At 50.3% G+C, this 120932-nt stretch overlaps 6 protein-coding genes across 7 annotated transcripts; 3 read left to right on the top strand and 3 right to left on the bottom strand.

Moving 5' to 3' along the window:
- Window positions 1–1330: 1330 nt before the first annotated feature.
- Window positions 1331–17483, top strand: TTC12 (tetratricopeptide repeat domain 12). Its single transcript, XM_030964962.1, has 21 exons — window positions 1331–1664; window positions 2236–2396; window positions 2691–2721; window positions 3199–3276; window positions 3655–3776; window positions 4680–4739; window positions 5059–5130; window positions 5916–5976; window positions 7225–7413; window positions 8349–8415; window positions 8932–9020; window positions 9568–9733; window positions 11009–11101; window positions 11270–11333; window positions 11845–11979; window positions 12824–12922; window positions 13785–13853; window positions 14568–14669; window positions 14891–14990; window positions 16193–16418; window positions 17239–17483. The coding sequence occupies exons 1-21, from the start codon at window positions 1397–1399 to the stop codon at window positions 17312–17314; spliced, it is 2328 nt and encodes a 775-aa protein (XP_030820822.1). The 5' UTR covers window positions 1331–1396; the 3' UTR covers window positions 17315–17483.
- Window positions 17484–24378: 6895 nt separating this feature from the next.
- On the top strand, window positions 24379–37715 carry ANKK1 (ankyrin repeat and kinase domain containing 1). The gene is given in 16 exon segments (XM_030964780.1): window positions 24379–24948; window positions 25162–25403; window positions 25547–25774; window positions 26230–26386; window positions 26688–26817; window positions 29710–29791; window positions 29918–29951; window positions 29953–30119; window positions 32259–32553; window positions 32902–33053; window positions 33889–33938; window positions 34022–34177; window positions 35014–35132; window positions 36013–36043; window positions 36375–36646; window positions 36648–37715. Coding segments are annotated over 16 exon segments (3753 nt in total).
- A 13289-nt stretch (window positions 37716–51004) lies between these two features.
- DRD2 (dopamine receptor D2) lies at window positions 51005–78502 on the bottom strand. Of its 2 annotated transcripts, none has more exons than XM_030964882.1 (8): window positions 77991–78502; window positions 59303–59631; window positions 56755–56864; window positions 56228–56364; window positions 55489–55679; window positions 54361–54447; window positions 53399–53738; window positions 51005–52612 (listed from the first exon to the last, which is right to left on the bottom strand). In XM_030964882.1, the coding sequence occupies exons 2-8, from the start codon at window positions 59573–59575 to the stop codon at window positions 52419–52421; spliced, it is 1332 nt and encodes a 443-aa protein (XP_030820742.1). In that variant the 5' UTR covers window positions 59576–59631; window positions 77991–78502; the 3' UTR covers window positions 51005–52418. The 2 variants fall into 2 exon arrangements, with proteins under 2 accessions (XP_030820742.1, XP_030820741.1); XM_030964881.1 differs by having other exon boundaries at window positions 53399–53588.
- A 25689-nt stretch (window positions 78503–104191) lies between these two features.
- On the bottom strand, window positions 104192–113362 carry ZW10 (zw10 kinetochore protein). The gene is made up of 16 exons (XM_030964874.1): window positions 113235–113362; window positions 112178–112312; window positions 111556–111657; window positions 111041–111118; window positions 110780–110939; window positions 110457–110606; window positions 109869–110060; window positions 109528–109679; window positions 109173–109355; window positions 108735–108973; window positions 107885–107956; window positions 107108–107277; window positions 106415–106545; window positions 106038–106169; window positions 105632–105834; window positions 104192–105382 (listed from the first exon to the last, which is right to left on the bottom strand). The coding sequence occupies exons 1-16, from the start codon at window positions 113349–113351 to the stop codon at window positions 105262–105264; spliced, it is 2337 nt and encodes a 778-aa protein (XP_030820734.1). The 5' UTR covers window positions 113352–113362; the 3' UTR covers window positions 104192–105261.
- A 563-nt stretch (window positions 113363–113925) lies between these two features.
- On the top strand, window positions 113926–115399 carry LOC115913111 (T-cell surface glycoprotein CD3 gamma chain-like). Its single transcript, XM_030964999.1, has 5 exons — window positions 113926–114004; window positions 114276–114479; window positions 114754–114885; window positions 115016–115056; window positions 115263–115399. The coding sequence occupies exons 1-5, from the start codon at window positions 113932–113934 to the stop codon at window positions 115323–115325; spliced, it is 513 nt and encodes a 170-aa protein (XP_030820859.1). The 5' UTR covers window positions 113926–113931; the 3' UTR covers window positions 115326–115399.
- Window positions 115400–116852: 1453 nt separating this feature from the next.
- CD3E (CD3e molecule) lies at window positions 116853–120233 on the bottom strand. The gene is given in 8 exon segments (XM_030964998.1): window positions 116853–116909; window positions 117688–117734; window positions 118188–118340; window positions 118553–118613; window positions 118615–118757; window positions 118881–118895; window positions 119158–119178; window positions 120185–120233. Coding segments are annotated over 8 exon segments (546 nt in total).
- Window positions 120234–120932: the final 699 nt, after the last annotated feature.

Here is a 120932-nt window from a genome sequence, read left to right as displayed (position 1 = left end):
ATCATTTTAAGGGCTTTTTGAAGTATTCAGAGACTAAAGGTGCCTCTCCCCCATTCACATTTGCTGCCCTGTGTGTTATTCCCCAGCTTTTGCGGGATAACAAATAAACCCCAAATTCCCGAGCATCCCACTGCCCCAGCTATGGCCTCGTGGGTGTTTTTAATTGGACGTTGGGCTGGGAACAGCTTCATTAGAGGGAAAAAATTAATTTTGGGATGGAGGGTGGTGTGGGCAGAGCTGATGGCAGTGAGGGGAGGGACAGGAACTGTTTGGGTTTGGGGCATGAGGGGGAAAAGGGATATCCTTGGTGTTCCTGCAAGGAAAAGGGATATGCTGGCTGTTCCTGCAAGGAAAAGGGGTATCATGGCTGTTCCTACAAGGGAAAGGGGTATCCTTGGTGTTCCTACAAGGAAAAGGGGTATCCTGGCTGTTCCTACAGCCAAGGGGTGGAAGGGATGGGGGTCTCTGGCTGCCTGTGGAGCTCAGCACATCTCTGGCACTCAGGATTCCATCTGCAGCTGATGAGGATGGATGGGGAAGTGGGCAATGGATGGGCAGTGGAATGTGCCATCCCGGGCTGAGCCTGTACCGGGAATGGCCATCCCGGGCTGAGCCTGTACCGGGAATGTGCCATCCCGGGCTGAGCCTGTACCGGGAGCCCCATCCCCCCCGGGCTGAGCCTGTACCGGGAATGGCCATCCCGGGCTGAGCCTGTACCGGGAATGTGCCATCCCGGGCTGAGCCTGTACCGGGAATGGCCATCCCGGGCTGAGCCTGTACCGGGAATGTGCCATCCCGGGCTGAGCCTGTACCGGGAATGGCCATCCCGGGCTGAGCCTGTACCGGGAATGTGCCATCCCGGGCTGAGCCTGTACCGGGAATGGCTATCCCGGGCTAAGCTTGTATCGGGAATGGCCATCCCGGGATAAACGTGTGTCGGGAATGGCCATCCCGGGCAGCGCAGCTCCGCGGTGCTCGGGCTCCCTGCGGTGGCCGACTGCTTCCATCGCCGCCGCCTCGCAGAGCCGGGAAGCCTTTCGGGGAGATCGCAACAGGAAAATAACCCGAGTCTGGCCTAAAAATCAGCACGAGCTACAGGCTGGACATGGGCAGGAATTCCTCCATGGAAAGGTTTAACCACGGGCAGGGGCTGCCCCGGGGGGTTTGAGGTGCCCATTCCTGGAGGTGTCCGGGGTGGCGCGGAGGTGGCACCAGAGCTCTGGGCTGGGGACAAGGTGGGCATGGGGCACAGGGAGCGCTCGGTGCTGCCAGAGCCCCTTTCCAGCCGGGATAACCCCGGGATTCGGCGGGGACCTGCCGCTTTCCCGCCGAATTACAGACTCATTTACATAACCACGCCCACTTAATTTGAATAACGTCGCCGCTTCTTATTTGCATGGCCCTGCCCTTCATTTGCATTGCCACGCCCACCCGCGGGTGCCGCGTCGGGCGCGTTCCCCTGGCAACGGCGCCGAGGGTTCGAGCCCGGCCCTGGAGGTTTCCCCTGCCCCCTCGGTGTCCCCTGGTGTCCCCTGGTGTCCCGTCTGTGTCCCGTCTGTGTCTCGTCTGTGTCCCCGGTGTCCCCCGGTGTCCCCCGGCCATGCTGCGTGACAAGGACACCGAGGCGGATTTCCAGCGCTTCCTGCGCCGCGTGGACGATGTCAGTGAGTGGCCCGAGGGGCTCGGGGACATCGCGGGGACATCGCGGGGACAGCCCGGGGACAGCGCGGGAAGGGGAGGAGCGGGGCCGAGGACGGCGGAACATCGGTGGGAAAGGGGAAATCCCCGCTGTGCCCCCGCCGGTTCGGTTTATTCGATGTCTGCCGGAGGCTCGGAGGGGCTCTCGCGTTTATTTGGGATGCTGAGAGCCGCTTGCTTCTGTGAATTTCGGTAATGTTGGCAGAAACTGCAGGGGGCTCCTGAAAGTGAGAGAAACTGCGGGTTTCTGTCCTGAAAGTTACACGAAATCCACCCTGGGAAAGTTTCTGCTCATTCAGAGTGCCCAAGGCCACGCTGGAGCATCCCGGTCTAAGGGAGGGGTCCCTGCCCAGGGGACTGGGTGGGGTTGAGGGTCTTTTCTCCCCTAAACCAGTCTGGGATTCTGTGGTTTTATGGTAAAAGCCATCCTGGTCAGCGCTGCCTTCAAAGCGGGTGCCACCCGAACTCCTGGTGCTTCCACGCTTGATGTCCTGTGTGTACATATGTTTTATTTGGGATTTTTCTGTGATTTTTTAGCCAATTTGCTGCAAGGGCTGAAGTCCCCGGACTCGGCCGTGCAGGAAAAAGCCATTGCTGAGACCGAGAAAAGGCTCCGAGAGCAAGGGGCCAGCAGGGAGGAGGACGAGGAGGAGGAGGAGTGCAGGACCACGGTGAACAGGACACTCATCAACACTTCTGTAAGGGCTTTTCCCTCTGAAATTAAAGCTGGGCTCAGCCCAGGTTAAAGACACAAATGGGAACTTCCCAGGAATACCAGAATTTATCAAATCCTTGCCTTTTTTTTTGTTTTTGATTAAATATCAAACTGGTGCTCCTGCTGTGTGTCAGGCTGGCGATTTCGGGTGCCCCAGACATTCCTGATGCTGCTGTGGCTCTGTGCAGCCCAGCCAAGTGTCCCTGTGCTGCTGTGGCTTTTCCCAAACCATTTGTGGCTTTTCCCAAACCTTTGTGCTCTGTTTCTGTTCTTCCAGGGCACGCCGAGGGTGCAGGCAGCAGATGCAGGTAGGACACTGCTCCTCTCTAAATAAAACCAAGCTCTAAAACCAGTTCTAGCAGGGATGGAGCTCATGCAAGAGCTGATTCCAACCCTTTTCCTGGTGTCTGTAGCCAAAATTCACTCAGCTCTAGGAGCACACTCAAGGTCTCAGCAGCATGGCTGTGTTTCTCACAGGTGGGAGTCTTGTTCTCTTCTGGCTCCTCATCTTTTTACACTTTTTATTGTGAATTTCAAAGCAAACCGGTTTGTTTGGCCCTGGGGAGGAGCAGGGCAGGTGTGCAGCTCCTCAGGGGTGGCATCATCCCTGTCTGTGACAGCTCGTCAGCCACTTCCACTTTAATTGCTGAAACGGCCCCTTGGTGTTGGCTTTTATTGAGAAATGACTCAGAAGTACCCTGGGAATTATTGTTTTTTCGCTATTTTAATGAAGTTTGCTCTTTTTTTTTCCCCTCTAAAATGCCACCAACTCTGCTGTTTGGAAGATGGGTTCCTGGCAGCTTTGGAGAAGGATGCCAAGGAACGAGCCCAGAGGAGGAGGAGGAACGAGCAGCTGGCAAACGGTGACTGCTGAGAGCAGCTCCAGAAATCCCTGCCAGGGGCTGGGGGAGGCACAGCTGGGCCTGTCTGAGCCCTGGGACAGGGTCAGGGCTCCTCAGAGCTGCTGCTCCTGGTGCTCTGCACGATCTCAGGTGGTGGAGCTGGTTTGGGATGGAGGGAGGGATGGGGAACGCTCAGGTTTCCCTCTGGAAGGGGAATGGTTGCAGGGAAATAATGGAAATAATAATGGAAATAATAATGGAAATAATGGCTGGGCTGGAAGGCTGGGGCTGTTCCAGCAGGAGAGCCTGGCCTCTGCCTGCTCAGTCCCACTGGGGGATGAAGTAAATGAAGTATTGATGGACATCGTTGCTGTTCTCAATGGATTCTGCTGCTCTCAGCGCTGAAGGAGCAGGGCAACGAAGCCTTCAGGGCAGGAGACTTTGCCCTGGCCATCCAGAGGTACTCAGAGGGGCTGGAGAAGCTGAGGGACAAGCAGGAGCTCTACACAAACAGGGCCCAGGTCTGTGGCAGGGCAGGAGCCACTTCTGGCTGGGTTTTGTGGGGCTGGGCCAGGGTAAAAGACCCAAAACGTTGTTCTGTTACACGCCTTGGATGTGGTGAGCCCCTGCTCCTGCACAGCCAGTGGGGGAAATCATCCCAATTCCCAGCTTGATTCAAATAGTCTGATTTTTTAATTATTAATCAAAAATAAAATAATAACTATTATCTACGTTATATATAGTAAAAGAATATCTATTTATATTATATTACATATTATATATTATAGATTCTAGATTCTAGATTCTAGATTATAATTATAGATTATGTATTATAGATTATATATAATATATAATATGTTACACATTATACATTCTATATTTTATATTCTATATTTTATATTCTAAATTTTATATTATAAATTATATATTATATATTTTATGTTATATATTTTAATTATAGTTTATATATTATAGTATATATGTTATATATATTATATTATATTATAGTATATATATTATATTATATTATATATATTATAGTATATATATAGTATATATATATAAATTATAGTATATATATTAATGTATTCTATTCTCTTCTCTATATAATATAATAATAATAAATAAAAATAATGCTTTTCCAGGAATCACTTCTGTAACCACAAAGTGAAATATTTGCTTTGCAGTCTCTGTTTGCCTTGTGCACTCTGTGTTTGTGTGTAATTTAGAATTCTATTCAATTGATTCTAAATTAGAACATCCAGGGAGATGGCAGACAATTTAAGAATGGAAATTACCCTGCAAAATCAATGGCCAGGCCTCATTTTGTTCTTTTTAATCAGCCAGTGTTTGTGCAACAGCGAGCAGAAATTGTTTAAAGGATTCCAATTCTTCTGCCTGGACTTTTTTTCTGTTTATTTCAGGCCCACCTGAAGCTCCATGAGTATGAGAAAGCCATCAGTGACTGTGAGTGGGCATTAAAGGTAATTCCACAAGTGCCAAGGGGTAAAGACCCCCAAAATCAGCATTATTTACAGAAATCCATATTTTTGACTCAAATGAACTGGAAAATATTCACCTTTTGGAAACCCTGCTTTCCACCCTCACCTCAAGCCTGTGTTTTTTGGTCCCTGGGGGCAATAATTCAGCATAAAAACTTTAGCCACCACTAATAAATGGTATAAACACCCTAATATTTGCTTTGGGCAGCTCTAATAATTAATCAGAATGCTGAGGAAAAAAAAAGGGAAAGGCTGAAATATTCTAAAGACATAACTCCTAATAATTTCTGGTTCACCTCAGTGCAATAAGAACTGCCTCAAAGCCTATTTCCTCATGGGGAAGGCTCACCTGGCCCTGCAGCACTTCTCTGAGGTAAGCTGGGTGAATTTTGGGTCCATGGTTTGTTCTGCTTTGGGGGGTGACAGGGAGAGAGTTTCATGCCATGCCTCAGTTTCTGTTTTCTACTGGAACTGTGAATTTTTGCTCCCTGGGTTTTACTGGGAAATTCCCTTTGAGTTTGCAACAGCAGGCAGATGTAGGGACTGAGAATATCTGACTTTTCCGAGAGTTTTGACATCTGTGTCCCCATAAATGTTACTTTTCACATTTATTAAGGACTGTGGCCCCAAAAACCTTTGGGGTGTGATTGGGATATGATTGATATCATTGATTCCTTTGGGATCTGACTGGGATATGATTGATGTCACTGATTCCTTGGGGATCTGACTGGGATATCATTGATGTCACTGATTCCTTTGGGATCTGACTGGGATATCATTGATGTCACTGATTCCTTGGGGATCTGACTGGGATATCATTGATATCACTGATTCCTTGGGGATCTGACTGGGATATCATTGATGTCACCGATTCCTTTGGGATCTGACTGGGATATCATTGATGTCACTGATTCCTTTGGGATCTCACTGGGATATCATTGATGTCACTGATTCCTTGGGGATCTGACTGGGATATCATTGATGTCACTGATTCCTTTGGGATCTCACTGGGATATCATTGATGTCACTGATTCCTTTGGGATCTGACTGGGATATCATTGATATCACTGATTCCTTGGGGATCTGACTGGGATATCATTGATGTCACTGATTGCTGTTTCCAGCTGGAACTGAGAGCCCCTTTTTGTCCCCCTGCAGTGCAGGCAGTGCTATGAGAAGATGCTGCAGATTGACCCCCAGAAGGAAAACCTGTTTAAAGGTGACAAATATTCTTTCCACCCTTGTTTTCTGCTGAAGAGGGAGCAGAATTTCCCTGCCACACTTGGTTTCCCTGTGACCTCCTGCCACCATGATATTTTATCAAAAATCCCTTGGCCAGGATTTCTTCTCCTGGGAAGCTTCAGCTTCTCCCTGTTTTGCTCCTCTGGGATGTGATTTGGAGAATTGTTCACAAAACACGTGAATTGTTTTTAATTAATGACCAATCCCAGTCCAGCAGTGTCAGACTCTCTGGTCAGTCATGGGTTTTTATTATTCATTCCTTTTTGGCTTTCTGATGTGTCCTTTCTGTTTCTTTAGTGTAGTTTTAGTATATAATTATAATATAATGCAATATAATATAATGTAATGTAATGTAATATAATATAATGTAATATAATGTAATGTAATGTAATATAACGTAACATAATGTAATGTAATATTATATTGTATTATGTTGTATTATATTGTATTATGTTGTATTATATTATATTATATTGTATTATGTTGTATTATATTGTATTATGTTATATTATATTATATTATATTATATTATATTATATATTATATATTATATATTATATATTATTATATTATATATTATATATTATATTTTATATTTTATATATTATATATTGAATATTGTATATAATAGTATATATAAACATATATATTATAATATAATATATTATATTTTTATATATTTTATATAATAGAATATATTTATATATACTATTATATATACTATTATATATTTTATATATTATATATATTATATTATATTATATTATATATTATGTATTATATATTGTATATTGTATATTGTATATTGTATATTATATATAATTGTATATTAAACATATATATTATAATATAATATATATATTTTTATATATTTTATATAATAAATATATTTATATATACTATTATATATACTTTTATATATATATAATATATATTATATATATACTATTATATATATATATATTATATAATGTAATATATGTATATAATATATGTAATATATATAATATATATAATATAATATAATATGATATGATATGATATGATATAATATAATGTAATGTAATGTAATATAATATAATATAATATAATATAATATAATATAATATAATATAATATAATACACTATAATATATAATGATAAATCAGTCTTCTGAGAACTTCAATTCAATTCTGTTCTCTCCCCTCATCCTGGGACCCTCCCAACCCCCCAACCTCCTCCCAGAGTGTGTGGCCGAGGCCAGGCTGGAGGAGCAGAGGCTGCGGGAGGAGCAGAGGGCGCAGAGGGAGCTCCAGGCTGGCAGTGTGGCTGCTCTGTCCATCCAGGAGCTGCTGCAGAGCATCAGCAGCCCTGGCCACGACCTCCCCTACTACACGGGGGCCATCGGCCTGCTGGCAGGAGCTGTCAACACCTGTGAGTGTTTGCTGCAGAACGTTCCTTTTGTTAATTGTTCATTTTGGGAGGTGTAACCCAGGCAGAGGAGGGCAGGGGAGCAGTTTTTAAAGGATCCCAGTAGCTGTTCCCGGATTTCAAACACAAAACTGGCAATGGTGGATATTTCAGTGTGGCCAGTGGGTGTTTCAAGGACTTTCGTTCATTTGCATTTATAAATTTTTTTTTATTTAGCATTAGTAACGATTTGTGTTGTAAATATTTGTAATTCTCTGTTAAAGCCCATTGAGTTACAAAGCCAATTTTGTGTTTCAGCCTTCCTAAATAATATAGTTAATATAATAATATAATATAATATAATATAATATAATATAATATAATATAATATAATATAATATAATATAATATAATAAATAACATAATATAATATAAATATATTATAATTTATAATATAATATTGTATAATATAATATATTTATAATATAATATCTATAATATAATATAGCCCATAATATAATATAATATAATATAATATTATAATATTACATCATATAATATAATATATATAATATAGTTAATATAATAATATAATATAATATAATATAATATAATATAATATAATATAATATAATATAATATAATATAATATAATATAATATAATATAATATAATATAATTAATAGAATAGACTAGACTAGAATAGAATAGAATATATAGAATTAATATAATATAATAATTCTTTCACTTGAACCCAACAGCACCAGGCATGAATCAGAGCAATTTCCTGCTTCAGAACCACTCCTACTTCATTCCCTCCTGAATTTTCCCCCATTGCCCAGGATGTTTTTCCCCAGAGCTGCTGCTGCTGCTGCAGTGACCTTTTCTTTTAGCACTGCTCAGGAAGAGCAGGAGCCTGCCTGGCTGTGGCCCAGCTGAGTTTGTCTGTGCTCTTGCAGGCACTGGGCAGACGTTCTTCAGGACAAACAATGGCTTCAGTATCCTGAGCAACGAGGCTGTCAGAGGGTGAGAGCTCTCACAGGGCCACTCCAGCCTGGGGAAATGCAATATTGTTTTCAGGAAACAGAATCAGCCCTTGAAATGCAGATGGACTGATCAGAGGAGGATGAAATGCCAGATTTCGGTGTGTGAATGGAGGCACTTGTACCTGCCTGGGGCACAGACAGTGCTCCCTCAGATGCAGGAGGAGAGCCCCTGGGTTGCTGTTTGTGTCTGCTCTGGCTGGGCAGTTATCCTATCCCTGGTGCTGAGAGCAGCTTTGCAGGGAAAGTCTGAGCGGGAAAGAACAGCTGAAGGCTCTGGCTGCAGCCCCTGGAGCTGGGGTTGGGCACCAGGGAATATTTGGGTGCTCCTAGCACTTTTTAGGTTCCATATTTTAGGTTTTTTAGTTCATCCATATTTTTGGGTGGTGGTTGCAGACAGACCTGAGGGGTGCAGCACATCCAAACTCCCATTCCCTGGATATTTCCCATGGTTCGAGCCACCCTTTGCTCTGTTCACAAGCTGATTTTTCTCATCCAGGGCCTTCTGTGCAGAGAGCAAAAGCCCTGCTGAGGTGGAGCTCTGTGTTTCCCTTCTCCTCCTGTGGCAAGCTGCCTGTGCTGGCAATGGTAAAGCCCTGGGATCCCCCCTGATCCCTGTTAATTAATGAGAGATTCATTTGGCATTTCTGGGCTGGGGCTGGGCATGGCCACCCCTCTCCCAGAGCACCTGCATCCATCCAGGTGTGGTTGGAACCCAAATTTTGCAGGTCAGAGGAGGTGTTGGGTGCAGGATGGAATTTCCACTCTCTGAGCATTTCCAATCCACCCAAGGGGTGGGAAGCAAATTCCCTGTGATTTTTGCTGCTCCTAAGATAATACCACTTGCACAATTTTCTCTGCTTTAAGCAGTTACACCTGCAAAAAGTGGAGTTTTACAGAAGAGAGGGCTGAATTTGTTTAGAATTATCAATCCACAGTGCTTGGGCAGGTACCTGCCTCTGCTTTTAGGGAATACCCAGCTGGGTGAGAGATGGGTGGTAAAGTGGAAATGCAGAATATTGTGTTGACTTGTGGGGTTCAGCTGTTTAAATAAAATATTCATACTAAAATAAAGAAATAAATGAAATGAGGAGGCCAATGAGTGACATTGAAGAGATTTTCTGTCCCTTTCCAGAGGAAAATCAGCGTGTGCTGCTGGCCCAGGCCGAGGTGGGTGCCCAGCTGCCAGAGCTGCTCTCCTGTGGCACAGCCCAGATCCAGAGGGAGACCCTGGCCCTGATCTCCCTCTACTCTGAGCACGAGGGGGGCCGGAGGCTGCTGGGCAGGCAGGACCTGAGCAGGTGAGGGCAGCAGGAAAAGGTCCTGGCAGGGCTCAGAGCTGCCCCAGCTCAGGGGACAGGGGACTCGGGGTGGCCTCATCACTCTGCACAGCTCCTCAAAGGCTGGGCTCTGTCTGCAGGGACTGACAGAGCCAGAGCACACAGCCTCGAGCTGTGCCAGGGGAAATACGGGTTGGATATCAGGGAAAAGTTTTTTACAGAAAGGGTGATAAAGTTCTGGAATGTTCTGCCCGGGGAGGTGGTGGAGTCCCCATCCCTGATGCGTTTAACAAAACCTGGATGTGGCACTGGGTGCCAGGGTTTAGCTGAGGTGTTGGGGATGGGTTGGACTCGATGATCTTGAAGGTCTCTTCCAACCTGGTCATTCTGTGAGTTCTCAGAATTCTGGGAATTCTGGGAATTCCCAGGGACCGGGGAGGTGCTGCAGTCCCCATCCCTGATGTGTTTAAGCCTGGATGTGGCACTGGGTGCCAGGGTTTAGCTGAGCTTTTGTTGGGGCTGGGTTGGGCTCAATGCTCTTGAAGGTCTCTTCCAACCTGGTCATTCTGTGATTCTGGGAATTTTGGGAATTTTGGGAATTCCCAGGGAATGGGAATGGTGGAGTCACCATCCCTGATGTGTTTAACAAAGCATGGATGTGGCACTGGGTGCCAGGGTGTAGTTGAGGTTTTGTTGGGGCTGGGCTGGATTTGATGATCTTTGAGGTCTCTCCCAACCCGGTCATTCTGTGGATTCCTGAGGGGTCACAGTGGCACTGAGGCTTCTGCCCCATGGGGACAGGCCTGGCCTGGCAGAAGTGGGAATTGGATTTTCTGATGTCTGAAATAAAGGATTTTAAATGAATTCCTGTAATTTGGAGTCCCCTCCTCCAAACCCATGTGGCACTCAGGCAGAGCTCACCCTGTGCCTCTAAAATCTCCTGGATTGCAGCTGAGAGTCTGTCCTCATTCAAAAATTGGGATTTGGGGTTATTTAGTGTTGCCATGGCTCACTGAGTGGGGAGGAAACCCCATTGCCTTTGTCCCTTATCCTGCTGCTTTTTCCCTCTGAGAAATGTCCATTTACTGCTTTGGGCTAATAATGGGTGCTCATTGTTCATTTTCCTGGGGAGGAAAGGTGAAAGGAATGAGTCACATCTCAGAGGTGCTTAAAGAAGGCAGATTTAACTGTGGCTTGAAATACCAACGACCAAAAAAAAATAGAATTTTGATCTTTAATGATTAAACCAAGGCTGACACCAATTTTTGGTTGTTTTTTATATTATTTTAACACCAGATGGCTGCAGATTTTGATGGCATTTGTCAAGTGCGCTGATGCAAGGGCTGAGAGTGCCATGAACATCCTGTCTGACTTAAGTGGGGAGGAAAGGTAATTTATTTCAATTCCTCATTCATTTCTCTGAAGCTGTGCTGTGAGCTGTGTGAAATGAGCCAGGGACAGGCTGTTGGCCACCTCTGCTGTGAGCTTTCCATTGCTCTTCTCTTGCTTTTAGCTGTGTTTTTTTACTAAAACTTTGGGTTTTTTATCCCCCAACAGGTTCCAAGCCCAGTGTCGGGCCACGTTTTCCACGGCTGTTTCCCCTTTATTCACCCAGCTGCTGGTAGGGAAGATCTGATTTTGTATTTCCAGTTTATTTTTGTGTATCTTGGGCAAAGGGATTTTTCCAGAAAATATGACTGTGACACCTTGGGCAGCTGGGGTTTGCCAGAGAGCTCCTGGAGTGCCAGAGGGTGGCACACACACCCAGATGTGCTGGTTGGGTCTGATTCTGCCTTGAAAATAAAGTGAAAATGAGGGAAACCTGCAAACTTTGGGCAGCTGGGGTTGAGCAGAGAGCTCCTGGAGTGCCACAGGGGTGACACACACCCAGATGTGCTGTTTGCTGGTGGTTGGGGCTGATTCTGCCTTGAAGATAAAGTGAAAATGAGGGAAATCTGCAAACCCTGGGCAGCTGGGCTTGAGCAGAGAGCTCCTGGAGTGCCACTGCCCATGACCAGAGGGGTGACACACCCAGATGTGCTGCTTGCTGGTTTGTTGATGGATTTGTTGTTGATTTTGCTGTAATTGCTGTCATTCCTGAATTGCTGTGTTTCCAGGTGTGTGCCAGGCAGGTGTGTGCCAGGCAGGTGCCCTGGGCAGCCCTGGCCCGTGCCCTGGCCGTGCTGGGCAGGCTCTGTGCAGATGTTGGGCTGAGGGCACAGCTGGCTCAGAGCAGGGAGTGCTGGCAGGCCTGCCTGGAGCTGCTGGTGAGGGAAATCCCCAGCCCTCCCCTGTCTGTGTGTCCGTCTGTCTGCTCCCCTCCCAGCCCTGAGCCCTTCCCTCTGAATGGCATTTTGGGGGGGGTCTCAGAGCTGTCCCCCTCAGCTGTGGCCCTTCACAGTGGCTCCTTCCTGCTGGGAGCTTCTTCTACAGGTCAAATAAAGGATTTTTCCTTGTGGGTCTGTGCTCTTCAGCACAGACAGTTTAAAATTCCAGTTTTAAATTCTTCAGCACTGAAAGTTTAAAATTCTGCACACAAAGTTTAAAATTCTTCTTTAAAATTCTTCTGCACACAAAGTTAAAAATTCTTCAGCACAGAAAGTTTCAAATTCTTCAGCACAGAAAGTTTCAAATTCTTCAGCGCAGAAAGTTTCAAATTCTTGTTTAAAGTTCTTCAGCACATGAAGTTTAACATTATTGTTTAAAATTCTTCAGCACAGAGAGTTTCAAATTCTTCAGCAGAGAGAATTTAAAATTCTAGTTTAAATTTCTTCAGCATAGAGACTTTAAAAATCTCATTTAAAATTCTTCAGCACGGACAGTTTGAAGTTCTCGTTTAAAATTCTTCAGCAGAGAGAGTTTCAAATTCCAGGACTGTGACACCGTGCAGGTGAGGCTGTGCTGTGAGCACAGTCCCCAAGCCCTGAAGGTTCAGGGGGTGGCAAGGATCTTTGTGACATCCCAGGTTTGGGGGTGCAGCTTTGGGTCCCACACGTGGGTTGGTGTCACTGGGTGCCCTCAGCTCTGCTCCTCCCTGAACTTTTCCTCCCCTGGAGCTGCCCAGGAAGGGCCTGTGCTGCCCTGGGAGCTGATTTTGCTGCCCTGTCCCAGGATGGGTGCCCCGATGCCAGCGCTGGGTACCAGCAGTGTGTGTTTGCCCTGCTGGGGCTGATGATGAACCTGCTGCTTGAGTCCAATGGCACCATCCAGGTAAGCAACATCTGGGAATTTAAAAAAAAAATAAAATTACAGTGTTGCAGGTTGTTTTTAAGGGTGGGTGATAATTTAGGTAGGCTGAGAAGTGAAAAAAGCTACAGGATTTTCTCTTCTGCCACCATTTCCAATATATAAACAGCCATGAGGAAAAACCAGTGTAAAGTGCACAAATTATCTTTCCATGGTGGTATAAATGTTTTCTTTGGCATCCCTCTCCAGCTGTGCCGTGTTCTGAGGTCCTGGTTCCACATTCCCAATTATCCAAAGCTCAGGATCCCATCAGGAATTCCCCAGGGCGCTGCAGAGCTGGCGTCTCCTGCTCTCCCCTGATCTCCAGGGGATTCCTTTGGCCTTGGGCTCATTTCTGCTCCAGGCCTCCCAGCCCAGCCCCAGCTCAGTTTCCCTGAGATTTCCTTGAGTTTTTCCTCAGTTTCCCCTGTGTTGTTTCCCCTGTGTTGTTTCCCCTGTGTTGTTTCCCCTGTGTTGTTTTCCCTGTGTTGTTTCCCCTGTGTTGTTTTCCCTGACTTTTCCCTGAATGAGTTTCCTCTGTGTTTCTCCTGACTTTTACCTGAGTATTCCCTGTGTTGTTTCTCCTGTGTTTTCCCTGTGTTTCCCCTGGCTTTTTCCTCAGTTTCCCCTTGAGTTTCCCCTGAGGTTCCCATGTGTTTCCTCTGTGTTTTCCCTGAGTTTTCCCTGTGTATTTTTCCCTGAGCATTCCCTGTGTTATTTCCCCTGACTTTTCCCTGTGCTTTTCCCCTGAGTTTCCCCCATTTTCCCCCAAATTTCCCCTGAGTTTTCCCCATTTTCCCCCTGAGTTTTCCCCATTTTCCCCCTGATTTTCCCCTGTGTTTCCCAGGACTTTGCTGTGCCCATCAGTGGCAGGTGCCTGGCTCTGCTCAGCCACCAGGACGGAAGGATTGTCACAGTAAGTCACCCACAAAAGCTGGGTTTGGGGCTCTCCTGAGCTCTTCAGAGCCAACTTCTGCCCTGTGCAGGAGGCTTTGAAGCCTCAAACGTTCCCAATAGCAATAAAGAAATAACAAACCACTTTTATATTCACTTTTATGTGGTTTGATGCAAGAGGTTTTCAAGGCTCCCTTGAAATCTGCTTAATGGAAGCTCTTAAAAACCACTTCAGTGTGGAACCTTTAAAAACCAGTGGAGAAGCAAAGCAGCCAGAGCAGTTTGGGTGTTCAGCTGTTCCCTTTGCAGTTCTTGTGTGGGAATTGCAGCTGGAATGGGGGGGGACTCCAGGGAGAGCAGCTCCTGCAGGCAGGGGCAGATGGGGGCTCTGAGTCCCTTCCTGAGCTCCCAGGAGCTGTTCTGAGCTGCTTCACCTCTCTCAGTGCCTCTGCTCTCTACCAGGAGTTTGTATTTTTATTTTTTATTGAATGAACACCCAGGGTCCCAGTTTGGGTTCCTCTCTCCCTGTGCTGAAGCTCTGCTGTGCTCAGTTTCCGAAAAAGCCACATCCTAAAGATGTTCTTTGTTAGATCCTGCAATTCTGGGATTTCCTTAATTCCTGTGAATTTCTCCTTTCAGCACTTCAATTATTTCAGTTTTACCATGCAAGAACAAACCAATTAAGCTGCCTGGGCCAATAAAAGTTTTGTTTTGCTTCTCTTTCCCCCTGGTTTAGAGAGCCACTGGAGTGCTGAGCCGTGTCCTGCCAGCATCTCCCTCAGCAGTGCAGGAGGTGGTGACAGCAGGAGTGGTGAAGAAAATGCTCAAATTCTTGAAAGTAAATCCAACTTCCTTTATTTCTGCCTGCATTGTCCCCTGAGCAAATCTGCCTCCCCCTGGCTTTATCCTCCTTTCCCTGGAGGCTGTGTCTGCATCCTTGTCCATTGTAACAGTGCTCCCAGGCTTCATTTTAAGCCTTTTAAATTTTTATTTAAATTCTTAATTCTAATTCTTCTTTAATTTCTTCACTGTGTTTGCTCACTGTGTTTGCCCCCTCAGGCTGGGGGGCAGCTCACATCCAGCTATGCCATAAAGACCCTTTCCATCTGCACCAAGAGCAGCAGGAGAGCTCAGGAAGAGCTGCTGAAGGGGGATAAAAGTAAGTGAAACTTGTGATTTCCTATTAATATAACCCCTGGTTATCCTATTAAAATAACCCCAGGCTCGGGGCTGTCTCTTCCTCTCGTGGCTGGATTTATCCAGCCCATGTTCAGTGATCCTGAATCTCAGGATTCTGGCCTGAGATGTTGCTGCTGCTCTCAGGTGTCAGAACCCAGGTGAGCTCCCAGGTGAGCTTTCGTAGCTCTGGATGCACAGGAAGCTTTTTTTATGTTCCTTTTCCCAGCTGTTCTCTCCACAACAGCATCTCAGCTTTAAGGCAGTTAATAATAAAGCACTGGGATGCTCTTCCAGGGAGGAGGTGGAATCACCATTTCTGGATGTGTTTAACAAAGCCTGGCCATGGCACTTGGTGCTACAGTCTGGTTGAGGTGTCAGGGCATGGGTTGGACTTGATGATCTTAGAGGTCTCTTCCAACCCCATTATTCTGTGACTCTGTGATTGTGTGACTCTGTGATTGTGTGACTCTGTGACTCTGTGACTCTGTGACTCTGTGACTCTGACTCTGTGATTCTGTGATGTGGCACCTTCAGCTCTCTGTGAGAGAGATCTCTGCCCAAGAGGAGCTGAGGCAGCTCCTGGTTGCTGAAACTGCCATGAAATCCCCTCCTTCCCCAGCTTTTCCAGGCAAACAGCACCAGAGTCACTGGTGCAGCCAGCAGGGAACAGCTGGAGAGCTCTGGCTGTGTCTGACAGAGTTTCCCCCTCCTGCAGGGTTCCAGGTGAGCTCTCTGTGAGAGAGACCTGGGCAAGTGGAGCTGAGACAGCTGAAATTGCCACAAAATCCCCTTGTTCCCCAGCTTTTCCAGGTAAACAGCACCAGAGTCACAGCTGGAGCAGTTCTGCCTGTGTCTTATTGAGGTTTCCCTCCTGCAGGGTTCCAGGAGCAGTTCTGGCTGTGTCTAACCCAGGTTTTCCTCCTGCAGGGTTCCAGGAGCAGTTCTGGCTGTGTCTAATTTCCGTTTTCTCCTGCAGGGTTCCAGGAGCAGTTCTGGCTGTGTCTAACCAAGGTTTTCCTCCTGCAGGGTTCCAGGAGCAGTTCTGGCTGTGTCTAACCAAGATTTCCCTCTCCTGCAGGGTTCCAGGAGCAGTTCTGGCTGTGTCTAACCAAGATTTCCCTCTCCTGCAGGGTTCCAGGAGCAGTTCTGGCTGTGTCTAACCGAGATTTCCCTCTCCTGCAGGGTTCCAGGTGCTGCTGGGGCTGCTGCACTCCGGGGATGAGCTGACTGTGGGCAATGCAGCTTTCTGCCTCAGCCAGTGCCTGCTGCTGCCCGGGGCTGCCTCGTCCCTGCTGGGCTCTGGGGTGGTGCAGCTGCTGCTCAGGCTCGCTGGGGGTGACGCTGCCAGGACCTCAGTGCAGCAGAACTCGGCCATTGCCCTGGGCAGGCTCTGTGTGGCTGAGCCAAGGTAAGGCCCTAAACCTCCTTTTTTCATTTCCCTTTTCTGTTATTTCCCTTTTCTGTTATTCTGTTGTAGTTATTCTGTTCTTTCCGTTATATTTTTTATTTCCCTATGCTGATATCCCTGAGAAAGCAACCAGGGTAAGCCAAATCTAGAGTTGTTGTTTTTTAGAAATACTCCATTCTAATTCCTTCCTCCAGCCAGAACTCCCCCTTGTGATCTGTCCCCAAATCCTTTGGGGCTCCTGGGGTGCCAATTCTGTCCCCACATCTCCCAAGGTACTCACTGACCTGTGCTGGAAGAAATGCTGCTCATTTGGGATCTACAGACCTGTTAGAAGTCTGCAGATCCCAAATTAGAGTGGAGAAAATATCAGCCCTGAGATTTGTCTGAAAGAGCAGAGATAGAAGGGAAACTCTTTCTTTTCTTAGTTTTGTTAATCTGAAATTAACTGATTTGAAGGATGTTATTTATGTGCCTTTCTGAGGGCAATAATAACCTAGAAACTCTATTAAGAGTATCTGCATTAATTCAGTGTTGTTATTATTATTATTATTATTATTATTATTATTATTATTATTATTATTATTATTATTATTTAGAAACTCTGTTTTATGTTGAATAAATTATATAAATTATATAAAGAAGACATAAACATATAAAATATAGAAATTTATATTTTATATAATATATAGAATATTGAATATTTTATATTGAATATATTGAAATATTTATAGCATTAAACACCCCTGAAAGCTTGGGCAGAGCAGTGAGAGTTTAAAACTTTGATTTTTAGTCACCAGCTGTCCCCCTGTTGTCTCTGCAGGCACATCCATCAGCTGAGGAAGCTCAATGGCCTGGCCATCCTGAACTCCTCCATGAAATACATGCAGAGCAGCTGAACTCCTCGGAACCCTCCCCAGCGCCCTCCATCTCACTGCTCCTGAGTTTTCTTTGCTTCAATAACATTAATTCAAAGCACATCAGCTTTTCAGTGGCTTTTTGGAGTGGTTTGGGTCCCCCACAGAAGCCAGTGAAGCAAAATCAGGAGGAAGGAGTCAATTTATTATCTCAGCTACCAGATAAAATATCCCCTTGCATTCAGCTGCCTTTGCTTTAATAACTGACAGAAATTTAATAAATGGCCATAAATACAACATAGCGCTTTTTTGGTTGGTTTTGAACACAGGAAACAGAAGAATTTATGACATTTCTGTGCAGAATAAACACAGGCCAGCCCAGACTGAGTTTAAAATGGCTCCTGGGGATGTCAGTTCTGGGGGGAGCTTTGTCCCCTCAAATTATCCAGCAGCTTTTCCCTGAGAGGAGAGAGAGAGCAGCTGGATCAGCTTCCTCCTTGTGAGAAACACCAATCACTTGGTTTTAAAATTTTAAACGTTTAATAGTAATAAAATGGTTATAAAAATAGTAATGTAATTAGAGTAATAATAATTTGGACAATTAGGATTAGGACAATAGGAGACAATATTAGACAGAGTTATGGATGGTCTGGGTACCGCTTTCTGGGCAAAATAAGCCCGAAAAAGGACCCACATTAACAGAGGATTAACCCTTCAAAGCAACAGCCTGTTGTATATTCATACAGCTCATCCATGATGCATAAATTCCATTCAAACACAGGATTCTCTCTTGTGGAGAGTGGGGAGAATAGTGCTGAGTAATGGGGAATATTGTTCAATAATTGAGAATATTGTTCAATAATGGAGAATATTGTTCAATAATAGAAAATATTGTTGAATAATGGTGAATATTGTCGAATAATGGTGAATATTGTCGAATAATGGTGAATATTGTTGACTAATAGAGAATGTTGTTGACTAATGGAGAATATTGTTGAATAATGGTGAATATTGTTCAATAATAGAGAATATTGTTGACTAATGGAGAATGTTGTTGAATAATGGGGAATATTGTTGTTCCCAGCTGTCATTAGGGCCCTTATCTGCCCCTGCTCAGGTGTTCAGTGCCCTCACACAGGCAGGGCAGTGTCAGGATCCTCTCCCAGCCTGGCTGCAGGTTTGTGTGCCTGGCACTGATTGCTGCTGGGTGCTGCTTGCTGCCTGCAGGGAATGTTTACAGCTATTTGGGGGCTTTATGGCTAAAAAAAAAAAGGGTGTAGCTGTGATTGTGCCCAAGAAGCCTCTGGGCTCTCCCTGGGCTCTTGGGAAGGTTTGAGTTCTGTGCTGGTTTCACTGTGGTTTCTGTTCCTCCCTGGGATCCAGGCTGATCCCTGTGGATGTTTTTATTGCCACAAACTGGCAAAAAAAAAAAAAAAAATCAGAATTATAGAATCGTTCCGTTAAAAAGGACCTACACCATCACCCAGTGCAGCTGCCTGAGCACTCCAGGGCTGAGCAGAAGTCAGAGTGTGTTCAGGGCATTGTACAAAATCCCCTCTCCAGGGAGCTCTTGCAGTGTTTTACCCCCTTTTTGGCTAAAAAATGCCTCTTAATACCCAGCTTGAACTCAGCACCTCCCCTCCACGTCCTCCACATCTCCATGTCCTCCTGGGGAGCTGCAGAGAGCCAGGAGGTCTCCCCTGATCCTGCTTTTCTCCAAATAGGGCACCCGCAGAGCCCTGAGCCTGGCAGGGGCACTCCCAGCTCCGTTCCCCTGCTCTGGCTGCACCCAAGCCCCTCCACATCCTCCCCAGGGAGGGTTTCAACCCTTCCCCAGGGCTGCTCTGGTGTTCACAGTCACATTTTCCACCCTTTGGATGCAAACCTGCCCAGCTCTGTTCTTTTGTTCAAAACCCATTGATTCCAATTGGTGCAGGGGTTTTTTTTTTTCCTGGACCAGGTTATTGGTTGGTGTCTGGCCTAAGCTCTTATAAAGTGACCCAACCCTCTGCCGCCCTGCAGAGCAGCACCTGCCCACTGCTGGGAGGCAGCAGTGAGCCCAGGGAGCTGCTGCCACCCGGGAATTCTTCACTGGGATGGCTCAGGACATGCAGGAAAAATTCCCCCTCTTGGTCCTGCTGGCAACTGCGCTGCTGGAATTGTCTGGTGAGTGCTGGGCTTTGTTCTGCTCTCCAGAACTGCTGCTTTTCTGCTTTTCTGCCTCTGCTCTCGCTGCTTTCCTGCCTCTCTGGCTCTGCCCTCTCTGCTTTCCTGTCTGTCTTGGGCCAGCCTTCTCCTCTCTGGAAATCAAGGGCTCCTCTCTGGCTGCTTCATGCCTTGGGTGCTTCAGGTGGTGCCGAATGGCAGCAGCAGAGGAGGAGGGTGGTACAGGTGGGAATGGGAATGGGACTGGGAATAGAACTGAGAATTGGAATGGGAATGGGAGTGGGAACAGGAATGGGACTGGGAATGGAACTGGGATTGGGAATGAGAATATGGGACTGGGAAGGGACCAGGAATGGGACTGGGAATGGAAATGGGATTGGGGCTGGGAATTCGAATGGCACTGGGAATGGGAATGAAAATGGGGCCAGGAATGGCAATGGAACTGGGACTAGGACTGGGACTGGGACTGGCAGTGCCAGAGCTCCCGTGTGGCCCTGTGCAGGCAGTGCCTGCCCAGTTCAGCTGTGCTGAGGAGCTGCTGGAGCAGTTCAGGGCTGACTCCAGCTGATCCCAAGGGCTGTCCTGTGTCCCCAGGCGCCTCCAGGAGTGGCCGTGCTGGCAGTGGGGCGCTGGCCCTGGGCCCTGCTGGAGCAGCCCAGCCCAGCCCCGAGCCTGTCACCGAGGGGGACTGGGCTGAGGGCACCTCCCAGAGCCCAGGAGCTGCTCCCGGCCCTGGAACAAGCCCTGAGCCCGTGTCCCACCCCGAGAGAGCTGCAAACAGAACAGCCCCGCTGCCTGCGAGCCTGGCTGGGGCTGAGCTGCTGCACACAGCAGCCCCCAAAGCCCAGGGTGGACTCTCATCTCCTGGAAGGTTCTGGAGCTCCACACAGGGGTCACAGCCCCCCACAGCCCTGCAGAGAGAACCAGGAGCTGCTCCTGGGGCTGGCCCCAGCCCTCCCAGCTCCAGCTCGGGGCTGCCCCAGCCCTCTCCCAGTGCAGGGACACCGCAGGACTCTCCCCAGCTCACGGCTCTCTCTTCCCCTGCTGCCATCAAGCACAGCGAGCTGCCAAGCCCTAAAGCTTCTCCTGTGACCCCAGCGCTCGGTTTTCATCCTCCAAGGAGAGAAATGGCAGCGTCTGCATTTCCCCCAGGAGCTGGGATCTCCCTGGGAAGGGCAGGGGAGGGAGTGCGGCCCACGGGGAAAGGGAACACAGGGAAAGGGCCCACGGGGGTGCTGCCCACAGGAATGGTGCCCACGGGAATGATGCCCACAGGAATGGTGCCCATGGGGAAAGGGCCCACGGGAATAGTGCCCATGGGGAAAGGGAACACAGGGGAAGGGCCCACGGGAGTGCTGCCCACAGGGATGCTGCCTGTGGAAATGCTGCCCACAGGGAAAGGGCCCATGGCCACCAACCTTCCATCCCAACCCAACCCCACAGCAGGACTGGCACCTGCCCGCCTGAGGAGCACTCAGAGCTCGGATGCTGGAGCTACAACTTCTGCCAGCCCAGCCCAGCCAGCTCTGGGGGAGCTGGGCTCAGACTATTCCAGAACCACCCAGGCCAGCCCCGCTCAGCTCTCCCCTCTGCAGCAGGAAACCACGGGCAGGAACTCAAGCTCAGCTGTCACAAAGGGCTCAGGACACCCAGCCCAGCTGCCTGCTCCTCACACCCTCCCTTCTTCATTGTGGATGGAAGCCCCAGCTCCTGAGGGATCCCTTCCATCTCCATCCCAAGCTGGCACCAGTGATGGACAGCAGCCCCTCTCTTTGCCTCTCAACTGCACCAAGCACCTTCCTGAGAGCAACAGGAGCTCCCAGGAAATGGCACTCCAAGGAGATGCTGCTCCTTGGGCAGTGACAGGGAGCCCTGGAAAACCTCCCTCCCCGGAGAGCCCACAGCCTCCTCTGAGCTCATCCTCATTAAGCCAGCTGTGGATTTCCACATCCAAACCTTCCCCAACTCCCAAAGAAGCAACTCCTGCCCTCTCTCCAGGCATGCCCACCTTTGGGAATGGTGACCTCCTGCCCTGGGATTCTGTCCCAGCAGGGCTCCAGCCTCCTGCTGCCTCTGCTGCTGCTGGGGTGCAGCCCACGGGCCTCCACACCCCGAGCACCTCATCCTCACCTCCTGGCTCTGGCTCCCAGCTCCAAGGAGCTTCTGCCCCTCCTGTGCCCCAGGGAGCCTTGGCTGGGATGCTGCAGGTGAGCACAGGGAGAAGGAGCAAACCTGGTTCTGCAGCCCTGTCCCCAGAGGCCAGCCCTGTCCCCAAAATTGATTCTCCAGCCCTGACCCTAGCAGCCAGCCCTGTCCCCAAAATACATTCTCCTCAACTGTCCCCATCAGCCAGCCCTGTCCCCAAAACTGATTCTCCTCAAATGTCCCCATCAGCCAGCCCTGTCCCCAAAACTGATTCTCCTCAAATGTCCCCATCAGCCAGCCCTGTCCCCAGAATTGATTTTCCAGCCCTGTCCCCATCAGCCAGCCCTGTCTCCAAACCTGGTTCTCCACCACTGTCCCCACCAGCCAGCCATGTCCCCAAAATTGGTTTTCCACTACTGTCCCCGACAGCCAGCCCTGTCCCCAGAGCTCCAGCCATGTCCCCCACAGCCAGCCCTGTCCCCAGAGCTCCAGCCCTATACCCAGCAGTCAGCCCTGTCCCCAGAGCTCCAGCTGTGTCCCCCACAGCCAGCCTTGTCCCCAGAGCTCCAGCCCTATACCCAGCAGTCAGCCCTGTCCCCAGAGCTCCAGCCATGTCCCCCACAGCCAGCCTTGTCCCCAGAGCTCCAGCTGTGTCCCCCACAGCCAGCCCTGTCCCCAGAGCTCCAGCCATGTCCCCCACAGCCAGCCCTGTCCCCAGCCCCTCTGGAGCCCCCAGCCACAGGCCCCAGGCAGTTCCCAGCCCTGTCCCCCCCAGTCCCCCCGAGCTGGCAGCTCCTGCCCTGCCCTCCCCCCATGCCCAGGGAGGCCACGCCAGCTCCCCCCCAGCCCAGCCTGGCCCAGGGGTGCCCAGGGAGGTGCCAGCAGCCCTGGCACAGGCTCTGGGGCACCACTTCAGGACATCCCCTGGTGCAGCTGCTGAGAGCCCCAGCACAGCCAGAGGGGAGCCCCTGGCCCTGCTGCCCTCGTCCCCACTCCTGTCCTTCGTGCTGCAGAGCACTGAGGGCAGAATCTGCCTGCAGCCCATGCAGGATTCCCCTCTGCCCCCAGGATTCCCCAGTTCCAGCCTTGGGGGGCTGCTTTCCATCCAGCAGATCCTGGCAGCGCCCAACTCTTCAGTGCTGGGCCTGGCACACTCCCACCTGAGCCCCTCCAGCCTGGTCCTGGTCAGGCCTGTGTTTGTCCTGCTGCCCAGGGACAGGGCACAGGGGCTGTCCCCTCCTCAGGGTGACCACAGAATGGCCCCCCTGGCCACCAGCGTGGGGACAACTGTGAGCAGTCAGGGCACCCCGGTGAACACCAGTGCCTCCTACCCCACTGGGAAGTCTGTGGGACCTGGACCTGCCCTGTCCACTGTGCCCAGGCAGCAAGGAGGGAGAGCAGCAGTCAATTCTGAGCCAGTGCCAGCTACTCCTGTCCCTACAGCCCCGTCCCCAGCTGTCCCCTCAGCCCCAGGCCATGTGCTGGAGCCAAGGGTGAGCCCCACAGTGCAGACCCTGCCCAGGCTGCCCCAGGACATGCAGGTTGCTGCTCCCCATCCCCAGCAGGACACGGGCACTGCTCTGCTTTCCCTGGCAGCAGAGCCTGGCACCTCTTCTGTGCCCACTCAGAGCCTCCAATCTTCCCCCAGAGGGTATTTCACCACTGAAAGGCAACAACCTTCACCTGGAGCTGCTTTCCTGGCAGCAAAGGGACCCCGGGGCTCCCCAGAGCCTGGGGGCAGCACAGGGGCTGCAGGGCAGGGGGGCTCAGTGCCCACCCCCAGCCCAGCCCATGCCCCCTGCCCGGGCTGTTTGCCCTCCAAACCCCCTCCCAGGGCACTCCCCAGCACCAAAGCCCTGCAGACCCCCTCTCAGAGACTGCCAGGCACCGAGCTGCTGCCTTCTCCAGCAGCTCCCAGCACGTCCTCAGCCTCCTTGGTGCTCCTGGCTGGCCAGGGGCACAGGGAACCCACAGTGGGCAGCACAGCCCGGGCTGCACTCCCTGCTCCTGCCACGGCAGCTCCAGTGCCCATCACTGCTGGGACACCTGGTCCCACCCCAGGTTTGGAGCTGGGATTGAGCCCTGCTGTGCCTCAGCCCCTGACAACCACCCAGAGCCCAACAGCAGCACTAGGGCAGGCTCTGCTCCCCATAGAGCAGGGTGTGCTCCCCACAGGGCAGCCTCTGCTCCCCACAGAAACCCAAACAAAGCCAGCCATTTCTGGGGAGGCTCTGGCTGTGCTGAGCCCTGCAGGGATGGCTGCCAGCCCTCATGCCCCAGCTCCTGAGCTCTCCCCCCAGCCCAGCTCGGGCCCAGCTGCAGCCAGCAGCGGGGCAGGAGCAGCAGGAGCTGCTGCCTCCCTGGGCACCAGCGTGTCCCCATCGGCCATGTCCGGCCCCAGCACAGCTCAGCCACCCCCAGCAGCCCTGGGACACCAGCTGGGTTTAACTGCAGCCCAGCCAGGCCCTGTCCCTGCCCTGGGGGCACATCCCAGAGGGACACAGGCAGCGGGCACTGCTGTCCCTGCGGCCAAGGTGGCACTGTCCCCGCTCACAGGCACAGAGCTGCTCCTGCTGCCAGCCCCAGCTGGGCAGCCCGAGCCCAGGGTGGGGCTGGAGCCCTCAGGGCAGCTCCCTGCAGTGCTGGGGAGCCCTGAGGGGGCAGCAGCAGGAGATGCAGCCCCCACCAGGCAGCTGCCCACCCAGGCAGCCCTGCCAGCTGCACCGCCAGCATCAACCAGGCTCCTGCTGGAGAAGGTGCCCCACCCTCTAGAGAACATATCCCATCCCCTGGAGATGTCCCACCCTTTGGACAAGGTGTCCCATCTTCTGGAGAACATATCTCACCCTCTGGAGAACCTGTCCCAACCTCTGGAGATGTCCCACCCTCAGAAGAATGTATCCCAGCCTTTGGAGGAGATGTTCCACTCTCAGGAGAACCTATCCCACCCTCTGGACAAGGTGTCCCACCTTCTGGAGAATGTATCCCACCCTTTGGAGGAGATGTCCCATCCTCTGGAGATGTCCCACCCTCAGAAGAATGTATACCAGCCTTTGGAGATATTCCACCCTCTGGAGGAGATGTTCCACGCTCTGGAGGTGTCCCACCCTCTGGAGAACATATCTCACTCTCTGGAGAATATGTCCCACCCTCTGGAAGAGATATTCCACCCTCAGGAGAATGTATCCCACCCTCTGGAGGTGTCCCACCATCTGGAGAACATATCCCACCCTCTGGAGGAGATGTTCCACGCTCTGGAGGTGTCCCACCCTCTGGAGAACGTATCCCACCATGTGGAGGAGATGTTCCACCCTCTGGAGGAGACATTCCACCCTCTGGACAAGGTGTCCCCCGCTCTGGAAGAGGTGTCCCCCTCTCTGGAGGAGGGTGCCATGGAACCTGTCACTGGCCGCTCCATCCCTGGCACTGCTGCCCGGGCAGTCCCTGCCCCAGCAGCCGCTGTCCCTGCTGACAGGCTGGTTACCGAGGGCCCTGCCGAGCCCGCCGGCCCTGCCAGGGACAGGGACAGGGCCAGGGACAGGGACCCCGAGCCCCTCCCGGTGTCCCCGGGCCCGCAGAGCCCCCGGGCCGGGAGCGGCGCTCGGACCGCGCCGGGACAGCCCGGGCTGGGGGCTGCGGGCACGGCCCCGGGGCTGCTGCCGGGCACGGAGCGGGCGGAGGAGGAGGAGGGCTGGACCAGGGAGGTGACGGACGGAGCAGCTGAAGCCCTGGGGACAGCGGTGACCCCGGAGCCCGGAGCGCTGCGGAGCGAGTGGCACCAGAACAGGGGGCTGCGCTCGGATGTCACCGCGCTGGACGGGCAAGTAGCGCGGGCTGGCTCCCTTTGGCTGCTGCTGCCTGCCTTTCATCCTATTCCCTTTTTCATCCGATTCCCTTTTTCATCCGATTCCCTTTTTCATCCGATTCCCTTTCATCCTATTCCCTTTTCTCCTTTGTCCCCAGGCTCGCCATCGTGAGCGATTCCTGCGGTGTCGGGAACCACTCGGTGCGGCTGAGCCTGAGCCCCGCAGCCGCCGCGGAGCCGCGCTCGGAGCAGCCCCACGACACCTTCGTGGCTCTGGTGGCCCTGCAGAGCGACAGCAGCCGGGCCCTGCTGCAGCTGCACTCGTGCTGCGTGACCCCCTCGGCCAGCCCCGGGGCTGCGGGGGCTCACTGCTGCCTCTTCCGCAGGTGGGAACGGGGAACACCTCCCTTTGTGTAGGGTTTGTGGAAATAACCCATCCCTTTGTTTAGGATTTATGGAAATAACCCATCCTGCTCCCCCCGGGGGCTGTCACAGGGGTGCAGCATCCCCTTCCTGCTGCGGAGGCACACCCAGGGGTGCCAGCCATTTGGAACCTCACATCCCATTTATTTCAGCCCCCCAGGACATGGGAGGGTCATTGCTCAGGGTTTGTAAACCCACAGGGGGGTGAAATGTGGGTTCCAGCAGCTCAGGGGGTGATGGGCACACCACAGCAAAACCAATCTCTGGAAACAGCTCTGCTGCTCTGGGCTCTGAGCAGGGCAGCTCCAGCAGGGAGTGCTGGTGTTGCTGGATTTTCCTGCTCCTCAGACAGGGCTGCAGGGCTGGGCTGTGCAGTTTGAGCTGGGATCTGGAGCTGTTTGCTGTTTGCCCCTGCCAGGCTGCCCTTGGAGTGCAGACACATCCAGCTGCTGGAGGGCGGCAGCTCCAGGGCCACCAGCTTCTCCATCCAGCTGTTCCAGATGCTGAACCACTCCGTGGCCTACCTGCACTGCGAGCTGAGGGTCTGCCTGCCAGGCCAGCCAGGGTGTGAGCAGGTACTGAGGGGGGATCCCACCAAATCAGGAGGGACTTGATGCTTCCAGAGCCTCCACACCAAGGTCACCCCATGGCCAATCCCTGGTTAAACTCTGGGAGAGGAGTTAATGGTGTGGAAGGGTGGCAATAGTTGCTAATCCCTAAGAAAAGGAAATCAGGGAATAAAGATTTACACATGTGCTAGTCCAAGGCTTGGAAATTCACCTTTTGGAACAACAACAGAAGTGGAAAAGACTGAGGAGGGCTTGGGGCAGGAAGTTCTGTTCAGGACACTCCCAGGTGTTTCCATCTCTTTCCCAGGACTGCTTGGAAAGTGTGGAGCCCCTTGCCCAGCCCAGTGACAGGACCAGCCATGGAAACCTGCACAGGCTGGTCTCCCTCGGGCCCGTCTGGAGGATGAACAACAGGTTTCTGTACAAGCCAGAGGAAGGTGAGGCTCTCCTGGTTTCATTTCTCTTGCAGAGGATTTTGCTCAGCTTTCCCTGCTGCAGGAAAACCAGCACATTTTAAATAACTTTTCTTGATTAAGTTATATCCCAACAACTCCTGACCTTTGCTTTGGCCTCCCTGGATCCCAGATGTGGGGGTTCATCAGTGCCACATCCAACAGAGTTCCAAAGGCACCCTGAGGGAACTCCAGCTTTAGGAGGAGGAAAGGGGAGAAAGATGAGGCAGAATGTTCCGTCTGTAAAGAATTGCAGCATTTTGGAGCAGAATGAGGCCGGCCATAGGTCAGGAGTGTTCATAGGTGAAACACAGAAGCTGGCTGATGTTAATTAGATGTTTGTAGCTATTAGAAAAGAGCGACACTGAGCTGGTAAAACATGAGAGACTTCTCAAAATTCGCTGGCACCATCCCTGACTCCTTGTGGCTGTGCTTGTTTGTTCAAAGAACATTTCTCACTGCTCCATTCCCTCTCTGTGTGTCCAGGTGCTGCTCCTGCCACGCTGCTGCCCGTCCTGCTGGGGGCCCTGGCTGGCTGTGCTGTCCTGGGCACTGCTTTCATGGGGCTGTGGCTGCACCAGCGGCAGAGAGCCAAGCCCAGCCGTCATCCCCTGCCTGGAGAACTCCCGGGGCTGTGATCCCAGCAGCTGAACTGCTCCTGCAGCTCCCCCGGCCGCCAGAGAAGCAGCTGAGTTTGCTTTGCTTCTGTAGAGCTCCTGCTGAGCAGGGAGCAGGAGATGCCACCTCTGCCCCCAGCCTGCCTCTCCTCCCTCCCTTCCCTTGTGCACCAGAGCCCACAGACTGCAGGGCAGAGCAGGAATGGCTGCAGTGCCCCGGCTGCCAGGGCCAGGCTGGGCACAGCGAGGGCAGCAGAGGGGAGAGCAGGGGGCAGGAGAGCCAGGGAAATACAGCACTGTGCCCTGGAGCTGCCAGCGGGGAAATACAGCACTGTGCTCTGGAGCTGCCACCAGGGAGGGATGGAAACACAGCACTGTGCTCTCACTGCCACCAGGGAAACACAGCACTGTGCCCTGGAGCTGCCACCAGGGAGAGGTGGTGAGGAAAAGGATGGAATTGGGTGTTTGGACAGGAGCCAGAGCCCCAGAATTGGGTCTCCTCGGGTTTACAGCTTCTCTCACCTCCGAGGAGCCAAGTGCCTTCCTCCTTGCCCTTTCGTCCTGTTGCTGTTCTCTCCACGTCCCCACTAATGGTCAGAGAACCCCAGTAGTAACAGAATTCCAGAATCTGCTGGAATGCACTGGGGAAAGGCATCCATAGGATGGGGGACTCAAACTGGGCTCTCCTGGGTGCTTTAGGGGTGGCTGTGGGAGGACAGCTGTGCAGAGCCCCCTCCAGGCTCCAGCCCCACATCCCCCTGTCCCAGAGGAGCTGGGGCTGCTCCATCCTGTCCAGGACCTCCTGCAGGAGCTGCAACAGCAGCAGAGTGAGCAGGGAAACACCTCTGGGGAGGGAGAGAGGGAGGGAGGGATGTGCTGGGTATGGCCAGCAGGACCTCAGCTCCTGCTCCTCCTGCCCCCAGAGCTGGAACTCCTGAGCTGTTGGCCCAGAAATGCCCCTGGAAGGTGTGGGGAGGGAGAGAAGCAGCAGCTGCTGCCCCTCTGCAGCCGTGGGCTGAGCGTTCCCCTCCTCCTGAGCTCTGCAATAAACCTGAGCCTGCAGTGTTTGTCTGGTCTGTGCCTGCACGGGAGGGAATGGGACCCCCTGGCCTTGTCCCCAGCTCCAGAACTGTGTTGGCAGCTGGGAGTGGAGGGGAGCAGGGCATCACTCAGGGTGGGCAGTGCCAGGGGATTGGCAGCAATCACCTTCCAATTGGGGTTCTTCCTCCCTAAAGGCTGCAGAGCCTTTTTTGCCTTTTTTTCCCCTCTTTCCTTCAAAGAAGGGACTGCCAGAACCCCTCAGCGTAACACAAATAACTCACATTTCCACCCGGGCCAGGCTTCCTCCAAGGGTTTCCTCAACATTCTGCCACAGAACTAAAAACCCCAGGTCAAGGCTTGCTGGCAGTGAGACAATTACCCTGCAGCAGTGCTAATTATTATTTGTATTGCAGTAGCACTGAGGAAATCAGTACCACCTTGTATTTGACACTGAGTTACCTCCAGACAGAGCTGAGGCATTAAAGACACAAATGCACAGAGAGTTTTTAACCCCTTTTCAGCTGAAGGTGTGTGTGCTGCTCCTGGTGCTCACATGGTGAGGGTTAAACTGCTCTGACCAGCCTGTGTTCCTCCCAACACCCACTTCCAGGGAGATTTGTTTTTATTTTATCCCCGAGGGAACTGCTCTGGTTTGCCACATTTCTGGTATTTCTGCTGAGGTTTTTTCTCAGCCTCATGCACTCATGTGCCAGTTCTGGTTGTTTGGGGCTTTTCCTGTTCTTTATCTTTCTAGAGTGTTTTTTTCTACCTCTCCATCCAGCTACCTCTGGGGCGTTTTCTAACTCATTTTTTTATCTTTCTGGAGTGTTTTCCTCCTCTCCATCCAGCTGCTTCTGGGGGGAGTTTTCCTCTGTTCTCTCTGGAGTGTTTTCCACGTCTCTCAGGTACAATTCTCCCTGCTGGATTTCTCTGTTCCCTCCAAGCCTCACCCTGCCCCAGTCCTCACCTCCCTTTCCCCCAGGCTGTGCCGATGCCCCAGGTGAGAAATCCCACCCTCAGCACGGAGCACTCACTGCAGGCTTGTCCTTTGCACCTGGAATTCTTGGAGGATTCGCCCACCCAGTGCTGGATGTGAGAGAGCACAGCCACACTGCCAGCCTGGAGCTGAGCCATGTGTGCATATGTAGAATTCACACAGGCTTGTTGAATTCACTGCAGGCTTGTCCTTTGCACCATTTCCCACCTGGAATTCTTGGAGGATTCGCCCACCCAGTGCTGGATGTGAGAGAGCACAGCCACACTGCCAGCCTGGAGCTGAGCCTGAGTGAAAAGCAGAATATGTGAGCAGCCCCACTGAGGATCCACCTCTTGGCAGGAGCAGCCAGGGCTGCCCTGGGGTGAATCCCCACCTCCCCGGGCAGGGCAGGGCAGGGCAGGAGGAGCTCCTGTGCCTCCCCAGCAGACAGCAGAGCCAGCTGTGCCATGGGCACGGAGCAGGGGCGGGCTGGGCAGCCTGACCGTGTTCAGCAAGGAGGATTTCGAGGATGAGTGGCTGCGAGTGGCCAGCGGGGGCTTTGGCCACGTGTACCAGGTGAAGCACAGGAGATGGAGGACGGTCTATGCCGTGAAGTGCTCCCCGTACCTGCTGCAGGATTCCAGCATGGACAGGTAACCCCGATCAGCTCTGCTCTGCCCATCCCAGCTGGACTGGGGGATAAAACTCTGCAGAAGGAGCTCCTTGGGAAGAGTTGGGTACCCAGAGGGAGTGGGGAATTGGCCAGGTGTAGCAGGTGAAGCACAGGAGGTGGTCTGTGCAGTGAAGTGCTCCCCGTACCTGCTGCAGGACTCCAGTGTGGACAGGTAACCCCTGATCAGCTCTGGCCATCCCAGCTGGATGGATTGGGAGATTAAACTCTGCAGAAGGAGCTCCTTGGGAAGGGCTGTGTACCCAGAGGGAGTGGGGAATTGGAGTTCTGCCTTTCCCTGTCCCGTGTGGATGCACACAGAACACGGGGAATAGAGCAGGGCTGAAGCCTGGGGCTGAGCTCAGCACCTTACACACAGATAAAAGCAGCCTGGTGGGTTATTTACAGCTGCCACCGGACACTGGGGCTGAGGTGTATTCATCAAACTGAATTAATCACCAAAAGCCCCAGGTTTAAAGATGAGGGGCAGAGGATTTACAGCTGGTTTTGCTGCCCTGCTCCTGTAGCCTCCAGACATCTCTTTCCTCTCCGTGGGGCACCTGCAGCTCCTCTCTGCCTCTTGCCCTCTCAGCAGAGACTCTTCTGGTGCCCACCTTGAGTCTGGAGATGGAGCAGGGCAAGGTAATCACAACCACTGCTGATAACACATCCAATACAGGCAGAGCTGATGGAAGAACAGCAGAGTTGATGGACTTATTTAATTTAAAACTTTATTCCCTTCATTTTGGAAGAATCCTGCCTGGATAAAAATCTCACTCTTGTGATTTCTTGTTGCAGACAACAACTGAGTTCAGGCTGAGCACTGCCTGTCCTCAGTTTACTCTGCAGATTCTGCCTTTGCATTTTGTTCCTGTTTATGGGGGGGAACGAGTACAACAATCAGTTTTAATTCTGTATCTTATCAGTTGTAGTAAAATACTTGAAATTGCTCGCGGGTAGGTCTCAGTGTGAGGAGATTTTGCTTGGCTGAACCATTTTAGATCAATTAATGGCCTGGCCTGATTGCTGGCAGCTCAGCTCCATTCCCAGGGTGTGCTTTTTAAAGGCACTCCTGGCCCTTTGCTGCTTGGCTGCTCCCCCAAACTCGTTCAGCAGGTCGGGAGGGGTGAACCTTGGGAGAATTTGGAGGAACAGGTCTGCCAGAGCTGGCAGCCAGCAGCCATGCCAGGGTTCCCCTGGGAGCAGAGTCACCGTGCCCAGGGACAGAGCTGCAGGCACAGGAGGAGCTGCAGGAGTGGCCAAGGTGCGGCACGGAGCTGTGCCTGCTCCTGGCATCCTGCTGCCTTTCATGGCACCACGGAGTGCTTTGGGAGGAGCCCTAAAGCTCATCGCAATCCTCCCTGCCCGCCCCTGGCATCCTGCTGCCAGGGAACACCAGGAATTTCATGGCACCACGGAGTGCTCTGGGGTTAGGAGGAGCCCTAAAGCGCATCTCAATCCTCCCTGCCTGTTCCTGGCATCCTGCTGCCAGGGAACACCAGGAATTTCATGGCACCACGGAGTGCTTTGGGCTGGGAGCCCTAAAGCTCATCTCAATCCTCCCTGCAGTGGCCAGGGGCACCTTCCTCTGCTCCAGCCTGGCCTTGGGCACTTCCAGGGATGGGGCAGCCTCTGGGAATTTCATGCCAGCCCTTCTCCACTCTCACAGGGAAGGATTCCTCCCCATCTAACCCTGCCCTGGGGCAGTTTAAAGCCATTTCAGCAGTGTCACAAGCACAGGGTCTCTGTCCTCACTGCTAAGGATTGAAACAAGTGCAAGCATTTCATCTTTTCTTTGTGGTGGCTGATTTTGCCCAAATAAGCCTCAGCTCATTTTGAGAAGTCACAGCACCATCCATGTCAGATTTTAATCTGCAGAAGATCCCTGTGTGGCAGCATTATCATCAACTCAAGGGGGAATTTGGGATGAATATTTTTGGGGTAGGCAGTGCTCAGAAAGGCTGAGTGTCACTAAGTTACTAGAGAGTTACTGAGCCTCTGAATCAACTGATAAAATTTCTGGGTCCCACTGTATTTTTTTTAACTTTTATTTATTTTTAATTAATTAATTAATTTATTTTTTATTATTAATTAATTTTTATTTTTATTTTCCATTTTCCAGGACCAGCATGAACTGTCTAATGGAGGAGGCCAGCAAGATGGAGAAAATCAAATTCCAGCACATTGTCACCATCTACGGGGTGTGCAACAGCCCCCTTGGGATAGTGATGGAATACATGGCCAGGGGCTCCTTGGAGAGAATCCTCCCCACCCACAGAATGTCCTGGCAGCTGAAATTCAGGGTGATCCATGAGATGGGCTTGGCCATGAATTTCCTGCACAGCATGAGCCCTCCCCTGCTGCACTTAGATCTGAAGCCAGGGAATGTCCTCCTGGATGGGAACATGCACGTCAAGGTACGGCCATTGCTCACACCAGAGCCGGGCAGTTTCTGCCAGGCAGCTCCAGAACCCCAGCAAACCAGGTTCTGCAGGAGCAGCCCATGAAATGGTGACCTGTGGGGTGTTTAACAAGCAGCTGCTGAGCAAATTACACGGAATTCTCAGCATCACACAGCGGCTCTGGGCCAGCCCTGGGGATTTAAGGCTCCAGCTGCACTCAGCGGCTGCAGGTTGTCAGGGTTTTGTCAAGCTCCAGCTGCTCCCAGCTCCTCCTGCCCTGATCCCAAAGATGGGGGATGTCTGGGTGACAGCAGGAGGGAGAGTGGGAGCATTTTGGGGCAGCTTCCCTCTTCTTGCTTGCAGATCTCTGACTTTGGGCTGTCCAAGTGGATGGAGCAGTCCAGCAGGATGCAGTACATCGAGAGCTCAGCTCTGAGGGGCACCCTGAGCTACATCCCCCCCGAAATGTTCCTGCAGAACAGCAAACCCCCGGGGATCAAGTACGATGTGTACAGGTGAGGGCTGGCCCAGGGCACCCAGGGGTGTCCCCGGGCTGTGACACCCAGCAAGGGGGGCTGGACACTGCCTCAGTTTGTTTAAATTCTGCTTTTCTGCCTCCTAGAATGTGGGGAGCACACTGGGGTGCCCTGACCTCAGGGATGAGACTGAGAGGGAGGGGGTTCTCTGTGGATAATCATCATCCCAATGCACCCTCTGCCCCAGATGCCATCACACCCTGTTCCCAAAAATGAGTGAGATCAGAGCCCAAACAGCCAGTGCTGCTCTTTCATCACAGTCCCTGCTGAGATTGCTTTTAAAACAATTCTAGTATTGGCTTATCTGCCTCAGTGTTCAGCTTCATTTTGGTCAGAAACAGGCAGAGAAGAGATTTCAGCTTGGCTTTTGTCCTTTTGGGCCAGGAGCTTTTCATCAAGTTCACACGAGCTCCATGTCCGTGTCTGGAAATTCCTCAGCCTTTGCAGCACAGAGTAACCCAAGGCAAGAGGGAAAGGAGGATTTGCAGGGCCACAGGAACTTGCAGGAGCCAAGGGCTCAAGACCCCAATGTGAATAAAGTGGAAAAAAGGCACTGAGAGCCTGACTTTGCCAGGAAAGGCTCCAAGTGCCTGCTCAGACCCTTTGGAGGGTGATGACCCCACTCTTAAGGGAGATGCATGAGGCAGAACCACAAGGCCTCATCCTTTTGGCCTGGGGGATGAAATCCTTCTGCTCTGGGAGATAAATCCTCCCCTCCTGAAGAACCTCCTTCCTGATCTCCCCATTTCTCCAGAAGGCAGAAGCAATAAGAGCATCTCATGTCCAAGTTCTCATAGTCTCTCCTCTCCTGCAGCTTCAGCATCGTCATCTGGGAGGTGCTCATGCAGAAAAAGCCTTACACAGGTAAACACAAACCCTGTACCCGTGGAATGTCTGTTCCAGCCCTTGTCCCAGGCAGAACACCCAGATGTGCTGGATTTTTCCAGGGGCCAACATGATGGCCATCATTGTGAAGGTGGCGGCGGGGAAGAGGCCAGGGCTGGAGCTCGTCAGGGACGACTGGCCCGGGGAGTGCCACCAGATGGTGGACCTGATGAAGAGGTGCTGGGACCAGGACCCCAAGCAAAGGCCCAGCTTTGCAGGTGGGACTGGGACGTGGATCTGACGGGGTCCCTGGTGTCGAGATGACCCCAAGATCTTAGAAAGTCTCTTTTCCCCAGCCCCAAAACCGAAGAAGGAGGCAGAATTCCTTGGCTCTCGTTCTCAATGTTGTTTATTTTCTATTATCTCTATCATTCTTTCTCCAACCTGTTGAGATCTCTCCAGCAGGTCGGTTCATGGCACACTGACTGCCCTCAGGGCGTTGTTATCTTTTTATACTAAAAACTTTGTGTACAATATTTACCATAACTTCCCAATACCTATCACCTATGTTAGACAGTCTGTCTCTACTCTAAACAAATCCCAAAGTGCCACCATCACAGCAGAAGATGGAGGCCAAGAAGAAGAAGGAGAAAGACTGGAAACGCCCAGTTTCTTCCATCTTGTCTCCTGAACCCCCATTCTAAAAACCCCAAAATTCTACATTTTCACCTGGTGATAAATTCACTATCATTCCGTTCAAACCCTTGTGGCTTGTAATTCCTCACACAAAGTTGGTGTTTCCATGGGCTAAAATCAAAGGCACAGGTGTCTTTGACTCCGTGCCAAGGTCTCTGAGCCTCCTGCCAGGGTCTCAAGTCCTCCAGGGCAGCCAGAGGAATTTCCTGGGTTCCAACATGGATCAGCCAAGGGTCAGCCCCGTGGGTTGATGAGCAGGGTTTGTGTCCAGTTCTCCCAATTCCAACTCTGAGGTTTAACAGCTGGGTGCCCTTTTGCTGTCACACATCCCCTCATCCCTTCTCCCTCCCTTCCCCTGTGGGTCCTGCCTGGCTCTGGAGCTGGGGCACAGCACAGCTGAGCTGCTCTGCCCTGGCAGATATCCCTGTGGAGACCGACGTGCTGCTGGCTCTGATCCAGAGCCTGGTGCAGGACCCAGAGAACGAGCGCCTGGTCAGGAAGATGTCCCACAAACCGGCCATCTCCAGGAGCCAGCAGGTGAGCAGAGCCCCCCTGCGCCTCTCAGGAAACTCCTCTGAGTCTGCTCCTTGTTCTGACCAGACCTTGAGGCTCTTTCCCCTCCCAAAGGTGCCCCTCAGCACCTTCACAGAGTGTCTGCACAGGCTGTGCTTCTGTAATTCACTTGTGGGAATAACATACTTGCAAATTAATTAACAAATGCACTAAATGATAAGTAGTCCGAGAGGAAAACCCTTTTCTGGATCTGCCCAGGTGAATTGGGTTTATCATGGTGGCCTCAGTCACTAAAAGAAACTCAAGCAAAAACAGAATCACAGGGTTCTGTTCATGGCACAAAACTGAGGATGTTCCACTTTGAACAACTCTTACAGAATTTTTTTTTAATCGTTTTAAATCCTCGTGTTTCTCTGGCTAAGAAAAAATTCAGGCTTCTGGATAGTCACAATGTAATCCCAGCTACTGGAGTAATTATGCCTAGAAAACAGGGAGAGATAGGAGTTTGGAGTTACTGGTGTTTAGGGGGTTTTGCCAAGCTGTGCAAGAAACCAGGGGCCTGAAGAAGTAGGGGCTTGGGGGTCCCTAAACAACAAAGAAAATCATTTTGGGACGCTGCCATGCAGTCAGGAAGCAGAATATGTGTGTGTTTGGGAGCAAATGAGCACAAGGAGGAAAAGCTCATGGATATCCAGAGAACATCTTCAGGCTCCCCCATTCCTGCTGTGTCATGATTGGCTTAGCTGAGTTTTGGGTGCAAAAACAGGATTGGATAAAAAACTCTCAAATGATGACCCAAAACTGCAAAGCAGCAGCAAAGGACTTTGTGCAAACATTACAGAATGCAAATATTTTATCCTTTTCTCTGTTTTATCCTTTTCCTTTCCTTCTTTCTGAAAACAAGGGTGACCGAGAGGAGTTCACCAGGAGTGGGGGTAAGTAGGGGACTGGCTTTAGAATTGAAAATTAAAAAAGGGGAAGCTATAAAAGTTGTTTGTTTTGTTGTAGAAGGGTGTGGCTCATAAGGTTTTCCTTGTGGGGGACATTTTAAAGTAAGGAAAAGTTTAAGTTAAAAAAGTCGAACTATTCAGGAAATAGGTACTGTGAGAGAGAAGCCAAATGTCCCAGGGCATGTCTGGCCTTATTTTACATTCCGTAACTCCCAGATGACTCCATTCCATGTCATTCTATGAACAGTCACAAGCTCTCCCTCCCTTCCTGGGAGTTTTTCACCCCTTTTCTCCCATTTTGCGTCCCTGCCTTTAGGAAAGGACCCGCAGGAGGTTCCTCTCCCACCTCCACAGGGGGAAGCGGGCAGCCCGGAGGAGCTGTGCCCCGAGGAGCTGGGCAGGGTGCAGGAGAACGGCCTGACCCCGCTGCACCTGCTGGTGCTGCAGGGCCACGCGGCCAAGGTGCGCTCGCTGCTGGGCCGCGGGGCGGGCGCCAACGTGGCTGCAGGCGGCGGCTGCACCCCGCTGCTGCTGGCCGTGCAGCGCCGGCTCCCCGACATCTGCGCCCTCCTCGCCGAGCACGGCGCCCGACGTGGACGCGGCCGACGAGGACGGCTGGAGCCCACTGCACTTTGCGGCCCAGCACGGCGATGACCGCACGGCGCGGCTGCTGCTGGACCACCGGGCCCGCGCCGCCGCCCAGGAGCGCGACGGGTGGACCCCGCTGCACCTGGCGGCCCAGAACAACTTCGAGAACGTGGCGCGGGTGCTGCTGTCCCGCCAGGCCGACCCCAACGCGCAGGAAGTGGACGGCAAGACCGCCCTGCACGTGGCTGCGGGCTTCGGGCACGTGGGCCTGGTCAAGCTGCTGGCCAGCCAGGGGGCCGACCTGGAGAGGAAGCAGAAGAACCTCAGGACACCGCTGCACGTGGCCGTGGAGAGGGGCAAGTTCAGGGTGGTGCAGTACCTGCTGAAGAACGGCATCTCCGTCAACAGCCTGGACCAGAACCACTACAGTGCCCTGCACCTGGCCGTGGTCAGGGGCAAGTACCTGATCTGCGAGAAACTCATCAAGTACGGGGCCAACGTGGAGCTGAGGACGGACAAAGGCTGGACCCCCCTGCACCTGGCTTCCTTCAAGGGGCACATCGAGATCATCCGGCTGCTGAAGGGCAGCCGCGCCCGGCTGGACGCCAAGGGCGGCATGGACTGGACACCGCTGCACCTGGCCACGCGCTACGGGGACGAGCCCGTGGTCAGCGAGCTGCTGCGCTGCGGGGCTGACCCCAACACGACCGAGAGGTCCCGCTGGGCCCCCCTGCACTTCGCCGTGCTCAGGGGCTCCTTCCTCAGCGTCATCAACCTCCTGGAGTGCCGGGCCGACGTCAACGCCAGGAACAAGGTGGGCCGGACCCCGCTGCACCTGGCGGTGCTCAAGGGCAACGTGGCCATCGTCAAGACCCTGCTGAAGGCGGGGGCCCTGCTGGACGTGGAGGACATCACGGGGTGCACGGCCCTGCAGCTGGCCGTGAGGCATCAGCGGGAGAACATCATCACCCTGCTCCAGGGCAAGGAGGCCTCAGGGAGCAAAGCTGGGAACAGGACTCTGAACGAGGTGAAGGTGCCCAGGCTTATCCCAGGAAGGACAGATCTGTAAATTCACCAGCTCTAAAATCTGCAGCTTGAGCTTTCCCACATCAGCTGTGACACCTCAAAGCACCTTGTCCTGTCCCCTGCTGATTGCAGGAAAATATTTGCCCTTTTTAAATGGAAGTTTTTAAGCGTGAGCACTCTGAGAGTAAAAGAAAATGAAGTTATTTGATGACAAGATCTTTTCCAAGCTTGTAGAATGTTTTGGCTTGGTTATACTCTAGGCAGTGCTTTCCTACTGAATCCTTCCTGAGCAGGGATTTATGCACCCCCTGTTCATGCAGGCAGTGCTGAAGCTCTGCACAGCACACACAGCTTTTATTGCTTTCATTCCATGTTTTCCTACAGAGAAAATTGGTGTAAAATGGCCCTGGCACAGGTGGGAATTGAATCGTGAGATTCTCACCTGCTGCTGGCACAGCAATGTGTCAGATTTCCTGACATCTCCTTTCTGTAACAAGAATGAAATAAAACAAGGCAGGGAGGAAAAATCACTGGTAGAGAGTATTGAAATGGATGCAGCACGGGGAAGAGAAATTCCAGAATAATCATACACGAGATCTGGCTGCTTGCAGGTCAAGGTTTGAGTCGTGTCTCTGGGGGGAAATAATTCCTGGTTTCCTTCAGGAAGATGTTCCAGAGCTCAATCAGTCCTGTGAAAAACATCTTCTTGCTGGATTTGATTCCCTGGTGACAATGAGAGCCCTGGTGTGCAGCTCTGACAGCCCTGAGTCCCCAAACATGCCTGCTGGGAGGGTGACTTGTCATGGCCTTCAGCTGGAAGAGGCTGAAATAGAAACAAACAACCCCAGCTCTGCAGGGGAGCTGTTGTTGCCTGATAATGTGAGATTAAATGGGTTAAAAAGAGGGGTTAAAAAGCCAAACCTCTACTAATGTGGTTTTCATTTTATATTAACTTAAGGTATTGATGTGTATTGTAGTCAAACCCAGTTTTTCACGATGCTTTGGCAGCAGAGTCTTTAGATATTTAAAATAAATTGTAATGAAATGATTCATTTTTAACATTTGCCGTTGGTGAAGTGGGGAGCTGTGCAGGTTATGAAATGAAATGCTGGTGACATTTTGGGTTGCAGGGAGTGTAAGAAATGGACTTTTTTATCACAACCACCAAAAAAAAAACCCCAAAATCTTGGCATTTCCCTGATTTACCTGCTCTTGATATTCCCTGATTTTCTCGAAGGAGGAAAGGCCTGGCAGAAGGAATTCTTGGGATGCTCAGACCTTCCTGCGCAGCTCCTTCCCTCAGCTTCAGCTGTATTGATTCAGCAAATGTCTGCCCTGCTCGGTGTCATTTGAAATATTTACCCAGAAAAGAAGAAATCCAATTGCCACATAATTCAGCAGCTCCTTTCTGTCCCCGCTCCAGCAGAAAAACAAAACTCAGCTCGTATGTCATGGAATGTTCCCTACAAGAGCTTAATTAAATTTATAATGAAAATAACAGGGGATTAAGAAGACATGAGGGAAATACATTGCTCTTGCAGAGCATTCCAGAGGTGATAGAAGCAATTTGCAGAGAAAATTACCTGTTTGCTGCTCAGTTTCTATAGAAATTAAATGAGTCTTTACAAACTCTGGAAAAGTGCATTCCAGCCTCCGCTTTGTGACTGTGCAACTTGCAGCTTATTTCTAAAATTATTCGTAGATCTCCATCCCCCCCACCCTTTTTTTTTTCTTTTGCCTTTTTCAACTCCATTTCAGTCTTTTGTCCCTGCTGATAAATCTGCAGCTGATTATCTCACGTTCTTACCCAAAGTTCACAGCCCAGGCAGCTCCTGGCAGGGCATGGCAGCAGCAGCAGGGCAGAAACCTCCTAAACAGCTTATTTAGATTCCAAAAGATCAAAATTGTTGTTATGCCTCAAAAATGATGGTTTTGGGGTACCCAGAGCTGCCTGGGTGAGCAGGGTGGTGTTCTGATGTTGGCAGGGAGTTGTGGAATGACTCTGAGCATCCCTGGGCTGCAGCAGCTCCAGACATCCTGAACCATGGGGAGATTTCCAGGCCACGGGGATATTTCCAAACCAATTGCTCTTCAAATCCCTCACAGAATCCCAGCATGGTTTGGGGTGGTAAAGATAGAAAACCAGAGGGGGGAAATTTCAGGTCCCTTAAAGCTGATCTTGCTGCAGCCCTGCTCCCTGCTGGAGTCACCCCAAGCTCTGTAAATCCTGGGTGTGCTTTGGGCTTGAGAGGAATAGTGGATTTGTCTTTCCAAACCAGCTGTGGGGCTGCTGGGGGATAAAACCAGCACTGGGAGAGAAAAGAAACAATGGGAAGGATTCCACTGATTGATGAATGGAGAAAGAGATTTGCTTTTACAAATAAACTTTGGGTTTGCTGAGAAATTAAATTAGACATTGAAAGATGAAAGAAACAATGGGGAAGAAAAACCCCTAAATTCTGTAAGAATTAAAAATGAAAAGGGAGTGTTGTACATTAGAGGGGGATCTTTGGAATCAGGTGTATCAGGAAGTCTGAACCTCTCAAGTACCTCAGCCAATGGGGAAAACCCCCTAAATTCCGTAAGAATTAAAAATTAAAAGGGAGGGTTATACATTAGAGGGAAATCTCTGGTATCAGGTGTTCTGGGGAGTCTGAACCTCTCAGGTACCTCAGAAATTGGGAATGAGAGAAGGGAAATGTGGCTGGAAATTGGGATAAAAAGGAGTCTGTGTCCTCCAAAAATTGGAGAGACCCCAGGGGATGCCCCATGGCCTCTCCCTTTATTGGAATAAAGCCAAAGGACCCCTCTGTCTCCTTTTTGGACATAAAGCTCTGCTGTTTGTGGGTTAATTTTCTAACAGGCTGCCTGCACGCCCTCTGCATCACCTCCATCCAGGACACCTTTGGGAAAGGGATGGGACTGTCAGGACCCCATGTTCCCCACAAGCAGCACACCAAGAAACTCAGAGCAAATCAATCAGCAGGGCAGGGGATGGTTTCAGGAGGGGCTGGCACTGATTTCCTAAGTGCTCTCTCAGTGCTGGATCTGACTGTAATATAAATTCTCTGATGTAAAATTCATTTCAAGGGGAGATGCTTGTTGTGATGAAAACGTGGACGTTTCAGTCAGAAGTGTGGCTCTTCTGTGAGGGAATGCTCACAGGAAAATGCTTGGAATTGAATTTGGTTAAATCCACGTTTTGCATTGCTCCTGCTTCCCAGAGACTGTGATTTGTTTGTTTGGCAGTGCTGCAATTATGCAGATATGGGATTAAATTAAAATTTTAAAAATGCTGCGTTTTAGAGGAAAAGAGATCTGAATAAATACAGCTTGTGGGGGGGAAAAAACCCTTATTTTTAGCAGAAATGCTTGTTTTTTTCCATAGCCCCTTAGGTGTGGAAAATCAAGATGTTTCTGACAGCAGTGATGTGAATGTAGGAGGCAGTGATTTTAATGTAAGAAGGAATAGTGAATTCTCTGTGTTTCTTTTTCTTGCAAGGAGGTGGTTGTAGGCTCTGTGCTGTGGCAGACGTCAGTGTGAGACGTGCCTGGCTCCTGCTCAGCCTCTCCCTGGCCTGGCAGGATTCCTCCTGCTCCCTCCCCAGGCCATCCAGCATTTCCCTGTGCTCTCCCCAGCCCCAGGGAGGGGTTTTGTCCCTGTAGGAGCCTTGGGGGGTAGGATTAGGATGGTTGGGATGGATCTCTGAAGCCAGGGGTTGGAACTTGGGGTTCATTGCAAAGGGCCTGGGTGCAGGGCCCTGCTGGGATCTGCCAGCCACAGCTTAGAGCAGGACTGAGAGAGAGAAAGAGAGGGAAAGAGAGTGGTAAAGAGGATGAGAGAGTGAGGTTCCTGTTACAATACAATAAATCTTCTTCTGGTCGTGGAACTTGGTGTTCATTGCAGAGGATGTGGGTGCAGGGCCCCGCTGGGAGCTGCCAGCCACAGCTGGAGCAGGCCCGAGAGAAGAGAGGGGGAGAGAGAGAGAAGGCAAGAGCGTGGTAAAGAGAGAATGAGAGAGTAAAAGAGAGGATCAGAGGGTGAGGTTCCTGTTATAATACAATAAATCTTCTTCTGGTCGTGGAACTTGTGGTTTATTGCAAAGGGCCTGGGTGCAGGGCCCTGCTGGGATCTGCCAGCCTCAGCTCGGAGCAGGCCCGAGAGAAGAGAGGGGAGAGAGGGTGAGAGGGTGAGAGAGTAGAAGGGGTAAGAGCGTAAAAAGGTAAAGAGAGAGCGAGGTTCCTGTTACAATACCATAAATCTTCTTCTGTGTTAAATATTCTAATTATCACTAACCAATCTAGTACAAGATACAAATCCTATCGCATTTATGTACAGCCTATAAGAATCATTACATTACCATCCTGTGTTACATTTTAAACCCTAAAAACTCCTCTTTGGGCCCCTTCTGCCAAGCTGTAGGGTCTGCTCTGACCCTTGGAGCTGTCTGCAGGCAGAGGGTGTTGTTCCATCAAAAGAGGATCACCTTCAGCCAGCCACACCATTGTTTTCCAGTTGTTCAGTAACTGAGGGATCTCAAAGCTTGCTTTCATTTCAATCTCACTTATACTTTCTATATTCTCAAAATCTTTTGCCAGACAATCATATTGATAAGGCTTTCCCGTTTCATCTTCCCCAACATATCCCTTCCTTTGCAATAAAACCACGCTATCCCCTCCAAAAGCTGCTCCCCAGCCAGCTCCATCAGTGCAGGTGTGAGCTGCACTTCCATTAGAATAATGGCAAAGGGCCTGGCTGGGAATCAAGGAGCTCTTGCTGTTTGCTCCTAGCAGGCAGCTCATCCCCAGCAAGTTCAACATCTTTTGATCAGCTGCTGCTCTCCTCTCCTCTGCCTCAGAGCACAGCAGGGAACCCTCCTCCTGTGCAATTTGCTGCTGGCCTCCTTTTCTTTGGGAAAAAAAAAACAAAAAACCACAAGCCCAAGCCCAGAAGTGATTGTTTTTAAAGCCTGAGGTTCTTGGCAGTGAGAGGTGGAGTTCAGCTCTCTGGGGACAGTTTGGGGAGGAGATATCACAGTTCAGGCTCTCATTTTGGCAATTCAGAGCTCCTCACACCTTCTGTGGCCTTGGGAAAAAAATCTTTTGTACCCAAACAAAGCCCAGGAAAAGATTTATATCCCTCAAAGGTGCAGAACCCTAAATCTGCTGCCCAGCCTGGGTCTGGGGGGGATCATGAAATCATGGAATTTGTGAGTCTAAACAGCTTTTTTTGTGGCAAGGATTGGTGCTACCCGCAGCAGTGTGCTGGGAGGAACAGAAAACCACCCCTGGAGCATCCCTGCTCTGAATTTCCCTTTAAAAAAATATCAGGTACAGAGATCACCTCCAAATGATCCAGGAAAAAATGCAGAGAACACGACTGAACTCCCCATCTGGGAGGGAATTTCTTCTGAACAAAAATAAATAAATAATCCCCAGCAGCCTTTCTGGATAGAAAATATCCTATTAAAGACTCCAAGTCCATCAGGAGCAATTACAGAGAGGAGCATTAGGCCAGGTCAGCAATCAGGAGGTGCAGTAATTAGCTTCAATAAGGGCTAAAATGAGCCTTTGTTTGCTGCTGGGCTACAAGGCCATTGCTTCAGAAAGAAAAGGGAAATGTTACAGACACTGAGAAAATTCAGCTTGGACAGAATTGAGGCTTGGGGCATTTCTGGCCTGGTTCCATGGCACTGCCACTGCTCCTCAGCAAGGCACAGCTGCCTTCTTATCACCAGCAAGGTTTTATTGCTATTCTTTGGGCAAACCCTTAATATCTGCTCCAAGCAGAAAAAGAAAATCCTTACAAGGCATTCAGGGAATTCATTTTCTCGCCTTGGAAAAGACTGCAGTCCACCAAAAGGTTTTGCTGAGGCTGCCCTGCCTTTATTTGGTTTAAGTCTTTGTTTTGTAAGGATTTCTCTCAGGATTTCTCCCAGGAGAGCTGAGCTGGGCTCTTTGCTGCCCACTGTGCTGCTCCTTTTGGCTGAGCAGGGTCATGTTCTGCTCCAGGGAATGCTGGAAAATGCCACAGGACATGAGCCCACTCGGACACTAAAAAGTGGCAGGGAAAAATCAACAAGAGAGAGAGAGAAAACCAGAGAAAAGGTGGAATTCATCTGAAATCCCATGAGCTGGGAAAATGCTGTTTTTGAGATCATTTTGGGAACCTGGAGCAGCTCCTGGGGCTTCCTGCTGCATCTCCTTGGCCCCACAGAATCCCTGATGCTGTGAAAGGCCTCCAAAATCATATTTTCCAAAGTTTTTTCCATCCCAGTCAGGACAGCAGGGAAGGGCTGGTGCCCAGCCCTGGAATTCACCTGGAAAATTCACCTGGCCTCACTGGGCTTGCAGGCTGAGGGGGGAAATTCCAAATTGTGCCTGAAACACAAGCATGGGTTTGGGGATTTTGAAGGCTTGGACAGCTGGAGGATGAGTCTGGCTGCAGAAAAAGCTTTTTGGCAATGATTTAAAGCTGTCAATGAGCTGTGCAGCCCCTGGGATGTCACCCATGGGGGGACAGCGTTCCCCCAGGGCTTGGGGCTTTAAATGCCTGTTCCCAGCTCTGCCAGCCTGGCAGGGTGAAGCAGAGCGTCTCAATCTACTCATGGAACACTTCCTTTTGCTTTTTTTTTTATTTTTGTAATTAAGAAGGAGGCAGAATTTACTGCGCTTTTCCCTGGTATCTCTGAATCACATCCCAGGCCCTGCTATTTCACTGTCTGCAATCTTCCCCAGCCATTCTGGCCTCAGCTTTGAAGTGATTTAGGGCTTGTTTATCACAAAGGCAATCAGACATGCTCCTTCCCAGACACCCTGGAACTGCCAGGGAGCCGAATGTTCCCTTTGCTGGGGGAGCTCAGACACAAAGGCAGAGCTAACCAGGTTACCTGGCACTACCTGAGCCCAGCCCTGCCCTGCCAGCCAGCCCCAGGTGGGCATTTCAATGTAAACACGATGCAGGAATGTGACCTGGAGCATCTGCCACCAGCTGGGAACAGGCACAAACTCAATTACTGCGGCGGGAAATTGCCAGCCCCGACAATTCAGACATAAATCTGCATCCCCAAGGTTAATTTGGTGTGACTTTGGCTCTGGCTGCAGCCTCCAGGGGCTGAGCCCCTGCTGCTGGCCTGGCAGTGGGGCAGGGCAGGGCCAGGGTTAGAAGAAGAAAGTCTCACAGATGTGTGTGTGCTTGGCAGGAAGATTTTTGAATGGAGAATCTTGGTGCTATAGTCTGGTTGAGGTGTTAGGGCACAAGTTGGACTCGATGGTCTTAGAGGTCTCTTCCAACCTCATCATTCTGTGATTCTGTGATCTGAAGAAGGAATAGAGATGGAAGCAAGTTTTGATATAGAAGAATTGCTGAGCCAGTCTCAGTGGATAACCAAGGAGGCAAAGGGTGTGTTAGTTAGAAGGGGTTTTTGTGGCTCAGAGCAAAGGATAAACCCAGCGCAAACAAGAAGATGTTTTTACCAAGCAGAAATATAGCACAGGCAAACAAGGCAGCAAATGTTGCAAGTAGAAAAAAGATCTCAGAAATTTCCACTGCAAGAAAACTGAAAAAACACTTCTGGCTTAAACTGTGAGGTACTGACTTTTAGTGATTGGAGAACAGTAACATGAATATGGTAATTACAGTAGTTATGATAGGCTATAGGTAAAAGTTAAGGTATAGATTGGTTCTACTGTATTAAGATGCTCAGCAAAGTATATAATGCATTGTAAGCAAAAGAAATCTGACAGCTGTGGGCACAGCTCTGTCACCCACAACCCTGGACTGCTGTGACACCTTGGATACAATAAACTGCATTTTGTAATGAACTGCATTTTGAGGAGCTTCCTGAGTCCCACATCCCTCATTTCATCTCTCACACCCGTGTTTCTGCTCCCAGCCCCCCTCAGCAGATTCTGGGGCCCATCCCCAGCTCAGTTCTGGGTCAAACCCTCCCATTTTCATCATTCCCCCAGCGGTTCCCTGGCAGGGAACTCAGCCCACGGCGCAGAGGGAGGCAGAGGCAGGAGCTCAGCTCTTTAATGTCACAGGATTGTCACTGTTTCATGCCATGGCATCATCTCATGCTGTGGATTTCACCCAGGGTGGGCTCACCCCTCCCCAGAGCTCGTCACACACCTGGTGTCACCCCAAATTTGTCACACACATGGTGTCACCCCAGAGCCCATCACACACCTGGTGTCACACGCCAGAGCTGGCCCTGCTGTGAGCACGGTCCCCCTGCGTCACATCCCTCTGCAGGACCCACAGCAGCTGCTTTCCCATCTTTCCTGGGGTTTTTCCAGCAAACTCAAAGAATGGTGTCAGCTCAAAGTCGCTTCAGTGCTTGCCAGGAGCTGTCCCAGGGGGAGGGAGGTGCTCAGAGGAGTTGCACATATTTGTTTAGACTGGCACTGACTGCCCATTTCTTCACACAGACGAGCTCCCAGCTCATAACCTGTCTTGTTCAATCAGATTTGCAGCTCCTGGGTTTCCCTCTGAAGCTCTGTACGTCTTCCAGCTGGTGATTTGACAGAGCTCTCTGAACTCAGGAGCTGCTCAGAGATTCTCTGTCTTGCTGTTAGCACTTGGAGACGAGATTACATTTCTGGCTGATGTCAGTTTGGGCTTTTCCAGCTTTTTTTCACACAGCCTGAATAAAAACAATGAGCTCTGAGGCTGCACTGAGCAGTAAATATTAACGATGGCTGCCAGGAAACATTTGCTGCAGTGACAAGGGCTGAGGTTATGACCTGGTTTGCTGCCAGGTGAGGTTTGCAGCCCCTTCCATCTGCACAGAGCTCAGAAGGATTTATGGAACAGCTGGATACAGCCAGGAAGCACAAACAGCCATGAGGACCCCTGAATTCTGCTGGTTTGTTTTTTCCCACCATTAAAACCCCACAAGATCAGCCACGGCAAGGAGGATCTGGGTGGTGCCTGCTGCTCTGTCCTGCTGTCCTGAGCTCAGGGGCAGAGCCTGGCGGGGCAGGCTGTGGTCAGGAACTGCTCACCCTTCATATCCTTAAAAATTCCCCTTCATATCCTTACAAACTCCCCATCCCCAGGCTCCCAGGCTGCAGGTGAGGAGCAGAGGCAGCTCCTGCCCCAGAGGGGCTGGGGTGGCACTGCCCAGAGGGGTCAGGGCTGCAGGGAATCCCCTGGGATGGGGTGTGGGTGATGATGGAGGGGAGGGGATGAAGGCTCCTGCTCCTGCAGAGTCAGCCTCCCTCTGCCTTCAAAGGCAGCAGCCACAGAGGAGTGTGTCCCCTCCCAGCCCGGAACTGATTTCCCCCAGATTGATCTGATTTATCTGGGGGCTGATTTCCCCCAGATTGATCTGATTTATCTGGGGGCTGATTTCCCCCCTCTGTTCTGAGCTGAGGAACCTGCCCAGTGCAGGGGCAGCAGCTGAGCCCCATCCCCCTGCAGAGCCCATTTTCCCCAGCTTCCCCTGCACTTTGTGCCTGTCCTGCTGCTGTGCCACTCCTCGTGCCCCTGCTGTGTGCCACCAACTGCCCTGGCAGGCAGGGGCTTGGGTGAAAACACAAAAACTGCTTTTCACCATGTGCCACCAGCTCCCCTGACAGGTGAGGGCTTGGGTAAAACCAGCAAAAATCGCTTTTCACCATGTGCCACCAAGTCCCCTGGCAGGGGGAGGGTAAAATCACAAAAATCGCTTTTCACCATGTGCAAGGACAAAGCTGCGCTGTCCCCTCCCTGCCCCAAGGCTGGCAGCGACGCTGCAGCTGAGCTGGGGGTGCCCTGCCCCTGGCAGGCTCATCAGGGCTGCAGTTGAGCTGATTGCATGCCAGGCAGGCTGGCAGCAGGGAGGCAGAGCTGCTCGGGGTAAATGTGCTCACTCACTCTCATCAGCCTCTCCTTCTTCCCCAGCCCAGCATGGCAGCTTGGGGAGGCACAGTGCTTTCCTCTCCTTTAAAAGGGTTTTTTCTTTGCTTCTTAAGTCTCTTTAAAGGCATTTCTAGGCCTGTTAATTATTCATGATGCTGTAATTATGTTTAGTCCACTGTGATCACTCTTTCTTTGGTGAAGAAAGTTGTTATTTGTGAGTCAAAAGCTCTTTATGAAGCAGACAGGCTGGTATCGTCAGAAAGGCTTGGGGGAGCAGTTGGAATTATTAAAAGAAGCTTTGATTAAAGACAGGGAGTTAATTTAACAGGAGTAACTGGTTTTCTCTTTTATTTTCCTTGGGTGTGCAGAACAAAGCTCAGCCAGGGATGTGTCAGGGCTCACCTGGAGCAGCAGGACTCACTCAGCTGCCCCAGGAGATGGGCAGATCATCCCTTTTATCTCTTTTGGGTGCTGTGAGTGGCTTTTGTCCACAGGCTTAGGAATGAAATTTGGCTGTGAGGGTGAACCTCAGAGCAGCTGCCTTTGATCCTGCCAGGCTCAGGCCAGACTGGCTGCAAACAGCCTGGTGTGTCCTGTTTGATCTGAAAATATCATTTATTCTGCTGAGTTTGGGAGGGGAGGGGGCTTGGAGCTGCTCATTCTCCCTCTGTCACGGCGGCACTGAGGTGAATCATCCCACAGGGGAATTCAACCTCATCTGAACTCAGCAGTTCTGGAGATTCTGGTTTCTGCACAAACTGAGGGCTTCGGGGCAGGGATTATTCTGTGCTGGCTCAGACCTTTGGATCTGAAATGCCATTAAACTGAAATTCTAGCTTGTTAGTTCTTGGAGATGGACAGACAGCTTTCTCTCCTAGCAGTGGGGAGGATTCTCTTTGTATTATTTTTTTTCTTTTATATAAAGAAAATTATCTTTATTTTAAAAGTGCTGATTAAGGCTGGCTGAGGGTCCACCTGCTCAAACACCAAACCTGAGTGCGCAGCTTGAGAAAACAGTGCAACCTAAATTAAAATATTCCAAAATAAAAAAACTGTCCTCCAGCATGAATCCAGCTGGGCACCTCTGCCTTCCTCCCCTTCCTCCTCCCATCCTCCCCAGCCCACTCCTGCCTGGGAGAGCAGAGACATTTCAGACCATTTCCTTCTGGCTGTGCCCTTCTGCAGCTTTCCTTTCTCATGTCTGATTCTCCTGGCTGCAGGCAAGACAAACAGCAGAATCCTCAAGGATAGACTGGGGTAAGGGAGGAAAAAGGAAAAGCAAGTCAGAAAAAAGGCAAATCTCATGTGAGAGCAGCTTTTGCTCTGTGTGTTTGAGCTGTGCAGCAGAACCAGGGCTCCTCAGAGCCCAGAGGAAAGCAGAACAAAACAACCAGATCGACATCAGGGTGGCTTGTGCAAGTCTCTATTTAATGACAGTGCTGCATGAAGACATTGTTGGTGTCACATGTACCTGTGATGGGCATTTTATACATTCCTGACTCCCAGGGGAGCCGTGTTTGCACTGGAGATTTTCACCACAAGAGGTAGTGGCTTTATTTTTCCTGTTTTCCTTTATTATTATTATTATTATTATTGATATTATTTCAGCAGGATTGGATAAGCTGGTTTGACCTACTGGAGTTCATTTACTCTTCAGCCTGGAAGATAAACAGTTCTGTGGAGTGGGAGCAAGCAGGCAAGCAGCAAATACAGTGCAGGCAGAATTCACTGGCTTTTAATTCAAACCTGTTTGGGGGTGCAGAGATCCCCACCCAGGGCTTCAGCAAGCTGGGAACCACAGGGAGGGAAAGCAGGACCAGGAAGACTCAATAAGCAGAACAAAAGCTTCAATTATAAATAATGAATCCCAAAAGAGGGCCTAGAGCAAGGCTCTGAAGGTCTGGAGGAACAAAGAAATGAAATCTTCTGGTTAAGGTGGTTGTAAAAACCAGCTCAGTGCCCTCCCCATCAGCAGCAGAGGTCCTCGGGGAAGCAGAGGTTGATTTTTCCAGGGTGGAAGGAGCAGTGAGGTTTGGGTTTGGCAGGCTCAGAGCTGCGGAGAGGCTCCCAAATCCCTTGGGCTGGGCTCTGAGGAGCTTCCACTGCTCTCCTGGTGCCAGCACACCCTGCCCCTGCTCCTGGCACTGCTCCACTCCTTGGGCAGCCAGGGCTGAGGATGACTTTGGTGCTGTGTCCAAGAGGGGAAGGCTCAGTGCTGGGTTTCAAAGTGCTTTGTTTGCTGTCTGGAAGTGCAGGAGTTTTCTGGGGAAGGAAAAGCTGCTGCAGAGCTGGGCAGGCCTGGCACTGCCACCCTCCCAAGGGCACTGGGGGCCTTCACATTCCCTCAGTTCAGCCTGGAGTGGTGGGAAGGAGCAGCTTCAAGTGTCCTGGGGACGAAGGCTGCAGGTGGTTCCTCACAGCCAATATTTCAGCTCTGGAAATCACACCTGGGGAGTTTGCTCCACATGAAGGACACTGCCCTTTCCTGCAGCTTCCTTCCCTCCATGGCATTGTGGAAGAGTTTTTCAGGTGGGTTGAGCTCTAAGGTTCTGCTTCTAGATTCAGAAAAAAAAAAATTTGGGAGCGAGGTTCACAGCACTGGAGGTGAGGATTTTTAAACTGGACACAAAGTAAAACTGTGGCACAAAGTGAAGATATTATCCACATTATCCTGAGGAATATTATTATTCCACTTATCCTGTTATTATTCCATTTATCCTGTTATTATTCCACTTATCCTGAGGGCCTCACACCAGCCTTTAATACAGGGCAAACATCACCTATGGCAACTTCCAAATGCTTTAAAGCTTTTCTTGTCTATATATCTCATATTTGCTATTTTTGTTCAGCTCCCCACCTGTTAATTCCCCAAGTCAAACAGATCTTTCTGCTTGTAGATACATTAAAAGAGGGAACAGTAGCCTGTTGCTATTTTTCTGCCCCAAAACCTCCCTGCCTTTGCACCATTCTGTGGGTATTGGGGTACAAGTCTGAGTTGATTCCCATCACTGAGTGAATTTGTTTGGTTAAAACTGAATTTTGATTAAAACTTTGTTTGGTTAAAACTTCTTTTTGGATGAAAGAACAGCTCATGTGTGCCTGAGATCCCTCGAGTTGGCATTCCCGGTTTTGCAGTTTTTAGTTCTGAAGAGCCAGGTTCAAATATTACACAAGGCTGTGGGCTGAAAATCAAAGCCCTGGGTTCCAGCCCGTTCCAGGAATGCCAAGTTTGGAACAGAAACCTGGGGATTAAGGTGGGACTGCTGCTTCCATTTCAGAAAACAGCTGAGATTATGTGCTAGAGCTGCTTGGTGTAATCTCCTCCTGAATCAGGGCTGGAACACATCCTACCAGCACAGGAGAGTGCTCTGCTAGCAGCACAGGAAATCCAGGGAATTAAAGGAAACCTTGGCAGAGTTTCACCTCATCTGAAGGAGAAACTGAGTGAATATTCCACAAACTGCATAGAGAAAAAAAAGGGATTCTATTGCTCTCCCAATTGTGGTTTTACTCCTTTAGAAAACAGCAGGAAACTGCACCCTGGGAGTCTGCCCCTGTTTATGGCTATTGCAACCCTCTGCTGCTCCACATCCTGCAGGAATTTCTAGCCAGACCTATTTCCACGTTGTTTTATTCACCTTGCTGTGTTTTATTTACAGAGATATTGCAAAATATCATGTGAACTGAGTACAAATAGCACGTAGAGCGTGGGTTTGGCAGTGCCAGATTCAGCGTGGTGAGATGATGCTCTTGTGGGGTTTCCATTCCTAGAATCCATGGAAAAATAGCAGAGAGTAAGGGATGCTGGAAACATCCAGACCTTCCCAGAGTCCAGCTTGGACGCAGGAGCTGGTCCAGGCAGGGGCTTTCTTGGGTTTTTTTATTCTGGCTTTTTCCAAAATGCACAGTTTTATCTCCTTGACTGTTGATTTAAATTAGGCACAATGTTATTCTGCACTCTCTGGGGAGAGACAGAGGCAAATCAGACCCGAGGTGCTCCTTGGGGCCCCTGGTTCAGGTGAGAAGAAGCAGCCCTGGCCTGGCTGGGTGCTCAGGGTGCCTCCCCTGGCACAGTGTCCTCGTGTCTGTACATTCACCACGCTGCCACCCTCCCCTGTGTCACCTGGGCAGAGCCTGGAGATGCTGGTGGGCAGAAATCGCTGATGGGAGGTGAGGGGGTCCTGTTGGATGTACACCATGCAAGACAAGGTTCCACTCCTTGAGTTTCTTTCTCTCCATCTCATTTTTTTTTTTTTGGCTTGGGGCTCCACAATCCATCCTATTCATTCCTATTTACACCAATGGTTTGATGTGAGACTGATGCCCCCTTCTCCCTTCCACCCATGGCTCGTAGGCTCCCACTGCTGCAGGGTCTGGGGGTGGCAGAACCTTCTCGACCCGCCTGGGGACCTCTGAAAGTTCTGGGGTTGGTTTTTTATGGGATTTCTGAAGGCTTCAGCAGTTAAACACCGGGTGAGTCAGCTCGAGGTGAAGGCAAAGCTATTGCACGGAGCTTGCAGAGGCCCTGGCTGGCTCCTGCTGCCAGGGGGAAGGATGGCCTTGTCTTTGGTGAGAGTTGTACCCAGTGCTATCTCCTGCTGTCCCGTGGCCACCCCGTGCACAGTGCCCTCCAGGCCGGGTGGCCACGGGCGAGAACCGAGCGAGAGCTCCTCGATTCCTGCACCTCCACTTCCAACACAACGTAAGGCTGGCTCTGAAAAGCGCCCTTGGGGCCGGTCCAGAGGTCACCCAGCGGGGTGAGACACACTCCCACCTCGTGCCAGCCCCACCAGGTGCCCGGGTGCCCAGCTCCAGAGCTCCAGCCCCCTCCCCGGCACGGATGGCATCGCTTCCTCTTCCCCCTCCGTTCCTAAAAAAAAGCGGGCGCTGTTTGTGGCTTTAGCAGTGGAGGATCTTCATGAAAGCCTTGCGAAACTCGATGTTGAAGGTGGTGTAGATAATGGGGTTGACAGCGCTGTTGACGTAGCCGAGCCACGTGAAGGCGCTGTACATGGCCGGCGGGATGTTGCAGTCGCAGTGCATGTTCAGGATGTGAGTGATGAAGAAGGGGAGCCAGCAGATGATGAAAACACCTGGAGGGAAAAAGGAGAGAGGAGGAGTTTGATTGCTGAAAGCTGGGCGGGTTCTCGGGCTGGGGGAACAGCATGATTCTCTTTGGTGGAAGGGGAATTTATTTCACAGAGGAATGGGATTTGTGTTTGTGTGCTCAGTGTCCTGGTCTGCGTTCTGCCCTGGGACTAAGGAACTCCTCTGCTCGAGGAATGAGGCCAGGCACAACAGAAACTCTGCTTCTCAGAGCTGCCAGCTCTGCTGAGCTCTGCTGCCTTTAATTTCAGAAAGCCCAGGAGCTCTTCCCTGGTTTTGGGAGCTCAGATGGCCCCAAGAGGGGCAGTTTTGGGCACCCTTGGTACAGCCCTGCCAGCTGTGCATGGAGGGGCAGCTTTGGGCACCTTTAGTGCAGTGTGGAGGGGCAGCTTTGGGCACCCTTGGTACAGCCCTGCCAGCTGTGCATGGCACAGCCCAGCTGTCCAGACTGTCTTGGTCAGTCACAAGCCTTTGTTATAATTCCTTTTCTATTCTTAGCTAGCCTTCTGATGAAATCCTTTCTTCTATTCTTTTAGTATAGTTCTAATATAATATAGATCATAAAATAATAAATCAAGCCTTCTGAAACATGGAGTCAACGTTCTGGTCTCTTCCCTCATCCTGAGACCCCCGTGAACACCACCACACTTTGCCTGCCATCCTCTGCTGTGTGAAGGGAAATGAGTTCTGGGGGGGTTGGAAAACCAGCCTGCACAGGACAGGGGCACTGGGGTTTCTGCAGGGAGCCCAGGGCAGCCAGGGCACGCTCTCACCGAGCACGATGGCCAGCATCTGCGTGGCTTTCTTCTCCTTCTGCTGGGACAGTTTCCTCCTGATCACGGCCTTGAGCAAGTTCCTCGTCTTGCCGTTGGGCAGGGAGTGGATCTCGAAGACCTTGGCTGTGTGGTGGGATTCTTTGGCATGGCCATTCTTCTCCACCTTCCCAGGGCTGCTCAGGGGTGCCTGCAGGGTAGAGTTGTTGCCCCGATTAGAAGCAACTGGCACAATCAACTGGTGGTTACTTGGTGCTGTGGGTTTGAGGGCCGTTTTCTCAGGGGGACTGGTACTGGACACCATCTCCATTTCCATCTCTTCTATGTGACTCTCTGCCTCCTGGACAAGAATCAAATGTCCACAACATAATGACAGGTAAATACACAGAGAGGAGCAACGAGCATTCCTTACAGAGTGAAGCTGGATGATGCTGGAGAACAGTCAGTCCCTCTTCTCCCTCCCTGCCTGGAGAAAGGGCTGTGCTGGGTTGGGGTATTCTGGGCAGATGGGATGGACAGAGCTGCACTGGAGGATTCTCCTTTTTGGCACAAAGAGGCTCAGAAATGAGGGAGACGCTGTCTCCGCTCTCTATGGATTTTCACAGGTTTTCAAAATGCAAATAAATAAAAATGGAATCAGCAACCAAAACCCAACAAAGCCAATGCAGTCCAAGATTTAAATAACAGAGAGGAGAAGGAAATCAAAGGCACAAAAATGTTCAAATGCCATGGCTTTTAGAGCTGATCTTTAGGTGAGCTTAATCTGGCTTTGTGAGCTCTGTGAGCTTAAACCCCCTGCTTCACTCCAAGGAATGGGAAGACTATTTAAATTTTGAGATTGAACTGTAACCTTTGCTCTTAGGTTTATTTTTCTCCCACCCTACATAAATGAACCTCGTGTGCTGAGGGAGAAGGGGAAGGCTGAAGGCTCTGGAAAGCTCCCACTTCTCTTTAACACTCACCACTTTGCGCTTATTAACTTGGAAGCTCCCATTGGACTTCACAATAACTGTGCAGAGCTTGACGTCTTCTGGATGAGTGCATTTGTCCTAAGGGGCAAGCACCAGCTCAGAGGTTACACAGGCAGAGAGGGGTTGGGAAGGGAAGCTGGTAAGGGAGGCACGTGGGAACACAAAGGGATGAATCAGGAGTTCAGCAGCGCGGCTCAGGAGCCGAGCAGGATGGAGAAGTGGATGGAGAACTGACGAGGAGGAGCAGGGATGGAGGCTGCCACCCCTGCACTGTGCTCCAGGGGAAGGAGGCCACGGAGCTCTGCTGTGTTTGTGTGTCCTGCCTGGCTGCCTCCTCTGCAGGCAGCACGGTTTGGAGCTGGAGCATCCCCCAGGCTGTGCTGTGTGTGCTGCCAGAGCCCTGCTTTGACAAGTGGGTTCACAGCCAGCTGGGCTCCCTCACGCACAGCTCCTGCAGGGACAGGCTGGTCCTGCAGTGCTGTCCTTCCCAGAGAGGAGCTGTGCACCCCAGGCACTGCCACCGAGCTTTGGGGACACCTGACAGCCCCTAAACGGGGGTTCCAGGAGAGCTGGAGAGGGGCTTGGAGTGGTGGGGCACGAGGGAATGGCCTTGAGCTAAAGGAGGATGGGTTTAGATTGGATATTAGGGAGAAATTCCTCCCTGGGAGTGTGGAGAGGCACTGGCACAGGCTGCCCAGAGCAGCTCTGGCTGCCCCTGGATCCCTGTGAGTGTCCAAGGCCAGGCTGGATGGGGTTTGGAGCCACGTGGGATGGTGGAAGGTGTCCCTGCCCATGGGCTTTAGTGTCCCTCCTGACCCAAACCATTCCTTGATTCTGCAGGACTGACTCACACAACGGTGCAGCCTCTGTTCTTGGCTGCCCCAGCCCAGCCCAAGGCAATGCTGGGGGTCACTGCAGCAGCTCCTGGTGCAGATCTGCTGCTGGATCAGCCCTGAGATCCAGGGAAGCCCAAGGAGCCCCAGCCAGCCAGCCGGGAGCCCAGGGACTGCAGCTGGGACCCCAAACTGACCACAGCACCCAGCTGTGGGAGCTCTGCCCCAGGCAGGGCGCTGTGGGGCAGGGGGAGCAGGGCAGGGGGAGGCTGTAGAGGCTGGCTACCTTCAGGGGGGCCTGCGTGTCCGAGTCCAGCACGTGGCTGCTGCGCTTGGTGCTGACGCGCTTCCTGCGGCGCCGCAGCACGATGTAGATCTGCACGTACACCAGCAGCGTCACCATGAAGGGCACGTAGAAGGACACGATGGAGGAGTACACCACGAAGGCAGGGTTGCCGATGATGCACTCCTTCTCATCTGCAAGAGAAAACCTTTCAGGGTTGGTGTCCCTGGCTGCCCTCGGGCTGGAGGGAGTCACATCACTCCAAAAGTCCTGGCTGCTCCTTGCCTTGCAGCTCAGCACTGCTGATCCCATGCTGGATCCAACCAACATTCCCAGGAAACTGCTGCCTGGACTGCCAGCCCTTTTCTCTCCTGCCTCAGGGAAGGTTTTGTCCCATGGCTTTCCTTTTTGTGTGTTTTAATAGAAGGAGGATTTTGAATTTCCAGTGGGCAAACACGGATTGGTGTTGTGTGAACTTCTACATCACCTCAGTTCTGGTGAGACTGAAACCCTGCTCTGGAGATGAAACAGACCCAGAATCAGCGTGCAAACAACGAGGGAGAGAACACTTCCAATACACCTCAGAGCTGATCCCACCTTTATTCCTGGCTATCTGGGAGGGCAGCAGAAGGCAGCTGCAGAGGGAGAGAACACTTCCAATACACCTCAGAGCTGATCCCACCTTTATTCCTGCCTGTCTGGGAGGGCAGCAGGGGCCAGCTGCAGGTGGCAGAGCCCTCACCTGTGTTGTTGAGGCCGAAGAGGAGCGGGCAGGAGATGGCAAAGGAGAGCACCCAGACCACGGCGATCATGACGGTGACCCTGCGCTTGGAGCTGTAGCGGGTGTTGTAGAGCATGGGCATGGCCACGGCCGTGTACCTGCAGGGGACACATCCCCCAGGCTGCTGTCACCCTGCCAGGGCTGCCACTGCCCAGCCCTGCCCGCCAAGCACAGGCTGTGTGTGCCAGGGGGGCTGCAGCCACGCCAGGAGGGTGAGGCTGGGTCAGCTCCTGGTGTTCTCCTCCCACCCTCCCACCAAGGCCTGCTGCACATCCCAGAGAACAAAGAGAATGGCCAGAGCCATGGAGCACAGAGCAATTCTATCTGCACCCCCAGGAGCAGTTTCTGTGCCTCCTGACAGAACTCTCTGCTCACAGCTCATCGGATCCCCTAAGCTGCTCTTCAAAAAACTCCCACCATTTTCCAGCCTCTGAGTCCCACAGAGGTGGCTGGGCCTTGCCGGCCTGGGTTTGGTGCAGAGCCCTCACCTGTCAATGCTGATGGCACAGAGGTTGAGGATGCTGGCAGTGCACATCATGACATCCAGGGTGACAAAGATATCGCAGTGGATGCGGCTGAACCGCCACTCCCCAACCACCTGCAGAGAGAGGATGGATGGTGAGCAATCCCTGGGGCTGGAGAGCAATCTCTGGGGCTGGTGAACAAACCCTGGGGCTGGAGAGCAATCCCTGGGGCTGGAGAGCAATCCCTGGGGTTGGTGAGCAATCCCTGGGGCTGGAGAGCAATCCCTGGGGTTGGTGAGCAATCCCTGGGGCTGGAGAGCAATCCCTGGGGTTGGTGAGCAATCCCTGGGGTTACTGAGAAATCCCTGGGGCTGATGCGTGATTGCTGGGGCTGGGCTGCTGGTGGGGCACAAAAGGAGAGTTTGGCACGAAGATGGAGAGGCTGGTGGGTGGTTGGGGCTGTGCTGGGTCAGAGGCAGAGCTCTGCCCCTTCCAAGGAGCTGCTATGGTTCCACCTGCTGCTCTCTGTGGATTTGGCAGCCCCAGCACAAACCTGGGCTCACATTCCAGTGCCACCAGGGAGCACAAGGCTCCTCCAGCTCACAAGGGAAGATGAAGGAGCTTAAACATCTCCTTGAAGGATTTCAAGGCAGAATGAGGAGGGAAACACATTCATTTTCATTCCCAAGCACCTCTGATTTTACTCACAGCTTTTTCCCAGACAATTTTTCCAATTACACCCAGCAAAGGTCAGACAAGCAAGAGCTTCCCTTCATTTCTTAGTTTAAAAAATCGCGGTAGGCATTCCTCACCTTTATCTTTTTTATTCTTGGTGAAGAAAATGAGTTTAATTCAGAGTGAAAAGCCTTTAACACTCCACACAAAGTGCTAAAGACCAAGAACTAATGATAACACTTCCAGGCACCAGTAGCCTTTTTTCTCTTCACTTCTCTTGCTGTTGGAGCTGAACTTTGCCAATTAAGTTTAATAGCAATTATTCGGACTGCTGTGTTTGACATGTGATGAAAAAAAAGTATATTTCCCTCTAACAAAAATAGAGCCCTACTGCATTTGAAAATAGAATGAATAAGATATCTATTCTTCAGTTATTTCTGCTCTGATATACATAACCATAGGCAGCATAAAGAAGGGAGAATGACTGCATTGAAGCCTGAGTGACAGATGAATACTCAGTGATTAAAAAAGCACTTAAGAGACAGTTACATCAGGAACTTTGAGGAGAATTTGCCCAAAGGCAAAGGTTTCCAGTCAGATCCAAACCTCCGTGAAACCGATTTCCGGAGGGCATGGTTTGGGGGAAGCTGGGAACTGCAGCAGTTCTTTCTCTTGGTGTTTTCATTTGTGTTGGAGAAACTTCCAAAATTTGGGGGTAAAAGATCTGTTTGCACCAAGGTTGGGGTTTTCTCAAGTGTTTCATTTTGATTTTGAGTTTTAGGCCAAGCTTGTGACACAAAACCTGGAGGAAACTGTCCCAGCTGGTGATGAAAGGCAGCTGTGGTTCCTGACCAACCCTACATGTGAGCCCAGATAAAGGAGAGAATTTTGCATCATTTGTGGTTTATTCTTCTGCCTTAAAATTTAAAATGGTCTGAGAGATTCTTCTGGCTGGACCTGAGGGAGCAGGAGCTTCTCCCAGCATCAGCCTCTGCCTCAGACTGGTGGAATAGAAGGAGCAGAACAGAAGGAGATGGAGCCCCAGAGGCAGCACTTGCCTCCACCAGCCTGTGGCCACTTAATGAGCTTCAGCAGAGGCTCCACTTCTCCAGTGCCACGAAAACAATCATTAACTCACTGATAATTAGCACTGTGCTCTCCCACAGCCCGTGCCACATCAGTGGCTTTGCTTTGCTTCGCATCAGGACTCACTGGGCTCACTGGTGATGGTTCCTTCCCCTGCTCTCCTCCCTGTGTTACCATCCCTCCCATGGGTGCTTGGAAACTGACTGGGAACTCAGCATGGTGTGTGCTGTGAAAAGTGATTTTTTCCCCCTATATTTTGACATAAAGCTGTGGATTCCCATCCTGCTTCCCCTTCCACAATTGCCTTCCTGCAGCCCTTCAGAAACAGGGCCTTGATTGCTATTTTTTGTTTTTGATTGCTGGATTCAACAATCCTTGTGGGTCCCTTCCACCTCCACAAATTTCCTGTGCTTTCACTGTGATACCCATGGTGGAGTTATGAACACAAAATTGGGGTTCTTTCCCTCTTGACCCCGAATTCCTGGTGCAATTGGGCTGTCATTTAGCCCTCTGAGCAGCAGTAGGGTTTCAAGCTACCTGCTCTCCCATCCTTCTCCTGGAAAAAAGTGGCAGTTTCAGGAGTGGAAAAGCTACAATTTCAGGAACAGGAAAAAATGCAATTTGGGGAATGAGAAAGCTACAATTTCAGGAACGGAAAAAATGCAATTTTGGGAACGAAAAAACCTGCACTTCAGGGAACAAAACCCCCTGTATTTAGGGCATGAAGATCATTTGTGGGGGAATTCAGGGGGCCGATTTCCAGGCTGCTGGACCCTCCCCATCCTCCCTCAAGGCAATTCTGAGCCCTTACCTCCATGTAGACCACCCAGGGCATGCAGAGCGTGGCCACCAGCAGGTCAGCCACGGCCAGGCTGACGATCAGGTAGTTGGTGGTGGTCTGCAGGGCCCTCTCCCTGGACACTGCCATGCACACCAGGACGTTGCCAAAGACGATGATGAAGATGAGGAGGGCCAGCAGCACGGCGTAGTAGTTGTAGTGCGGCTTCTGCGCCGCCTCCGAGGCGTTCAGGGCCCTGCTCCAGTTCCTGTCCCCGTCGTACCACGAGAGGTTGAGGGGATCCATGGGGGCCCAAGTGCCAGCTGCCAGCTCCACCCTGCCACACAGGTGTTGGACAGGCCCTTGGGTCAGCGGGGAAAAAAATGAAAAAATGAAAAAAAATGAAAAAAATGAAAAAAATGAGGTTTTTGCTGCCTCGCTCGTGGCCTGCCCAGGGAGGTGGTGGAGTCACCATCTCTGGGTGGGTTTAACAAAGCCTGGATGTGGCACTGGGTGCCAGGGTTTAGTTGAGGTGTTGGGGATGGGTTGGACTTGGTCTTGAAGATCTCTTCCGACCTTGTGATACTGTGATTCTGCGATTCTGCGAATTTTGGGAATTTTGGGAATTCCCAGGGAATGGGAATTGTGGAGTCACCATCCCTGATGTGTTTAACAAAGCCTGCATGTGGCACTGGGTGCCAGGGTTTGGGTGAGGTGCTGGGCTGGGTTAGATTTGATGATCTTTAGGGTCTCTTCCAACCTGGGGATTCTGTGAATTCTGTGAATTCCCTGGAGCCTGTTCTCCCTGCCCTGGCCAAATGTTTGGCTGGAAATGGGATGGATGCAGAGCTGCTGACCCAGGCAGGGATTGCAGAAGTTGGTTTATATTTCCATCTCACCCCAGGATTCTGGGTCAGTTCCTCTGTGTTACAGCTGGCTCGGAGTGCCTGGGCTGTTCTGTCCCTGCCATTCCCTGCTCCCCGTTAGGTGTGCACAGCTCAGGGCAGAAATGGCTTGACCCACTTTGTTTATTTTCCATGTGCTTCTTGGGGCTTTGGGCTGTATTCCTTTCTTTTTTTTTTTTTTTTTTCTTTTCCTTATATGTTGTTTTTTCTTCCTCCAGCAGTGAAATAAATAAATTTTAAACCCTGAATAGTGACAATGATGGAAGTTGACAGCAGCAGCTTTTGCAGGCAGGGTTGGGCTGTGACAGTGAAGGGGGACACGGTGGGGACAGCACTGCTGCCACCCCACAGCCCTCAGCAGCTCCTGGCACTGGGAACATGATTTCCTGGTGAGAGGAATGGTGGATTTGTCTTTCCAAACCAGCTGTGGCTCTGCTGGTGGACAAAACCAGCACTGGGAGAGAAAAGAAACAATGGGAAGGATTCCACTGATTGATGAATGGAAAAAGAGATTTTGCTTTTACAAATAAACTTTAGGTTTGCTGAGAAATGAAATTAGACACTGAAAGATGAAAGAAACAATGGGGGAGAAAAACCCCTAAATTCCAAAGGACCAAATATTCCATGTTTAATGGAAGGATCAAAAATTCCATGTTTGAGGGAAGGGTCAAAACTTCCGTGTTTGAGGGAAGGACCAAATATTCCATGTTTAATGGAAGGATCAAATATTCAGTTTGATGGAAGGGTCAAATATTCCCTGTTTAATGGAAGGATCAATTATTCCATGTTTGATCAAATATTCCACGTTTCCCAAGCTGCATCTCCACCAAGAGCACACTGGGAGGTCTGGCCCTGCTCTCAGACACCCCAAACCAAGGCCACTTAATTTCCTTAATAAAAAGACAAAGTGACTTCGATTTATTAAACCACGTAAGTGATCAAAATAGCAAAACATTTGCAAATATCAAATTCACCTGGGAACAATGGTTTCTTTATGTTTCACTGAGCTTTTGTGTGCTTTTCTCATTCAGAGAACAATTTGGATAATAATCCTTGGAAATTTGTTGCATATGGGTCCTTAATAGCTGATAATTCAAAAAGTGTCTGTCTGACAGTGCTATCAGCAGCACTTGATAGCTCTACAAATGTCTTCTTAGGAGCTGTCAAAGTGTCAGAAATTAATTAAATGTTAGCTTCTGTGACTCAGAGTGAAGGGGAAAAATCAATGCTAAATACAGCAACAGTTTTTTCTCCTCTCCTGTTGCCCTTTCATAATGCAAAACTATCTCGAGGAGGCAGAACCATGCAGAAAATGCAGGGTGGGACAAAAAAAAATTATTTTAAAAAAAGCAGGGGCATGGAGAAGTGTCTTTGAGGTGTAAAAGGGTTGGAGATGGGCAGGATCAGCCCCTTGGGCCTGGGCTGGTTTTTCTCTGAGTGTGGGAAGAAAATTGGCTTTGAAAAGGAAAGGCCACAGATGGAGATGGGCTCAGCAATTCCAGCCCTTCCCAGGCTGTTCCAGCTCCCTGCTGGATTGGAGGAGGCATTTATATCTCATCTCATGTCCATTCATCAGGAATTTCCTCAATGGTGCTTAGGGAGTGTGTAAAAATCCCTGGGTAAAGAAATCAACATTTCCTTTCGTTTCCTTCTCTATCTTCCTCAAGAGTTTTTTTTCTTCTTTAAATAGAACTATTTTCACGGTAATAATTTTTGCCTTTATATGCATCGTGGGGAAAGTTAATGTTTGAATATTGTACAAAGGAAAAGATTTGGTGTTTCGTATTTAAAAATAAAGTTTTCATTTGGGAAAATGAAAGAGAAAAAAAGTTCCAAATATTTTGCATGAAAGAGGGAAACTTAAACACCAAAACCTAGAAATTAAAACTGTGTGATCACACAATTAAAGGCTGTATCCAGTACGCATCCTCGTGGTACAAACTGCAGCTACACGGACAACTCTGTTGATTCCCAGCTTTGGAAAGCTTGAGTTTTTAGAACTAAAAAGAACTTTCAGTTGAGTTTTCAGTGCTAAAAAGAACCTTCTTTTCCCCAGCCCCGGAGCTGGCAGCATTCTTGGTGGCCATTAGGGAGGTTTGTGAGTCTCTCAGTCCTGCTTTGAGGAGCAATTTTGATTTTAGTGCTGACAGTTCCTCGGAAAGAGGAAAGAAAGGAGAAATAAAGAAAGAAGCACTTAAAGAGCTGGCTGGGAGAGGGAGGGTTTTCCCTGCTCTGCCTAAAAGCTGCATTTTCCTGGGGAAAAGGGAGAGGGAAGGGATCAAAAACCACAGGGGAAAGGCACAAACAGCACCTGGCTCTGGCCTGGTTGCAGTTCCTGTACAGAGATAAAACAGAGCCTTGGTTTGAGGGAGAAAGAGCCCAAAAAGGAACAAATTCCACCGAGAATTAAGAGCAGCAAAGCCACTCTAATTCCCACCCCAGAGATTTCCAGGGTGGCTGAGCTGATCCAGCCATGGATTAGCTGCAGGGTCAAGGGCAGGACAGGGCTGCAAGGTTGCAGCCTCGTGTTTGTTTGATGGCAGCAGTGCAGCAGCACCCTGCTGCTCCTCCCTGCTCCTCATCATCCTCCCTGCTCCAGAAAAACCTCCCTGCAAGCAGTTCTCCAGCAGCTGGAGCGTGGGACATCTCACTAATACCTTACCAAAAAAAGCCTTCTAAAAGGCTTTTTAAAATATAATTATAATAATTATTTTATGATATTATTTAAAATTATTGTTTATAATTAATTTTTATTTTTATATAATTTTTAAAACATTTAAAATACAGTTATACAGTTACTTTTAAAACACAGTTTTAAAATACAGTTTAAGCCCTGCTACTCTGGCTGAGCTCGCAGCTAGCTTGCAAGTTCCTGTGTAAAAAGATAATGAAAATAAAAATTAGTTAACACAAAAATCTATTCTAGTAAGAAAATTATTCACACCTCTAAAAACAAAAAGTCTGTCCCATAAAAATCTGCAAAAAATATATGTAAACACCTAAGTAAAGAAAAAATCTTGACACGTACACACACAGACATTTTCTAACCAATAAATTAAGGAGCAAAAAAAATTATTAGCCAGTTTGATTTAACACAGTGCCTTCTGATATCCCTATAAAAATATAAGATATATGACAAAGATTCAGCTTTTCTGCTAAAAAAATCGAGTCCTGTTTGTGTTAGAGCAGGAGGGAACCTGCTGGAATTCACAGGGACAAGGCAGCCAGGAAGGGGCTGCAGTGCGGAGCCAGGGCTTTGCCCTCCTCTGCTGGCAGCTCTCCCTGCTTTTCCAGAGATCAAACTGAAAAATGTTCATTTGCTGTGCCAATAGTTCCCTGTGGCTCCTCGTGATGGATCCTCTAATCAGGACTGTGGCAAAGAGCACAAGAGAGTAAATGTGGGATGTTCACAGCCCAGCAAAACCCTTCGTATCTCTGGCAGCATCTGGAACCTTTTTCCTCTCAGAAACAGCAAAGGGGCAACTCTCCTTCTGGTTTTCACCCTGCCTGCAAACCCTTCCAGGAATAAAACCCTGCCAGGGCTGATCCTGGGAAAGGTTTGGGGCCTTGGACCAAAACTTCAGCCAGCCTTGGCTGCTGCATGGAACCCCCAAGGTTTTGCCTTAGACATGACCCATTTCTGATAAAATCTGGAGTTCAGGGTGAGATTTCAGGGCCCAACTTTCCCCTGAACTCCAGACATGACCCATTTCTGATAAAATCTGGAGTTCAGGGTGAGATTTCAGTGCCCAACTTTCCTCTGGACTCCTGACACAATTTTGGGCCCTAACTCAGGGTGCATCCAAGAGGGAAAGAGCAGCCAAAGCCACCACTGAGAGGATCCCCAAGGGCCTCAGAACAGCTCCCACCTGCTGTCCCCAAGGCCTTTGGCCTGCAGGTGTTGCCAGATTAAAATTTCCTGCTCATTGCTGCTGCCCATCACTCCCAGGCAGATCCTCTCCAAAGGCCTGGCACAGAAATCAATGTCTGAGTGGAATTTGCACAGAACACTGCCTCCCTGGATGTTGTCACTTTGCTCTGGAATTCTGGAATCAACGGGCCATGGGAAGCTGTCAAACTGACATCCTTTCTGTCCTCAAGGTGTTCGCTGGGCTCTGCTGAGAATGCAACAAAAATATTCCACTCAAAGGAAATAATTTCTTTGGAGCAGAGAGAAGGTGGAAGAAAAGGGAAAAGGGGAAAATGTGTTTGAGGAGCTGCTTTGTTTCCCTGTTCAGGGGTTTTGTGGAGAGGGGAAAAAAGCATCTTCTGCAGTAGTTTCACTGTTTTTTATTTTGCATGCAAGCCCAGAATTGCTGTGGATTCCTGGTCGTGGTTCCCTGGAGAGCAGGGAAGGTGTGGAGCAGCTGGCACTGAGTGAGAACCTTTTCCTACACATTTCTGCTCAGGGGACAGGTCTGCAGGCTCTGAGGAGGAGGAGGAGAGGCCAGGAATGAGGAAAATATTGTAAATCCTGCCTTGACCTGAGAGTGCTGCTGATGCTGCTGGAAATGCCCTGCCCTGCCCTGGGCTCCTCAGGAGCAGCTGGCACAGAAGTCACCCAGCACAGTCCTGGTGGCTTTAAATAAACACAACTCCCCCAGGCTCTGTGTGGCTGATGCAAATGCAGCAGGGAGGTGACAGGGGAGGTGACAGCCGTGACTGAGGCCTGGCAGTAATTACACCTGAGCGCTTCTGAGCACGGCTTGGGGAGGCACAGCTCTGCTTCCCACCCTGCCCCTGCCCTCTCTGGTCTCCAGGAACCTTTCATGAGCAGGAGGTTTGGGCACCTCTGCACACACAGGGGCAGAATTAGAGACAAAAATCTGATACAGGCATCTCCTCTAGCCAGGCCTTATGAACTATTGGAGACCTGTTCCTACAAAAATCCTGCCCAGGCTGAGCTTTCAGGGGGCTGAATTCTAATTTCAACACTGCAGCCTTCATATCGATCAAGCCAAGAGTTCTGCCATCAGCTCCTTCCAAAATCCTCTGGAAAATCTTCCTCCTCTGCCTCTCTCCTGGCTCCCCACTCCCCTGATCCTCTGCTATCCAAGATATCAAGGGTGTATTAATTGCAGCTATTGCTCACTTCTGATTCACAAACATTCCTGGTTCTGCATAATTGTCACCATCACATTTTCTGAAAAATCCTCTTTGCCCAGGATTCTGCTCCTGGGAAGCTGAGAAGCCTCAGAGAGAAAAGAAAACATTAATTATCTGATTTGCTTCTCCTGTATTTTGCTGCTTTGGAATGTGATTGGAGATTGTTTATCCAACAGGCGCATGTTTGATTGGCTTCATGCGAATTGTTTTGACTTGATGACCAATCACAGCCAAGCTGTGTCAGGACTCTGGAAGGAGTGAGGAGTTTTTCATTATTATCTTTTAGCCTTCTGTCTGCATCCTTTCTGAATTCTTTAGTATAGTTTAGTATAGCATTCTATAATATAATGTAAGGTAATGTAATATAATGTAATGTAATGTAATATAATGCAATGTAATGTAATGTAATGTAATATAATGTAATATAATGTAATGTAATGTAATATAATATAATATAATATAATATAATATAATATAATATAATATAATATAATATAATATAATATAATATAATATAATATAATATAATATAATATAATATAATATAATAAATATAATATAATATAATTAATATATAAATAATACAATGTGATGAAATACAATATCATATCATCATATCATATCATATCATATCATATCATATCATATCATATCATAATAAATTAGCCTTCTAAGAACATGGAGGATTCACCATTTCCTTCCTGCCATGGGGGACCCCGAAAACACCACACATAACACATAATGGGGTGCTCTTGCTAGAGAATACCACACATAATAATCCCTAACTGGGTGCTCTTGCCAGAAGGTGCTCACAGCCCCCTCCGAGCACCTGGTCCCAGCTTTTCCTGGAGCTCAGCAGAGCTCTGAGCAGGGCCCTGTGGGTGACACCACCCCGCTGCCACCGCGGCCTCTGAGTCACCCACCCGAGCTGTTCTTGCTGATGCCACCGCGGCGTTTTCTGCTCCCAGCACTGATAATCACAATCACATTGCTCAGAGCTCCCTGCACCGATTCCAGGCTGTGATTCACCCCCTCCCAGGCAGCAGAGACCCTCAGGAGCCTCCTCTGGAGTGCAGCAAGGGTTTCCTGACTCTGGAGAGGGTGGCAGGACAATCCCAGTGCCTGGTGACTCCAGAATTTCCAGGCTGAGCCCTGGTTTTAAGGCACATTTCTCAGTTCTCCATTTGTGGTGCTGCTCATTCAAGCATCCCTCTTTCCCTGTGGAATTTTTGCCTGAGTTTGAATTTGTGTCACAGGAAGAAGTTTCATCCCGAAGCCTTTGTCCCTCATGCCTGTGATGGAGCAGAACCTTCCCCAGGACCGTGCTCTGCCCTCCCAGCTGAAATCCAGGGCACACATCAGGCTGGAGCCCTGCAGAAGGATGACCTGAGGCTGAATTTCTCTGGGGATTCACTGCCTGCTGCTTCCAGGCCCTCTGAAAATCTCATCCTTCCAGGTTTCTAAGCAAGTCCTCATGGAAGGGAAGAATTCAGGGATATCTTCCCTAGAGGGGGAGGAATGCTCCTGTAACTTCCTTTAACCTGTCCTTCTGCTAATAAAAACAGGCTCCATTTTCAAAAGAACCTTTAAAATTAAAGATTAAGGCCTTGCCTTCATTCAAGACTTGCAGCCAAATATGGTTTTATCAGAAATTCTCAGATTTTAACATTTTCTCACTCCAACATGTTAAATTTCAGCAAGAAGAGGTTGTAATGGATTGGCTTGTGTTGTTTGCTTTGGGGTTTTTGTCGTGAATAATCATTTTAGGACCACTTTGGGGTATAAATAGCTCCTTCCAGCGACAATCTCCTCCCAGAAAAGCCCAGCACTGCCCCTGCCCACCTGGAATTCTGGAGAGCTTTGGGTGCTGCCTGCCAGGCTGCTGAGCAGAGCCTCGGGTTCCTGCTGTTCATTAAGAATCTGTGGGTGCAGGGCAAGCTTTGATCTCTGCAACATTTGGCAGATGAATTTTTCAAGCTGGAGCTGCTCCAGACACAGCCCACTTGAGCCCTTCTCAGCTGGGTGGAGAGGATGGGCAGAAAAGGCTTTTTAAAAACCATTTCTGACTCTGTGCTTTCAGCTTTGGACACACAACCAGAAACACCAGGCACATCTCGATTTTCAGTGGCTGAAGGGAAGGATTTATTCCTGCCCTGTGCTCTCACATAGGGATGGTCCCTGTCAGAGGCAGCTCTTCAGCCTGGAAGATATTGGTTCTTATTAAACATTGCATTGCTATAGACCCAACATCCTGTTCTCCACAAAAGCTCTTTTTTTCTGCTCATAATTCCTTTATCTGTATCCTAATGCCAAATCTCTCTGACGAGATCTGAGCCTCTGACTAATCTAATAAATTCCCAGCTTCGTGAATGCTGGGGATCTGTATTCCTTTAGAATCTGTGCTGTGTTTGAGATCATCCACCAATGTCTGCAAATAACTCTTGATCAGTCACACAGCCAATTGTATTAATTTTGAGGAATTGGAAAGGTTGAATCTCTTCGCTTCCCTCCTCCCCTTAGATATGTACAGAAGTGGCTGAAATTTAAACAAAAAGTGCTGGATAAAATGTGGCAAATATTTAAGGGTTTATTTTTTCCATTGTTTGTTTTTGTCTGTCTAATGTTCACATTTTGGTACTTGGCATTTGAAGTGTAAAACAATTTAATTGCAGAAATAGGTTGTGTTAATTCCTTGGCTGAACAAACCCTTTTTGCTTCCCAGGCTTCCCCTGTTTATGCAGCACCTGGCACAGGGATACTGCAGCTCTTGAGTCCTTCAGCCACACTTTATTAAAAGTAAATAATAATAATTCAGATTGAAGCCATCAAATATTTGCCCTCCACTTATGTCACGGAGCACTCGTTGAACATCTGCTCTTTGCATTGCCACTCCTCCCCCTGAGCTTGTTTGCAGAAATGTTTGCCAAAAGCAGCGAGTTCCAGAGCAGAGCTCTTTGTTTCCCCTTTCCCTCCCCTCCTCTTCTCCTCAGATTTCTGGGAGTTTGCCCCAAACCACCCATGACTAAGATTTGCCCCCAGTCCCTTGGAGCAGCTTTGATGGGGATGTGTCAATCAGCACAGCCCTTGCTCCAAGTGCCATTCCCTGCATTTAAAACCCCAAGAAAACACAATTAATTATTGCCTGTCCCCCGTGGCCAAGGAGCAGAGCCAGCTCCCATCTCAGAGGGAAAGCTCCCTGTATTCCTCCACCCAGTTCTCCTCAAATTTCAAATCCTAATGATCCTTAATCATTTCATCCCTGGGCTACACCAGCTCAGCTACTCAAATCCTGACTTCCAGCACCCACCTCTGTCATCTTTGCAGGCAAAAGGAGAGGAGGATGTGAAAAATGTGTATTTTATGATTGGCTTTTTGCAAATATTAAATGAATATTATATATAATTATATATATATATAAAATATTCAAATGAATATTATATGTGCTATGTTAGAAAGTGATGATGTGTTAATTTTCTTAAGTAGTAAATATAGTTTTAGGTTATAAGTGAATGTTATAAGGTTATAAGGTTGTTAGATATTATTAGGTTATAAGTTTTAGGTTATATAGAGTTTTAGGTTATAATGTTAAAATAGAAACTATGCTATGTAAGATATTGTTTTTTTAAAGAGAGGAATGAGGTACTCTCACTGAGACAGCAGCCACAGGACACCTGAATCTTTCGGAGAAAAAGAATTTATTGCTCCATTATCAGAAGAAATTAACTTCTTCCTGCCTCACTCAGTCCTGGAGATGCCTTCAGGATTCAGAGGAAGAAGCTGGCACTGCCCAGACAGAATCCTGTGTTTGAATGGAATTTATGCATCATGGATGAGCTGTATGAATATGCAACAGGCTGTAGCTTTGAAGGGTTAATCCTCTCTTCACATGGGTCCTTTTTTGGGCTTATTTTGCGCAGAAAGCGGTACCCAGAGTGTCCCAAACTCTTTGTTTTTATTGTCTCATATTGTCCTAATCCAAATATTCCAAATTATTATTACTCTAATTCTATTACTATTTTTATAATTTTATTACCTATTTTTATTACTATTAAACTTTTACCATTTTAAAACCAACCGATTGGCATTTTTCACAAGGAGAAGCCACCTCTCCTCCTGGATTTGTCCTTTCCCAGCTGCTGTGGGCACTGAGCCATGCAGGAATTGTGCTGGATCAGCAGCTCTGGAAAGCAGCATCTGTTCTCCTGGGGAGCTCCTGCTCTGCCCTGGGGCCCCTGCAGCACAAGTGTTTGCCTGCCCTCCTTGCTCTGACCTTCCCCAGATGCACAGAACGGTTCATTCCCTTTGATATCTGCAATTTTTCATCCCTCCCTGCTCTGTGTTCCCACCCTGGTGCTGCTGCATCATCGTGTCCCCTCTCTGCTTTGCTTACCCCACACACAGAGCCACAAATTCTCCTCTTCGCTGCTCCCTGTTTTGCCACAAAACTCACATTTTTGGGAAAATCATCGCTCCCGGGCAGGGTGTTAATTTTCCCTAAGGAAGATGCTCAGCTGGGCACCCTGAGGGGGTTTCTGTGCTTTTGGGGGAATATTTTTCCCTGCCTGGCCTTTGGAATTGTCTGACTGATCAATCAAACTTCCCAGCAGCAGAGGGGTCCCACACCACATTTTAAATTCTCTCATGTTTAGTGAATTCTGGTAGTGGAAGGATTTTGCTTCCATCAGGTGTGGTACCACCTCTTTTCCAGGTGAAATCATGGCTATTTTTAAGTTGAAATTGTGGCTATTTTCAGATGAAATCGTGGCTATTTTAAGGTGAAATCATGGCTATTTTCAATGTGAAATCGTGGCTATTTTCAATGTGAAATCATGGCTATTTCCAGGTGAAATTTTGGCTATTTCCAGGTGAAATCATGACTATTTCAAGATGAAATCATGGCTGTTTTAAGGTGAAATTGTGGCTATGTCAAGATGAAATCAGGGCTGTTTTAAGGTGTAATTGTGGCTATTTTCAAGGTAAAATCATGGCTATTTTAAGGTGAAATCATGGCTATTTTAAAGATGTTATTGTGGCTATTTTCAAGGTAAAATCATGGCTATTTTCCAGGTGAAATCGTGGCTATTTTGCCTTTTGCCTGTTACAAAAGTGGTTTAAGTTTTTCTCCTGTTTCCACCAGCAGGAGCCACCAAACTGAAATTCTCCCACTAAAACCTCACTAAAATTCAGGCAGGCTCCTTGAGGTGCTGCAGTGGAGCCACAGCTCAGGTGTGGAGCAGAGCCCAAGGGCAGATTGGACTTTCCAGGTGTCTCCAACCTCCTGACAGAGCATCCCTTGCTCACTTCATGGTTTGGGCCTGATCCTGCCCAAAAAAAAACACCTTGGAAAGGCAAATGTTTTCTTCCCATATTCCACAAAACTCGTTGGGAGCATCACTGACAAATCCCCAGCCAGGGGAAAAACGTGAAGCTTCAGTGCTGCATTTTTTGGCTGATTGGAGGAATTTCTCTCCCTCTGTCCCTGGGATCACTGCACATGCTCAGCTGCTGCTCTCCTGAATTTTATTTGACTTTTACACAGTCAGCAAAGTTTCCAGCCTGCTGGGAAGTGCACACTCCATCCATTATGCACCCAATTCCTAAATCCAGTGGCTGGGACAGTGAACTGCACATGATTTCCATTTCCCTTTAGTCCACAAAGTCATTAGCAGGGCTCCACAAAGCCATGAATATTTTCCCCTGCTTGGCAGGGAGCAGATTTTCTTTCAGGTGAAGCATTACAAGGAGCTGTAATGTTTTTAATTAAGGTGCTGGGTGCGAGTCATTGTGCAAATTCAGGCAGGACTAAAGCCAGGACTGTTTAATTCATCAGCAGTAAAAATCCCAGGGACTAAAATCATGATCTGAAGACAGGCGCCCAACTTTCTGAGGGTGAAGCCAAGAAAAGCCTCCTGCAGGCGCTGCTCTTGGTCATCCTAAAATAAATATTCTCTTTTACATGCTCAGGCACCTGTGACTTTGTTTTTTCCATGGCACCAGCAATCATTCCCACTCATAGTGGCCACTGTCTTGTCCCACCTGACCCATTAAATATCATATTTTTATGGCAACACTGCAAGCTGATGGACACGTGCAAGTTATTGAACTCCCTCTTTAGTAGTTGCTCTGTTTTTTTTGTAATTAGTTTTTTCTAATATGTGTTTATTCTTTCTACGAACAATGCCTCTTAAGCTAAATTTTGATGGTTGTGATTCTGAGGCCTCCTGAACCAGAAATTCAATGGTAAAAATTAAAGTGTGACGTGCAGACCCAAAGAAATTGAATATTATTATTATTATTATTATTATTATTATTATTATTATTATTATTATTATTATTATTATTATTATTATTATTATTATTAGTATTGGTGTTGGTGGTATTAATATTATTGTTATTGTTATCATCCATCCTTGTCATTTTCCATTAGGGTTGTGATTTCCTAATTGATTCTTCCTTCACACCGAGAGAGAAAAAACCAAAAAAATCTTGAGATAAATAAAAATAACACTTGGAAAGGATGACAAAGGCGAGTGCAGAGCACCAGACATCACATGTAGACAAACATCCTCCCACAGAACTGGGTTCCTGCACATGGATTTCTGCTTTCATTAGTGGAACATCTCACAGAAATGCAGGCTGGGCTCCAGAGAGGGTGGCTGGGGACCAGGGTGTCATCATGATATTTTATTAAAATCCTTTCGCCAGGATTTTTCTCCTGAGAAGCTGAGAGGCCTCAGAAAAGGAATGTAAACAATAATTTTCTGATTGCTTGGAATGTGGTCTGGAGGTTGTTCACCAGCAGGCGCATCTTTGATTGGTTCTATGTGATTTGTTTTTAATTAATGACCAGTCATGGTCCAGCTGTGTCGGACTCTCTGGTCAGTCACAAGATTTTATTATTCATTCCTTTCCAGCTTTCTGATGTTCTCCTTTCTCTTTCTTTAGTATAGTTTTAGTATAGCATTTTTTAATATAATATATATCATAAAATAATAAATCAGCCTTCTGAAACATGGAGTCAAGATGCTCATCTTGTCCTGGAGATCCTCAATCACCACCACACCAGGGCATGGTAATTTTTTCTAAGACTTCTGATGTTTACATTCTTTATGTAAATAACTCATTGTTTTGCATTCCTTTATGGAGGAGGAGAAATTTGATGGGCTGTTGGTTTGTCCAGTGTCATTGGAGAGGTGGCACTGTCACCCTCCAGTCCACTAGCACTTTTGGAAGTTTACAAATGCTAAAATCAGAAATTAAACACTCTCTTTTTTACCTTAAGAAGTTCAGTGTCCACGTTGTTTTATTATAAGGACAGGAGGGAGCCCTGCAGTAATTCCTGGGTGGAAATCCCCGTGGGTGGGAGCTGCTGTGGCCAGATGGGCTGGAATTCACTCTCAGCCCTTGGCCTCAGTGAGGAAATAAACCCAGAGCCAGGGATCCCTGACCTGTTCCCTCAGTGCTATCCTTGGAAATATTAAATCCTGCTCTGCATCCTGTTCCTGAATTTCAGGGAAAGGCTCCTCTTCCAGTCTGGTTTTCTAGAGAGGAAAGACAAGCAGCAGCCTGGATCTCACTGGTACCTGATGTGCCATTTCAAAATAATAATAATAACAATAATAATGAAAATGGCAGTGATTTATAATAATAAATGTCATGCTTTAATTAGCTCCTGTTTTACAGCACAGGCCCCGGGCATGGATCACAGCCTGCTTTACAAATAAAAATAAACCAATGTGTGGGACTCCACTCACATGGAAATTCTGATGTTGACTTTGTGACTCCCTTGTTAGACTCCCTCTAATTCTTACAGTTTTGCCATCAAAGTGCAAATAAGGAGCTTTACACATGCCTGGACATGGTGGGCTGAAATATTCCTGTAGTATTTATTATAATCCCCATTTTAGTACTCACAAACACATTTTTAGAGCATCCATAACCTCATGAGGATGATGAATGATTCATGTACTGGGACATGAGTGATTCTTCCTGTTCAACAATATGGATGTGAATGTGGGGGGGTGTTTCTATTTTTAAGGGCTTTTTAAATTAGCAAGTTCTTTATAATTGCGGCTTTTCAAACCCGGGTGCCTGAAATTCCCCTCCCAGATCCGTGTGGGGACGTCTCAGGGAGAGCAGGGGGCTGGAGGTGTCCTGGCCCCTCTCTGGGGTGGCCTCCAAGGATGGAGACAAGGCTGGGACTGAAAGGTGTTCAGAGGAAACAGATCAAGTGTTGGACACCCAATTCCAGACTCCAGTAATCCCAGAGATAATCACATTTCTCTCAGCTGTCATACAAATATGCAGAAGCTTGAAATAAGCAGATACAAAGGGGATGGGGGTCAGAGAGTGCTTGTTGCAGAGAATCTTAATTTGCTGGAGCTCCAGATTGCCTGAGATGTCAAAATAGGAGGGGGTTTAGACAAGTAATTTGCAAGGTGCCATATTTTAGGTAATAGCTCGAAGTTCTCTGCTGGAGTGTGTCAGCTGCAGCATTCAGGGGAGCTGATTGAAAAACCTGAGCTGCTGGTGGAGGGTTCATTTCTCTCCCTGGAGCTGCAGATTGCACAGAGCACTCTCAATGGCGTTGATTTTGCTGATCCATCCCCAGCCCCGGCAGTTGGCAGCCTGGGGCAGCGAGCAGGATCCAGTATTTGTATTTTTGTGCGCATTTTTCAGCCCCTGAGTGCCTGCAGACCCTGGCACACCACAACAACCGAGGCTACGGAGAGATTTGGGATCAATTAAAGGAGCTCCAAAAGCAGGAGGATGCCCAGCAGAGCTGCAGAGGGTTTTGTTCAGGTGACTCCATGATTACCTTTGCCCAGGCAGCTCAGTGGGTTTATTTATGCCCCTGTGAAGTGTGAAGTGTGGTCATGCCTGAGCTCCCTGCAGGGCCCGTGCTGTGCTCTGTGATCGCAGCTTTTATTGCTCCTCGCAGCCTCTCCCTCTCCCCAGCGCTCCAGAACACATAAAGCTGCATTTACATTTTCTGAATGGACTAATCATGGCTCTCTGCTTTGATAAAGAAAGTGCAGCCTCCCACATAACCACATGGAAACCAACAGGGAAGAGTAAACCAGAAATAAACCCATTCTGGGGGGTTGCGAGAAAAATACCCACCGGGATAATTGGGAGGGATGTACAGAGAAGCAGCAACTGAACACACAGTCACATCTCCAAAAAAAAAAAAAAAAAAAAAAAAAAAAAAAAATTACAATGCTAAAAATACCCAGGTGAAGGACAGCGAGAGAAAACATGATTGAGGCAGAACAATTGGGAGAGGAGTTAATAGTTATTAGCAATCACTTCAGATTGAATATAGGTTGGTTTTGTAACAGCACAGGGGATGATGCATCTGACAGGACTTAAACAATTGCCTCCCCCTTCCCCAAAGGATCTCGCTGGCAGCAGCCTGGCACTCACTGCTCAGGGTCCCTGCTCCTCAGGAGTTGCTGAAAGTTTTTATTTGTAAAAAACAGTAAAGTTAGATCCCAGACAAAGCTTCCCAAATCTACATTCCAAGCCTCAATACATTTTAACCTTCAGCCCACTGAATTTTCTCTTGTAGCCTTAGAAAAATACCCCTGGGAGGCCGAAGTTCCACCAGTCTGGGATCTTTTCATCCAATTCTGCCTTTGCCTGGGCAGGAGTGTGAGAATGGAGAAATGTTTGTGATGGTTCTGCAAACACTCCCCCATCACCCAACTGTTTGCTGTGCCAGCCTCTTGCTGTGCATTCATTAACAATCTGGGGACTTCTTTGCCCTGGAATTGCAATTCCCCAGGGTCCCCAGCACTCGGGACCGTTCTGCACCCAGACACCAGTGCCAGGCTCCCCAGCTCAGTGTTCACTGTCCTGCACCTCCTGGCAGGGAATGCCAGCTCTGGGCACGTGGGAAATCCAAAGCTGAGTCCCAGATTTCCTCCGTGCTCACAAGGAATTTGTGCACAGAGGGTGAAATTGAAAACGAGTTATCCTGAAAGCATTGTGAGGGGTGTGAGCCAAACCCATCCTCTTCATAACTGCTGAGCTACAAAACCTTGAAGAGAAATGTTTTTCAAAGGGTTTTGGTTTTTTTGGCTGCTGTTTTAGGGAATTTGTGTGTGGTGATTGTTACAGAATGGTCCTTGTGGGTCTCTCCCAACTCAGGATATTCCTGGTTCCATCAGCTTCACTTGCAGCTCCAGAGCTGAAGTACCCAGAGCGGGGAGGGTGGAGATTTGCTGAATTAGAGCAAAGGATGGGTTCGAGGAGAAGAACACCCAGGGAATGGCCCTTTTTGTGCCAGGCCTGTGCCACAGAGGGGGAACAGCTCTGACACAGTCCTGCCTGCTCTGAACTGCTCCGTGAGCTTTTCCTGCTGCTGCAGCTGCATCTCCCAGCAGGTTTGTCCCTGCTGTGAACCCTGCCTGCAGCCTGGAGCAGCCTGGAGCAGCCAGGGCAGGGCAGGGGACAATGCCAGGCACATCCATGAGGTGCCAGCAGGGCAGAGCTGTGTCCCTGCTGTGAACCCTGCCCGGTCCCTGCAGCCTGGAGCAGCCTGGGGCAGCGAGCAGGATCCAGTATTTGTATTTTTGTGCGCATTTTTCAGCCCCTGAGTGCCTGCAGACCCTGGCACACTGCAACAACCGAGGCTACAGAGAGATTTGGGATCAATTAAAGGAGCTCCAAAAGCAGGAGGATGCCCAGCAGAGCTGCAGAGGGTTTTGTCCAGGTGACTCTGTGATTACCTTTCCCCAGGCAGCTCAGTGGGTTTATTTATGCCCCTGTGAAGTGTGGCCATGCCTGAGGAGCCAGGGCAGGGCAGGGCTGGGCACAATGCCAGGCCCATCCATGAAGTGCGAGGAGGGCAGAGCTGTGTCCCTGCCAGGCAGGTGTGTGGCTCCTGAGCTGGGCTGAGCACACCAAGGGTGTCCTGCTGCCTGCCACGGGGGCACAGAGGGGTCAAATCACCCAATCCCCACGGCCAGGCAGGCTCAGAGGGGGATCCCCCCCAGCTCAGGGTGATTTGGGGTGTGGAGCAGGGTCAGGACAGGCACAGGGGACACTGTGTGGCCGCTGATCCCACCCAGACCCTGGCCAAGCCTTCCCTGCAGGGTGGCAGTGACACAGGGGCAGAATGTCACAGGGAAGGAGCTCTCAAATACACCCACACTGACTGCTGCCCTGCTTTTGTGGGGTCACAGGCTTCTCTCTAAAGCCTACAGCTTGCACATTTTCTTCTCCATTGTGACAGGGAAGCTCTTTTCCACACACAGTGTGTGTGTGCCCAGGGAAGTTAGGTGGAAATGTGGAAAACACAACAGATTTTACACAGGTGTTCATAAATCAGTAGAAAAGTCTTTTACAAAACTCTGTTCAGAAGTAAGGAAGGAAGCCTTGAATGTAACAGAATTCCTGCAGCATGGAATAGAAGTTGAGGGGGGGATAACAAGAACTACAGCAATCTTTACTTGATGGAGTCAGAAATATTGCCAAGAGTTTTTTTCTAAATTACTACAAGCAATTGCTTCAAAAGAGACAAAAACCAGGGCTTTGAGTTTTTAATCCCACGGTGTGTGTAAGGAACAACAATGCCACGAAAGCCTGAGCACGTAGGAGACCCAGCCCACGCTTTAGCATGTGTAACCTATCTGACCAGCTCTGCTATAACCTGGTTATTTATAAAACAAACCAGGCTGTTTTCCTTTCCAGCTTGGAGCTCCACTCGAGCAGCAGTGATTCATGCTCCACACACATGCTGGGAGCTGTGCAGCTCCACGCCTGGCATGTGGGAAAGCCGGGATGGGAGAGAGACTTGAGAATTGCGGAGTGGGGATGTGTGATCTGGGGTAGAAACAGCCCACAGACAACAGCTTGGACCAAAAATACTCCAGGGCTGAGCAGGACCCAGCGCCAGCCTGGAGTTTGGTTCCCTGCCCTAAAGCCACACTTTGCACTGGTTTCAAAAGGCTGGATGGAACTTAGAACTGGGGGGGAATGGAAAAAAAATTAATATCAAGACAAAGGTGATTGTAAACCTGACACAAAATCTGCTTGCAGCGTTCAGAGAAGAGTTTCTGAGAGGTTCCTTTCCAGAGGTTTTAGGAAAGGGTGACAGATCCCCTGTTCTCCACTGGGGAGGATTGTTCTGCATCAGGACTGGTGCTGAGCACGAAGTCTGACAGGATGCCAGCTTTGCCTTACCAGATGTAAAAGAATGAGTGTGGTAAGAGGAGAAAAGAGTGTTTTCCCTCAAATAATTAGACTGAACAATCTTGTTCCTTGGGGAGCTGGAATGTACCCACATTATATCCTGTGCACACATCCTCCTCCTCCACTTCTCCCTGTCACTCTCTCTCCATTGTGTCTGCCTGAGAGCAACGTTAAACATCAAACTTCTAAAAACGAGCCGAGCTTCTCAGCAACTCCAAATGCCTCTTTAGCATACAATAACAATTGTTTGTTGCTTTGCAGTGAATGGTTTAGATGGAGAAATGAGACAGCCTGAATTTCAGTTTGAAAACCCGCTCTCGCCCCTTGTCTCGCGGAAGGGAACAGCTTAATGGATCCTTTTGGTGTAATGACAAATATTTTCCTTTTTCTCCTGTCTTTATTTACATCTCTAGGCAGTGGTGATCACAGCAGCCACTGCTGTCTGTGTTGCCTCGCCAGGATATTCACGACATCCCTATTTCTGGGAGAAAAGCACAACACCAATCTCTTACCTTCAAGCCATACGAATCCCTCGAGCAGAGGTGTGAGTACTTTGTGCCAAATAAATCCAAACCACCACAACTCTCCACCGTGGCTTTTCCCAAGCTCTCCCAGGCTTTCAGGCAGACTTCTCGCTGTTCAGCATTCGCACAAAAAGCAGAGGAGCAAAAAGAAAGGCAATCACCTGCCTGACCCCTGGGAGCGGGGCGGGCGGGACTCGCCGTGGGTAACCCGGGCTGGGCACTGCTGGAACTTCGGGAGCTCGGGAAGCGTCTCAGCCCCCTGGGAAGCTCCTCAGCCCCCTGGGAAGCTCCTCAGCCCCCCGGGAAGCGCCTCAGCTCCCCGGGGCCAGGCTCCCCCGCAGCAATTCGCTGTCCATCCCCTTCAGCACACGGTCGGCTGGCGAGGCAGCAGCTCCGGCTCCATCTCCCGGAGCCCAGGCTTGGCTAGCGGCTGAGCAGAGCCGCCCCTTCCTCCCACGGGCAGATCCCAACAACCTGTTCCCACTCCGGCTCCCTTCTCCGGCCGCGGGATGCGAATTCCCGCAGCGCTTCCCCCTCTGCCTCGCCCGCCGCTGCCGCTGCCGCTGCTGCGGGGAGGGGAGGGAAGGGGAGGGGAGGGGGCGAAGTTTCCTCCCCCGAATCCCACGGACTCACCCCGGCGGGGATGGGCGGCTCCAGCCCCGGGGATGCGGCCCCGGCACCGGGACAGCGCCGGGCGGAGCGCGGGGCCGGGGCCGGGGGGGCTGGAGGGGCTCAGCCGCCCCCAGAGCAGCCACGGAGAGAGGAGCGAGGTGGGGTCCCACCCCCAGGAACCCCTCGGGGGGAGCGGCCCTTCCCTGCGGGCTGCTCTGCCCCGCGCTGAGCTCCCGGGTGAGCGCCGGGAGTGCTCGGCCGGGGATGCTCGGCCGGGGATGCTCGGTCAGAGATTCTCTGCCAGGGATGTTCGGTCAGGAATTCTCGGTCAGGGATGCTCTGTTCGGTCAGGGATGCTCTGTTCGGTCAGGGATGCTCGGTCAGGGATGCTCTGTTCTGTCAGGGATCCTGTTGCTCTGTTCGGTCAGGGATGCTCTGTTCGGTCAGGGATGCTCTGTTCCGTCAGGGGTGCTCTGCCAGGGATGTTCGGCCGGAGATGCCCGGCCAGGGATGCTCGGTTAGAGATGCTCGGTCAGGGATTCTCGGTCCGGGATGTTCCCTCAGGGATACTCGGCTGGGGATGCTCTGCCAGGGAGGCTCACTCAGGGATGCTCGGCCGGGGATGCTCGCTCAGGGATGTTAGGTCCAGGATGTTAGGTCAAGGATTCTCGGCCCGGGATGCTCGGTCAGGGATGTTCAGCCGGGGGTTCTCTGCCAGGGATATTCGGTCAGGGATTCTCTGCCAGGGATGTTAGGTCAGGGATGTTCGATGTTCGCTCGGCCGGGGATGCTCCCGTGCTCCTGGAGCTCTGGCACCCTCTGAGCGCCAAGGTTAGCGCTGTCCCCGCGTGTGCACAGCTGTGGCACGGCAGGGAAAGCTCGGAGTGGCCCCCTAGAAGGACAGGGAAAGCTCGGGGTGGCCCCCTAGAAAGACAGGGAAAGCTCGGGGTGGCCCCCCCAGCACGGAAAGCAGGGATTTCTGTGTAAAACCCCTCTGGAGCTGTTATTGCCGCCGTTCACAGCTCGTAAAGCCCCCGTGGAAGGGAACAGGGCACCGCGTCCTTCCCAGCCGCTAAAAAGCCCGGCTGCAATTCTCAGCTGTGCTCCTTGTTTGAACACTCCCTGCGCTGGCAAAGAGATCTCTCTGCAATTCAAACACCAAGAGAAACCATTTCCTGAAAGTGTGGCCGCACTTGCAGTATTTTCATATCTTCTTATAGTTTAATATCCCTGACACCAGCTCGTTCCAGAGCATTGGCAGTCCCTCATCTGAAGGGTGCTTCCTGAGAAAGCTCCTCTTTATTTCTCCAGTAATGACTCAAAACCTCTTCTGAATATATTTTTCATATTATCAAACAGCCCCAGACAAGGAGAGAACAGATTGAAACCCATCTCTGTGGTGAGGCTTTAAAAAAATTCAGTTTCTGGGGGGTTTTCTCCAAATGAGTGAATTTCAAATGCTGCTTTCGACCTCTCTGGGTGGTGGGACCCTAAATCTCCTGGGATGTTGCATTCCTGAGTTGCTGTGTGCACACTCTTGACTTCCTGAGTCATCTTCAGTACTGAAGTCTGACTGAATTCTCCTGAACTTTCCAAGTGTTGCTGCAATAATTTCCTTTTTACCCGATTTATGTGAGTATTGCAACGCCAAGGCAGCCAGATGAGCTCAGCATAGAACAATTATTTCTTCTGGAGAGCAGGACAGCAAACGCTCTCACACGCTTTGCTTGCCTCAAAATAAGGATATTTATTTAATGGATGGACAAGACTTCTTTGAGATGTTTATGCTTTCTCTGAAGCCAAGAAGGACCTGTCCTCTCCTTGACTCCTTGGGCTTCCAGTTGGATCACAAGAATATTTTCCATGCAGCCATCCATAAGGAAATCAACTCCAATGTGAGTCAGAAAAGAGCAATTTAATAACTGAGAATTGGGCGAGGTGTTTAATGGACGAGCTCTGAGTCTCACTGACTCTTTGCCATCTGCCTCAGCCTGTTGATTTACAGCATTTAACTGCTTGTAAAACTCATCTCTGTGTGGGGTTTTTTTTCAGTCCTACTAAAGAAAAGAAGAATTTATTCTTTCCCCTGGAAAACAATGGATTAAAATAATGTCTGGTCTGATGGGAGATGTGCCACAAATCACACCTGCCCCTGCCAGAAATGCACCTTGTCTCTGAGTCTGGAATGGGAAGGGCTGGGAAAAACTGCAGGAGACTTTAATCAGGTGATGGAGATATCCTCGGGAAGTTTAAAGTGAGATTCATTTCCCTTGCATTCCGTATCAAGGATTTCAATAAATGCCCTAGAGTCAGATGAATCACGGGAGAAAATAAAGCTCAATAACAAGAAAACCAAAGCCAAAACAAAATGAAACTTCAAACCCACGAGCCCATCCTTCTCATAAGGAGCAAAATCTTTTCTTTTCGGGGCTTTTCTGGTTTGTGGAGAGCTGTTCCTGGGGCAAATACCGGTGAATATCCTGAATGTTGTGCATTTCCTGACCATGCGTTCATTTTGTGCTCCTGTAACCGCAGACTCAGAGCAGCACAGGGACTGGGAGGGGAGCAGGTGCCTCCTGCACTGCTCCAGGCCACAGAAAAAGGGAAATGCCAGTGGGGATATCAGCCCCTGACCACGAGATAATCCATTCTTTTGCTGCTCTGTCACAGGCTGCTGCTGTGGAAAGCTTTGGAGAAAGCACTGAGGTGATGATTTGATTTCTCTGATGAGAGGAGCAGTTGGCCACAAATGCTGAAGAGAAAACGTTTCTGACACCTCTGGGATAGGGCAGAGGTTTTTAAGGGCCAGTCCTGAACTGCAGAACGAATTTCCCTGTAAGTTTATCCCAACTTTGCTGCTTTCTGTGTCGGGCCTGTCTCCTTCTGGCACCGACATTCAACAAATACAAAAATGGGGAAGATTTTCAGAGCAAACCACTTCAGTTTGCACTCAGTTCCTCCTCCTGCAGAAAGCAGACCCACCCAAGCCCTTTAACCCTGATTCACTGGTACAAGAGCATCACACACACTCCTGAATGTTGCTCAGGTACCACAGAAAGTGAAAAACCCACAAAACCACCAAAACTAGCCCAGAATGGAGCAGAACTTGGTCTGCTTCACTGCAGGGTGCTTGATAACTCATGGGAGATGCTCCAAAGCACCACTTCTTCAGGCTCCCAAAATCAGGGGTCAGTGCTGTGCAGCTGAGGAGGAGAGTGAGGAAAATGCCACAAGCAGCACAGGCTGCTCAACCTTTCTCTGCGGCACCCACATCCCAGCCCAAATGTAACACCTGAAATGGTAAATCCCACTCAGGGGTGGAAACGCAGGTCCCAGTTCCCCAGTGAGAGCCCAGCCTGGCTCACCAGCAGCCCCAGAGCCAGGCTGGAGCTGGATGCTGGAGCAGGATTCTGGTGCAGGATGCTGAAGCAGGATTCGGGTACAGGATGCTGATGCTGGATTCGGGTGCAGGATTCTGGCACTGGATTCTGGTGCTGGATTGTGGTGCTGGATTGTGGTGCAGACCCCTCTGGGAGCTGGCAGAGCTCCTCTCCCCCCCTGTGCTCCCTCCCAGCCCCGCTGCAGACTCATCTGGCTGCAGCTTGTGCCACCTTCCCCACAAATCTCTAAATTAGCATCCCTTGCAGATGTTCCCTCCCAGGGCAGGCCTATATCTGACTCTGGAATAAAAGACCTGCAGCTCAGGAAGGCAGATTAGTCATAATGAGCCTTCTGAACTCGAATGCTCTGCGGTTTTCTCATCTCTTCTGCCAAAACAAGCAGCACTCCCAGCCCCCTGTGCACACTCGGAGCCTTTGCTTTGCTCAGCAGAACGGGCTCAGGGAATTTGGGGCAGAACTGGCTGCTGGGGGATGATTCTCCCTGTGGGCTGCTTCTCTGCCCTCAGTGCTGCCAGGGGAAGCGCCCAGGCCTGGCACAGGCTGGCTGCTCATTGCAGCTGTTAAATGCAGCCCTGGGAAGTGCAGGCTCTGGGCACGGATGTGTTTGAGGAAGTGTCCCACCAAACGAGCTGTGCTGTTAATGAAGGCACTGACCCATCAGCTGGGGGAACAGAATGGGGCTGATGGGCTGAGGGCAAGGTTTGTGCCTTGAGTACTGCAAAGTCCATGAAATGTGTCCCTCCAGGTGAGGAAATTGCCATTTTGAAAATGTGTCCCCCCAGGTAGGGAAATTGCCATTTTGAAATGTGTCCCCCCAGGTAGGGAAATTGCCATTTTGAAAATGTGTCCCCCCAGGTAGGGAAATTGCCATTTTTGGCTGCCTGAGTTGCAGAAGGAGAGGCCTGGAGTGTCCTGCCCTGCTGGGGCCCCTGTGGCACTGGCAGCTGTGGAACACATCGGGTTTCACCCATCCCTGGCACCCCTGAGGAGGTTTTGGTGCCCCAGACCTGCTGCACTCCCAGTGTGTTCCCAGTGCATCCCCAGTGTGCTCCCAGTGCACTCCCAGTTCATCCCCAGTGTGTTCCCAGAGCATCCCCAGTGTGCTCCCAGTGCACTCCCAGTTCATCCCCAGTCTGTTCCCAGTACATTCCCAGTTCATCCCCAGTGTGTTCCCAGTACATTCCCAGTACAATTCCCAGTACATTCCCAGTCTGTTCCCAGTACATTCCTGGTGTGTTCCCAGGGAATTCCCAGTGTGCTCCCAGTGCATTCCCAGAGCATTCCCAGAGCATTCCCAGTACAATTCCCAGTACATTCCCAGTGCATTCCTAGTCTGTTCCCAGTGCATTCCCAGTGTGTCTGAGCCCCAGCCCAGTCTGTCCACCCAGGCCTGGAACTGCCTGGACCAGTTCATTTCAAGTGCAGGAAATCAATAGCGCTGGGGGTGAGATCTCTGCAGGAGCCAGGCTGGGTATTGATATCTGTGGGAAGGAAATGAATTCTCCTCTCCTTGCACATTCCTCAGGATGGGCCAGGAGGATGCTGTTACTCCCACCAATCGATAATGTCAATAGTGGGCTCAAAATATTTATCTTTTTTTTCCAAAAGCAATCGCCAGAAAGTTCTAATCCGAGAGGGAGGGCTGGAAAATGGATCTGACCCACCCATGCCACTGATTTCCTGGGGAGCACTGGGCACACTTTGGCTTTTTCTCTGTCCTAGCCCAAAGTTATGGGTGTGGAGATCACACATATTTGATATTTTTCAATCAATTGCTGTTTCTCAGGATTGTTTTTAACCTCTGGCCTGTGCAATCCCCACAGGGTCTGGCTGGGGAAATGCCATCAGTGCACGTTCAAATAAAACAAGATTTGCTGTGGTGGTGTTCCCAAACCATGGGCTGAGCTCTCTGGAGGGCAAAGCCAGGCTCAGAGCAGAGTCAGTAATGATTTATCCGTGGTGAGGGGTCGGGGTGGCCCAGCACACACCCCCCTCTCAGAGCAGCTTTTTGGAACCTGAAATCCTCCCTTCATTTCCTTCTGGTGCACAGGGAAAAAGGATGTGCTGCTGACAGGGATTCCGTGGCAGGGCCTTTGTTTCTCCCCAAATTCAATATTTTGCAGGGCAGATAAGCACAAGAGGAGGAGGATTTCAAAGCACCTGGCTGGGGCCAGGTTATTAATTCTGATTCAGCCTAAGAAAATTCAGCTCCTCGCTGTTCCAGCACCCGTGGGGTGGCTCAGGTGCTGTCAGAGCTGTGTCTCACCAGGGAAGCACAGAAATGTCAGGCTCTGATGGCCCCCAAATATCTGAGCGTCCCAAGTTTTGGGTCCTAACTTTAGAAGGTAGAAGGAGATGAGTTTTCCTCTTCTCTCCATCTCTTTGTCTGCTGCTTTCTCTCTGCTAACAAAGGCCCTTGGGAGCCCTGAGTGTTGGCAATCAGCTTGGCAAAATTCACCTGCATTGCAAGAGCCTCTCCTCTGCTTTTCTGAGGTGTTTTTCTTCTCGTGCCTCCTCGTTATTCTCACAGAGCTCGGCAGCCAGTGAAGACGTGTAATTAGAGTTAATTGTGATTGCTCGGTGATGCAACAGCCCCCCACTGACTTCAGGGTGCTTCAGGCTCGGAGGGAATGGGAAATTTCAGCGGGACAGAGCCCCCACAGCACTGCAGGGTTTGTCCTGCTCCCTGCCCGGTCCCAGGGGGAGGTGGCAATGGCACCTCGTGCAGGTACATTTCATTTTCTGTTTGTTTTTGAGGCTGCTGCTGACAGATCTCTGGTGCTGATCAATGCCCCAGCTGCAGTTTTTCCTCCCCTGGGGCCCAGGGGGAGGTGACAACGCTTTGATGGATGATCAAAGCCACTCTTGTCACATCTCACAGCCAAACACCCAGCGCAGAGCTGACTCCTGCCCTTTCTGGGATCCAGAACCCTCTGGGAATTTTGCCTCCTTGTGCCTCTGTCATGCCGGGATTTCAGAGGATCTGCATTAAATAACCTGCCTGGCTTGCTGGGGGGGGAAAAGACATTTTAATGGCATTCAAAACCCCTAATTGACATCATTCTGGGCTGCTCTAGTGGCCACTCTGGACACTGGCTGGTGCTCTGCCCTGCTGTGCTGATGGGGATTTAATTGCTGGACTTTTGGGCAGCACAAATCCCAAATTCCAGCCCCACCCTCACGAGGGGACCATCCTGGGCTGGAATTCTCCTTTTTTACTGTGAGATGGGAAAAGAGCAGAGAGGAGGGGAACAGATGGGCCCTTGCTGGTGCCATACACACACACACATCCCCGGAGTGGGAGGGAAACTCCAAACAGCTCCTGGGGTACATCCCAGTACATCCCAGCTCATCCCAGTACATCCAGCACATCCCAGCACATCCCAGCACATCCCAGTACATCCCAGCACATCCCAGCACATCCCAGCACATCCCAGTGTATCCCAGTACATCCCAGCACATCCCAGTACATCCCAGCACATCCCAGTGTATCCCAGTACATCCCAGCACATCCAGCTCTTCCCAGCTCATCCCTGCTCATCCCAGCACATCCCAGGCTATAGAGAAAAGTCAGGGTGTAGATTGGTTCTACTGTATTAAAATGGTCAGCAAAGTATATCGTGCAATGTAACCAAAAGTATATAATGCAGTGTAACCAAAAGAAAAGTATATAATGCATTTGTAATCAAAGGAAAAGTATATAATGCATTTGTAATCAAAGGAAAAGTATATAATGCATAGATATATATATAAAGTGTAACCTAATGTAACCTTATATATATATATATATATACATATACATATATATATACATATATTTTTAATTTAACCTAAACCAAGGGTCTCCAGGCCTGCCTGCAGCTGGAGCTGACAGCTGTAGGCACAGCTCTGTCACCCTGGACTGCTGTGACACCTTGGATGGAATAAACTGCATTTTGTAATAAACTGCATTTTGAGGAGCTGCCTGAGTCCCGCATCCCTCACTTCTCTCTCACTGGCCAAGGCTTTAGGGAGCAGCTGCTTTAGCAGGAGCTGTTCCCTTCCTGCCTGCTCTGCACCCAAACCCAGCTGGCTCAGCCTTTTCTGGAGCACAAAGCCCTTCCCCAATCCAGGCTCTCACACCGAGGGCGCTTCCCCAGCTCCTGTTCAGAAATGAGATTCACGAGCTACCTGGATCCTCTTTGCACTTGGGGAAATAATTACTTTACGCAAGATAATTTGCTTAAAACCATGACAGTTTTAACTATAGTTTAAGGCTAAATGACTGCTCAGCAAGACAGCTGGTAAAATTCACCCTGTAATAAGACTGCAGCAATGTAAACAAGCCCAGCCCATTTAGGGCTTTGAGTTAATATAGACGTCAAATACTTTCAATATCTCTAAATTTCCCAAACCATCAGGCATTTCCCTCCTTTGTAAACGTGTTTGTAATTGATCTCATCCTTTATCACCTAAAATGTCTGTCCTAAATCCATATAATTGATTCTGTTTGAACAGAAATTAAATTAACCTCGGAGGAAACCTTGTCTGGTTTATTGGAGCGCCAGTGACACGGGGAATGAGGAATGGAGGGAATTCCAGGCCAGGCTCCTTCTCCCGTGGAATGTGGCTTTTTCCAAAGAAAACTCAGCCAAAAATGACAATTCTTAACTTTTATGGTAAAACGTGCCTTGGGGATTTTCTCTCTGTTCTGTAGAGCTCTTTGCAGGAGCTGTGCTTTGCTTGATTTTAAGATTTTACCTGGTTTTATTTTCTCATGCTCAGGAACTTGGAGAGCTCCAGCCAGGTGAGAGTCGCCACCAAACCAGGTTTAGGTGACAGGCTGAGGTTTTCCTCTCAAATGCTGATAATTTGAACAAAATCAGGCTCAGGACTTGCTGAACTCCTGTTATTCACTCCTCACTTCAGTCCTTGGGAGAGCCTGACCCAGAAGAACCCAGCCTAGCGGAGTGGTGAAAATTGTATTTATAGAGAAGCTGAAAATATATAGAAAATTATCTATTATTTCATATATGTATATAAAAATATATCATATATTTCATATATTTTATATATATTATATATATTTTAATAGATATCATATATATTTATAGAGCCTGACCCAGAAGAACCCAGCCTAGTGGGCAGGTGAAAATTGTATTTATAAAATATATTTATAATATATATATATTTATAATATATAATTGTAATTATAATTTATAGAAAATTATCTATTATTTCATATCTATATAATTATTATAATTTATATTTTTATTATAATAAATTTTTATTAGTATAAATTATATATTTTATATAATACATCTATATTTTTCTATTATATATTTTATATAATAGATCTATCTTTTTCTATTATATATTTTGTATACTTTAATATAATGTCTATATATTTTACTTTATATAATTATTATATATTTATATATTATATATTGTATCTCTTATATTTTTAATATATCTTTATATATTTATATACTTTTTTGTTTTCCTTGCCAGTGAACCCTCTGCAGCCTCCTGGCAGGCTGAGCAAAGCCAAACCATTCCAATTCCCCTCCCCAGCAGCAGGAGGGATCTCTGGGGCCTGATGTCCTCTCTCCTGCTCACTTCATCACCACCATCCAATTGCAATGATGGCCATAAAGCCGAAAATTCATTTGCAGCCGCTGGAGTCGGGGTGATTTATTGCTGGCTAATTATCTTGCCGCAGTCTTGAGGCTGGAATAATCGCCCCGATTTGCATAATCAAGGCATGGAGCCTTTAGAGCAGGGCTGGCTCTCAGCAGATGGCCCTGGTGCGTGTGGTTGCAGCCCATCCTGTGTCTCTTTGCCTATAGCAAAAGTTCACTGTCTTTTGCTAATTAAGTGTAATTTACACTAATATGGAGAGTTCTTTCTGTCAGCCTGCTGGAGGCACAGGCAGCCCTGAGCCACCTGTGTGCCTGGACAGCAGCTGGGACAGGCAGGATTTCATAGAAATGGGGAATCCCAGGATGATTTTGGTTGGGGAGGACCTTAAAAATCATCTCATTCCAATTTACCACGAGCAGGAACGCCTTGCATTGGCCCAGGCAGCTCCAGGCAGAGCTGATAACTGCACACAACAGGATGGTTTCCCCCTTTAAACCAAATAATTCCGAAAAACCTCCCTTAATTCCCGAATAATTCCAAAAAAACACCCAGACCAGGGGTGGTTTGGATGTGCCCTCGTGAGGAAGGAACAGGATCCACAAAACCTGAGAGCTTTCCTCTGGAAATGAGATTTCTCTGAGTGCAGGCTTCCAGCTTGCCATTAGATCAAAAACCACACACAAAAAAAAAAAAGGCTGGGAATTGTGTTTCAAACCGAAATTTTGACTTGACATTTCTGAGCCCTGTAACTCTGTGCCTTAAAAACGACACCAGCACTTTTCATCTGCCTTTAACGTCGGTTTTATACCAATAATTACCCTCACCGTGTAATTAGCTGAGTGTTCTGCAGCTCTGCCTGTCATCACAGAAATGGGGCTGCTCCCGTGGAAGGGTGAGCGCTCATGGGCTCTTTTATTGCCTGAAGTCTGAGTTTTCCATCCTTGGTTCGTGTGTTTGTTGGTAAAACCATCACACAGGAGGCAGAAATCAATAAAAATTCTAAAGCATCTCATCAGGGGTGTTCCATCGTTAGGGATTTACGCAGGATGGAGAGAAGGAAGGCTAGATTTGAAAATTCAAATTCCATGGACTTTAAATATTTGCCTGCAGTGCAGATTTTTGATTTCAGCTCCATTTCAGGTGCCCTCCCTGCATTCCTGCCCAGAACCTCCCTGCATTTACCACTGACACCAACCCCACCAGGTTCAGTGTCCTGGTGCTCCCAAATTGCCAAAGAGCAGCAGAAATTGCCTCATTCCCTGCACTTTGTGCCCTCACCACTGAATTTTTGAGTGTCTAACGAGGGCTGTGCTCTGAGAGGAAATTACCCTGTGGCCTGGGGAATTTTGGGCAATAAAAGGAGGAAAAAGGCAAACAAGGGCAGGGTTTGACACAGGGCTAATGTCAATCCACTGCTTTCCCTCCCAAACTGAAGTGGGCACAGTGAGAGGTGAATTCCCAAGTGTTCAGCTCGCTCTGTTTCCAAAGGACTCAATCTTGCTTTTACACCAATCCTCAAAAGGATTTTGTTCCCTTAAATGGGTGGGGTGGAAAAGCACAAACTGCTCTTCTTTCTTTTTTTCTTTTTTCTTTTTTTTTTCCCCCCAAGTGTAATTTTTAATTACGCTTCTAATTAGGGAGGAAAACTGTCATGGAAATTACATCTTTGGATTGTCACACGCAGGGAGGTGAACTTGGCACTTCTTTCTCTCCTGTTAGCTCCTCTCCTTGGGGTTGGGATGGCTTTTTATCCATGGGGCACTTTGCTGTGCTGAGGGAGCCTGGGGAAAAGTCTGTGCTCAGGATCTGAGGGTGGGAAATTCAAAGCAAACTCCACAAATTGTGCTTTTTTCCCCTACCTGTTTCATCCTCGAGGAGAGAAAAGCCACCTATGGTGGATCTGTGTTTGAAGGAGCTTTTTCAGGGGAAATCTCCTCCCAATAACCACGGGGAAAAGGGGATGGGGTTGGATTTCCAGCGTTTTCCTCTCACCAGGGCACCCCTGAAGGGGTTACAGGGCCGGGATGCTCGTCCCTGGCTCAGCACTCCTGTGGGAAGCTGTGCAAAGTTCAGGAGGAGCCTCACCTGTGTTTGCCCAGAGCTCACCTGCTGCCTGAGCCCTCCCGGAGGAGCAGCTCAGCAATAAAACAGGAAAGGTCAGCTCTGCATGGCTGATGAGCTGCTCTGCCCAGGGGACAGCAGCTGACTCGGGCTCTGACAGCCCCCAGGCCTGGCTTTGCCTGCAGTTTTGCCCAGCTAAACCTTTAAACCCAGCTTATTTAGGGATAAAGCATCTTCTCCAGAGCATTCCAGCTCGCTGCTTCCTCCACTGCCAGCAAAGGGCTGTTCCAGGAGTTGGTAAATCGGGTTTAAAAGGCAAATTAACACTTGGAGATTATCTCCACTCTCGTTTTCCCCTTTTATTTTGAATTCATTTCAGGCTTACCCGTGGAGCCTGCAGGATGTATCACTGCTGCAATCAGAATCCTTATTAAAAAGGAGCAGGATTGAGCTGCTAATTCCACAGAGCCATTCTGCAGCTCGCAGCTCGCTTGTAATTTAGATTCAATCAGCAAATAAATATGATAACAGGCTGCTGTTTATTGAACCAACAGACAGGAAAGCTCTGTCTTTAGGAACTGGTGGCAGAGCTGTGGGACTTGGCACAGCTCCTGTCTGGCTGCTGGGCTGGAATTCAAGGAGCAGGAGATGCTTTTGCAGGATCCATCCAGGTGTTTTCCCTGCCTGTCACCTCTTCTGCTGCCTGATGTTCCCCTGGGTTACCCAAACCCCATCCCTGCTTTGTCCTGTCACCCTGAGCCCACCCTGGCTGTCAGACAGCCCCATCCGTCCCAGTATTGATCCCAGTATTGATCCCAGTATTGATCCCCCTCCCAATGGGATTTCCAAAGAGCCTTCCCAGCGTGGCAGGCGACAGAAACAGAAGAACTCTGGCAAACGAGGCTCTGTGGCCAGCAAATCCAGCAGGATCTGCCTGTTCCTGGCTGGGATCAGCTCTGGAATACCCAGCACCGCGTCCTGCCTTGAGTGGAGCATCCTCAGCTCCTGCTCCAAGAACCTGGAGCATCCTCAGCTCCTGCTCCAAGAACCTGGAGCATCCCCTGCTCCTGCTCCAAACAACCCCGTGCAAACACCAGGCGGGGAGGGAGGAGCTGGGGTGGCCCCAGCTCTGCCATAATTTGGTGGCAGATGAGATGCCCAATTCCCACTTTTCTTGCATTAAAATTTGCCCACATACGGCAGCAAGAAATCCCCATAAGGCTGAGCAATGCAAATGCCTGCACTGTGGGTTTGGGAACCCTATTCCCACTTTCCTTGCACTAAAATGTGCCCAAGTATCACAGCAAGAAATCCCCAATGCAAATGCCGGGTTCCCTGGGTTCGGGAGGCAGGTGTCAATGAGCTCAATTAATCACTTTCAGATCAGGGCTCCAGAGCTGCACCTTCATTCACCAGGGGCCAGCAGTGACAGCCACCCGCTCGTTAGGGCAGTCATGGCCCTGTGTTAATTATGATTTCCATGATGTGGAGCCATCCTGCAGTGGGGCAGATGGAGCCGGGCTGATTCAAAGCCATTTCTGGTGGCTCAGGGTGTTCTCCTGCAGATTTCTGCCAAACAAATGCAGGAACACCTGGCAATAAAGGGGATTTAGCCACGGAAATGCAGTTTTGGGGCGGCTCTCGGGTTTGCCAGGGGGATGTGGCGCTGAAGTGCAGGACGGGTAAAGCAGGGAGAGCTTTCCCTTGGCCTCTCAGTGCAGGGCTGGTGCATCTCGAAGCACAGGTGTCACTATCTCCAAAATCCTCCAGAATCATCCAGTTTTTAATCCCGTTGTGGAGCAAGACCTTGCATTCCATGTAAAGTTCATTCCACATCTGCCACAATTCCCTTTTCCCGCTGGCTCTGCTCCTCCTGGACATTTGTTTGCCTGTCCCCAATAAGAGTTATACCAATTGTTGCTTTTTCTCCAACTGTTGACTTTCCAACACCAGGGGGAAAAATGCAGCTATTTAGTGCAGGATTGGAAGGGAACTAATCACTTAAGAACTAATTAGCAAGGGACTCTGACAGGGACGTCCTTCCCGGGTGATTGCTGCTCATTTTCAGCTGTGGATTCAGGAAGACAAAATTATTTTAGGGAGATTTTATTCATTTTGAATTTATTCCATTTGAATTTATTCAATTCCCTGCAAAATCCTGCGAGGAGCACACAGTGTTTGAGTGGGGAGGGTGGAAAGGAGGGATTTACAAAGTGTTCTTTGAAAGTATTTAATGACAGAGATTTCCCCCAGTTTGGTGTGGGGCTGCTGGGGCATTTGCCTCCTCCTGCTCTCTGTGCTCACAAAACCCAGACCCAGTGCCCTGATGGATTCTCTGTGCAGGATGCTGCAGGCTCTGTGCTGCTGCAAACCCAATTCCTTTTGGAACACCCCAGAATTGTCACCAGGGCTGCTCCCATCCTGGCAGGGACCACGCTCAAACCACCAAACAGAGGCAGTTTGGAAGCTGTGCAATGCCAGTTTGACTCGGCCACCAGCAGCATCCAAACCATCCCTGTTTATTTACCTCTCCAACTGGCTTGAAAACATTAAATTTGGGCTTTTTTTTTTCCCCTGCAGAGCAGCCCCAGCAGTGTGAGAGCTGCACAAGGCATGTGTGCTCCTGCAGCTCATGACTCTGGCACTGTGAGTGACTTGTTCTGTTAGCATGATAAACACATGCTGGAGAGGAACAGCACTAATTATGACCCTGTCACCTTCATCAGCTCCCCACTAATTGTTTTGGCTTTTTTTAATCTCAGTGCTTGGAGATGAAACATGATGTTTGGTTCTGCAAAGGAGTTGAAAAGAAAAGAGAAGAAAGAATTGCATTTTAAAATAGAAGCATCAGGTAGATCTTTCTGTTGGATTTGAAATTCAAATGACAGAAATTATAACTTTTTTGTGTGTTATTAAAATAAGGCATGGGAGGTTTTCAGAGGACTTTTCTGGGACTGCCCAGATCGAGTCTCAGTCCACTGCTTCACCTTGGGCTGTGCTCTCAGGAGCCTCCCAGCCCAGGATCGGGGTTCTCTCTGTGCCACAACACAATAAAACTTCCTAAATCTCTCCAGGTGTTGCCAGACAGCTCAGAAACCTCCCCAGAGATAAATCTCTTCCTCGTTTTTTGAGGAAAAGAGGTGATATCTCCTTATTATGGGCTCTGTGGATCTTGGGAGAATAAAGATTAGGATTCAAGCCTGCAGAAAAAAATAACATAGATATATCTTTTGTTCCTCTGCTCTCCAAGACAGCAGGTAAATGGAGCAGAATGTGGATTTTCTGCTGGGCATTCCTTGAGGGTGATGTACAGGTGTAAAGGACTGCATCAGACCTACACACAAAACACTAACTATTTCACAAATGAGAATCAGAAGTAAGGTTTCATTGGGGAAAAATTCTTCCCAGGTGCTCCTTCATGCCCTCCCAAGGGGCAGATTCTGTGGCTGCACCAAGACCAGAATTAAACCTGCCAGTGGAGCCTCTATTGGCTCCCATGGCTCAGAAATGCAATGACAACTTAGATTTGTATGAAATGAGGGATCTCTGAAATCTCTTAGCAAGGCTTGCAGGATGTTGCTCCCCCTGGGGAGAGCTCTTGAGGTGGAGAAGGTTTCCAGCCACTTGAGAATGTTCCATTTCCAGTATTCCATTTCCAATATTCCCAGAGCAGTGAGGGAGGCACGGCTCAGCCTGTGGCACTCAGGCCTTGCCACAGACCTTCACACAAACTGGTTTTATTTTTGGTTTTACACCAGCTCTAAAGGAATATTGGACAAATCCATGGATGTCCACCCTGGCCTCTGTCCTGGCGGCTGTTGGGTGTTGTTTCAGTGTCTGGATGTTCATCCCCACGAGCAAAGAGCAGCAGAGCAAAAATTCCCAGTGCAGGGCAAGGCTCTGCCCACGCTGGGAATTGTGGTGAGGAAAATGCCTCACCCGGGGTGCCCAGGCCTTGGTGCAAGCACACACATGGAAAACCAGCCAGGAAATGAAGCCAAATGTATAAATATGAATGAAAGACAAGGCTGTGATCAGTCCAGGCTCTGATTTCCCGTGGCTGCCCTGGATAATTTCCACCAGCAGTTGTTCCAGCAGCCTGTGAAAGGAAATGGGCTGGGAAGGAGAGCCCAGGGCTGTTCAGTTGTGCAGGTTTCTGTTCCACCACATGTTTATAACCAAGGGCAAATGTCCAGGTGTGCTGGGCTGGGCTGTGGAACACCTCTGGCTGGGCACTGTTGGAAATATTCCCCTTTTGGGGGAGAACAAAGGGCAGTGGGTGTGGAGAGCAGGAGCTGCATCCCACAGCCCGGGCACAGAGAAGGTGTTGTGTGAAATACGGAACCACAGGAAGGTTTGGGGTGGAAGCACATTAAACATTTCCAGCTGCACCCCTTCCATGGGTGTGGGAACTCAGAACATCCCTCTGGCTGTGCAGGACAGCCCAGACCCTGCCAGGGGGCTCAGAGACCCCGGCACAGAGCCCAAAACCCCTCTGGTTTTGATCATGACCCATGGAGCAAATTAGCAACCTTGTATGAAGATCAGCAAGCCACAACAGTTTAGGGAGAATAATAGTGAAGTTATCATGGGGTGAAAAAAGTAGATTTTGAGGTTTCTGGTATGGGGGTTCAGGAGGCAAAACGGAGGGAACTGGGTGTGCCCAGCCTTTCTCCTTCTTCTTCTTGGCCTCCATCTTCTGCTGTGATGGTGGCACTTACAGATTGGTTTAGAGTAGAGGCTCACTGTCTAACACAGGTGATAGGTATTGGGAAGTTATGGTAAACATTGTACATGTAGTTTTTAGTATAAAAAGATAACACAGCCCTGGGAGCAGGTAGAGTGCCTCTGTCTGTCCTGCTGGATGGACCTCGGCAGGGCAGGAGAAAGAATTTTATAGATAAGGAACAATAAACAACCTTGAGATCGAGAAATGAAGAGCCCTGACTCCTTCTTTGAGCTGGGCTGGGAAAAGAGACTTTGGAACCCTTCTCGGGGTCACTGTGAGCAGCAGAGACCCCAGCACATGGGCAGGGACCCCTCCATGGGCCATGCAGGACTCTGTGCTGTGCCAGCCCGGCCTGGCTGCTCCCAGCTGCCCAAAGGGAGCCCAGGCTCTGCCCAGGAGCTCCCCTGGGTGTGGAGGGAGCAGCAGCTCCCCTGAGCCCGAGGCTGGGAGGCAGGTCATGAATAAACATGATGTGCTCTGCGACTGACTGACGCACGGCAATCAAAGGCAAACTCGTTCAGAGTTTGAGATCCGGACTTTAATTGCCAGCCCACGTTTACCTGGCTGTGTAGGCAGGAGGGAGAACTCTTCACCCAGCTGCATGGGGATGCTGGCTCTTGGCAGGGGAGGAATTGCTGGCAGCTCCTCTGGGAGAGCTCTTCTCAAAGCACAGGGACTGTCCTTGCTCCTGCTCGGCACACAGGGGGCATTCAATAAAGAAAAGACCCTTTACATCTGCACAGTAATTAAACAGCTCAGCTCTCAGGCTTGTGGAGGGATGTTTGTCTCGGTCATTTTATTTCTCAGCTTGAAAACATTCAGATTATTCAGGGTAATCCAGGAGTGGGGAAAGAAAACTGTCCTTCGTGGGTTTCTGGCTAATCCAGGCCAAACTGGTAAAATACCAAAAGCAAAGCTCCAGCAGGGCACTTTCCAGGGATCAGGGAGTTGTTTTCACCCAGCCTGGTGGGATGCAGCTGCAGTAAATGAGAAAAAGGGCTTTTGCTCTGCATCATTTTTAATAAAATTGATCCTCGCTGCTGACAAAGATCAAAGAAATCGAATTTGTGTGGGGAGACACTGGGCCCTGTGGGCTCAGATTAATTCCAGTCCCCTCATGCCATGGCACTGGCAGCACCACCCCATCCCCAGGCAGTTGCATCACCTCATTAGCCCAGCTGACAGCAGCCAGTCTATATTTCCTATAAATTCCTTTTCATTGCCTTTGGTGTAAAAAAAAAAAAAAAATTCGCCCAAACCCAGCCCGATGACTCACAGAGAGAATAACCCATTAATGTGTCCCTGATGGATTCACCAAAATAACCCATTATTGTGTCCCTGCCCAAACCCAGTGCCCTGATGGATTCACCAAAAATAACCCGTTATGGTGTTCCTGCCCAAACCCAGTGCCCTGATGGACTTACAGAGAGAATAACCCATTATTGCGTCCCTGATGGATTCACCAAGGATAACCCATTGTTTTGTCCCTGCCCAAACCCCGTGCCCTGAGCTGGGAAGGCACCCAGGGGTGCAGGAGACACTCCATGGTCTCAGGGGAGGGGGCTCAGCCCCATTTTCACCCCACAATGGCAGCGCTGTTTGGTTTTTGGCCAAACTTTCTGCCCCTCACTGGGCATCACACCTGGGTGTTCTCTCAGGCACCACTGACCTTCCTTTCCCCTCACCTGGGCTTGGGCTGGCCCAGCTTCAGGACCAACATAGGTTTTGAGGTCGCAGATGAATGTCAGAGGTGTTGATCCTTATAAAACCGCTCCTAATAGCTACTGATGTTGTGGTGAGTGAAAAATCAACTTTAAAATAAAAACTGTTTAGTCCCAACCTGGACTTTTTTTTCTCTTTGGCTCCTTGTTGATGTTTAGGCAAAACATCTGAGCTGCTTCTTCTCCCAGCTTGCTCCCCTCTCCCTGCTGGCTCCTGGCAAACTGCTGTGGATCAGTTCAGCAGCACAGGCTGCTCGGCGAGGAGAGGGGAAGATTAATTGAAGACTTAATTCCTCCTCATTTGATCAGCTCAGGGAGAGGTGCTCCTGGAGGCCTCGTGAATCAGAGCCCCCAGGCTGGGGTTGTGCCAGGCTCAGGGGGTTTTGGAGCACACAGCCCTGCAGGCAGAGCCCATCTATCCCCTGTGCCAGGCTCAGGGGGTTTTGGAGCACACAGCCCTGCAGGCAGAGCCCATCCATCCCCTGTGCCAGGCTCAGGGGGTTTTGGAGCACACAGCCCTGCAGGCAGAGCCCATCCATCCATGCCAGCTCCTCCTTCTCCAGAGCAGGGAGCAGCAGGGCTGGGAAGGGTCAGGATCAGGCTCAGGAGGGGCTGGGCAGGAGGAGGGGACAGGGACAGGGCTCTCCAAGGGGCAGCAGCCAGCTGGAGCCAGACGAGCCAAGCTCCATGGCCAGACTGTCGTGGGGGCAGTAAATCAGGCAGGGAGAGGCAGGCAGGGGGAAAGGAAACGTGCCTGCAGGAAAGCTGGAAAATCCAGAGCTGGGAGCCACCAGCAGACTGAGAAAGAGCTTTTCCTCCTCACCAGCCTGGCATGGAGCTCCTCTCCTGGCCTTGGTACCACAGTTATTGCCCTGGTACCACAGTTATTGCCCTGGTACCACAGTTATTGGTTTGGTACCACAGTTATTGCCCTGGTACCACAGTTACTGCCCTGGTACCACAGTTATTGGTCTGGTACCACAGTTACTGGTTTGGTACCACAGTTATTGGTTTGGTATCACAGTTACTGCCCTGGTACCACAGTTACTGCCCTGGTACCACAGTTATTGCCCTGGTACCACAGTTACTGGTTTGGTACCACAGTTATTGCCCTGGTACCACAGTTATTGCCCTGGTACCACAGTTACTGCCCTGGTACCACAGTTATTGGTTTGGTACCACAGTCACTGCCCTGGTACCACAGTTATTGCTTTAGTACCACAGTTACTGCCCTGGCACCACAGTTACTGCCCTGGCACCACAGTTATTGCTTTAGTACCACAGTCACTGCCCTGGTACTACAGTTACTGCCCTGGCACCACAGTTATTGCCCTGGCACCCCAGTTACTGCCCTGGTACCACAGTCACTGCCCTGGCACCACAGTTATTGCCCTGGCACCCCAGTTACTGCCCTGGCACCCCAGTTACTGCCCTGGTACCACAGTTACTGCCCTGGCACCACAGTTATTGCTTTAGTACCGCAGTTACTGCCTTGGCACCCCAGGATTGTCTCTCCCCATGCCCAGCTTTGCCCAAGGGCACAGATTTGCTGTCCCTGCCTGGCTGCCGTGCCCAGGCTGGGAGGAACAAACCCAGGGGAGCCCAGCCCGTGGAGAGGAGCCCAGAGGAGCCGAGGAGCTCCAGAAACACCAACCTAATGGGCTGGAAACTGCAGCCAGACGCTGCCAAGCTCCAGATAAAATCATTTCACACAAACAAGGGCTCTGCCACAAGGGCTCCAAATCCCACGCAGAGAGGACTTGAGAAGGTTTTTTTTAAATCCTTTTTTTTGCTCAGTTTAACTCCTCCCCAGCACTTTGGTGGCGGTGACATGGAGACAAGCGAGTGTTTTATCTCCTGGAAACCACTCACATCCTCCCTCACCTCCCTGCTCTGTCCGCAGAGCTCCAGCCCCATTACACAGACAATTTATGGCCCTGCTTCTCAGCTTTAGGCTGCCAGTGACTTCGGGAGGGTTATTTGTCCTTAAGTACTTGTAATTCTTCCTCTGCAGGAGCATAATCAGTCATTATCAGCGGCAGTTTCAGGCTCTAATCATAAAGCTGTTATTTCTGTTTAATCCTAACCTTGCTAAGTATTAATTTGATGTTTAATCCCCCTGGTATCTGGCAATATTGGCCTGTTATTGTTGTTGCTGTTGCTGTTGTTTATGTGACAGTGAAAAATCAGCCCTGTAGGAGTCATATCCTTAATTATTTACCGTTCATTTGCCAAATCTCAGTTGCTCTCTTGCCACCCTGAGTCCTGCAGCCTCCCAGGGCAGTGTCACCCCAAAGTGCCCCAGTGTGGTCAAAGGGACAGGTGACACTTTTGAGGAGGGGACAGGAACCCCACAGCCTCACTCTGCTCTTTCAATCCCTCCACCATCCTTTAAAAAACAAACAAACAAACAGAATAACTGCGAACCTGCTAGGCTGTCAAACAGGAGGTGACAATTTATCAAACCTCACCTGGAGAGAGGTGGCAGAGCCACTGCAGGAGCTGCAATTAGCAGGAACGCCATGATTAACCAGTAATGACCTGCTGGGATCAGTGGAGCCATTCCACAGGCACAGCTCAGGGGCTGGGGAGGGAGTGGTGCCAGCAGCTCCTGCAGCCTGGGCTTGTCCCCGGGAGATGCTGGGGTTTGTCCTAAACCAGGGGCCCAAAGGCTCTTGTGGGTGTGGTGATGCTCTGGAGAAGCAATCAGGGGCCCAAAGGCTCTTCTTGGTGCGGTGATGCTCTGGAGATGCAGCCTGCTCTGTCCAGCTTGGCGAAGTGAGTGTCAAGGCAGAGCTGAGGAGCAAAAATCCATCCCCAGGGAGCTTCTGGGGGCTGCTGCTCCAGCCCTGCCCCTCAGCATCCCCTGTGCTCTGCAGCCTCTGCTGCTGCTGGGGAATGCCAGCCCCTGTGACAGCCTGGCTCTGGTTTGCAGGGCTGCAACAATGACAATTAACAATGACAATTATTAACAACGACAATTAACGCAGGGAGCGTGTGCAGGGACCTTCAGGTGAGTTTGCCCAGTAAAAGTGCTCGTTTATTTTTGTTTATTTTCACTGCAAATCTGCAGTTTCTAGCTGGGGCTGAGGGAGAGCAGCCAAGGCACTCAGAGCTGGGCTCTGCCTTCACTGCTGGGCAGCAATTCTTGTTTTCCCTGGCTGAAGAAGGTGACAATTGTGATGCCACACGTGCCCAGGGGCACAGGGCACACCCGAGCTGGACATGGAAACCAGAAGGCTCCAAGTTCCTTTATCTGAATTATTGCAGCCTTTGTTCTGTGCTGCCATGGGAGGGAAGAACAAGCCCTCGCTCCCAGCGCTGCCTCAATTTTCAATGTATAACTTTGGAAGCTTAATCATCTTCTTTTCACAAAGCCTTATGGTTTATATATATTTGGGTTTTTGTTACTCTTTTGTATTCACCCTTTTCGCTGTCAATTTAAGCTTAATATTATTAAAATTGCTCTGGCTCGCTCTGCTTAAAATTCTGCAGTTGCAGGATTTTTTGGGAAGAAGAAGTGCTAAGTCAAACACTTTCTCCTGTTTCTTGTTTGTCTTTAATGACTCATTAGATCATCACCTCTGAAATGAGGAAGCAATAAAGCTGCTCTGAGGAAAGCCTGGCAGGCAGCTCTGGAGGCTGCTTTGGGATGGGAGCTGGGCTGGTTTTGGGACACAAATCCCACCCCAGAGGTGGTTCCTGAGGGGCTGCCCAAGGGCACGGGCCACAGTGGGTTAAAAACATCACCCTGCTGCAGGAAGGGTCGGAATTCTGCTTTCTGTGCAGGGTGAATGGGGTAAATCAGCTCTGCACTGTGGTGGTGCTCACAGGGGTCCCAGGGCGAGGGAAGAGATGAGAATCTTGACCCCATGTTTCAGAAGGCTGGTTTATTATTTTATGATATATATTATGTTAAAAGAAAATGATATATTAAAACTGTACTAAAAGAATAGAAGAAAGGATTTAATCAGAAGGCCAGCAAGGAGTAGAAAGGAATGATAATAAAATCTTGTGACTGACCAGAGAGTCCGAGACAGCCGGACTGTGATTGGCCATTAATTAAAAACAACCCCATGAGACCAATCACAGATGCACCTGCTGCATTCCACAGCAGCAGATAACCATTGTTTTTCTTTTCATCTGAAGCTTCTCAGGAGAAAAAATCCTGGCAAAAGGATTTTTCATAAAATATGTCCGTGACACTCCACCTTGCCCAGGAGGGATCAGATTTGACTTTTAAAGGGAAACCAGTGTCCATGTGGTTTTATTTCATGTCCTAAAGCAACAAGAGCCCACAGATCCCCCAAAGACCCTGTCACCCTGTTTATTTATTTATTATTTCTATACTTATTATTTATTTTATTTACTTTTTTAAGTTCTTCTAAGCCTTCTGATGTTTACATTCTTGTCATGAACTTTCTCACACACTTTATGTAAATAACTTATTGGTTTGCATTCTTTTATGGAGGAGTAGAAATTCGGTGGGCTGCTGGTTTGTCCAGCGTCATTGGAGAGGTGGCACTGTCACCCTCCAATCCACTGTCACTTTTGGAAATCTATAAATGTTGGAATGAGAAATTAAAATTACTCTTTCTACCTTGATAGAGCTGCGTGTTCGCATCGTGTTGTTTGTGTTTTATAGTGACATGGGGGGTTCACAGCAGCCAAAATTCCCCGTTCTGTGCTGGCCAGGCAGCGCTGCGTGCAGCTCCATCGGCGTTTAAGGAGGATGCACAGCTGGGTGAGCCGGGCTGAGTCACTGCCCTGAGCCCTGCGCGGCTCCAGCTGCTGGAAACAACGAATTCATGAGTTAGAAACTGCAGCCCGTTCGTTGTACGTGTGTCAGCGTGCTGTCCTGTGGGCTTTGAGTCCTGGAAAAGGGAAAAGAAGGGAAAGGGGGAAAGGAAAGGAAAGGAAAGGAAAGGAAAGGAAAGGAAAGGAAAGGAAAGGAAAGGAAAGGAAAGGAAAGGAAAGGAAAGGAAAGGAAAGGAAAGGAAAGGAAAGGAAAGGAAAGGAAAGGAAAGGAAAGGAAAGGAAAGGAAAGGAAAGGAAAGGAAAGGAAAGGAAAGGAAAGGAAAGGAAAGGAAAGGAAAGGAAAGGAAAGGAAAGGAAAGGAAAGGAAAGTATTTGGGTTGCCAAGACCTCCTAAAACATGTTGTATTTTTGAGTCACAGATGGCAGCTCTGTCAAGCCAGGCACCTTCTTAGCACCACACAAAAATGCTGCTGGCCACAAGGGCTGACACAATCCCAGGGCTCAGGATCGTTGCTGTCCCATTCAGACACTTCCCAAATAAAATCCCTTTTATTTTTTCTCTCCCATTTTCCAGTCGGCACGGGCTGCTTTGCAAACCTGAGCATTCAGAGCTGCAGGAAGCTGCGTGCCCGGGAAAGGCTGTGATAATTCCCAAACTGCTGCAGAAATGAAACAGAAAGAGAAATGTGGAATTTTATTTTTGAGGTTCAGGTGATCCTTCAGGGAGATATCGAGGCTGCTGCTTTAAAGTGCTGATGAACTCCCCCGAGTGAATTTATGGGAGGAAATAAATAAGGAAAGGCTGGTTTGGACCTTTACTCCCCTGAATGTTGTGCCTTGCAGGATTGTTGCTGGTAAATGCTGGCACAAGGGGAGTTATTTCTCTGCCAAGATTCATTAAAGGTGTTTTCCTTTGTAGTCTGGGGAAATGCAGAGAATTCCAGGTGGGAAGGGGGTTCCTGGTGCCAAAGGAGGTGTCAGGATGTGAAGGGGACCAGGGGGATCTCCCTGAAGTGATTTTCTCTTTAACCAAATCCCTATTTTCTAATAGCTTTTCATAACTTTGTAATTGCAGGCGGCGTATTTATTTACATCAGCAGTGGCTGTAATTACAGAGAATGCAAATGTGTAATTATTTAATTAGGATCCATAATGAGGCTGTGGGAGGGAGCTCGGAGGCAGACGTTTGTGGTGAGCAGCACTGGCCAAGGCTTTGTGGAGGGGAAGAAAGTTGGGATACAGGAGGGTGCACCCAGGAACTGAGAGCAGGAAAATTCTGCTGCTGGCTGGGGAAACCTGGATTTCTGTCCCGAATGAGAGGAATGGCAGATTTGTGTTTCCAAACCAGCTGTGGGGCTGCTGGTAGGTAAAACCAGCACTGGGAGAGAAAAGAAACAATGGGAAGGATTCCACTGGTTGGTGAATGGGGAAAGAGATTTGCTTTTACAAATAAACTTTGGGTTTGCTGAGAAATGAAATTGGACATTGAAAGATAAAAGAAACAATGGGGAAGAAAACCCCTAAATTCCATAAGAATTAAAAATTAAAAGGGAGGGTTGTACATTAGAGGGGAATCTCTGGTATCAGGTGTTCTGGGGAGTCTGAACCTCTCAAGTACCTCAGAAATGGGGAAAAACTCCTAAATTCCATAAGAATTAAAAATTAAAAGGGATGGTTATACATTAGAGGGAAATCTTTGGGAAATCTTCAGGATTAGGCGTTCTGGGAAGTCTGTACCTCCCAAGTACCTCAGAAATGGGGAAGGAGAGAAGGGAAGTGTGGCTGGAAATTGGATAAAAAGGAGGCTGCTCCCGCACACGGGGATGCTGCAGGGACCCGGTGACATCAGCTGTGACTTCATGCGGGCTGAGTGGCCCCTGTGTCGCTGTCTGGGCTGGCTGTGAGCCACAGCCCGGCTCTGCTCCCTCTCGAGGCGGCAAATGTCACCCCGGGGTGACTCCCCTGCCTTTAAAAGCTCCGGTTTCAATGCAGGGACTGCGGGTACAGCAAAGCAGAGATGCCATCCAGCCTTCTAAAAAACATTTTCCTTCTCCATTCCTGGGATTTGGGTCCTCAGCAGCTTGCGAGGGCAAAGGTTCAGCTGACAAGCAACAAATAAACTGTTTGGAAATGGGAGGAAAAAGAGCATAAATTAATTTCTCTGTAACAATTACTCTTCTTCTTTGACTCATCTCCGGGAATAAATCCCTCGGGATATCTTTGTGCTGGAACATGGTACAGAGAATGAAAACATTTCATCCCTGCCATGCCTAAATTCTCTCTTTATTGGCTGATGGATGAGAACCCAAGGCCCAGCCCTCTCCTGGCTGTCCTTGCTCTGCAGAAACACAACACAGGGGCATCAGACCCCTGCCCTCACCTGGGCCAGGTGGGAGGTGACAGTGCCTGCACTGAGGTGTCCCCACCACAGTCACAGCATCAGAGGGGTCAGGACGTTCCTCCCGTGCCATTCCCTGCCTCTGGGGAGGTTGGCACCATCCCTGCAGGGAATTGCCTGGAAATTGCCTCTGCTGCACGCCGCGCCAGCTGCTTTTTAAAGAGATTGCTGTAGCGGGTTATAGCAGTGCCTCCAGTCAATTCCTCCCAGGCAGAAACCAGTTTTCCTGAAATTGCCTTCTCAGCTCCATAATCATTACCCAGGAAATTGCCCCGGGAGAGGCTGGAGCAGGGCAGGGGTGGGGGCTGCTCTGCAGTGGGAGATGAGCAGGAAAATCCTCCAGGAGCTGTGCTGGGAGCTGTCCCTGGCCTGGCACTCACACCCCTTAATTCTCATCTTTGTTTATCTCTGAAAAGGTTCAGTTTCTGGCAGATCTCAGAGGGGAGATGCCCTGAACTGGTCCAGCAGCAGCCACTGGATGGAGGAGCAGCCTGGTGAGTCCCTGTGTGCCCAGAAGAGCTGGCAAAGGATGCTCGGGCTGGGTTCTGTGCCCGGGCTGTTCCCTCCTTTCCCACTGGTGCTCCAGCACCATCTACAGACCTGCCAGGGCGCTCCAGAGGCTCGGGGTGCAGCACAGGCACAGGAAAGGGTCAGGAGCTGAGCCAGGTGTGATTTGAGGGATATTTGCAGTTTTTCTGGCCTGAACTCTAAATGAGACAGGGGGCTTGGAGAAAAAAACCCAAACCCTCCTGTTTTCAGAGCAGCTGCCCAGCACAGGGTGGGTTTGTGCCACAACACACCTGGTGCTGCTCAGAGTGAAGAACAGCCTAGGACTGGCTCTTCCTGCCTCACTGTAACCCAACCAGACTCCCAAACGTGCTCAGTATAAATAGTTTATTAAAGAAAATAGCAAATTCCAATTCTGTGAACAATCAACAGGGGAGAAGTGTTTTTCAAAATAGACCATTTTGGATTACGGTGTTTGAAGGGACAGGGGATCCCATGAGGTGTTCTGGGACAACAAAAACACAAAGGTTCTGCAAGGACTGGGGTGACAGGAAAGCCTCAGCCCCTGCACAAATGCCTGGGAATGGGAAGAGCAGTGGGACAGAACAGGAGACAACAGATTAAAACATTAAACTGTGACTGAAACTCTTCTAAGCACTACAGGGCAGGAAGGATTGGCAGCACCTTGGTCTCTGGGCTGAGCTCAGTGAATGCTCTCAGTGAGATTTTCAATTAAGAAATGTACAACAATCCAAGTGTCAAACAGCCTTTTGTGACTTCATGCTGTGAGTGCACCTTTCATTCCTTTTGTATATTGGTTTGCATTTCTCTCATCACACCTGAAGGACAGAAAATACAACACCAGAAAGACACAGAGGGATGGAGTGCACACCCAACACAAACATAAAGGAAGGAGCTGAACTGCCTTCTACACTTGGGAAAGTGACACTGAAAAGCTCTAAATCAGTTTGAAGATATTTCCCATGAGAAAGAAGAGAATTTTCCTACTTGTGAGAAATCCTGTGACCTGATCAATGGTTCACCCAGCACAGGATCTCCTTTCCCTACTCCCTCTGAAGTGTCTCTCCCTGGAGGTCTCAGGGGAAGCTGAGGTGGGAAACTGGCATTCCTGGAGGGACATCAGGAACTCCCCAGGTCTCTGGGTTCCATGTGTGCTTTGGGGGACAGCAGAGGTCACAGAGGGGCTGCAGGTCCCAGATGTAGCAGTGCATAGAAGAGTCCCAGCTGAGCACTGAAAGGGCCCCAGCCTGAGATGAGGTTACAGGAACACTGAGCAGGAAATGCTCCTTGCTCCAGGCAAGCTCCAGGAAGCACCAACCCAATCCCAATGTTTCCCAGACCAGCAGAAATAAGAAAGGTGAAATCAAAAAAGTATTTGGAAGTGTCAGTTTGCTCTTGCTGTGCCACGAGGTGCAGGTGTAAACTGGAGTCACTTGATCTTGGCCAGTGCTGCTGCTCTCCTCTCTGTGTTCTGGAACAAGGCTCGGATCAGACTCTTCACCTCAGCTGCTGAAAACTCCTCTGCCAGAGGCCCCTTGCCATCTGCCCACCTGGAAGGGAGACAGGGAGAGCTTCATGGCACCAACTGCCCAGAAATGGCACCTCCAGCAAACCTCCAAGGACCTGTGCCAGCAGCTGATCCTGACCCTTTCCTCTGGAAAAGGAAAGGGAAAGGGAAATGGAAAGGGAAAGGGAAAGGGAAAGGGAAAGGGAAAGGGAAAGGAAAGTTCCTGCTCTTCCTCTGAACTGCAGCTCCCTGGCACAGGCCTGGAGAAGCAGCTGGAAAGGAAAACACCTACTGATCCACGATTTCTTGGAGGTTGGCCTGCAGGATGATCATCAGTTCCTTGAATGTCATCCACTTCTGCACATAGACTGGAACTTCCTCCTGGTACTTCTTGTTTTTGTCTTCTTCAAGCAGAGGGGTGAAAACTTGGGGTCCCTCCTCCACCATGATCCTGCAGAGTGAGTACAGCCTGTCTGCATCCTCTGCAGAGATATCCTGGGATGGGGAGAACATGAACAGAGCTGAAGTGAGGTGTATTTTTGGAGTGCCAAGTGAAAGGGAAAATTGGGATTGTGAACACTCCCCATGGACACATGATTATAATTTCTGTGAGAATGAACTGCTCCCCTGAAATGTGCTTTTGGGGAGAGTTTCTGGAGGTGACAAATGCTGTCCCCAGCACCCCCCGTGGCTGTTACCTCCAGGGCAGCAATCCTGGTGACAATCTCTGCCAGGGCTGTGTTCAGGAGGGCCCCCATGGCCTTGCAGTACACGTTCACAGGGAGCACATCCTGCCACACCATGCCCAGCCTCCTCAGCTGGTGCAGCACCTGCAAGGCAACAGCTGAGTGTGACACCAGAACCCTGGGAAAGGCACCAGGGCATCAGGAGAGTACAAATGGGGAGAAACAATGGAGCAATCCTGCTAAAGACACAGCCCAGGACAAGAACCCAAACCATCACATCAGAAAACAGGTTTTTTAGCAGCTGCACAGCTGTCAGGGCTGAGATTCCACAGTGCATCCTCCCCAGGATACCTGCAGGCACTGGGATGCTCTTTCTCTGCCTCCCTCACCTGCTTTATGGCTTTATTTGCTGCACAGTAATTCTCCTCATCATCCATGTTGGAAAAGTTCCTGGCACTCGAGAGCCTCTCCAGGATTTCTCCCTTCTGCACTCGCATCTGGGCCAGAAAACACTCCATCCCTTTAGGAGCAAAACAAGCAGAGAGAAGCAATTAAACAATTACTAAATTTGCTCTGCCTATTTATGACTGCAAGTGCTGAATAATGAACTTGCTATAATGTTTTATTTTTAATCAATTTCCAGTCTCCAAACAGTCTCCCAGAGCCAGTTTAAGCAATGAGCTCTTGTGCAGCTTGCATTGCTACAACACTGCTGGAAAAAAAGCAGAGCAGCAGAAGGAATTGTGGATGGCTCCTGTTAGCTCACACAAACTTATCTGTGAATTTATTTCTGTGGAATAACTAATGAAAACATCAAAGGACTGAGCAGCTGACCCCAGAACACATCTTGCTGCATACTGAGCTGCTCTTGGGACTAAGCTCACTAGAAGATACAGGTTTCAAAGAGCCAAAACTTCCTAACTCAAAAAATGTTTCTGCCACTTGTCCAAACACCACCAACCCACTGCTCGCCCTGAGTGAGCAGCCACAGCTCCATGAAAGCAGCCAGCAGCCAGTGCCAGGGTGAACCCCCAGGTGACCCACAAGCACATTTGGAGAGGGGAAGGGGGCAGGGAAGTTACCCAGCCTCCTGAAGGCAGGCACCAGGTCCACGAAGGTGGCAGCCCCGTTGCTGAGCACGCTGGTGCTGCGGTAGCGGAACTGGTGGCCCAGGGTCAGCAGGTGGTGGGCGATGTACATGCAGTTGTTGTGGTGGATGGCAGCCAGCTGGGGCAGCTTCTGCAGGTTCTCCCTGGCCCAGCAAGAAGGGAAAAGGAGAAATGAGTTTATTTAGAGCTGGTTCTGTTAAAAAAAAGCTTGTGTCTATCCTAGAGAAACGCACAGTCTGTCAGGAGATGGTGCTGGCAAGGCCTGACTGACATCAGAGTGAAAACATTTAATCTCACAAACCCCACAGGAACTGGCAGGAAAAGAGTCTGAAATGGCACTGAGGCACTTGAACCCTGTGCTATCCCACACTGTTTCCAGCCATGGGCTTTCAAACAGGAATATATTTTGTTAGAGCAAAGTCACAGTGAGGAAAAGGGAGAGAAGGTCTCTGACAGGATTGTGAACTTTCCATCTTCACTGCTGCTCTTTTTTCCACATGAAAAACATCCTGAAAAATCTGTGCATCAGATCTGAGGTCAAAGTTACATGGCTGGAAACAATTACAGCTTTGTGAGAACTTCACCTACACCCTTGATCACAGACTGCCAACACAGAAACTCTCCAGCACCTGCTTTGCACAGGTATGGCTTAGTTAGAGATTGAGTAGTTAATTTTTGCTGATGGAGCTGTAGTGGGACTGTTCCAACAGCAGTATTGCCCCTCAGAACAGGAAATGTGGACACACTCACCTGTGGTATGTGGGCACTACCTCATAGAAGAGCTGGAAGATGTTCCTGACACAGTCAAAGAGCTGAACACAGCTGCAAGGGAAAGAGGGCTCATGTCAGTCTGGCAATGATGTCCTGCTCACAGCTGACCCTCAGCCTGCCCAAAGAGGGCTCATGTCAGCCTGGCACTGATGTCCTGCCCACAGCTGACCCTCAGCCTGCCCCACACCAAGGTTTCATGAGCAGTGAAGCACTGGCACAAAGAGGGGATTGTCAGCATCAATGACAGCACTGTCAACACTCTGGAAAACTCTCAAAGGCTGGGCTGACCTTGAGGGTCAGTGTGGAAGGGAGATCCATGAAAGCTCAGAACAAAGGGGACACTGTCCCTGCCCTTCCAGGTGGGCAGGAACACTCAGCCCTCTCCCTGGCCCTCGAGGGCAGCTGTTACCTGGGCAACTCTCCTGCTTCAGGGCTGTGGTTAAAGTTGAGTTTATGTGGATCCCGTTTGTTTTTCCCCAAGAGCCCTGCCAGCTGCAGGCTGGAGTTCTTTGTTTTCACCAGCACAAAGAACTCTGCTCACACTGAGGCCAGAACTTGATTTTGGCAAAAAGAGATGGGTTTGATTTTTCTAAACAATTGACTTTTCTAAAAACCAGAAGGAACAGCCTGCAGCAGTGTCAGTCTCCTGCCCAAACCCAGGGATACATCCACCAGCCAAAACAAGAGCAATAACTGAGCCCAATTTTTGAAGTTCTTTAAATCTATTCCCAGATGCTGGGTGTTGCTAGAGGCTGACACACAAGCTACTAAATAAATAAACACTGCTTTGATAAGTGATGCTAAGTGAGGAATGCCAAGCCATCCCTACCAGAGGTCAGTGCTGGCCGTGGCCTCCAGCAGCGTGTGGTAAGCCAGCTCCACGAGCTGCTGCACGGAGCTGCTGATGCGGCAGCAGGGCAGGCACAGCGTGAGCGGGCTCAGCCTGCTCTCACTGCCCACACTCACTGTGCCATTGGGCACCAGGCTGCAGGCTCTGGGCAGCTTCACGTGGTCTCCTGAGCCAGGATCAGGGAGCTCTGGGAGGGCTATGCTGGAATCAGGTGTGATCTGAGGGAAAGTGAGAGAGAGAACAGGATGGTTTTCTCCAAACAGAATTTGGAGCTCTGAAAGGAGAATCTTCAAGATTAAAAAGCACTCAATGGCAGAGGTTTAAGACTCAAGATAAACACAACACTGCAGCACTATTAAAAAATATTTAGAGATTGTTTTCCAGATGGAAAAAACTGTGTGAGGCATGCCCAGTCACCTTCACAGTGTTGTGTATTTCTGAGGTCATCAGGTTCCTGGCTGCCATGATCACATCCTGGCACTTCTTGTTGGCAAAGTGGGAATCCACATTGCAGGCGTATTTCAGCAAGGCAGTCGTGTCTTCCTTCAGAAACTGCATCTTCTTCAGGGCCTTCTCAAACTCCTCTGTGGATTCAATCACCTGAGGAGAGCAGATGTGTTCTGTTAGCACAGCCCCCAAAATAAGGGAACAAAGTTAAATTGGGTATAAAGGCCGAAAGCAAAGGATGAAGGAGGTTTTGGAGGGCATTAACCACTGGAATGCCATCCCACTGGAGTGCCTGGTATGCCCTGAGGGGCTTTTTGGGACCCACCTCCTTGTACTGGTCCAGTTTGCTGCTGTTGGTTGGGATGGAGTTCACCAGGCAGTTGTGGATGAGGCAGTCTGAGAGCTCCTCCCAGATGAGCTCCCCCAGCAGCTCTGCCAGCGTGACTCTGCCTTCCCCAGGCTGCTCCAGAGGCACACCTGCATCCCAGAGAAGAAAAATGGATTTTAACACAGCTGCTTCCTGGGCCAGACCCTCCATCAGTTCAAAAGCCTTTCCTCCATTTACCTCTCCCATAATGCTGATTAACAAGCAGATATTCTAGCAAACTCCCATTAAATGAACAAGGTACTGATCATAACTAACTCCAGAAGAGAGGGACTGCATACTTAGCAGGTATCTGTGCAAAACTTCAAACACCAGCTTGATCTTCTCAAACACCTCCATGGGAGAGGACTCGTCCAGAGCAAGCTCCTGGGACCTGAACCTCAGGATGAACACATCTGGCTGTTCCTCTGGGACTGGCTCCAGAGATGGGTGTGAGATCAGAGGCTTCAGGATGTACTGCAGCAACAAGCGGCCTGAGGAAAGGGAAAAACAGAGGTTTTCCAGCAGCAGATTGCTCCAGTGAGGTCCAGCCCTGACTGTTCTGGATTCAGAGACTGCAAGTGGGAGGAATAATCCCTTGATCAGCTCTATCAGAGAATTACCAATGAGGTAAAACTCTTCAAGCACCAGGCTGTGAAACCACATAGTCACAGATCAGAAATACACTGAACTGTCAGGAAAGGAGAAATAATTCCAGGTAGATAATGGAATAAATATTTTCCTATTAGTAAGAGCTCCAGCATTCACCTCAGTGGGAAACACAAGCCAGGAGAGGAAGAAGTTTTCCAGTGTACTGCTGGAGTGAAGTGTTAAAACAAGCCTGAAGTATCCCCCCAAGCTACTGAGGCTGTTTCTGGGGTCTGTCTTACCAAAGTCTTTGAGCTTGGAGTGCAGCTCTCCCAGGACAGCCAGGGCCTGCAGCACAGCAGCCACAGGAGGCACAGCAGCGTCCTCATCCTGGGGTGGCACCGTGTGCAAGTGCAGCTCCGAGAGCACCACGGCCTCCAGGCTGCTGCTCCCTGCACACAAAGCACAGCCAGGGCTGCCACAGGGCACTGCAGAAGCAAAGATCCACCCCACCCCAGAGCAGGAGCTCCTTCAGCCCCCTCAGCCCAACAGCTTCACTGCATGTCCCACCCTGCAGGTGAGAACTTCAGTGGGGCAGAAAGAGTGAAAAAAACCCCGTGAGCACCTTTGGAAGGGGGAAGCTTCCACACAATGAGCTTCTGCCACTCCTCCCCGAGGTGGTAGATCATGTTCTGTGTCTGCACTGTGAGCTCTGTGCCCAGGGCCTTCAGGATCTTCAGCTCAAAGCCCCTGCGGGACTCCAGGCTCCTGAGGCTGCTCCGTGCCTGGGGAGAGCACACACAGCTCAGGTGGGCACTGCCCTGCCAGGGAAAGCATTCCCTGGCACCCACCCAGTGCACCCAGCCCCCTGCAGGGGCACTGCTACCTTCTCCAGCTGCTGAGCTGCTGCCACGTACTGCTTCTCCTGCAGGGCAGAGTTGCACTCCTTGATAGTTGTGTCAAACTGCAAAGGCCAAACACACACAGGGGGTGTCACTGCAGCTCTGCTCTGACACTGCAGACACCCACCCAGACCTGTGAGCTACAGACACTCACCCAAACCTGTAAACTACAGACACTCCCAAATCTGTGAGCTGCTGCCATTCACCTAAATCTGTGAGCTACAGACACTCCCAAACTGGGAAAGGACAGACACTCACCCAAATCTCTGAGCTACAGACACTCCCAAACTGGGAAAGGACAGACACTCACCCAAATCTCAGAGCTACAGACACTCCCAAACTGGGAAAGGACAGACACTCACCCAAATCTCTGAGCTACAGACACTCCCAAACTGGGAAACTACAGACACTCACCAATCCTGTGAGACACTCATCCAAAACAGAAGCCCAGAACAATGCTCACACTGAGGAGCAGGATTATTTTGCTCCCCTTCCTCACCTCCTGCAGCTTTCTCAGGACACTCAGCACCAGGGTGTCCCTCTCCAGCTGCTGCTTCAGCTCTGTGAACTCAGCAACAGCCACGTTTAGATCTCGCTGGACCTAAAACAACAGCAGCTCTCAGTTCAGCATTTCAGTTCAGTTCAGTTTCACGACAGCATTGGTTAGCACACACATTTTCCTCTTAAATTTCACTTATCATTTATTTCTGTTCCTAGAATGATTTGGTGAGGAGGAGAAAAACTCCATCCTTTGTATTCCTGTGTCCCACCCCCTGCCCCAGCCAAGGCTGGTCCTTCTCTCTGAAGGACACTGTGACACACTTTTCCAGCCACACAAGAGTGACAGCCCCTTAATGACAGCTCTTAACGTGCACCCTGGTGTCACCTCAAGGCATTCTTTAGGGCTGATATCACCCAGGGATCCCAGCCACAGAACCACGAAATCCCCTGAGCTGGAAGGGATCATCGAGTCCTGCCACAAACCCAAAATCCCATCATGAAAGCATTGTCCAGACACTCCTTGAGCTCTGGCAGGTTTGGGGCTGTGACCAAGCACTCCACGATGGGGTGGGGGGCTCCGGATTTGTGCTGAAATGGAGCAGGATGTCCCTGGGAGTCACCTCGTTCTCGATGCCCGCCTTGAGCAGGTCGATGTTGTTGGACAGCCTCTCCACCTGTGCCACCAGGTCCTCTGCGCTCTGCATGCTGGGCAGGAACTCGCTGTACTTCTTGTTGATCATGGTGCACACCTCTCCCTGAGGACAGCGAGCAAAGGGACAGCAGTCACCTCGGCAGCAGAAGGACAGGGTGAGAGAGCGGGGCAGGGCCGGGGCACCCTGGGATGGACAGGGCTGGGCACCTCTGACCAGAGCTGGGCACCTCTGACCAGAGCTGGGCACCCCTGACCAGAGCTGGGCACCCCTGAGCAGAGCTGGGCACCTCTGACCAGAGCTGGGCACCTCTGACCAGAGCTGGGCACCCCTGAGCAGGGCTGGGCACCTCTGACCAGAGCTGGGCATCTCTGACCAGAGCTGGGCACCTCTGACCAGAGCTGGGCACCCCTGAGCAGGGCTGGGCACCCCTGAGCAGGGCTGGGCACCTCTGACCAGAGCTGGGCACCTCTGACCAGAGCTGGGCACCCCTGAGCAGGGCTGGGCATCTCTGACCAGAGCTGGGCACCTCTGACCAGAGCTGGGCACCCCTGAGCAGGGCTGGGCACCTCTGACCAGAGCTGGGCACCTCTGAGCAGGGCTGGGCACCCCTGACCAGAGCTGGGCACCCCTGAACAGGGCTGGGCACCTCTGACCAGAGCTGGGCACCCCTGAGCAGAGCTGGGCACCCCTGAGCAGGGCTGGGCACCCCTGACCAGAGCTGGGCACCTCTGACCAGAGCTGGGCACCCCTGAACAGGGCTGGGCACCCCGGGACGAACCAGGACTGGACACCCGAGGATGAACCAAGGCTGGGCACCCCAATCCAGCTGACAGAGGGCTGGACACCCGGTCTAAACCAGGGCTGAACACCCGAGCTCAGGGCTGGACACCCGAGCTGGTACACCCGGCCCAAAGCAGGGCTGGACACCCGAGTGACCCACAGCTGGACACCCAGTCCTGACCGGCACCACCGCAGCGCCGGCTCCCCGTCTCTCCCCGCGCCCCCTCCGTTCCCCGTCCCTTGCCTTGAGCTCCTCGACGCGGCGGGAGAGGCGCCCGACGCGGGCCCCCAGATGCTCCTTGTCCAGCCGGCCCGAGTGCGCCAGCACGGCCGCCACCAGCGAGCCCGCCTGCGCCGCCATGGCTGCGCGCCCTACGGCGGCCGCGAGGGACACGGGACCGCGGCGCGGAGCTCGATCGGGGGGCCGAGGGTTCGAGACTGAGCGGGGATAGCTGGACACGGCGGGGAGAGGGGACCGCGGTTATGGGGACATCCAGAGATGGAGGGGACCGCGGTTATGGGGACACGGAGATGCCGGGAGATCTGTGGGTGGCGTGACCTGTGGCAGCTGGAGGACACGAGTAAATGCTGAGCGTCTATGGATAGCAGGGGCAGCAGTGGATGCCGGGGTCCGTGGCTATGGGGGACCAGTGGCTGCAGGGGATGTGGAAATTCTGGGGATTCCCCACCTCTGCAGTGTTTCCTGGCTGGGGGGGCATCAGTGGATGTCCCTGGCTGCAGGGGGACAGGGAGATGCGGGGCTCAGAGGGTTCCGTGGGTGCTGGGGTGAGGAGGCAGGCACCGAGCCCCCATCCATCCATGCCGGGGGAGGGAGGATCAGCCCCGGCATCCGGTGCCTGACGCAGCCCGGGCGGGAGGTGCCTCGTGGTGACAGCTGTCCCCACGTCCTGGAGCGGGGACAGAGCCACCACCGCCGTGCCATGCCGGGGGGAAAGGCTCTGAGCGCCTGGGGGCTGCTGGCCAGCCTGGCCGTGGCCAGCTGGGGGGTCCGAGGTGAGTCCGGAGGTGTGGGGTCAGCGGCCGGACACTCGCCGTGGTCCCTGGACATGCTGGGAAGGAACCCCAGGGCTTGGTGAGGTTTTCCAGCAGGGAGGGTTTGGAATGTCCATGGGGGAAAAAGAATCGGTGCAGGAGGATGGGGGAGTTTGCCCAGAGCTCCTTTGGGACAGCCTGATGTGATGCTTCCTCCCCAGGAAGGAGCTCCGAGCTCTGCGCTGCTGCTCATCACTCAGAGGTGAAGCTCTGCTCCCTTCTCCTTGCACAGGGCAGATATTCGTGAAGGAATTCAGCGGGAAGGTGTTCCTGGAGTGTGTGAGAAGCCAAGACAAGAACATCACGTGGTGGAGAGATGGGAGCACTGTTGGGCACGAGGCACAGCTGGACCTGAGCGGGGTTTATGATGACCCCAGGGGCCTCTACATGTGCGAGACAGGAGAAAAGTGGAGCAGCCTCCAGGTGCACTACCGCAGTAAGTGTTCACTGCTGCCTTGCCAGAGCCAGAACTGCTCGGAGTTTTCCCCCAAGCCAAGCCTTGAGGGAATTTCCCCTCATCTGGGAGTGTCTCCAGCGGTTCCTCTGCGTGTGGTGTCCCTGTGACAGCCCTGCAGTTCAGTGCCATGACCTGCTCCTCTGCCCTGCACCCGTGTGGGGGACACGTGGGTCACACAGCAAAGCCAGCTGGGCTCTGTTGGACTGGCAGAGCTGGCTGAGCCCTCAGTGTTCGTGTCCTTTTGGGTTTCCAGTGTGCCAGAACTGCATCGAGGTGGACGCTCCCACCATCTCGGGCATCGTCGTCGCCGACGTGGTGGCCACGCTGTTCCTGGCAGTGGCCGTGTACTGCATCAGTGGCCACAACAGGGGACACACCTCGCGAGGTGAGGGATGGGAACAGCCCCAGGGCTGTGCCTGGCACCCCCGGGGGCTGCAGCCAGCTCTTGGGTTTGTTTGGAAATGTTCCCCACATTGCCCAAGGCTCCCTGAGCTTGTCCTTCTTTCTTCCTTCAGCCTCTGACAAGCAGAACCTGATCTCCAACGAGCTCTACCAGGTGAGTGTGGGGGCACCCCTCTGTGTGAGGACATCTCCAGCACCCCTGTGTGTTTGGGGACACCTTCATCACCCCAGTGTGTGTGTGTGTGTGCACCTTCAGCCCCTCAGTGTGGACAGAATCTTGTCCAAGGCTGACCCAGCTCACCCTCCCAGGGCTGGGCAGGTACACTTTGAGTTCATGTCCCCTTTTTTCCCCCCTGGCAGCCCCTGGGAGAGCGAGAGGAGGAGCAGTACAGCCGGCTGGCTCCCGCCCGTGCCCGCAAGTGAGGAGGAAGACTCTGGGACTGCCTTCATCAGCATGCTGCCTTTGCTTGGGGGTCCCTCCAGGGTGGGCTGCCTGCAGCCCTGTGCTCTTTCCACACCTCTTGCACTTCTATATTAATGCCATTAAAGATGAGCCTGTCCCACGGGCTCCCTGCTCCATCTGCTGTGTGCAGCTCCTGGGAAAGGTGCACAGGGATGGGGTCTGGGCACTGGAAAGATCTGGTCACTGGGAAGGTGCACAGGGATGGGATCTGGTCATTGGGAAAGTGCACAGGGATGGGATCTGGTCACTGGGAAGGTGCACAGGGATGGGATCTGGTCGTTGGGAAAGTGCACAGGGATGGGATCTGGTCATTGGGAAGGGCACAGGGATGGGATCTGGTCATTGGGAAGGTGCAAAGGGGTGGGATCTGGCCACTGGGAAGGTGCACAGGGATGGGATCTGGTCAGTGGGAAGGTGCACAGGGATGGCATTTGGGATGGCAATGCCAGGTCTCCACTCCCTAGCCCCAAGCAGAAGCAGCTCATGTGGTCTGAGCCCCCAAAAGGGGACACAGACACCAACAGGGCCAGGCAGCATCACCTCACCCTGGAAGGATGAGGAAATTTGCAGCCCTGCAGGCAGTAAAACCCCAAAGTGGGGGTGCAGCAGTGGCAGAGGTGAAGAGGGGCCCGTGGGTTGTTTTGGTGCCTGTTTGAGCTGGAAGCCCGGCTGAGGCAGCCCTGAGCAGAGGAAGCAGCAGCAGAGCAGGGCTGGGGGCGTTCAGCTGCACCCCAGCAGCTCCAGGATGCGGTTTAGAGCACAGCTGGGCTCCTTCACCACAGCAGGCCCCACACCCCGGTGGGGAGATGGCGAGATACTCACAGCACCAACCACCCCCAGAGCCTCAAACCCACACAGGGCCACGCTGTCACCTTCTGTGAGCAGCACTGCTGCAAATGGGGGCCAGGCTGGGAAGGCGAGAGCAGGACCAGGTCAGAGGCAAATCCCCCTGAAAAGGACCTGTTCTCAGCCAGGGAACTCCAGAAGCAAGTGGAGGCACTCAGGGTGGAAATTAAACCTGAAGGAAAAGGTCAGAGGCAAATCTCCCTGAAAAAGATCTGCTCTCAGCCCAGGGAACACCAGAACCAAGTGAGGGCACTCAGGGTGGAAATTAAACCTGAGGGAAAAGGTCAGACCCCCCTGAAAAGGATCAGTTCTCAGCCCAGGGAACACCAGAACCAAGTGGGAGCACTGAGGGCAAACATTAAACCTGAGGGAAAAGCAGCAGGAGCAGAGGGAAGTGTGAGGGTCAAAGGAGACCAGGGAGGCCCAGTGAGGCTGCAGTCCTTTAATGAGAAGGAAATCTCTTGCCAATGTGCTCATTTCTGCTCCGGGCTGGCAAACCCAAGCACACCGCAGGGTGGGACAGCACATCCCTGTCCTGTGGCCAGAGTGCCGGAGACTCAGCAGAGCTGCAGAGAGCTGGGACAAGGTGGGCAGAAGCATTTCCCCAGAGCTGCTGGTTCCAGGCTGCCATGAGAGCAGTTTCAGATGGCCCTGGGGGCCAGGCCTGCGTACACTTCCCGCTGCCCCTTCCGGATGGGCTGTGGGGAGACATGAGACCCTGGGTCAGAGCTGGAGCCCCATATTTCCCCTCACAGAGAAAAGCAGGGCACAATTCTTCCCAAGATTATTCTCATCCCATTTGCTGTGCCTGTGTTTGTGCCAAAGTAGAATGCAATGTGGAGATTGTTTACCCGCAGTGATGGGGTTTTCTTTCCATGGCCTGTCACGGCCTAGTGTGTAGCCCCACATTTCTCCTCACAGAGAAAAGCAAGGCACAATTCTTCCCAAGATTATTCTCATCCCATTTGCTGTGCCTGTGTTTGTGCCAAAGTAGAATGCAATAGTAGATGTTTTCCCCAGAGTGATGGTGTTTTGTTTCCTTGGCCTGTCAGGGCCAGGTGTGTGTGTGTGTCAGGACTGAGGGTGACAGTCTTGAGATTCTCTGCGGTGTGTGCAGAGTTGAGTGCTTGGCAGGTTCAGTTTTAGATGCATAGAATAATATAGTATAATAAAGTAATTAATTAGCCTTCTGATAAGATGGAGTTCTCCTCATCATTCTTCCATAGCATCAGCTCTAAGGAGCCCTGACCTGAACCCACACAGGGCATGGAGAAAGGCACAGCAGAGAGGGGCAGTGCCCAGGGAGCTGCAGCTCTGCCCCCAGATAAATCCCCGTGGCAGCACCAGGGAAAGGGGTCCCATCACCCTTTTCCCTTTTCCTGCCATGAAATCTGGGATCTTGGCTGGATGCTCCTTCAAGGATGGATGACCTGGCTGTCCCTGCCCAGCAGCAGGATGGAAAGGGACTGTCCTCACCTCATAGTCCGGGTTGGGGACAGGAGGAGGCCGCTGCATCTTCTGACCTGAAACAGAGGCACAGAGAGGGTGAATCCCTGGGGATTCCTGCCACGAGGGGCTCCAGGCTGATCCCAGGCACACCACGGAGCAACCCCATGGATTCATTCTGAGCTCCTGAAGAGCCAGCTGCTGCCAGGAGCTGCAGGGCTGGCTCCAGCAGAGTGTCCTGGGAGATGGGCTCCATTGCAGCAGCCAGCCCAAGAGAGAGTCACGAGTTTTCATTATTATCTTTTAGCCTTCTATCTGTATCCCTTCTCTATTCTTTAGTTTAGTTTTAGTATAGCATCATATCATATCATATCATATCATATCATATCATATCATAATAAATCTGCTTTCTAAAAACATGGAGTCATAGTCATCATTTCCTTCCTCCTCTGTCCAGGGACCCCGAAAACACCACACCTGGGTGCTCAGAGGGTGGCACGGGCAGCAGGGGTGCCTGCAGTGGCTCTCACCTCGTGGCCGGCTGTCCCCAGCAGAGCTGGCTCGTCCCTTCCTGCCTTTGCTGAAGTAATAGACCAGGATCAGCACACCCAGGGTGATGAGGAGGTCTGCAGTGATGATCCCTGCCACGGTCAGGGCGTCCAGCTCCTCGCAGGTGGCACAAACTGCAGGGAGGAGGGCAGGGGATGCTCAGAGCCAGGAGAGACCAGGCCTGGCACAGGGCTGCAGGCAGCTGGGATGGGGAAAAGGGCAAACTGGGAGGGAAGATTTGCCAAAAAGGGGCTCTGGGACTGGCCTCAGCAGCACCACGTTCACCCCACCCCACTGGAAACCCAATCAGCCCCCAAAACCTGCCAGGCGAGGGGGCAGCACTCACCTTTGGCATTCAGGTACAGCTGATGCTTCTCGTTACCCAAGGAGCAGCTGAGGTTGGCAGGGGGTGCTGTCGTGGTCCTTTATAATGAACTTCCTCTCCCTGGTGTTCTGGGTTTTCCCAGACAGCTCCCACTGGATGTTCTCATCCTCCAAGGGACACGTGATGGTCACCGTGGTGCCAGAAATCTCCACCAGGAATTCCCCTTGGGAGGACACACCGATGAGAAAGGAAACCAAGGGCAAAAGTCAGATATTTCTACCTGGTTTTTAGTCTGCTACAGTCTTTATATCCTGCTAAATACTAAAGAATGCTGGTAAAGTTCACTTAACCTCCAGTTCCTCATCTGCAAAACAGAAAACAAGGAGTGTTAAAAAATCATCTCACCATTGCCTCACAGAGCTGGAAATGCCCAGCACGGGTAATAATTAGGGACCAATTTCTCCAATCTGTAAGACCACTGTCAATTAATGAACAGTGATTTTTTCTTATCCTGCAGTATTTACAAAATTAACGTCTTTCTATTTGACTATTAGTCCTCAATTCTGAGGTATATTTGGGGGTTTTAGCACGATAGATAGATAAGGATGGCAGCAAAATACACTTACCCTGCTGAGCTGTGGTGCCAACTGCAAAAAAAAGAATAAGAAATGTTAAAAATTGAGCTTCAGATATCACACACCTTTGCTACTCCCAGGACATCCTTTCTGAGCTCAGCTGCTTGAAAGAGATGTTTATAATCCCACATTCATGCTGAAGACATCAGAAATATTCTGGTGGTGAGACAGGATGTTGTTCTGAACTTGGAAGCCATTTTCAACAGAGCTTAACGCAGAATGGAAACTTGAATCATTTTGCAACCCAGTTCAGAAAAAAGGGTTGTTATTGCAAAATGCAAACCCCAAAACTCTGCTTTATTATTGTGGAGCAAACACTGCTGGAAAATCCTGGTAAGAACCTCTGCAAGAGTGGGAGCCTGACGTTGATTTAACGCTGTAAAACTGTTTATCGGTGTGGTTTTTCTGCCTTGTAGGAAACAACTTGCTCCATGAGAGGCTCTGGAGCTGGAATATTAAAGAAAGAGTTTTTAGGAGGGGTGAATCACATTTGTGATTTCCTTCAAAGACATTTGTCCTTTTGCAAAAAGTAACGTCAATAAGTGACTGCAGATTTGAATAAGTGACTGCAGATTTGAATTCCACAGCGGGACTTCCCTGGAGAGAAGGTGACCTGATGGTTTTTATTTTACAGAGATACATTTAAATCTGAAAAAAGAACAGGCCGCTGATAAACCACGTTTTCTGTCTTCACAAAGATTGGTACTTGCAGCACTTTGGCAGAGGAGTTGGAGTGTTGTAGCACCTCTAAATAGATTACCTTACACACTCATCTCTCCTCATTACTGGGGTCTTTAGAGCCTTTCCAGGTGCTCTGCACTTCATCCTAAACCAGAGGGCATCCCATCTGCCACCCCACCCCTGATGTTCCACCAAGCCTGAATCACTTACCCAGGATCACCAAGCTTTGAGAAAAGTGCACGGATAAAGGATAAAAACCCCAAAATTAGGAGTGTGGAACCTTACAGCTCACACTGCACCCAGCTCAGGCCCAGCTGCCTGAAGTTTGGGGACTCACCTGCACACAGCAGGAGCCCCAGGAGGGGCAGGCACTGCTCCAGCCTCATCCTCGTGTTCCTCCTCCTGCTGCTCCTCTCCACCACATCAGACTGGCATGGCTGTGGCAGGAAAGAACACGGTGGCTTTCCTAGAAAGAAGCCCAGGATTGCTTTTCCCAGAATTGTTACCCACCCAAGCAGGGCTGGGGCACTCACTCTTTCCAGAGCAGCCGAGGCAGAGGCAGACACGTGAAATAAGCCCAGGTCAGGAAGTGCGGAGGCTCAAAATGTCTTCACGGGACGTCACCGGCAGCCAGGGGTGGCTGCTCTGCCCTGCACCAGCTCTGCAGGCTTGGGGCAGCTCCTGGAGCTGCCTGGGGAGCCGAGGAGAGAGAAACGAGCTGGAATCTACCAGGACCTTCCCAACAGCTCCTCAAAGTGAGAGCTTGAGAGGCTCCAAGTGCGGCAAAGGACTTCACGTGGAATCCCAGCGTGGTTTGGGTGGGAAGGGACCATAAAGCCCATCCCATCCACCCCTGCCATGAGGGACACCTTCACTGTCCCAGGCTGCTCCAAACCCCCTCCAACCTGGCCTTGGGCACTGCCAGGGATCCAGGGGCAGCCCCAGCTGTGCCAGGGCCTCCCACCCTGCCAGGGAGCAATTCCTAATTCCCAATATCCCATCCAGCCCTGCCCTCTGGCAGTGGGAACCCATTCCCCTTTGTTCTACCCCACAGCTGCTGTCAAGAGCCCCTCTCCATCCTCCTG

The sequence above is a fragment of the Camarhynchus parvulus genome, chromosome 24, assembly GCF_901933205.1.
Source record: "Camarhynchus parvulus chromosome 24, STF_HiC, whole genome shotgun sequence".
Lineage (NCBI taxonomy): Eukaryota > Metazoa > Chordata > Aves > Passeriformes > Thraupidae > Camarhynchus > Camarhynchus parvulus.
This window is presented reverse-complemented; position numbering and strand designations above follow the sequence as displayed.

Bases quoted from the DNA above. Each gene is read 5' to 3' on its own strand.
- ZW10 (XM_030964874.1), bottom strand. From the start codon at position 113,351: ATGGCGGCGCAGGCGGGCTCGCTGGTGGCGGCCGTGCTGGCGCACTCG. The intron at 110,940-111,040 runs GTAGCAGTGCCC...TGCTCTCCCCAG, and splicing joins CAGCTCAGCAGCTGGAGAAG to GCACGGAGCAGCCTCAGGAG. The intron at 105,835-106,037 runs GTAACAGCCACG...TCCCCATCCCAG, and splicing joins CCAGGATTGCTGCCCTGGAG to GATATCTCTGCAGAGGATGC.
- TTC12 (XM_030964962.1), top strand. From the start codon at position 1,397: ATGGCCCTGCCCTTCATTTGCATTGCCACGCCCACCCGCGGGTGCCGC. The intron at 3,277-3,654 runs GTGACTGCTGAG...TGCTGCTCTCAG, and splicing joins GAACGAGCAGCTGGCAAACG to CGCTGAAGGAGCAGGGCAAC. The intron at 7,414-8,348 runs GTGAGTGTTTGC...GTGCTCTTGCAG, and splicing joins GGCAGGAGCTGTCAACACCT to GCACTGGGCAGACGTTCTTC.
- DRD2 (XM_030964882.1), bottom strand. From the start codon at position 59,575: ATGGATCCCCTCAACCTCTCGTGGTACGACGGGGACAGGAACTGGAGC. The intron at 53,739-54,360 runs GTGAGTGTTAAA...ATTCTTGTCCAG, and splicing joins AAGTTAATAAGCGCAAAGTG to GAGGCAGAGAGTCACATAGA. The intron at 52,613-53,398 runs GTGAGAGCGTGC...TTTTCCCTCCAG, and splicing joins GATGCTGGCCATCGTGCTCG to GTGTTTTCATCATCTGCTGG.
- LOC115913111 (XM_030964999.1), top strand. From the start codon at position 113,932: ATGCCGGGGGGAAAGGCTCTGAGCGCCTGGGGGCTGCTGGCCAGCCTG. The intron at 114,886-115,015 runs GTGAGGGATGGG...TTCTTCCTTCAG, and splicing joins CAGGGGACACACCTCGCGAG to CCTCTGACAAGCAGAACCTG. The intron at 115,057-115,262 runs GTGAGTGTGGGG...CCCCCCTGGCAG, and splicing joins TCTCCAACGAGCTCTACCAG to CCCCTGGGAGAGCGAGAGGA.